The following is a 144,179-nucleotide window of genomic DNA, read 5'->3' on the forward strand; positions in this document are numbered from 1 at the left end:
AGTTCGAAAGCAAGAAATTGCAAGTAGATAAATAGGTACTGCCTCGGCGGGAAAGGTAACAGCGTTCCGTGCACCTGGGTGTTCAGTCATGACCACGGAAGTGTCTTCGGACAGCGCTGGCTCTTTGGCTTAGAAACGGGGATGAGCACCGCACCCTAGAGTCGGACACGACTGGTTGGGGACACCTTTACCTTTTTATAGAAGTCAATGGGAACCACTTTCAACTGAGCCAGGCCCTATATGCATAGTTCTACCTGGGATTCTGTTTCTTAAACATGCCAGGTAGCACTACAATTGTCGTGGAAGGCTTAGAGGACACACCAGTCAGAAAGCAAGGCCAAGAAGTTTATTGTCCTTCTTAACACAGAACAGCAACAGGAAACGTCTGACTCTAACCTGATATAAATAAGTCCAGTGCCACCTAGTGACTAAACTATTTAATGATACGATTCACAGAAGAGTGACAGGAAATAGATAGATAGATAGATAGATAGATAGATAGATAGATAGATAGATAGATAGATAGATCTTATCATCCATTCATAGATTCATTTGGGGAGAAAGACCCTGAATGAGAGGTGCTTTTTCATGGGAGCTACACTTTCTGTGCCCACTGAGGCTGCTAGTTTATGGCATACAGCAGTGCTTCTCAAACTGAGGGTCCCAATGTGTTCTGGACTGGGTTGCACAATGAGGGGGTTTTCTTTCTTTCACCTGGCCAACAGCACACCATTACTGCTACAAGACCTCTTTGGGAGACAAGCTCTTAAAAGGCTCTCCCTCCTCGTATGTCATGCTTAAATCCTATTCAAATAAATAATGTCTATTTATTTATAACGTTTTTTATACCCTGCCCTTCATCGTAAAACAATCCCAGGGAGGTCACAATATACAATCTATTATCATTATAAAATACAATTAAATTACATTAGAAAATACACAAAGGTCAGTCAGTGTCAAATTGAATATACACCGCCCTTCAACTATCCTGCTGGAACAGACAGGCCCAAATGTTAATCAAAAGGCCTTGCAGAAAAGGTTTCTTTTCCACCTGGCATGGAAAGCTAATCAATGCTGTCGCCAGTCTAAATCCCAGGGGGATGGCATTCCACAGCCAGAGTGTGACCATCAAGAAGTCCCTGTTACAAGTTCCAGACTACTGAACTTCTTTTGGTGAGAGTATAACCAAATGAGCTTATCTTACATCTATATTGGTATTAAAAATGAAAAATAAAATAGAAACTTGTTCCGTGTTAACTACTGACATGATATTCTTGTGCTTTCTGTTGTAGAGGGGGAACATAGGACTCAAAAGGTAGAGTTAGTTTACAGGTGGGTCCCAAAAGGCTAAGTTTTCAGGTGGGTCCCACTCTAAAACATTTGAGAAGCACTCACACATGTGATCTCTGCCTCCAGCATAAACAAAAGCTGAAACTTTGGTATGCCAGGAGGTTTCTACAAGTAGCCTTCTCAATATGTAAGAAATCTTGTACTCATAGCAATACATGCCAGCCAACCCAGTCACCACATGTAGGTGGTTGCCATGGGCCAAGGAATAAGAAGTAGCTACCATAAGCAAGGGTCATCGGCACTAGCCCAATAAAACCATTTTTTGTGTGGTGTTCCAGCCTAGGAAGGATCTTGTGACATGAAGTGTTATCCTTACTTGAGGGGTGTGTGTGTGTGTGTGTGTGTGTGTGTGTGTGAAGGATGTGCATTGGATTTGGCCAAGGTCCAAGTCAAATTGGCCTCTTCAGACTATTTCTGGTGCTTCTCAAGGCAAAGCGAGCTTCCCTCTGAAGCAACACAAACCTAAACTGGGTCTACATACGATTCAGCCTTCAGAATGCAGTGCCACCCAAAAATAAAAAATGGCAGAACGATGGTGTGGGTTGCCAGAAGAGGGTTCCCTCCCGCTGTTTAATCCATCCTGCCAACTACTGGTGTAAGCAACAAACAGATATGGGTCAACTCACAGGAGGATTCCTCTAGCAGTAGAGAAAGACTGAGATGCTTCATAAGGCAATACAGGACCAGAATAAGATGGGCCATTTATATATCTAGAAATTTTATCTTGTTTCCAATGTTTTTGGATCAGATGGCATCTCGGTTGCAACAACTGACAAATTTGATTGTGTGTGCTTACCCGAACTGAAGTAGCGAGCATCTGGTTGTTCCAATTGTTTTGTCAAGACTTCAAATGTATGGTTCCTAAAACATGTGCGTACGTTAGTTGCTGTTTTACCTATGTACTATGACATCCTGGACATTTGCATTCAATTTTCTAAATTACCCTGGACGACCTGCAGGTGATGCTTTGCTTAATATAGTAACTCCTCACCATCTTAGTGCTCTTGAAGGTAACTGTCTCCCTGAGATACACGTGGGTGATCCAGCGACTGGAATCACAAGCATCTGCTCCAAGATTGCTGATTGGTGCCTCAAGGACAGCTCCAGTAGTACACACTAGGAATGGACAAATCTATCAGTTCCACTTTCTCCGGCATTCAGGTTTTTTTAATCCCAAATTTTTTCCATCCGGAACATGAAGAAATGTCCAGTTTTGGTAAGTTCTTATCAAAACCAAACTGAAAAGAAATTCACACCCATTTGCACTGGCCAATTCAACAGGTACAACGATTTCCAGCACGGAAAGGACTGTGATGCGCCTGCCTGCCATGTAGCTGTTAACGATGAGGAGCCTGTCAGGAAACAAAGGTGGCAACCCCATTTCAGCCCTAACATGATTGAATTCACAGGGACTCAAACTCAAACTTTTAAGAGCAAAGCACTCAGAGCCCCAGGCCTAGATGGACAAACCTGTCAATGTTGGTTTCTCCCACATTCAGTTAAAAAACAACACTTCAAGTTCTTTCCATCCCGAATATGAAGAAATTTGCAAATTTTGGTATATTCTGATCAAAAATGAACTGAAACAAAATGTTCGTCTATCTCTAGCACACACAGGTACAGGCCAGGGCTGGGGAAAATGGAAACAAAATGCAAAGAATAATGGCTGGGACAATATATACACCTGCCATAAAACTTCATGCATCTGGTGAAGTGGCCTCTGCTCCATGCTACCTAATGCTACAAGGGCTGAGCAGTCCCACCAGCAAGGGATGGGGGGGGGGGAGATCTGAAAGCAGAGGAACTGCCTTATCCAAAGCCTGCTGGACCCATGCCAGCAGGGCAGAAGGGAGGGGGAAGTGCCTTTTTTTCCTTAAGCCGTTTCCTTCCCATTGATTCCAGTAGGAAGGAAATGAACTACACCAGCTCCAGGGCTGATGTAGTTCTTCCCCCATTCTAGGAGCATGTCAGGACACAGCAGAACTGTGGATCCACAGGATCCACATCCTCTCCTGGCACACCCAGGAAATGCCACCAGAATGCCTTCTTTTTGTGCTCTCCAAAGCCAGAGTTCTGATGTCAGAGAGGCACTGGCTGTGGACCCTACCGCTGCCTCCCAGATGAAGCCTGGGAGATCAGGTCCCCCTCTCCAGGTCAACCTCTTCTCTGCTCTCATAAGACCTGAAAGAAAAACCCCTAGGGCTGCTGGGATGCCATCCAAAGAACCATAGGACTGCAGCCTAAATCTGTTAAACTTTAAGGTGCCACAAGATTCTTTGTGTCAGGAGCTCCCTAGCGGCCTCTTTCAGTATACTCCAATAGCCAACTCAAGACACAGACGAAAGGATTCTTTTCAAGGCTTTAATCCTTTTACAACTTAATTACTCTTTCAGATGCTAATCACCAGCGACTAAGCAATGAACAGCAGAGTAGCCTATGCTCCGGGTAGGCAGTTGGTCCCCATTTGAAGGAGAATCACTTGAAGACCCTGAACTTATGGGCTACGGAGAGATCCTCCCTCTTTCCCTTGGGTCCATGGGACGCGGCTGTTGTTTGCGCACCAAACAGGCGCTCCGCCTCCTTTCCGCGCCCTCCATCGCTCGTCGCTCCCTGCGTCTGTGTCGAGCATCTAGCAAACTCCCCTCCCGCACTTTCTCACTGCCAGGGTCACTATCTCAGGAATGCCGGCAGGAGGAATCTCTGCCAGCTGCTGCAAGGTTCAGATTAAATCAGGGTTCTCAGGTAAGCAAGACAGAAAGTAGGGATGTACGAAAGTTCTGCCACAGATCTCGGGGAGGCCAAATGCCAGCGCATTCGGCCCCCCAAAATCGGTGGCAGAACGGCCTGCCCCCCCTGCCCCCCCGGGACAGGGCTTACCTGGGCCGGATCTTCCTGGTGGCGGCGGCTCCGGCTAGGCGGCGGCAGCCAGTCTTCCGACTGGCTGCCACCACCACCATTTCCAAGTTTTTTTTAAAAACCAACAAACAAAACGTGATAGGCTATATAAAGATTTACGTAGCCTATCATGGCTAAATTTTAAAAAACACCGTGATAGGCTACGTAAATGTTTACGTAAGCCTATCACAGCTGATTAAAAAAAAATGCGCGTACGCAAATGGCGGCGCCCATGGGCGCCGCCATTTGTGTATGCGCATGGTTTTTTTAACTTTTTTTTAAAACATTTTTTAAAAAAACATTTTTAAACATTTTTTAAAAAACTTTTAAAAAAACATTTACGTAGCCTATCATGGCTGACTGCAGGGACGCAAACGGCAGCGGCTACGGCCGCCGCCATTTGCATCCCTCCTAGCCAGCGGCCGGATGTCCGGCTGCTGGTGGAGCCGGCCGGCGGCTCCGCAGAATCACTGTGGAGTACGGCCGGCCGGCCAGGATTCCGGGGGGGGGAGGAACGGAGCGCCTCCCCCCCCAGCGAGGATTCCGGGGGGAGAGACGGAACGCCTCCCCCCCAACCATCAGCATAATCCCCGAAAGGTAAGTGATTTTCATACATCCCTAACAGATAAAGATCAGCACCATGGAAAGCTCCAAGTAGTGCCGGGGCTGGATGGTTTTTTCTATGTTACTCCAACAAGGAGTAGATCTAGACTGTTTTTTAAATAGGAAGTTGCCTGACTTTAGGCTGGTTGGCTGGCTTCGCATCTACACTGACTGAAGATCTGTCTCTTAAAGAGACCTGGCCTGTTTTAGCAGCCTCAGGCTGTGGGAGTGACTGTGGCATGCAAGTGTTCTCATGGCCAGAGTCCGAAGATGGCAATGCAAACTCCTCTGGGTGCAGAGGAGCTGACCGCTGGGGCTTTCTGGGGAAATGGATCCTGGAGTGGTGGAAGCCATGTGATGCCTTTTTGTAGGTGAATCCTGTCCCTGAACCATTAACTCTGGATTCTCTTCTCTTGAGGACAAGGATCTTGAGGACAAGGATCAGGATCTTCTGAGGACAAGAGGTCTGGATCCTGGTCCATGATACTGGACACACAGGGAAGAGAGTCTGTCTGTGTCTTCAGGAGAGAAGATGTTAGAAAAGATGGGTATGTGACTTCTGAGCTTTCAGAAAGCATTATCCATGCCTTAAAATATATCTTCACAACTATGAAGACTCATTATAAATTTAAACTTTGATTCTTAGGAGGCTACATTTTTGTCTGTACCATAGCATTTCTGTACTTTGCCAGAATTGTAGCATATGCATGTGGCCTCTACACCCACTTCCCTCTGAAAAGGACCTTCCATATTTGCCAATACAAGGTAGGAACTGAAATCCTGCATCCAGCAAACAGAGATATGGATGGAAAGAGTCTGAAAAAGAAGTCTGTCTTTTTCCAGCTGAGCTAATAATGTCTGTTCTGTACTTAATGGGTCAAATCTAAGTAGCCATGGAAAAGAAGATCTAGCGGCCAGGGCTGTGCCCCACTCAGAGGGTAGACATCAGTTTTGAAGACATGTTGAATGAGGATGGTGTCAATTGTATTAATTACAAATGCTTGGGATACCAAGAAGGATGTTGATTCTAGATAGCCACAGGCAATGGGGATGGAAGCACTTGGGTAAGCAGAAAGCTTTCCACCAGTAGCCCTTGAATTAAGGATGGGCTTCCCAAGAAAAAGGTATTGTGCATGGCATTTCATCTATATCAGAAGTGGACAACTTGTGGCCCTCCAGATGTTTTGGCCTACAACTCTCATCATCCCTTACTACTGGCTATGCTGGGTAGAGCTGATGGGAGTTGTAGGCCAAAACGTCTGGAGGGCCCCAAGTTGCCTGCCCCTGGTCTATATTTCAAAATATTTGATCTGTTCTTCTTGTAGTAAGTGCCCAAACTGCATTCCTCTGTGTTCAGTCAAGCTTGTGTCACAGGATCTAGACAACCCTTGTAGATGCAGGAAAATAAAGTTTGCATAAACTCCCTCGAGTATGAAGTTGGCCTCCATTTTTTGCTCATGTTAATTGGTCCCTCCCTGTGTCCAGGCCCTGGCTCTAGGAGGGGGTTTAAATCTTTGAACGAAGCTCAGAACACAGTGAGAGATTTATTGGAAAATACTTTCCATCCATGTCATACATCCAACCCATAATAATTCCAGTGAGTTAGCAGATGCTTCAGTCTTCTATTTTTTTGCATGAGGGCAACATTAAGGCCCAACAAAAAGCATTTCAGACATCAATGATCTCATGTTATTCAACTCTTCTGCGGCTGACACAGTTGGAAGGACAAATGTTCTTCACAGCAATCCAACAGAATCCAAAGCCTGCCTAATATGAGGACATGAATAAGGTTAACAGCCCGCTTGGCCGACAGGTGTTGCTGCTGCCCCCACAAGCTGGGGTTATGGATTAACCAACCCCCATCAGGTGAGGAGGGTCTGTTGCCTAAACCTAAAGCAAACAAAGCAGGTGCTTTCCTTGTCCACCCAGCCAGGAGCCCGGTTGAATTACACTTGGAAAGAATAGCTTTGCTTCTTTCATGAAATTCAATTACAGAAAAAGAGAGGTGGCACCTTCTGTGATGCGATGGGACAATCTGCTCTTCTTGTGGCCCCCTTCTGTTGGCTACTTTGATCTGAGTTTTATTGTCTGGGCTTAACACCTTCACCTTTAATTCCAAACAGAGGAGGTCTATAGAGCCGTTTTTCTATAGCAAGGATTGTTCAAGTCTTTTTAATAGGAACCCTCAATTATCCAGGAAGCCGGAAACTAAATACACATAGTTTTGGTGAAATATAAGATTATTCTCACCAGTATTAAAACAGGTAGGAGAGGCCACATTAAAGACTCAGGTTTTACTTTCTAAGACCATTGCTTAATAAAAAGCGCACTGGCAACAGCTCAGTAGCACATTAGGGCTGGAACCGGTTCAACCTCAAATGCAGAAAGGAGACGTAACTGAGTAAAATAATACAGGTTAGACAGGCTCTCCTACCCGCCTCAATAAGATCCTTATTGTAAAGAGCTACCGCCATATTGACATGACCCAAGGCCATGGCAGTTCAACACTATAGTATTACAGATTTGCATCACAATCCTCGGCGGAACAAAACCACACTCCTCTGCGGGATAGAAAGGCAACCCAAGCTGCCAGAACCCAATCCTGCGCTACAGTTCTCACGTACACTTGAGGATAAGAAGAGAATGGTTGAGGAGGGCCATCTAGCAGAACTTCCAGATAGACAAAGGGGTGATTTCACTCTTTTTCTAGATAAAAGATGTCCTTTTTAGGAAGTCAACCCATCTAGTCTGTTTTTGTGACTGTAACAACTTCATCTCTCCCCTCCTCCATATTCCATTCTTCAACGGAGCAGGCTAGCCTTTTATCATAAGGTTTCATATATATAACATAGTCCCCTAGATTTTATTGTCTGACTGTGCTTGATGCACTAGTTTTTTGTTTTCTAGTAATTAGGGCACTAGATGGTGGGGGTGGGGGGAGGATGCAAATTGTAATTAAAAGGGCTGCTTTTGCAGAAGTGTAGATATCAGGTTTACAGTCCAATTCAGCTGTGGAGCCGTCTTGGAAAATGCACTGATGCCAATATGGCTGCCATATAAAAACAGAGGCCCTTTTGTTTTTATTTCATATTTAAACCTTTCAATATCATATATGCAATACATATGGAATTTGTGGGTTTTGGGGTGCAGAAATCAGTCTGTGAACTTGCAAATATGTTGTCAACATGTTTAATATTTAAATATCTGAAATGAATAGCTTCATCTAATTTTCATGTTTAGTTTCAAGTACGCTGTCATATGCCTCAAAAATTGAAGGAAAGAATGCCAAAGACACCAAAATGCTGTAATCTGCTTAGTGAATCCATTCTGGTGGATAACAAGGAGTAACAACTTCATTAGTAGGCTGGTTATTGTTCCTCACATACTAAGATTCAAATGACAGTGATTTGTGCTTCCTGGCAAATAACTCACATCATTCAATACCGATTCAATACAGATTCTATACAGATTCAAATGACAGTGATTTCAATACAGATTCAATTTGATACAGATTCAAATGATTTGTGCTCAAATAAGGCTCACAAAGGATCAAAGTTATGCTACTTTGGAGAACCATATCAGAGAATCCAAATATATTGTGCTACTTACATAGATCTGCAGAACCTTTATGAGGCCCATGATGGAATTGGGGCAGCTGAAATGAAAACCTAAGTGGCACGAAAACATTTATTGAAGTACCACTCTACTAAGCTGAAAAGAGAAAAGAAAAAGAGGAAGATGAGGAAGTTATTGAACAACGATCAGCTTTGACAAACCATTTTGGGCATTAGTCAAATACACACACACACAAACACACACAAGATGATGTATGCTGTTTTTCTATGAATGTTCAGCTTCTCTTTGCAATCCATTATTTAATATTTAAACTTTGACGTAAAAAAAAGTTTGGATCAACAGTACGCAACTGAAAAAAGAGCAAGTTTATTTCCGAGCTATGATCTGGAGACACAGCGCCTAATAACAATAACAAATTAATAACATGAAATAAGTTAATAACATGAAATAACAAATTTAGCTGGGTTTAACAGGGCAAGTGACTTAGCAAAAAAAAAAGTCCAACACAGTTATTTCAGCTTTCGGAGGGGATGGAGCTTCTGGCAAGTTAATAAATTATATGGATTTTTTTTTAAAGGATGAAAACACATCCTATGTTCAAAGTGGGATACCTGACTAAAAGGTACAAAATGTGGATCACGCACATTCTGAGTAGCAATAGTGAAGGTACATGGAATGTACATGCTTCAGTTGTTTTCTCACACTATCCAGAGATGATGAGGAACTTTTTATGCAGCAAGATTGGCGGAAAAAAATATGATAAAGATGCACTGGTTCCGATTCCAGTTACAAAAATAAAGTTGACAGGAAATGGCTGAGGATATCAGCACACTTTAGAAGCAATTTGAGAATAGTTGTCCAATTAAATTCATACCCCCAGCCAATCCCTTACCATTGGTCATGCTGGCTGGGGCTTATGGGAGTTGTAATCAAAAACATCTGGAGTGCACCAGGTTGCCTACCCCTCCCTAGAAAATGACTGTCAGGCAAATGAGATAATACTGAGCTAGAGGGACTAATGATGTTACTCAGCATAAGGGAGCTTCATATATATGCAATGCATAGTAACCCAAGGGGCAGTTACTGAATTTGATCTGAAATTTTTACCATGAACATTTTATTGAATTTTATTGATGGAAGGTCTTTAATGAATACTTTTTTAACAACTGCTTTATTACAGAACATGATATCCTAATGTGTGAAGTAAATTTTATATGTTCTTGTAATGCCTTTACTTATAAAAAGGTTCTTCTGCAGCTAAAACTAATTTTTGCATAAAATGTTTTGGTTTAGCATTATTTTAGCAACTTGAAATTAATTTTGTAGATTATTTTACTGGAGTATACAAACCTCTCATACACACACACATGAAAACAGGTACATGAATAGAAACTTCTTTTTCACGTAGAATGGATTTTAATATTCACAAAAAGATTCCTTTACTAAAATAATACCACACATATTCTTACATATGATATAGAAAGGTTTAAACATAAAGCACAACAAAAAGCTGCCATTCTCCACAACTGCCATATTGTGCATTTTCCAAAATGGGTCCATGTCTGAAATCAAAATGTATAACTCAGCCTTCCCCAATATCTGGTGCCCTCCAGTTCTTTTGCACTACAACTCTCATCACCACCACACCAGCACCAGCCTGAATGGTCAATTATGGGATTATGGGAGCTGTAGTCCAAGACATCTTAAGGCACCAGGTTCGGGAAGGCTGGTATAACTCATATCTACAGTTCTGCAGCAGCGGAGTTTCTCGGTACAAACATGCCGCTTTCTATCAGTCATTTGCTAAAGCCTCAAGTATTGTATCCCACTTCTCAAAATTTAAGATTTAAGTCATACTGATTCTCAAGGCAATGAGAAATATAGACAGGCACAATTATGAGAGTATGTAAAACAATAACACTTAAAAATGGCCAAACAGCAGCAAAGTAAAAAGACAAAAATACATCAGTTGCCTTAAGGCTGCAGTCTTATCCACACATCCCTGGGAGTAATCCCCTTGAATGTAATGAAAATTACTTCTGGGTAGACATGCCTAGGATTGTGCTATAAAGTACATTAAAAGCTAGGAATGTTTTCAGCCTCTCAATGAATGGATCCTGACAAATAGGTAGCAGAGGGATGGGCAGAGGTGAAGCACTGTAACGGAAGAGGTTGTGGTGCTGGTTACCACCCACCCACCTTCAGACGAGGCAGCGCTCTCAGCGGCATTTTGAAGTGGGCCTTAGTGATCAGGTCAGTTTGTGTGGGAGCAGATTGTGCTGCAGGTAGCCTGGAGCAGTGGTTTAGGACTTTAAAGATTAAGACCCGCACTTTGAACTGTGCCCAGAGACAGACAGACAGCCAATGTCGTTTTCTCAGAACTGGCCAAGATCGGTTGGCCAATGCTCAAGCCATTTTGCAACTGAGCTGCTGCATTTTGCACCAGCTGTAGTTTTTGGGCAACCTTCAAAGAGGGCCCCGCTTAAGGGTGCATTGCAGTCGTCTAATCTGGATGTTATTGGGGCATGGTAATTACCAGAAGGCCTGATGTGACCAAGGGATGGGCAAAGCCATGCTTATTGCTCTGAACAAAGGACTCCCCTCAAAAACTTGTCCTATCCCACCAGGAGATGAAGGTAGGCAGACAGAAGAAAGATCCATTTTGGCACAAGATAAAGAGATGATATGTGTGCAACTGGTTGACGAGCAGAACAATGTTTCTAGGCTCTTGTTCTTTTCTTTAAAATAAAAAAGAGCAGATCAAATGAAGTTTTAACCACATGGCAGTCATCCTCTGCATCAGCCTTCCCCAACCTGGCACCCTCCAGATGTGTTGGACTACAACTCCCATCATCCACAGCAATCCAAATAAATACTCATCCAATGGCATCTTCTCCTAGATGCAGCAGCAGAACTTTCTCCCATCTTCTGAGAAATAAAAATACCTCTTCCCTTTGTAGTTGATACTCATTTTGTTTGTTTTTAAGGCAGGGAGAAAACTTCCAAAAAGGTAAACTTCTTCAAAGTAATTTTTGAAGATAACAGAACACAGTGCCTCTAGCAGAAAGCGCCACCACTCGAAAAGCACTGAGCCGAACATTTTTTTCAGTGCACCTTGGGAGATTTCCTTCCTTGTTTTGGGGTCAACAACCTTCCTCATTTCTCACCCATTTACTCAGGCTCCACTTGCATAATCCTTGACACTTGCTGCCCAAAGTTTTCACCAACAAACCAGCAGGTAGCCTAGTCCTTACATCCGCCTCCCCCAAACTGGCACCCTCCAGATATGTTGGACTTCAGTTCCCAAAATTCCCAGCCAGCATGCTGGTTGGGGGTGATGGGAACTGTAGCCCAACACACCTGGAGGGGCCCAGCCTTACATGCTGTGGTCAGGAAACTTTAGGAAGGATGAATAAAATAGGTCTCTGGGAAGTTAAGGTCTTAACGACAGGCCTCAGCACATCCCTGTCCACCCCATCTTCTGCTTCATCTCAGTAATTTGAGGTACTAGACTTTTAAAAACTCTGGGCAGAATCAAGGGGCGCTTACACTCCCTCCAGTTCTCTTACACCCCACCAATTGAGCTGTGCAGGTAGCCCCCACCTCTTGCGCAATGGCAATTTAGCGCTTCTGGGGCAACCTGAAGCAAGCGGAAACACTCATTTCTGGAAGGAGGCAGGTTGGTGGAGCTCACATAAGGGAGTTCCATTGACCTGCTACCTTCCAGAAATGAGCACATTTAGGAAGCGCTAAATTTCCCTTGCATAAGCAGTGGGTCCTGCTTGCACAACAGAATTGACGGGATCCATCACTTGCAGAAGGGAATTGGGCGGGGGGATAAGCACCCTGTCGGATTCTGCCATCTGGGTTGTTTCAAGAAAGAAAACATCTGGGCTACAGGAACTCCTGCACCACTGACTGTAGGAATCATTTGGTAATCACTGCTCAGGCCCAATATGTAATATCTGAGCTCTTAAAAAATATAAAAGCCATGCTGGGTCAGGCCAAGGGTCCATCTACTCCAGCATTCTGTTCCCACTGTGGCCAGCCAGCTGCCCACAGGAATCCCCCAAGCAGGACATGAATGCAATAGCACCCTTCCGCCCACGTTTCAGGGGGAGGTGCTGTTCCATCAAGAGTAAGCTGTTCCACCTGCTCCCCCACCCCCCACCTGGAGACTTTAAAAGCAAGGCTGGAGCTGCAGCTTGGCAGGCTCTGCTTCAGCGGGAGGCGCTGTTCCAACCAAAGCATTTTTTTCCTCATCTGCTCTGCCCATCCCCCTGCCTGAGAAACCTTATAAGGAGCCCTGGATTATTCCAGCTCTACTCTGGCATTTTTGCTGATGGGTTTTTGCTTTTGGATATGAAGGAGGTGTGTTCGGGCTGCAGGGTTTTTAGTAGTTTTAGTTTTAAACAGCTATGATATTTCTGCTTTAAACATGTATTTAGTGCATTGTTTGAATGTTGTATTTGTATATTTTTGTGAGCCGCTTTGGGGGCCTTTTGGCCGAAAGGCGGCATAGAAATAAAGTATAACATAACATGTTCCTCAGCAACTGGCATACAGAGACATATGTATGCCCCTGATACAGGAGATAATATATAGCCATCATGACTAACAGCTATTGATAGCCTAATCCTCTGTGAATTTGTGTAATCCCCTTTTAAAGCCAGCCAAGCTGGTGGCCATCGCTACATCTTTGGATTCATAAGGGTTAGAAACTTAATTTTTAAAATATATCAGCTTTCAGGATTCTGTTAAAGTTAGGGATTAGGTTCTTTGAATTACCTGCCTATGTCATCTAGGGACAATGCTCTATCTGAAGTGGAAAGGAGTTTCTGCTTTTGAAGGAGAAAAATCTCAACTGTTATGAAAATTACTTGGGACCATAATAAGCTATGTATGTAATATATTCTTCGTGCTACAGAAGCGGATCTCGGTTCCAATCCCTTCAGTTCTACATACAGGAGTGCCAACATAATCTATCACATCCACATGCATATTGCAGACTGCATACAAAGATATAGTCCGAGATCCAAGTTGTTTTCTTAGGTTGCAATCCTAAGCAAACTTATTTAGAACACCCATTAAAATGAAGGAGGCATGGTTCCAAGTAAACATGGTTAGTATCAAAACGTACATTCTGCAGGTTATTTATCTACTAGTCCAATATTTACATGAACCTCTCCAAGGCATGAAGGAACAACCATTTCTTGCAGGGTTCATCCTTTCCTCCTCAGTAAAGTCTCAAATCAAATCAGCCACTGATTTGTTCTAGGTAATGCAAAAACAGAGGTTAAGTGGATTTGATCCCCGCCCAAAATGCACTGGGCTACTATTACTGGGGCTAACTCACACTAAGAGCCAGTGTGGTGCAGTGGTTAGAGTGTCAGACTAGGGGGACCTGGGTTCAAATCCTCACCCAGAAATGAAACCCATTGGGTGATCTTGTACCAGTTTCTCACTCTCTCAACCTAACTAACCTCACAGGGTTGCTTTGAGGATCAAAAGGGGTATCATGGAGACCACTTAAGTTCTTGGAGCAGGAGTAGGGGAAACCTGTGGTCCTCCAGATGTTGCTGGACTCCAATGTCCATCATCCCCATCCAGCATGGCCAATTGTTATGGGTGCTGGGAGTTGTGGTCCAACCAACATGTGAAGCGCTGCAGGTTCCCCCCATCCCTCCCTTGGAGAAAGGGTAGGACACAAAAGGAATGAATGAATGTTGCCATCAGCTGCTTGGATGTGTAATTCACCTCATGTGAGGCAGGAATTCAAGCAACATGGTGGCAACTTTCACTTGAGCTGTAAAATGCACTGTCAGGCCAATCGTAACACTGCACATAAAAATGGTCTACAGCAACATTCAAATGTTATTCAAAATGTTTGGAAAACCACAGAAGAGGTTAAGATTTCAGACATTGCTTTAAAACAGTGAGAGACCAAACGAATGAGAGGACTCCAGCTATCTCAAAAAATATTTTACTGCATTAACAGCAGTTACATACAAATGTTGGTGCTCTTAATATATGCCCTGTACTGACACATCTTACAGTACATTTATGGAACATATTCAAGTTAATGCACAAAATTAATAAAATATATACTATTTTAGTGGTTTCTCTATATAAAAAGGTTCCAGAGCATGAGAAAATGGAATTTATATCGCATTGGTAAACTGGGCACTCTGTACTGGCCAAATGGCACTATTGCACCCACTGAAAATGACATAATAGGAACATTGTTGGAGACCCAACAGAAAAATGCTCATTTTATTTGCACTTAAAGAGAGTGAAACACTTAAATAAAAAAATCATATTATTCACAACATATGTTTTTTGACAACCAAATGGTAAACAGAATCAAACTAAGCTAAAAAAAAAAAAACCTTGTGGCCATTTCCTATCTATTAGAACAGGGGTGCAGAACTATTTTGGGGTAGGGGGCCAGAGTGTGTTGTTGGGGTGGTTAATGTGTTAATGGGGCCATGGATTCTGGGTGGTTTATTAATCACCCCAACAACCCACCCTGGCTGGGTGCAAACGTAAAGACAAGCCCCTCCATGGCTTGCATTTTTAAAATGGCAGCCAGCGCCATAACAACAAGCCTGTGGGGAAATTAACCTGATTTCATTACACGTGAACCAGGTCAGTGACAGGGCCAAACTACATGTTACTTTAAAGATTCTTCTCTTTTATTTGTACTCTGAAGTAAAATACATATCGCCAATAAGTGATCCTTTTTCTAATGGATAACTTTTATCCATTAGAAAAATGGATAAAATGGGGGAAGGGGGCTGATCTGGATAAGGAACCCAGCTGGAGGGGCAAAGTGTTCAAGCCCCCCAATCCCTCCCGCCCTACGCACACGCACACACTAGGGTCCTGATCTGGACCCAGTTCTCTGAACTTACTACAGAGTAAAAAAAGCGGCAGCGGGGGGAGACATCGCTGCTGGCCATGCACACTGCTTCAGATCCAGATCCAAATTCCGAGCCAAAGCAGGGTGATTCAGACCAAATCGGTCCAGATCCAAAGCAGGTCGCAGTTGGTCCAAAGCGGGTCAGATCAATCCAAATCACTTTGGATCTCTTCAGACTGATCCGGACAGTTCTGAAACCCAGACAGCCTAGGGATGTACCTGCCTCGTACCTGGCTTTCCCAGGCTCCCGCTGAGCAGCTGCCTCCCCAGGCACACCCAATGAGGACGTGAGCCGCCTGCCGAGCCACGTGAGCCCCCCGGTCCTTACCCAGATCCATCACAAGTGCCCACAGCCATCAGCCTCTTCAATGGAGTCACCTGTATGTTGCGTAAATGACTGCCTTATGACCTACGTTTGCACAACATTTGATATACAGAAATAGACAAATCGCCATTTTAAAAGAAAATGGCAGGAGGGTTGTGTGCTTGTTGGGACATAATTCAGATGTCTGAAGTGGGTTGGATTGGGTCCGAATTGGGCCAAGGTGGATCAGGGCCAATTTGGAAGCTCCAAATTGGTCTCTGAAGTGGGCTGGGGGCAGGTGTCTGTGCACAGCGCTACTTGAAAGTAACTTGTAGTTTGGCCCACAGACATGAGTACTACATAACTGCAAGTGTTATGAAGATTCTGACAAATACTATAAATGGCACTCTGTTATTCTTCATTCTAACAAAGACTTACCACTTTGGAACATATGGTGTTTTAACAGAACTACCAGGGTAGTGGCCTCTTATTTCAATCCCCAAGTTTATCATTAAACCTTTTCTTATTTTAGAAGTCAGGCATTTACCAAAACATTTCTCTAATACTAAGGCACTGTCCTTGGCACAGCACACAACAACAAATACCAGAAAAGGAAGTTCACCTATTTACAGGGTTTGTATTTTTGTTTTGTTTGTAATGCTAGCAACAAGGCAGCACAGTGGTTATACATCTTCCAGAGTTTCCATTGTAAAGTGCATCATTGATACATTTCCCTTTCTTAAAAATAGTTAATTGCTCTGCCACTTATCTGTCAGATTTTTAAAGTGGCAGCTTCATAATCCAATAAAAGTCAACTTAAAATGAAGTCAAATTAGGATTTTTTTAAAAAAATGTTTTCAATGAACACATAGCAACCTTTAAATACCTTGTATTACAAGCAACATTCAAAAGTAAAAGATATAGGATTGTTTTTGGAAAGATTTCCAGTATCTTTCTTGAGGCTATAAAACCTGAACGCAGGTACGGCTGAGATGTATTGCTGTATCCATTTATGCGTCATCTACATAGATGCATATGTGGATGCTGGTGAAGTTTTGCAATCAGCTCTTCCTCTGTGGGTTCTTCCAAAACATCCCTACAAGGACAGAACAGGAGTCATTAGAAACCAGTGGGGTAGATGTCTCAATAGAGATTTTGCACACAGCTTTATTTACTCCAGATACAACTTCTATAGTCACGTCAACATTAATAACCTCTATAGTGTCACACACTTTGTAAGGTGGCCTCCAAAGTATACTTGATCCACGAAATATTTTGTGGCTATACAGTATGTCCTTGCAAAGGGGTATAAAATGATGCTACTTTTAAAAGGTCCATCCACCCACTCTATTTCGATCGAGGAAGATAGGACAAGTAATATTATGGTATTGTTTGTACTGTTTCTTTAATGCTGTTTGTCCTGGGATGGTGTGATCTTCTAGCAGTTAAGGAAACCATGGCCAGTATCCATGGGGCACTTACACCCCAGCTGATTCTGTTGAGCCCTGCCAATTCTGTTGTGCAAGCGGGATCTACTGCTTGCACAACGGAGATTTAACGCTTCCTAGAGAAAGCCCAAAAATGAGCGGAAATGCTCATTTCTAGAGCTCCCTTATGTGAGCTCCCCTGACCTGCCCTGTTCCAAAAACAAGCATTTTCATTTGTTTCCAGTTGCCCCCAGAAGTGCTAAATCTCCATTCCACAAGCAATGGGTGTCTCTTGCAGAAGGGAATCAGCGGGATGCAACAGAATCAGCAGGGGCGTAAGCTCCCCATTGGATACTGCCCAATAATGTAATGCCATTTGTCCCTGCAACACAAAAATTGCAACCCTTGGGGCAATTCTAGTCAAATCAAAGTTTACTGTACAATCACAGACCCATCAAAAGACAAAGCAGAGCATCAACATATATCCTTTGACATAAAAAGAGGTTAAAATATAAACACATATACAAAATGAAAGGAGAGAAGATAAAAATTGGAACAAAGCAGGGCCCAATTACATTTTAAGCTGAAAAATTCTTGTATGGGTTTTTACAGCAGAAAGAGAAATTTGGCACTGTTTTGTTGGAATCAGTCAACAACAACAACAAAGCAAATATTACTCAAAAGTCCTTCCTTATTAATAAGAGCGAGTAATCGATTTTGCTCATCTTTATAGAAAATACACACAAAGAAAACATGTATTAACATTTCTAGTAGTCTGTCCCCACAAGACCAAAGCTGTTTATTGTAGGAAATTCCACCCAAAATGGCCATCCAATAAGGCAGAGGGTAAACAAATAAATCTAGCTCTAGAAAAGATCAGCTGATATTGGGCAACCATTAAGTTATCCAAATAATTGGTGTGGCCCTCATTAAAATTAAAAGACATGTCAAGATGAATTGGAGAGCAGGTTTTACAAGCAGTGGTGATTCTAGTATCAACAGCCATTCAACTAGACCTCAGTACGTTTCTTTTCTCAATTAAAAAAAAGATTAAGCATCCCGAAAGAATTGCCCTTGGTGCCACACAGTCAGGCTCACCTGAACATGAGTTCCATTGTCATCTGGTATTCAACTTCTGAGAGAGACGGCCGATGGCACCGACGATCCCATTTATGAATAAAATTCTGCAATTCAAGAGAAGGAAGGGAAGGACAGCCATTTCAGGGGGTCTCTCTGCTGAATTCACTTGCTCATACAAAAAAAAAAAGCAAACACACCAAAAACACCACCTGCTAAGGCAAGCAGGTGAACTGCAGATCATGAGATAAGGCTATTCATGAAGGTCCCAGCAGCAAGTCCCATAAGTGCAGCGTGCCAGGAAGGGTAGAAATCCATTCTACTGAGTATAATGGAAACTGCTGCTGGAACCTCCGTAACTAGTCTTCTCTGCTCCAAAAAGTGGCCTTTTGGTGCGAATGAGTCAGGGGGAAGACCATCTGAACCAGCTCCAAGTCCCAAGATACAAGGTGGCACAGGCAAAGTCATCAGTGGTCACACACAAGACTTTTGAGAACCATCTAAATATCATTTAGTAGAGGTACTGCTGATCTAGCCAGCTGACACTGCATGGCCAACAGCATGCTACTGAGAGAGAGGTGCAGGAATTATAATGAGGAATAGCCATGGCTTCCTCCTTACACAATGGTCTTTTAAGGAATCTTCAGTGGTGTCTGCAGTGTGCAAGAAAAGCCCAGGTTTAGACTCTGCACCATAGGACCTCTGCAGAGTTGTCTGAAATGTCTGTTATGCACTACAGCAGGGTTTTAAAAGTGCACCACAAGATCACAGGTGTTGAGCCTCAGGCCCATGGGTCAAATCTGGCCCAGCTCAGATCCCAATCTGGCCTCTGAGGTTCCCCAGAAGGCCAGATCCCCTTCCCCTGGTCCCACACCCTTACCCCCACCTGCCGATCATTTGATGGTTTCCTCGCTTCGGCCTGTATTTTTTTTAAAGGTTGAATTGCCTCTCCTAAGACTTATTTACTGGCAGTAAGAGCTGTAACCTAAAATATGCTGGTATTTTTGGCCCCACTCTTTTTGCCTTTCACCCCACCCACCACTGGAATATGGCCCCTGAGAGCTTCTCCAACACTGAATTTGGTCCTCAGGCTAAAAGGGGTTCAAGACCCCAAGGCACTGGTTCAATCCATTTTATTTGTGTAGGATGCGAATATGCTGCGGCTGCACCTGCAGCCACCATGCATGTTTTGCGGCCTCATTTTCGAATAGAACAAAGTGTGAATACTCTTGCTTTGAAGAGCAAGCCAAGTGTTACCTCCAGAAGTAAGGCAATGAACAGGTTGACCCAAATGACAGAGGAAATCAGCCACCAGGTGACAAAGTACAATTTTGACCATCTGAAAAAGGAAAAAAAGGGGGAGGAATCAAGTAGTGCCCATTATTACAAATTAATGTGTTTGTTACCATGGCTCAAAGCAGATGATCAAATGCCTGCCCAATACACAGCTTCAGCCCACTACTTACGGAGATGAATATCTGGAGTAAGCATCCAAGAAAACCTGCCAGTTGTTCACAACCATCACATCCCACAGGGTCACCAGTGCTGCCTGATGCAAGCAAGAAAAAATAGCTGAAGTGGATTGGATAGTAATTTGAGGTTTTGATGAAACACAGGGAAAACTGAGAGCCATTAAACAAGTGAACTGGTAACTGATGCAACTTACAGGCGCCCAGGAGAAACATACTCACAGCAAAGTCATCAAAGTTGTTTGGCCAATACTCCAGCTGTTCATACGTGCCGCACTGAAAAGTGGCGTTGCTGCCGGTGGTTGTGTTGACGAGACTATAAAGGGAATGATGAATGTGAAGTTATCCCAACATGGCATGCAATCCTGTGTGGCACAGATCAGACGTAGCTATGGGACTGGATATTTTTGGCATAGAAACTATTTGAGATCCCCTTAAAATGAAAAGGAGAATCACAGGTGGCTTTGAAGTCTGGGGACCAAGAGACCTTCCCTACCATATGCTCGGAAGGGAGAATAAGCTACAAGAAGTTTCCTATGTGGATGGGAAAAACCGAAAACTGTGTTTTGTTAGTGACGGTAATACTAACAACAACAATATTTCAAAAAGTGGGATGATGGATTGTTAGTTTTGATACAGATCAAAGTTTTTTGCAGCACATTATTCCATGTGGGATCAGAGTACCTGCAGAACAAATGACCTGCTCGGTCATTTATTTATTTAGTTTTACTCCTAATTTAGCTACACGCATCACAGCACTGATGGGAGTGAAAACTTCTAGTGATGTCGAATTTTATTTTCATGACTTAACAATCTAGTGGCTTCACATGGGGCTACAGAATGCATCCATTCATCTGGTTGTTCCAAGGTTGTGTCAGGAAGCAAGAGTTTAAACTACAAGGAAGCTGATGTTGCTATATGTTAGAGAGGACTTAAACTTTGAGCCCGGGACTATTTAGGACTGAGCCCCAAAGCATGTTTTTCTGCCAAGGTTCAGCCCTGAAGAAGTCATCATCATAAAAAAAAGAATGCCTCAGCCTATACTAAGTGCATCTTCGTCAGGGTAGCCATTCTTGAACAAAGGAATTTCAAAGACATGGAATTGCTGAAGTTCAACGTTTAGGAGTGGCAACTGTTAAGATAATTATCGCTGTCTGTACTTTTTGCATTACAATTCCCTCTGGCAGCACAATTTACATCTCACCTGCACTGCCTCCCCCACAGGATGGGTATACAGATTCACCAATCTGAGGTTAAAGCTTCATGCATCTGATGAAGTGGACAGTGTCCACAAAAGCTTATGCCAAAATAATTGTGTTTGTCTTTAAGGTGCCACGGGATTCTTTTGCTGCAACAGATTGACATGGCTACCCCACTGGAAATCCATCACGGTGTAACCAGAGCTGGACGCCACAAATTTTGGGATCGGATGGCTTCGCTTTCAGGCACACTTCAGCCCATGCATCACTAACTGTAGATTCCTTCGCCAACAGAGGAAGCTTCCCAGGGCAGCTCTGAAGTTTCCTTATCTGGTAGGTTTCACGGAAAGGCTGGAAGGGCAAGGGAGTTCACAGATTTTGGCTTGCATTGCTAGCCAGCCAAAAATGGTGCTTGCCACAACCCTGTCCCAGATGCCATGCTGAACTTTGGAAGCAAGCCCAAGTTGAAGTCAAGGATTACCCTTCCTCTCCAGCTCAGAAGAAGGGTGGGTGCTCATCCATGGCACGTGACACTTTGAAGGCCCTCTGTGAAGCGCAGCACCACACAGAAGATGGATCCCTAACCTATGAATTTGCCTAAACTTGGAACTAAGCAATGCTCACAATGATCTTGGAAGCTAAGCAGGGTTAGCCCTGGTTAGTACTTGGATGGGAGACTGCCAGGGAATCAGGTTTCCTGCATTAAGCAGGGGGTTGGACTCAATGATCCTGTAGGCCCCTTCCAAGCCTATGATTCTATGATTCTATGAACCCTAGTGCCAGCAGCGGCTGAGCACACAAGCTACCTCTGTCTCCTCTACCTTCCCAACACCAGCTGGTGTTTGGTGCACAAGCCGCCATTGCTACCCACCACTTCTCCCCCTCCAATTAGCCAGGCTGGAAGGGGCGGAGGTGCACAGGTGGGGGGCAGCAGCAGGACACGTACCGAAAGGTGCTGAGAAGGGAGGAGGAGGGAGGCAGTTCGTGTGCTCATGGGGCAAGACGAAGAGCAGAGGAGAGTAGGGCAGACATGCAGAAGTTAGTGACAGGCTGGTGCGAAATCAGGAGGCATCACAATGTATTTAACATTCTTCCTCTTTAATATTCCTGTGCTAGGGGCTGTGCAGAACACAGGACAATGACAGTTTCTAACCTTAGTCTAGCCTTCCCCAACAGGGTGCCTCCAGGTGTTTTGGGCTACAACTCCAGCATTCCTGACCAGTAGGGCACCAGGTTGGGGAAGGCTGCCTTTGTCCGAAATTCAAGTGAGAATGGCCCAGGGGTATTTAACAGCAGCCTTACCTGGCATTGCCCATGGGAGGAATGGTGCCCCTAAACAGCTCCATGCCGACTATGGCAAATGCATAGAAAGCAACCTGGGGAAGAGCAAGATGGCATCTGTTACATTCTACGGCCAATTAAGTGTGGTGCAAGATCCCTGGCAAAAACAGTATTCATTATACAGTCAAGATTATGCTTTCCAGAACACCCAAATATTGGTTAACTTTGGTATTTTAATCAGTCTGCAGAAGCAGCGAAGGCAGCAAAGTCACAAAATCATAGGGCCACTTCCAAACGTTATCCATTCATGTCATGCACTTACAAGAACTGAACTTTGGGCCAAAGCAAATCTAACAAAGTCACTTTACTTACAATGTTCCCAAATGTACAAATGCTAGTCAAGAGATCTTTTAGTTATAGAAGTCATAAAATCATGCCAAAAAAACCCTGTTCATCTGTCACTGTTGGCCCTGCTTCAGAGAAGACAAGCAACTCAGTGAGCTTGGGAAAATTACCAATTCCAGTTACAGAAAAGTTCCATGAATTGTCTGCCGAACTACTATGAACATGGTTTTCACCACACTCTTATTTATTCACTTTGCAATTCCTAAATCAGCCAATAGGTGGAGCTTTGCCCTTTAGTACTCAAAAATTGTTTCTGCATTATTTAATTTTATTCAAATCTCTTAAAATAACAAATGGATTCTACAATTGGACCCTAAAGTTCCTTTAATAAGCATTACAGAAGTTGAACAAAAAATATCCATTTGTCATCTTAATTCTCAAATGGGAAAGACAGACTGGGACTCCGTGCCAGAATGAGATTTGATGTCCTCTAAAAGAGGTTGTGGTGCTGGAGAAGACTCTTACGAGTCCCCTGGACTGCAAGGAGGTCAAATCAGTCAATCCTAAAGGAAATCAACCCTGAGTGCTCATTGGAAGGACAGATACTGAAGCTGAAGCTGAAATATTTTGGCCACCTAATGCGAAGAGAAAACTCTCTGGAAAAGACTCTGATGCTGGGAAAGACTGAAGGCAAAAGGAGAAGGGGACGGCAGAGGATGAGATGGCTAGATAGCATCACCGATGCAAAGAATATGAACTTGAGCACGCTCCGGGAGAGAGCTCAGGACAGGAAGGCCTGGCGTGCTATGGTCCATGGGGTCACGAAGAGTCGGACACGACTGAACAACAACAACAAATGCAAGAATATAACTTACACTGGGTGCCGTGTATCATATGAAAAACTGACCCTTGGGAAGGGCTACAACAGTATTAAGCCAGTGAAAAATCATCGGAGTGAGGGAGACCATGAATGCAACAGCCCACAGGAATCCAACAAGCAGAACATGAGTGAAGTAGCACCCTGCCACTCTCATTCCTGAACAACCTTTCTCCCTCTGCTGCAGTCTGGTGGAATTTCCCTATGACATTTACTGCAGGAGGTTCTGCAACAGGTGAGCAGAAAGCCCTGAAGTAGTGTAGTAGAGGGAAGGGGTCTTTTACCCATTCTCCCAGATGCTGTTTGGTAAAATCTGAGGTCTTGTGGCACACATCCCACCCATATTTGCGCGCTCACGCTCTCTCTCTCTCTCTCTCTCTCTCTCACACACACACACACACACACACACACACACACTTCTAAGATACTTTAAGTAGTTTGGAGCTCTGTCCCTTTTGCAACTCAAAGTTTCCTTGGGAGGGCAATTAATTAAGACTAAAGAAAGCCCCCACTCCAGAGCTTTTCACTTCAAACGGATAAGAGGAGCATTAAAAAGTGAGCAGCTTACTAGATTCATATATTGTCAATGTTCTTTGATAAAAATATTTCATAGAAGACGGAACATATAAGGAGACATGCATCATTCTGGGTTTTCACTTACCACCAAGATCCCTGCAAAAGTTCTTATATTTTTCACCAGATCCAGCAGAGTACTGGCAACTAAAGACATGAACTGGAAAAATGAGATAAAGAAGCATGAGTGTTTTTCATATTTTTTTCATATTCTTAAGAGAAGGGGAGGGGGATATAATGAAATCCAAATAAAAGTCTACACAGCAGGGCAGAAGTACCTTTATGTTGGGGATGATCCGCAAAAACCTGAACACAATCAGCATGTTTGCCAGACGGACCATGTCCCATAGAGATAGCAACCCCAGCATTTCGGGTCTCCTAGGAAAAGACAAAATTACTATTGCAGTAAATACTGGAAGAAGGAACCAACAATATACAATTTGTCTGATTTTCTTGACAACTAAGTTGTGGGATTATTTGGTAATGACGCCTCATGTTTGAAAGACAATTAGTAGAGAACAAGAAAAGGCAAAGCAGAACGAGCATTTACCAGTTCCACATGCACACAGGCTATAAAAGGAGATCACACTCTTCTTCAGTGAAGGAAAGAAAAACAGTTTTACTCACAAACATTCTTGCATATACAATGCAGGTACAGTGCAGAATTTTAAAAGGAGTTTGTTCAGTCTATTTTGTGTTCCATTACACAGGCGGGAGCAAAAGCAAACTCATGTACTCCCAGCAATGCTGGAGGTCAGAGAGAGAGAGGAGGGAGGAAGGGGAGGAGCACAGGAAACTGCACTGTAGGCTATGGAGAGCCTAAGGCTAGCTGTGGTCAAAATTCCCATGAACTAAGGAACTGCAGCACTGCCTCCTTCCAGTAACTTGTAGATGAGGTTGCAATATTCCCAGCACTAAGGTCATAATCTGAGTCATGCAAGAGGTACATGCCATTACTGGGAAAAGGACCACAAGACCACATTGTCTTATGCAATGTCTTTGATACTCAGGTCTCCACAGTTAGAAACTGAGATTTGCATGGTCAGTCTCTCATCCTCAGGTCATATTCCTGTGACTATTTCAAGATTTAGTACAGCCTTCCCCAAGCTGGTGCCCTCCAGATGTTTTGCACTACAATTTCCAGCATTCCTGGTCATTGGCCATGAGAGCTGTGGCTGAAGGGAGTTGAAGTCCAAAACATCTGGAGGGCACTGGGTTGGGGAAGGCTGATTTAGTATGACTGGAAGGGGGGAATCATACCTGTTTGCAATCCTTTTCACAATACATTGTTCTGACACATCTGCAGCCCTCCTATCCTACTCCTTTTTAAAAGGATCCTTTATTAAGACCGCAGTTGTAGACCCGTACTTTTAATTAAAATGATTTTCCACTATACATGCAGTTAATTTTCAGATCCCTGCAAAATATGGATTATGCACCATTGTGTCCCTCACCACACCACCATGCAATCAAAAATGATTATAAATGAACAGATGGCAGAGCCGGCAGAAAATGTAGCTAATTTGGAGCCAGACAAGAGGCCGCTCCTGCTCATGAGTTCCTAGCCTAGCTCCCCCGACCCCAGTATTCTGGCAAGAGGCAGGCAGATGTTGGTAGAAGCACCATCATGAGTATCTATTCCTGGGTAGCAACAATTCCTTGCAAAGAACACATACCAGCCTGGATGAGGAAATCCATATACAGCAAATGTTGACACCTCCAAAACCTTTGAGAAGAAGGAGAAGAGAGACAACACTGTAGCAATTATAATCATCATTAATGAATTAAGTAATCATGTAACAGAACATGCATTGTTCTCCCCTGTTTGTTTTTTGGTTGATGTTGTATGGTTTTGTGCTTTCTTGGTTGAACCTCACTTTGGGATTATTTTATAATGAAATGTGAATAAAGTTCATAACATAAATAAAAAATAAAACATTGTGGGTTGTATCCAACTGTGTCACCAGGAGAATAGACACTGTTGATGTTATGGATTCCCCCTCCCCCCTGCAGCCCCCTCGCACCCCCAAATCTGCTCCAGAGGGTGGGGGAACCTCTGGAGCATATTTGGAGTAGTGCAGGGGGTACAAGACCAAGGAGAGGAAGAGGTCTGCTCACACAATGTTGGATGGAACCTATTTATTAGAAATGAAATCTCCTATCGAAATATTAACATGATGTATTCAGGGGGGGCAATGAAGAGTAACTACCTTTAATAAGCCAACCACAAAGCAGTATCCACCCATAATGTTAATATAAAAAACACATTAGGACTTTTAGACTATCCTCATGTTAAAAACAAAGGGTAGTATCCAACGCTGCCTGTCCGCAAGTGAAGCCCACCGCTGCTTCCATTCTGCGAGCAGACAGCCCCACCAATTCCATTACACAAGTGGCACCCACCGCATGTGCAACTGAAATTTAGCACGTCTGGGGAAAACCCCCAAATGAACAGAAACACCCATTTCTGGAAAGGGACAGGTCGGCAGGGCTCCCTGATGTAGGCTGTGCTGATCCATTCCAGAAAAGAACATTTCCACCCAGTTTGGGTTGCCCTCGGAAGTGCTAAATCTTCATTGCGCAAACAGTGGGTGCTGCTTGCACAATGGAATTGGTGGGGCTGGTCACACACAGGAGGTCACCACTGGATACTGCCCAAGAAGTTATTTTCCCACTCGACCATGCAACACAAGAAGCAAGGCCCAGCTGGAGTCATGCATACAAACTCTTATCCTGTATACTCAAGCCAGCTAGAAGTTGTCAATGGCCAACTTTATTATGGATGAATGAAACTTAATTATTCAGCAATACTCACCATCAGAACTACAGTCAGAAGCCCATCAAATATGTTGCTTGGATATGATAAATATCTTTTTAATCCCAATGCTAGTATTTTCAGCAACATTTCCAGAAGGTAGTAGAAAATGAAGAAACAATTTATGACCTTGAAAATTTAGAATTAAAATTATAATTAAGAACGTTTAAAGAAGAATACAATACAGGAAATGCCATAGAGAGTGTGGTAGATCTTACCCCTAAAAAGAAGTCATCCCGCAGAGCAGGTGGCTTATCTGCATCTATTACCATGACTACCTGGGAGGCGGGGGGAGAGAGAGAAATGGCCACTGGTTAATAGATACTGAACTCTTAAACTACATTATAGAAGTGTCCAAACCAAAGTTGTTTTGAACTCACATCTAGCACATAAAATAAGTATAAAAAATTACCAGACCCAAAGAAATATTTACTAGCCTACCAAGTACTACCTATAGGTTACTGGATTATAAGGTTTGCATGCCAGCCGAATGACTGGTAAAATTTTGGCAACTGGTTGTCTCTTATTTGACAGCAGTCAAATATTGCCACTGCATAGATGACAGCTTACATAATGAAATGAAAAGGTGTCATTTTTCCCCCTTAGTCTGCAACTGTCAAGGCAAACCTTGCAGCATAGCAAAATGTCTCCCACTCGCTCCTGACAATATCTGCAGGCATTGCCAAGCAGGAGCACAAGCAATCATAAATGGCAAAGGCCGCTGAGTAGAGTATCTGAGTACAACTATGGAGATGTAGGTTCAAGTCCTCACTCAGCCAAGAAGCTCATTAGGAGACTTGGGCTAGTCACACACCCACAGCCTAACCTACCACAGAAAGTTGTGAGGATAAAAGGGGGGGTGGGAAGAGGAACAGCTCTCAGCTCCTTGGGGGAAGGACAGAATAGACATTTAATAAAATAAAGAATTCATTCCAACTTTTTTTTCCTTTTTTTTTTTTAGAGTTAGCTGGTTTTGTTTCACAGTAGCTACCTAATTTGGGGGTTGTTTGGTTTTTCATGCTCTGCTTCTGGGGCTCCTAGCAGGATCTGACTGGTGACTAGACTAGTGGAATCGGGATGCTGGAACTTTGGTTCAATCCAGTAGGCCTCTTATGGTCTGTCATTCTGTATATAATAGCTTCAGCTGTTGTCTTGGCAGGAGAGATTACAATACCAAAAAATGGTTTTAATATAAAATCCCTGCTCAGAAAGGTACTAAAAACGTTGTATACTTACACATACAGAGAAAACATTTGCTAGAGCTATGGCATTCCCTAAATACCCGAAGTAGCGATGACCAAAGACAAACTGAACCCTCTGCAGAAAAGGTGACTGATAACTTGGACTGGGAGGACGCTGGAAAGGAAACATATAAAAGCCTTGACATCATGACCTGTTGTTTCAGAACCTAGAACAAACAATAAACAGAAGTATTCTGAACCATTTTCTTATCCCCTTTGGCAGCCTTCTCAACATAGCGTCCTGCAGATGTGTTGGGCTGTGACTCCCATAATTGCAATCCAACACATCTAGAGGACACAACGTTTGGGAAGGCTGCCCTAGGGTGTCTTTGACAGATATCTTATTTTTATTCTATTGTTATTATTAATTATGAAGGGATATTCATTATTAATTATTTGTATTATTAATACTTATTAGTTGCACACTATTTGGAGTTGTCAGAATCAGAAAATAGGGATTCACATCCCACTGCCCAGCTATATTGCATCCCTGCCACCAGCATTTCTTTGAGTAGCAATTCTGTGACACCTGAAACAATCTAAACCAATGTGAGAAATTTGCTAAATGTGCTTTTGCCCATTAAAAAAAGGAAGAGAACACAAAAAGCAGACCTGCTTGACACACAGGTAGAGATGTGAAGGCTCAAAAAAAAAAACGCAGAAAAATGGGGGATAAAACAGTTTCCTGTTTTTTCCCCGAAGACCGTTTGTTTTTTTCTGAAAAATAGGGGGGGAAAAGCTTTGGATTATGAAATATTTTCTTTTAGAATTTAAGACAAAGTAGAAGCGGCTGGGCCAAAGCCGAAAGGGCACTCAGCTGTGGATGTGTCTGGTGGTGAAAAGAAAATCCGATGCTGTAAAGAACAATATTGTTTAGGAACCTGGAATGTCAGATCAATGAATCAAGGTAAGCTGGAGGTGGTCAAACATGAGATGGCAAGATTGAACATCGACATCTTGGGAATCAGCGAACTCAAATGGACAGGCATGGGCGAATTTAATTCAGGTGACCATCATATCTACTATTGTGGGCAAGAATCCCTTAGAAGAAATGGAGTAGCACTCATAGTCAACAAAAGGGTGGGAAAAACAGTACTGGGGTACAATCTTAAAAATGATAGAATTCAAGTCTATGCCCCAACCACTGATGCCGAAGAAGCTGAGGTTGATCGGTTCTATGAAGACCTACAACACCTTCTAGAACTAACACCAAAAAAAGATGTCCTCTTCATCATAGGGGATTGGAATGCTAAAGTAGGAAGTCAAGAAATCACTGGGATAACAGGCAGGCATGGCCTTGGTGTACAAAATGAAGCAGGACAAAAGCTAATAGAGTTTTGCCAAGAGAACACACTGATCACAGCAAACACTCTTTTCCAACAGCACAAGAGGCGACTCTACACATGGACATCACCAGATGGTCAATATCGAAATCAGATTGATTATGTACTTTGCAGACAAAGATGGAGAAGCTCTACACAGGCAGTAAAAACAAGACCTGGAGCTGACTGTGGCTCAGATCATGAGCTGCTTCTTGCAAAATTTCGGCTTAAATTGAAGAACGTAGGGAAAACCACTAAACCATTCAGGTATGACCTCAATCATATCCCTGATGAATATACAGTGGAGGTGAGGAATAGATTTCAGGGATTAGACCTGATAGACAGAGTGCCTGAGGAACTATGGACGGAGGTCCGTAACATTGTTCAGGAGGCAGCAACTCAATCCATCCCAAAGAAAAAGAAATGCAAGAAAGCCAAGTGGCTGTCTGATGAGGCTTTACAAGTAGCTGAGGAAAGAAGGGAAGTGAAAAGCAAGGGAAAAAGGGGAAGATATATCCAACTGAATGCAGAGTTCCAGAGAATAGCAAGGAGAGACAAGAAGGCCTTCTTAAATGAACAATGCAAAGAAATCGAGAAAAACAACAGAATGGGAAAGACTAGAGATCTCTTCAAGAAAATCGGAGATCTCAAGGGAACGTTTTGTGCAAAGACGGGCATGATAAAGGACAAAGAAGGCAGGGACCTAACAGAAGCAGATGAGATTAAGAAGAGGTGGCAAGAATACACAGAAGAACTATACAGGAAAGATCTGAATGTCCCTGATAGCCATGATAGTGCGGTCACTGAACTTGAGCCGGACATCCTAGAGAGTGAAGTCAAGTGGGCCTTAGGAAGCATTACTAACAACAAAGCTAGCGGAGATGACAGTATTCCAGTTTAGCTATTTAAAATCCTAAAAGATGATGCTGTTAAAGTGCTGCATTCAATATGCCAACAAATTTGGAACACTCAACAGTGGCCGCAAGACTGGAAAAGGTCAGTTTACATTCCAATTCCAAAGAAGGGCAACGCCAAAGAGTGTTCAAACTACCGCACAATTGCGCTCATTTCACATGCCAGCAAGGTGATGCTCAAAATCCTACAAGCTAGGCTTCAGCAGTATGCGAACTGAGAACTACCGGAAGTACAAGCTGGGTTTCGAAGAGGCAGAGGAACTGGAGATCAAATCGCCAACATCCGCTGCATCATGGAAAAAGCAAGAGAATTCCAGAAAAACGTCTATTTCTGCTTCATTGACTACGCTAAAGCCTTTGATTGTGTGGATCACAACAAACTGTGGCAAATTCTTAAAGTGATGGGTGTACCAGACCACCTTACCTGTCTCCTGAGAAACCTTTACGAGGGTCAAGAAGCAACAGTAAGAACCAGACATGGAACAACCGAGGGGTTCAAAATTGGGAAAGGAGTACGACAAGGCTACATATTGTCACCCTGCTTATTTAACTTATATGCAGAGTACATCATGAGAAATGCCGGGTTGGATGAATCAGAGGTCGGAATTAAGATTGCTGGGAGAATTATCAACAACCTCAGATACGCAGATGATACCACCCTAATGGCAGAAAGCGAAGAGGATCTCAAGAGCCTCTTGTTGAGGGTGAAAGAGGAGAGTGCAAAAGCTGGTTTGAAACTCAACATTAAAAAAACTAAGATCATGGCATCTGGCCCTATCACTTCCTGGCATATAGAAGGGGAAGAAATGGACGCAGTGACAGATTTTACTTTCTTGGGCTCCAAGATCACCGCAGACGGTGACTGTAGCCATGAAATTAAAAGACGTTTGCTCCTTGGGAGGAAAGCTATGGCAAACCTAGACAACATAGTAAGAAGCAGAGACATCACCTTGCCAACAAAGGTCCGTCTAATCAAAGCTATGGTTTTCCCAGTAGTAACATATGGCTGTGAGAGCTGGACTATAAGGAAGGCTGAGCGCCGAAGAACTGATGCTTTCGAACTGTGGTGCTGGAGAAGACTCTTAGGAGTCCCCTGGACTGCAAGGAGGTCAAATCAGTCCATCCTAAAGGAAATCAACCCTGTCTGCTCATTGGAAGGACAGATACTGAAGCTGAAGCTCAAATATTTTGGCCACCTAATGCGAAGAGAAAACTCTCTGGAAAAGACCCTGATGCTGGGAAAGACTGAAGGCAAAAGGAGAAGGGGACGGCAGAGGATGAGATGGCTAGATAGCATCACCGATGCAATGAATATGAACTTGAGCACGCTCCGGGAGAGAGCGCAGGACAGGAAGGCCTGGCGTGCTATGGTCCATGGGGTCACGAAGAGTCGGACACGACTGAACGACTGAACAACAACAACAAGTTATATATTGTTACCTAACCTTAACTCCACCGAAAACTATTTCTAAAAACTGTGTAATAAAAACACTTTTATAGAAAGACTAGAGATGTAAAATGTCTGGAAATAATGAAGCCATGGGGAAAAATGTTTTTTTTAATCCATTCTGTAAGATTCCCAGCACGGTTATTTTTTTCATTCCTTATTGAAATTATTGATCTGAAGTATATGTTACTGATAGACATAAATGCTCAGTTTCCCAACATGTGAGTAGAATCACCACTGTGCATTCTTGACAGTTTGGGTTTTATTCTATAGTGTTCTGTGTTTCTAATGCTCTAGGAGTCATTTAATGTAGTTCTAATCTATTCAGACAATAATTACAAATTTACTGAGTTTACTTTTAAAAGGTTTAAAATATGATAATTTTATGAGCAAACCAAGTTATACATAAAATAACAGAAAGGCTGCTTTATGTTACTAAAGCAACCCGCCCCAACCTGGTGCCCTCCGGATGTTTTGGACTACAGTGCCCAGTATTCCTGACCATTGGCCATGCTACCTAAGGCTGATGGAAGCTGAAGTCTAAAATATCTGGAGGGCACCAGGTTGGGGAAGGCTGACTTTACAGATCTGAAGGCACTTTGTTGCTTTAAGAGTGCTAAAAAAATAAGTATTGCTTATCTTTCATTTTTTCCTCAAAACTTCCGTTTCCCCCACCCCCAAAATACTGTTTTTTTTCCCATAGCCTCAAAATTTCCAGAAATTTTACATCTCTACACGCAGGAAACACAGGAACTGAAAGGCAACTGTACTATACACAAGCAAAATCACATAGTGTAACAGAGAAACCTTGCATTACATTATTTGGAACTATTTCCATTTATTTTATATGAGCAATTCTTTGATCATTACCATGCTTCAATAATTTTCAGTTAAGGATCAACACAGCTAGAAGTTTTGGATATTTGTATGTGATGTGGTTAATTTCCAAGAATCTTACTATGCAATGAACAAAAAATTGAACAAAATCAGAATCCTCCATTTTATTGTAAGGTGCCAATTCCCTTGTTTTTGCTTAGGCTTAGCTTTGCAGAACACTGGGTGGGTTCACATGATCATGAAGGAAAAATAAGCCATGGTGGCTTATTTTCCCTCCTTGCACATGCCGGTTGCGAGCCACCTAATTAGCATAATTACCCTCACCAGGTGCAGGTTGTCATGACATCTGAACCCAGCAAGGGTGGGTGGCCGGGGTTATTTTCAAGCCACCCTGAAACAGCTACCCAACCTAGCTGGATTCTGATGTCATGACAACCTGCACCCAGGGAGAGTAATTATGATACTTATTTCATGACAGGCATGTGCAGGGAGGGAAAACAAGCCACTTTGGCTTGTTTTCCCTCTATGATCGTGCAAACCAGCGAGGTACACAGCAGGGGTGGCTTCTAAACCACATCACAACCCCTACAACAAACCATGGATTGTAGAGTGGTTTAGAAGCCACCCCCACCGCACCAGGTGTGGGCATCACAATTATTCGCACCATAACACATCCCAGGTAATTAGGCAAATGATGGGCAGCACACGTGGGGGCAGGGAAAGAAGCCATGGTGGCTTCTTTTCCCCGGTGATTCTCCAAACCTGGCCACTGAGTCTATTCAAGCACTGCATTGGGAAGAAGCATCAGGTACAGCATAAAGTGTACCATTTTAATCAAGCTGTATGTGTTCATCTGTACACAGGATCACCTGGACCCCATGATCCATGTCTGGTTTGGAAAGAAGGAGATTGATTCTGGCGTTTAGGAGAACCTACGTAAAATAAACACAGTCCAATTCAAATGTTACATTCTAGATCAGGCAAGGGCCAGGACATTATGCGCAAGCTTCAAGCTCACTCCCATGGCTAGCACACTGATTGTATGTGTAAAGTAGTGTATGAACAGGCTCGCTTGTCTACCAATCACAAATTTATAAACACTACATAAACAATAGCCAAACCATACCTCTTTAACTTTGTGTTTGTCAAGTTCATCAAACAGCAACTGAAACTGAGCAGCTGACAACCCTCCTGGAGGATATGACTCAAGCTTCTACGAATGCAACAGAAACAAGTAGTTAACACACCAATTTCAGGCGTGAGCAAAGACAACACATTTCAATATGTACAATAGCAGCTCATGAATTGTATCCTTCAATATAAACTAAATGCAACGTCTACTTAAATAAAAATATGATTCCTACCCCGATGATTGCTTCCTTGCAATAGGAATCCATTTTTACTTTCCGGAGAACTTGAGCTAAGGCCTCAGATTGGACACACAAGCTATGTAAACAAAAGCAAAATATGTCAGTAGGAATCATTCATCTTCTGTCCCAGATTTCCACCCACACCCCAAGTGCGAAATCTGGAAAACTGTAGTGCAGCCTTAGCCATTTAAGATTTCGTTTACGTACATATTCTTATTGAGAGAAGTCTCTTTCAGAGAGCAAAGAACTTCAAATGCAGCCCGGATTCCTAAGCGTCTCCGGAAAAGTGAGGACTGAACTGATTTCTAAAAATGAAAGAAAAAATATCCCTCTTTAAATACAGCAGAAAGATATAGGCACTGAGAACAAGAGAAACTAGAAAAGGTTCAACTTGTTTCAAAACTGGAGGAGGTGTTTATTGGAAGAGCTCCTGCTTCCACCGGGGTCCTCCAGCTGTTTGTTTCCCCACCCCTCTGAGTAATTACTATAAAGCTGGTGCCTTGCCAAAGGCTGTGAGCTGAAAGGCAAGTACCAAAGATCTCCTGGCCTGTCGCACATAGCCTGAGCCCAAGCCTGGGGCTTCTGAATAGCAGCAGTCCATCCACCTTGAGCAAGAGAATATCAAGAGCCCGAACATGTCATCAATAACACCATTTAATGTGCTAAAACAAAAGATGCTAAGTGGTTACCATTTCAGAATGATTTTTGACAATGAAGCAACACCTGCTCCATAAAGATAGCCCAGATGGTAGTAGTACTCCCCAGCAAATATCAAAGTATGTTATTTCCCCCGTGCCCAACTCTTGATGTATGTACATTTTCATGAAAAGAAGGGTGGAAGACTTGAAGGAAATGCCATCAGAGGACTGTGCTGTACTTCAAGAAGAACATAACTAGCAGCGACAAGTGTGGGTGAGTTCATACATGCACATTACTCATTCGATAACTGCGACATCAAGGGAGAAGTTGCATGTGTCAAACAGTCGATAAAGACAAAACCACAGATGAAAATCTCTTATTATATCACCACATAGCACTACAAAAAATAATTTTTCATTGAAGACAGTTCATAGATTCATCTGGACAGCTGTCAGCTAATGTGGTATTAAAATATGTATATGCCTGGTTGCACCAACCCTACAACGTGGGAAGACAAACTGCAGGGGGGTTTCCCAGAAGTCACTTTCTGCTACACAAAAAGCCCTACAATTCCCCACCCACCCACCCTGTTAATGGTTAGGGGGGTTGATTGGGGCAGGGGAGGGCAAATCTAAGCCTTGTCTACAACGAAAGAAAAGAAAGATTCTAACACCATATACAAATGGCCTCTGGTTGAAAAAATGCTGCCCAGATCAAACGTTAGCATATAAGGAACACAGGAGTGCATAGTACAGAATTCTAAGAAGCTGAAAAAGAAGATCTATTATGAAGAGGAGGCATGAGGGAATTGTGTTGTAAAGAGGAGGTTGCAGCCACTTATTTGTTCTTTATAAATGCCACCTTTTGGGCCCACGAACTAAAAAGGCACCATTGCTTTCCTTGACCATATTGCCAGAAGCCTTTATTCTCCTTCTGCTGATGAGTATTTCAAAGCCAAGTGCAAGATGAGCCTCTCTTCTTCTTGCACATACACAGCTCTGTCAACCATTACCCTGGGGCGTTTGCTCTCCATCATAATCCCCAGCAATGTTTGTGATAAGAATATCTCACAATGAGTACAAATACGAAGTTTCCCCAAAGTGTAGCATTTTGTGATTGAGGCGAGGTATGCAAACTGCATGCAGGTATACTTTGGTATAAAAGTGCTAGGACGGTGCTTTGGGGTTTAAAGCAACACCCATTCTTTGCAATTAAAATATCCAAGTTATAGGGCTGGGAGATAAGAGCATCTCCTTGGGAAATGCTTGCTCATGGTTTTGGTCTTTCAAGTGTTAGAAGGTATGATGGCCTTCACACACATGTATGCACACACAGAAACACTACTGCAATGTGCGTGTGAATACCACAACTATGTATATGTGGGAGGCGGTTAATCATGTAGGTCTTGCACACCCAATTGTCTCTGAATCCAGCTCATTCACACACACATAGCACAAGCATACAAGGTAAGACTATGGAGAAGAGGCCCACATGCGTGTGAGAAGAGGGCTATCCCATAGCTGTACCTGCCTGTACCATAGTCAAGTTCTTCTACCACTCCAGTGATCCTGAGGAATGTTCAAGTGCCCCAACAGTAGGAATTTTCTGCACAGTAGCCTGACATATGATTCAGCATTTTAAGAACGATGATTAACATGCAACAATGCATTAGTTAGGCTTGACTCACCAGAAGATATCCGCGAAACTGATTGTATATTATTGCCGTAAGCAAGTTCATTAGAAATAAGTTTCCTGTAAGAAAAGAAAATGTATTCTCTAACTTGCAGGCAGAGTGTTTTGGCTAGAGAGTACCCTCTTCCAACCTTTTTCAAGCCATTAGCCACTACGGTCTCCTCCACTGGGATTGTCCTGTGCAGGTTGTACATCCCTTGTCCTTTCCTGACTAGCCTCTCCTTCCTCAGGGTTGTTCTTTGTACTCTGCTGTTCCTCTTTAAATGGGATACTGCACAATGCTGCTAAAGGCAATCCACATATTTTAAGAAGCGTCATACCATGAGACTACCCAATCAATGGAGTCTCCTCCATGACCCACCACCAGTGCTCACCGTGGCTTAAATAAGCCATGGTGGGTTGCAGCATGTGCTGGCAGCCGTTGTGAATATTCAAGCCATGGCGGGTGGTCATCGTGGCTTATTGTGACATCTGAACCCAGTGAGGGTAGATGGCTGGGATGGTTAACAAACCACCCAGCAGCCCTACAACAAAGCTGGATTCTGAGTGGTTTGTTAACCACTCAAGCCACCCACCCTCGCCAGGTTAGGATGTCCCGAGAAGCTGCACCTGATAAGGATAATTAGGGAAATCAGCCAGCATTTGCAGGGGTGGTTAATAAGCCACCATGGCTTATTAACCACCCTCATGTCATCCAAACTCCATCAGTGAAAAGACAGAGATTGCTCTTGGAAGTGGTCACAAGCATGTTCACAAATAATCTGGCACAGCCCACATATGTGAGCAGGGCCTGTATGAAAATGGCAAGCTTTCTATTCATCATGGGACACCACTGAAAAGTGTGAATGCTCAGTGAAACCAGAAGAAATGAGATAGGCAGAAATTTAAATACACCTGACAGGATTGCATACTAATTCTACCATATGCTGAAAACGTCCTTTCAAGATGTTGCACATCATCACTATATAGATATATATTGCACCTATCATCTCACTGCTTCATTCTCTGCTCCTGTTAGAGCCTCTTCCTTTCTCCATAGTCCCACATAAGATCAAACACTTAGCCCTTCCTCTAGGAAGGCCAGAGGACCCAAGGAGAGGGGCCAGATACTGTCTTCTTCCAGGAACCCACTCTCTCCCCAGGTCACTTGGTTATGGTCTCCAATGACTCAGTCTTCTCTTACTTCCAGTTTTGCCTTCTTCAGGAGCGGAGTCTTCCTTGGCTGCCTTCTCCCATTTCTTTTCAACCTCCCTACTGCACTACATATGTCAGTATGGAAAACTCTCAAGAGTTTTCCAGAGGTTCTCAAAGCTCTCTGAGGCAGAGAAATACACCCCAGTTGCCCAAGAATCCAGCCAATGCTTCGTTCCCTGCTGAAGACAGCAGGCAGGTTGTTGCACTCCTCCCTGCCCAAGACTGGAGCCTCACAACAGCACATCTCGGTTGCCACAGCAAACAAGAATCCACTCCTTCATTGTCCCTGTGCTGCAGCCTGTCAGGGCTCTTCAGTCTCACCTTTGCAAGCCACCCGGTTTTGATGCACATTTTATTAAAACCACGATGTGTTCCTCCTGCCACCCCACAGTTCTCAAGATTTAACTTGCACATTTTATTAAAACCACGATGTGTTCCTCCTGCCACCCCACAGTTCTGAGTCATTATACAGAGATAATTAAAAACAAAAGTTTGCATTTAATGACTTGCTAAGGAATTTATATTTTATTCAAAGGAACAAGCAACTCACCTATTACAGTGAAGAATATAAAGAAGATGCAATACGCTCGATTCTTAGAATAGGCAGGAATCATCACTGTACAACAGCACAAAAAAAAAAGTTTAGAAATGTTGGGCCTGAAAGTAATAACACACATGTAAAATCCTGAAGAAGAAAAAAGAGAGAGAGACAGTGGCCTGGTTCACATGATCACTGCAGCTTAAACAAGCCACAGTGGTTTATTTAAGCTGCGGTGTGTGGGGGGTACCATTTGCCTAATTATCCACCCAGGTGCAGCTTGTGGTGTCATCCAAACCTGGTGCCACAGCTTATTTGAGGGGGTTGTTGTTCAGTCGTTAAGTCGTGTCCGACTCTTCGTGACCCCATGGACCATAGCACGCCAGGCCTTCCTGTCCTCCGCTCTCTCCCAGAGTGTGCTCAAGTTCATATCTGAGGGGGAACAACCTTCAAATAACCCATGGCCTGCTGTTGGGTTATTTGAGGGTTGTTTTCCCCCAAACAAGCCATGCTGCCTGGGTTCAGACAACACAACAAGCCACGCCCAGGCAGGTAATTAGATAGATGCTCCCTGGCATGTGCCACTATGCACCACAGCTTAAACAAGCCACTGTGCAAATCGGATCAGACCAGCAGACATAGCTTCTGCGAACAGGCCAATGTGGAAGTGTATTCACCACTAGTTAAGATTTACAGCCTTATTAGCCCGATCGAGCTCAGAGTGAACCTGGACTTCTGATTTTTGCCAGATTTGCACAGCACTAATTGGCCAGCCCTTGTGTCAGTCACAATGCCAACGTCCCCCTCTCTCCAAACAGTGTTTTACAGTGTTAAAAAAAAACCCAAACACACACTAATGAACACCACTGGAGTAATGGTAAATTTTGAAGTGTAGGAGCAGACCATGACAGCATCCCCAGCTGTGCCCCCAGGAGAATCCATAGCCGTACCCCCAATATATCATTATTTCTATTCTGCTTTTCTATTATATATAATCAAAGGATCTAATGCTCTGGTTAAAAATGCCACCGTAAAACAGATATTCAAAAACAAACAAGTAAAGAAAACCTCATAATTCCAGGCCATGCATTGTATCCAGTGGTATGATTCCATTAGTGCAAAGCTTCTACAGCTTCCAAAACCCCGTTTTTATCCCTGTGCAAGTGTCAAATCCAGTTCTTTGATTCTTCTTGTGCAAGCTGTTGTACAAGCCATTGCATCAGGCTTTGCACAGCACCTTCCATAAGCTATCATGCAAGCTGTTGCACAAGCTGTTTCACAAATCATTTCACAGGGCAATACACAACTCCTTACAACTTCATTAGATCAGGTGTTGCTTGCACAATTTGTGCTAGTTCTGATAGCGATTGTACAATGCAGTTTTTCCCTTAGCATAACATTAGATATAACTCCATGATTGCAATCCTGTGCATAGTTACCTGGGAGTAAGTTCCATTGAACTCAGTGTTGCTTAAGCTCCAATTAACTCAGTAGTGCTTGGTTGTGACTGCATAGGTTCAAATCACGAAACTGACTGAGATTTAACAAACTATCTTCAATCAGCTGAAATGCAACCTTTAGTTTTTAATTAAAAATGCAAATAATCTTGCAAAGAGGTGTTACCATTTCCTAATATGAAGTAGGAAACCCTCTGCTCGATTATTTTCCTCATTCTCCAACTTCCTCTATGCTAACCTGTCACACACAAGAATGAAGCTTGAAAGCCTTGTTATCACCTCATTCACGTGCCACAGGCAAGGAGGGTCAGGGCCAGACCACGACATTTTGCTGCCAGAGGCAAAGAACAAGATGGCATACCCTCCCATTCTATGTACAAAAGCTGACTGGACTGGCAGATGAATTTGTCTTCACCACTGATGATGGAGCAACATCTTTCACTGCACCTGAAAGCAGCAGACTAACTTAGGGGGTGCAGGGCAGGCCACATGGCACACAGGTCTCTCCTCTAACACCTTGCTGCCCCCTCCCAGCATCTGCCACCTGAGGCGACTGCTTCACTCTGCCTAATGGCAGGGCCAGCCCTGAGGAGGGTCCATCAATTACCTTGACGCTCCATCAGATCAAGACATCCCTGCTGCTCTGAAAAACGTCCCAGAGCTGCGCTCCCCCACATTCCCCCTCCACTACACCACTGGCCAGCACCAAACAAGCATTTGATTGGATGAACATGTCAGGCACTCAAAGGAGAAAACAAAAAGCAAACAGCCTGTCTGAAGCATGGTAAGAGGCAATCAGGACTCAAGCCACAATCTGTAACTGTGACTGGATTCGGACAATCATGCAGGAGAAAGAAACCATTGTGGCTTCTCCCACCGCTCCCACGCATACTGCACACGCCGTCACCATTTGCATAATTCCCCATGCTGCAGCATGGGTTGGCATGTCGTCTGAACCCGGCGCATAGCATGGCAGGGGTAACTTCATACCCACCCTACAACCCATGATGTGTACCAGATGTCGTAGGGTGGGTACGAAGCCACTCCCACCACACCGCACATTGCATTTGGATAACATACCAACCCGCACTGCAGCACAGGTAATTATGCAAATGGCAGTCATGTGCGCAGCACACGCAGGGGCAGGGGGAGAAGCCACAGTGGCTTCTTCCCCCTATGCAATCGTCTGAACAACCCCTGTGTCTTCACAGCAGTGAAGTGTGGGGAGAGACAGAGATCACCACACAGGTAAAACAAATCCACAAGGTTCACCCCAGTTCATAGGTCTGTCTTTCTTCACCCAAAGACCACTTAAAGACAATCAGAGTGGGCCATATAAATGGTGGGGGGAAGAAGTATCACCCATGCTTCTATGGCTGAGACATGAGTGAAAGTGAAGCAATTTACATCCCCTTTACCAGGAAAGGGGGCAAACACCACTCAAAAATGTGTAAGTTTAAACAACATAATGACCTGGTTCTCTCATAATGACAATCCAGAGTTTGGTCTGAGTGTTAGTTATTGTTGAATCCTGGGTTGTCAATACATGGGAACCCTACACTATGGTTTAACTATGAGTTGTTAATCATGAACAACCCACGAAGAGAACCCACAGTTTGTTCCTGGGTTGTGAACTCTGGCTTGTTTGTGGTTAACAACCCACAGTTAAATCATAGTGCAAGGTTTGCATGCTACAACCCAGGATTCAACAACAACCCATAGTCAACACGTATTCAGGGTTGTCACTATGTGTGAACCAGATCAATGTGTAAACCCACAATTTAAAAATTGGGCCTGTTCATATTTTTATTCTGTTAACTGGAGGGAGGGAGGGAGGGAGGGAGGGAGGGAGGGAGGGAGGGAGAATATGTCCTCAGATAAGTCTACTTACCATCTGGATTATTTGCAGTTGTTAGCAGAACCAACAATGAAGTCAATGAATCTGATAAGTTGTGAAAATATCCTTGCCATTCCTTTTCCTGCTGGCCATCCTAACCATAGAGATCGAAGTCATTAGCAAAGCAATACTGAAGAGCAAATCAAAGCCACTTAAGAACCATGCACTATTCCCAATATTACATTACTGTCTAAAGTGAGTGCATGTTGCCACACAAACACACACACTAGTCTATCAGGCAGAATAGGACAGTGTGGGAGATCAAGGCCACGCAACACATGGTTATGATCCATCCAATTACTTCTCTTGCAGTTGCTTCAGTCAGACAAGTGAGTACTTCAGAAATTGTTAAGACCGGAAGACAAGTGAAATGTAAAGAAAGCAAAATATTTCTACAAGACACACCTCTAGTTTCATTTTTTCTCTTCTTTTACTAAACTTGTCCTGTTAGTCAAAACAATCTACTTCCACAAAATGGTTTCTATTGGAGCATCTTCCAAAAGTGTTCTCATTTGAGCTGGTGCCAGAATGACTAAAATTAAGCTAGGATGTAGCCATTTTCAAGTGGATATAAGATTTTATATTAAGTATGCATTATGTCCCTTAATGTGTTATTATTTTAACATTGTGAATATAAAATGGAAGATCTGCACATTATAATTCCAGATGATCAATGGAGTTTTATTTTCCTCTCATGAGGTCCAGCTGTATGTGTGGAAGGCAAATGTATGTTTTAAACCCTGTGGGGGAGTGATTTGAAATGGAGAAGTTGCAGGCAGGGAAAGGGTTATGTACCCCCTGGCAATCTCGGCTTCAGAATTCTGCCTCCCAAAGTACTAGGGCTATTTTACACAGATTTTTTCCTTATGTGCAGTCAGCCCGAGTGAATACGCTTAACAAGAATTGGCATCGAGCATTAATATATATGAACAGGATCAAATGAGGAAAATGCACAGCAAAGTTCAGCCAAGCATGAATATAGATTCAAGTAAAAGACAGTGATGAAGACAAAGATCTCCATTTTATAAAATTAAGGCCAGTTCAACACATTTATTTCAGAGTTCGTAGTTTGCATGTGGTGTCTTCACCACCTCAGTTTCAGTTTGGGCAAAATGTTATCATGTTGGGGATTTTTGGATGTGTAATTTCTCTCACACAACTCCTTGGTAGTTTTTCGAATTGGGTGCTTTCACAAAAATGCCTCCCTGTGTGACAGTGAGGTGGCAAAACCACTATGTGAAAGCTTTACTAGTGGGGTAAAAGTTAGCCCTCAGTGATAGAATGATAGACACAAGGACAAAGGAGCAGGTCAAAAAAGGTAGAAGAGAAATAGCGTTTCAGCCACAGAAAGGTAGTTGTGTTCTTGAGGAAACATGGACAAGCCCTGGGAGAATGAGAGAGGAAAGGCCACAGGCCTGTACTATGGAATCTTCCTTTATCCGTTATATCAGGAGTAGGCAACGTGTTGTAGGCCAAATCATTTGGAAGGCAATTCCTATCATTCTTCACCATTGGCTATGCTGGCTAGGGATGAGGGGAGTTGTAGGCCAAAACATCTACAGCAGGGGTCCCCAAACTTCTTGGACCCATGACACGTTTGGGAATTTGAGAAGTTGCTGTGAGCATCAGCACAGAATGGCTCCCATGGAGGATGTGGCTAGTCACATAATGGCTGCTGTGGGGGCCTGGCTAGTCAAGAGGTTTGAGGGGGGCGATAAACAGTGAGGATAGAGGCTGGGAGGGAGGGGGAAATGGAAAGAGTTGCTTCCCAGCCCACCCACATATTTACCTCACAGTTTCTCCCTGCCCCTAGTCTCTAGCCTCTCTTTCTCTCCCCTCTACCCCTTTGCTTTGCTTTCTCTTCCTGCCTGCTAAACAGCTGATCAGTGGCAGGTCCCGGAACAGGTAAGAAAACTTCGCACCCTAATGTTTTCAATTTTTTATTAACACTTTTTTTTTTGAAGGGGGCAGGGAGTAAAGGGCTGTGCAGGTATCACTGGAGGTGGCTGTGTGTCATGGTTCCCACAGGCGCCACACTGGGAACCCCTGATCTAGAGGGCCATAAGTCGCCCATCCCTGAACTATATAGTGGAAAACTATATAGAGATGTTTGGCCTTGCCTTCTCCAGCTGTCTCACAGAAGGAAAGCAAGACACAGCGATATCACCAATTTTATAGCAAATGTGATTATAGCATGAATGAGAATAAGGTAAAATTATAAGCAAAGCTATAAAGCAAGGAATAAGGGGGGAAACAAAATGATAGGACAAAATAACTAGACCTATCATAACATTATTCCGAAAACACAGGAAGATAATGGGCATTTCAGAAAGAGACAGGGTTGATGGTGGGGTTGTTTGTTTTAAGCCCAATTACATTTGCCAAAATTTCTGACAATGACTTTGCTGTCAGTCAACCATAACATTAATCGTCCATATTAGTTACCTTTGTTCGAGCAAACAGCAGCATGCCAAACATGGTAAAGAGAAACAGGTGAACAGCTAATAGCAGCATAACACTATTAGGAAGAAAATACAAAAGCCAACATTAGTTATTTCATTGAAATGCAAGGAGAATGCAGGCGGGGAGGTGCCATTTTACAATATGTGAAATAAACCAGGAGAGATCAATTAAAAAAAATAGTCTTCCTCAATTTAGGAAAATGCCTCAGCCAAGAAAATCATTACATTCTAGGTAATCCAGTCAAAAATTGGAAAGGAGGAGATGAAGTTCTGATGTACCCCTTCCTACAGCAAAGTAAAACTGCTCATCGACACCAGATCTCCTCCACTGTTAGCAAGTCTCAGCTGCACTCAAGAAACCACTAATCCACCCTCAGGGCTCAACCGCACTCCTGGGTTCCTCCCCATTTTCAGCATTGGTTCTAACATAGCCATTTCTTTGGTCTTTTCTTAATTTCTCCCTCAGAAATGGTAACACAATGTCAGGAAATAATGGCTACATTTTTCACATTACTTATGTCAGGTGTGCAGAACCTCAGCTCTGGGGGCCAAATACAGCCTGCCTGGAATCCCAATACAGGAGGCCACACCCAGATGGCCACACCCTCTCCTCACCCCACCTCCTTTCCCCAACCACCAGTTGTTTGGCAGTTTCCTGGCTTTTATCACAAGAAGAGAAATGGGTTCTCAGGATACAAGATAGAATTTATTATAAGAAGCCCAAGGCATTTCGGCCTTTGTTTTCTTATTTTCTTAAGAATTTTCTTTTCTTTTTTCTCAAGAAAAAAAGGTCGAAACGCTTTGGGATTTTTATAATAAATTCTACCTTGCATCCTGAGAACCCGTTTCTCTTCTTTGTGATCTACTTTGGATGCTCACCTCCTTCTGTTTTCTTCTGGGATTTTATGCAGTCTTCCCGCATTCTAAAAAGTTGAAATGCCTCTCCTAAGGCTTAGTTATTGGCAGAAAGAACTTAAGCTAAACTATGCTGGTGTTTTTTGTATTTCGGGCTGTCCCCCTTTGGCCTTCTGCTCCACCCACCACTTGCAGCCTCAGAAAGCTTCTCCAAAATGGAATTCAGCCCTTGGGCTGAACAAAGTTCAAGACCCTTGAGTTATGTATTCACTACTTACTGGCTGAAGGGTAATCACTATATCATTCCTTACCTTGCAATTTCTGGCAATGTCCTCTTGATGCTTTTTAGTGTCTTTTTCATCATTGAAGAGTTCTGAAGGAGGAAGAAAGGTCGAAGGATCCGTCTTATTCTCAGAGTCTAAAATTTAAAGGGAGGAAAAATCTATTTGGTAATGATGAAACATGCTAGCATTCAAACAAGAGAACCAGTCGCTTCTTAATGCATTGTCCACACAGGCTTGTCAAATTAAAGTGCAACTTTTAGTTTTGCAAAACACAGTGAGAACTGATAAAACATACAACTTTAACTCCAGTGAAAAGGTTTTTTTTATTGAACTGAAAGTTGCTAATGAAATGAACATGAAGGAAGGATATTTCCACATTTGATCTCCCATGTGATGTGGAGATGAAATAAATCACCATGACATGGCAATAACTCAATATATATAATGGAGGAGAAAAGAAAAGAAAACGATTGAACAAATTAACAGAAAGCAAAATCTTTAAAAACTACTAACAAAAAATAATTAACTATTAACCAAGATTCATGTGCATGCTCCTATTCAGGACATCTCTAAACCACAGAATGGAACCACAGAATAAGTTTACTACTATTTGGAAGAAACCCCTGCAGTGTTAATTTTCACCTGCCATTCTCCCATGACAAAGCTTCCTTGTGAAGGGGGAGACTTCACCATGTCTTGAGAAAGAATTACAAAATGAACTTTCTGCAGACCATGGCAATCTATACAATGTAGCCACAAGAGTTTCACAACAAATCCTTCCCCAAGAGAGAATGAGGGGAAAAGTTACCATGTGGTGGCTTTTTCTTGGTTAGATGATGTTATCATGTTTTCCTCGGAATAACTGAAGCTAAGTGACAAGGAAAAGAGAGTTCCAACATCACTCTCATACACGAACATATCTACAACATACTTATCAACAGCATGCAACACAGACACACATGTGGCTTCACACCTCCAGGTGCTCTTGGATGAGACTGGTTATCTAGACCTGTTTCGATCTCCTCTTAGGCCTGGTTTTGATAGAGTCAACCTGATGGATGAATTATTCCAGGAGAAGGGTAGAGTGTTTGTAACCCTGTTAATTCTCCTGGGCCACTCAGTGGCTTTTGATACCGTTGACTATGGTATCCTTCTGGATAGGCTCTCTGGGTAGGGAGTTGAAGGCACAGCGATTCCCCTCCTACCTGGAGGTGGTGACAGAAAAATTGCTCTAATAAAAAAATCCCCTAGCTTAGCTGAACCAAAGGCCAAATGGAAGAGGTGCATTTTGTACACCATCTGGAAGCCAATGGAAAGGGAAGTGCGGATTCTGAAAGCTTACGCGACGACACATTTGTTAGCTTTTAAGGCAGGCATGTTGAACCTCATTCAGCTCAAGAGTTTAATTGCCTTTTGGAGCAGTTCTCATGGGCTGCATTCCAGTGGTGGGTGGGGCTGAGGGAAAAAAGGGTGGGGCCAGGGCTGGCCCTACCATTACACAGAGTGAGGCAACCACCTCAGACGGCAGATGCTGGGAGGGGGCAGCAAGGTGTTAGCGGAGAGAGCTGAGTGCCAAGCTGCCTGCCCTGTGCCCCCTAAGCTAACTGGCTGCCTTCAGGTGCAGTGCAGGATGCTTCTCCATTGTCAGTGTTGAAGAAACAGTCCAGTCAGCTTTTATACAGGAGGAGGAGAGGGCACCATCTTGTTCTTTGCCTCAGGCAGCAAAATGTATTTGGCCAGCCCTGGGTGGGGCCAAAAATACACGCTTAAAGCTTTTACTGCCAGAAACTAAGTCCTGGGAGAGGCATTTCAATCTTTAGATTTGGGGGGGAGGGACTGCACAAAAAGCAGGGGAAACCACCAAATGATCTATGGGAAAGCTCAGGGGAAAGAGGCAGGGTCACCTGGGGAATCCTGGAGGGCTGGATTGAGACCCCAGGTGGCCATATTTGGCCCTCAGGCCTGAGATTCTTCCCCTGTTTTGGCCCCCAGACTCAAGATTCTGTGTTTTTTTCTTCAACAGGCTAACACAGACACCACTTTAAATGTCTCATGAAGAGAATAAAGGAAAAGACAGTTTGCTCCACCAAACCAGGAAGGCAGGCAGGCACCTATTTCCACCGATGTGGTGAGCGAAGAGAAGAGAGTAACTCATGCCTTCTCTAATAACTTCCTATATCTCCCCATGAGACCCATTTCACACTTTAAAGGAGCATTTATTTAAGATTTTATTTAATATTTCTCAGCCACCTTTCAAGACCGTGGTCTTCCCAAGGCACCTTACAATATAAAATCAGTACAATTCAATATCGAACAAACTGTAAAACAAACTGAAACTGAATCAATTTTAGAATAAGCCAGTTCAAACAAAATTTCAAATATCTAACAACAGTAAATGTCATAACCCCTTTCAATTAAAAGCCAGAAAGAGCAAGTAAGTTTTTATAGCCCTCTTATAAGCAACCACAGATTCTCTTGGGAGGGAATTCCAGGGGGGAAGGGGTCACCACTGATGAGACCCTATCTCTAGTACCCACCAATCTTTGTGGCAGGCCAGTGAGAAAGGTCTCCAAAAATGATCTTAAAGCATGGGTAGATTCATTCTGGGTGTAGGTGGTCCCTCAAATAACCTGGACCCAAATAGTTTGGGTCTTTAAAGGCCAAAACTAACACACTGAACTGGACCTGAAAACACTAGCAAACAGCACAGCTTGTACAGAGCTGGTGTAATGTGATCTGCCATCCAGCCCCAACAAGGATGCAAGCAGTCATGTTCTGTACCAACTGAAGTTTCTAGGTTGTCTTCAAAGGCAGCCCTATGTAGACTGTATTGTAGTAGTCCAATCTGGAAGTAACTAGGGCCTGCATTACTGAGGCTAGTCCGTTTTCCCTAGCCGACATACTAACCAAAGTTGGTAAATGGCATTCCTGGATACTGCCGCCACATGCTTTTGAAAGCAACTGAAAACTATTTTAAAAATCTGTGCATGGGTGCAGATGAGACTAACATATATCCCAATGAAAGGACAGTTCAGGCAGTGGTTTAGATTTAAAGGTTGTGCAAATGGAAGGATCTTTCTCATCCTTTCCCTCATTCTTCATGCACCTTCCAAAATCTTCTCCAGAGGGCCACTTAAAACTTTGAGAAAGCAACTAAAAAAAATCTTCTTTTTCAACCATAATCAAAGAAGTTCATGGAACACTGTTCAATCTATGGCTCACTCCCTTCAAGCCAAAGATCTAACTATTTTATTATAATCATTACAATTATATCCCGTCTTTTCCTCCAAGGAGCCCAAGGTGGCTTACATGATCCTCCTACTCTCCATTTTATCCTCAAAACAACCCTGTGAGGTAGGTTAGGCTGAGAGTCAGTAACTGGCCCAAAGTCACTCAGTGAGCTTTATGGCTGAGTGGGGACTTAAACCCAGGTTTCCCAAGTCCCAGTCCAACACTCCAGTGTGTAGCTGAGCTGTATCTTTCTTTTTACTCTAGAGTAGGTTGCATGGTCCCAATTAAGATCACGACTACCATGCACCATGAGAAGATTAAAACTCCCCCCCCCCCCACACGACACACACACAGACACAAGCCATTTGCTTCTCAAAATTCCCCAACCCCATTCAGGGGTTGAAAAAAAGAAAGAAAAAATCTCCATTCACACTACACTGTGGGTGGAGGGAGGTTTAATTCCCAAATTGGGGCCATACACACCTACTCTAAAGTACAAAAGGAAGATAAGGTTCAGCTACCCACTATGCAATTAATGTTAACATGTAGTTTGACCCTCAGTAACTCACACCCACTCACACTCCTTACCTCGTTACAGGACGAGCTCAGCGAGACAGTCCAGTCTGCAAGGGAGGCGGCTAGCACCAAGATATATGCCATCAACCACTTCGTTTTCTGAAATTCTTCCCATCCAATCAGGTAACTCTGACAAGGCAACACATTTTTGAACAGCGGCTTGGTCATTGGACTATAGGCAAAATACTTCTAGGAAAGAAAATGACTCTGATATGGGGCTAATTTCCATACACCTTTTCTGAAAATGGCCAGACCAGCCACTGGAGAAATGGAGCATTTGTTTATGTACTGGCTTTTCAGAAGAACCCCTTAGAGTGCAATCCTATGCACGTTTAGACAGAAAAAAAGTCCTACAACTCCCAGCATTCCCCAGCCAGCCTTTTGCACCCTTTCCCATTCCCAGAGCCGAGAGCCAGAACTATGTTTAAATCCATCTGTTATACAGGTAAGGGTAGGCAATTCAACCCCTTCATGGATCACTGCCTTGTTGTGGCGAAGGGGCTTGCGTAACTCAGTGAAGCCATAAGCTATGCCGTGCAGGGCCACCCAAGACAGACAGGTCATGGCAGAGAGTTCTGACAAAATGTGGTCCACTGGAGAAGGAAATGGCAACCCACTCCAGTATTCTTGCCAAGAAAACCCCATGGAACGTATCACAAGGCTAAAAGATATGACACCGGAAGATGAGCCCCTCAGGTCGGAAGGTGTCCAATATACTACTGGGGAGGAGCAGAGGGTATTTCCAAGTAGCGCCAGAAAGAGTGAAGCGGCTGGGCCAAACCCGAAAGGACACTCAGCTGTGGATGTGTCTGGTGGTGAAAAGAAAATCCGATGCTGTAAAGAACAATATTGTTTAGGAACCTGGAATGTCAGATCAGTGAATCAAGGTAAGCTGGAGGTGGTCAAACATGAGATGGCAAGATTGAACATCGACATCTTGGGAATCAGCGAACTAAAATGGACAGGCATCGGCGAATTTAATTCAGGTGACCATCATATCTACTATTGTGGGCAAGAATCCCTTAGAAGAAATGGAGTAGCACTCATAGTCAACAAAAGGGTGGGAAAAGCAGTACTGGGGTACAATCTCAAAAATGATAGAATGATCTCAGTACAAATCCAAGGCAAACCATTCAACATCACAGTAATTCAAGTCTATGCCCCAACCAATGAGGCCGAAGAAGCTGAGGTTGATCGGTTCTATGAAGACCTACAACACCTTCTAGAACTAACACCAAAAAAAGATGTCCTCTTCATCATAGGGGATTGGAATGCTAAAGTAGGAAGTCAAGAAATCACTGGGATAACAGGCAGGCATGGCCTTGGTGTACAAAATGAAGCAGGACAAAAGCTAATAGAGTTTTGCCAAGAGAACATGCTGATCATAGCAAACACTCTTTTCCAACAGCACAAGAGGCGACTCTACACATGGACATCACCAGATGGTCAATATCGAAATCAGATTGATTATGTCCTTTGCAGCCAAAGATGGAGAAGCTCCATACAGTCAGTAAAAACAAGACCTGGAGCTGACTGTGGCTCAGATCATGAGCTGCTTCTTGCAAAATTTCGGCTTAAATTGAAGAACGTCGGGAAAACCACTAAACCGTTCAGGTATGACCTCAATCATATCCCTGATGAATATACAGTGGAGGTGAGGAATAGATTTCAGGGATTAGACCTGATAGACAGAGTGCCTGAGGAACTATGGACGGAGGTCCGTAACATTGTTCAGGAGGCAGCAACTCAATCCATCCCAAAGAAAAAGAAATGCAAGAAAGCAAAGTGGCTGTCTGATGAGGCTTTACAAGTAGCTCACGAAAGAAGGGAAGCGAAAAGCAAGGGAGAAAGGGGAAGATATACCCAACTGAATGCAGAGTTCCAGAGAATAGCAAGGAGAGACAAGAAGGCCTTCTTAAATGAACAATGCAAAGAAATCGAGGAAAACAACAGAATGGGAAAGACTAGAGATCTCTTCAAGAAAATCGGAGATCTCAAGGGAACGTTTTGTGCAAAGACGGGCATGATAAAGGACAAAGAAGGCAGGGACCTAACAGAAGCAGATGAGATTAAGAAGAGGTGGCAAGAATACACAGAAGAACTATACAGGAAAGATCTGAATGTCCCTGATAGCCATGATAGTGCAGTCACTGAACTTGAGCCGGACATCCTAGAGAGTGAAGTCAAGTGGGCCTTAGGAAGCATTAATAACAACAAAGCTAGCAGAGATGACAGTATTCCAGCTGAGTTATTTAAAATCCTAAAAGATGATGCTGTTAAAGTGCTGCATTCAATATGCCAACAAATCTGGAACACTCAACAGTGGCCACAAGACTGGAAAAGGTCAGTTTACATTCCAATTCCAAAGAAGGGCAACGCCAAAGAGTGTTCAAACTACCGCACAATTGCGCTCATTTCACATGCCAGCAAGGTGATGCTCAAAATCCTACAAGCTAGGCTTCAGCAGTATGCGAACCGAGAACTACCGGAAGTACAAGCTGGGTTTAGAAGAGGCAGAGGAACTAGAGATCAAATCGCCAACATTCGCTGCATCATGGAGAAAGCAAGAGAATTCCAGAAAAATGTCTATTTCTGCTTCATTGACTACGCTAAAGCCTTTGATTGTGTGGATCACAACAAACTGTGGCAAATTCTTAAAGTGATGGGAGTACCAGACCACCTTACCTGTCTCCTGAGAAACCTGTACGAGGGTCAAGAAGCAACAGTAAGAACCAGACATGGAACAACCGATTGGTTCAAAATTGGGAAAGGAGTACGACAAGGCTGCATATTGTCACCCTGCTTATTTAACTTATATGCAGAGTACATCATGAGAAATGCCGGGTTGGATGAATCAGAGGTCGGAATTAAGATTGCTGGGAGAATTATCAACAACCTCCGATATGCAGACGATACCACCCTAATGGCAGAAAGCGAAGAGGATCTCAAGAGCCTCTTGTTGAGGGTGAAAGAGGAGAGTGCAAAAGCTGGTTTGAAACTCAACATTACAAAAACGAAGATCATGGCATCTGGCCCCATCACTTCCTGGCATATAGAAGGGGAAGAAATGGAAGCAGTGACAGATTTTACTTTCTTGGGCTCCAAGATCACCGCAGACGGTGACTGTAGCCATGAAATTAAAAGATGCTTGCTCCTTGGGAGGAAAGCTATGGCCAACCTAGACAGCATAGTAAGAAGCAGAGACATCACCTTGCCGACAAAGGTCCGTCTAATCAAAGCTATGGTTTTCCCAGTAGTAATGTATGGCTGTGAGAGCTGGACTATAAGGAAGGCTGAGCGCCGAAGAATTGATGCTTTCAAACTGTGGTGCTGGAGAAGACTCTTACGAGTCCCCTGGACTGCAAGGACGTCAAATCAGTCCATCCTAAAGGAAATCAACCCTGAGTGCTCATTGGAAGGACAGATAATGAAGCTGAAGCTCCAATATTTTGGCCACCTAATGCGAAGAGAAAACTCCCTGGAAAAGACCCTGATGCTGGGAAAGACTGAAGGCAAAAGGAGAAGGGGATGGCAGAGGATGAGATGGCTAGATAGCATCACGGATGCAATGAATATAAACTTGAGCACGCTCCGGGAGAGAGCGCAGGACAGGAATGCCTGGCGTGCTATGGTCCATGGGGTCACGAAGAGTCGGACACGACTGAACGACTGAACAACAACAACAAAGGCAATTCAAATACACCTCATGTGCCTAGAGACAACTGGGTGTGAGGATACTGTTAGGCTCACCCAACCAGGGAATAAAAAACACAGAAGAACAAACACACTCAATTTTTCTCCTTATAATCATTACAGAAAACAGCACATTTATAAGCATTTACTGCAGAAGAATGAACCTTCAAAAATACAAAATTTCTAATGTTGTTTCAGGCTCTACGGATTCCTCTTTTGGACCTACAACAAAAGCTACCTTGGCCTTAGCACATACCCAGCTCACGTATTACTTGCAAACTTCTGAACAATCCCTTCAAAATCACACTAATGGAATGACCCTATAGACGTGTGTAGCTGTGAAGGCACAAACAGTAGAAGCCATAAATGCAGCTACAGGGAAGACAAGACGAGCAGTTCCATCTCTGCTGCACCACCTCTGAGATGCCATCATCCACATGGGAGGGAGCCTTCTCAGCAGCCCCATTGAGGCACCCCCATTAAAATGCCCTCCCCAAAGCGGTTGCCTGGACTCAACAATGCCACCATTTATGCACCAGGCGAAAGCATGTTTTATTTACCCAGGCTTTTTAACAGATCAGATTGAACTGAGCAACTGTTATAAGGTTTATCTGCTGCTTTTATCTTTGCTTTTGCGTTATATTTTGTTGGTTTTATGTTGTACACCTGGATGGGCAGAAGGTAGTCCCGGATGTTTGGGACTGTTGGCATAGCCAACAGTCAAGGAAGATAGGGTTTCTGGAGATCTACTTCCTGCTCACCCCTGTTGTACAGCACTCTGAAATCTAGTATGATGAAGAGCATTATATAAATGTTTTAATGAATTAATAAAACTTACTCCAATACATGCCCCACCTACCTAAATGGCATTAAATATATGCCTGAGGGTTTACTAACCTTTACAGAGACATCAACGATGAAAACAAGGAAGCAAAGCAGTTCAATGCTCTCGGTCAGGCCACAGGGAGGCTCCCAGCCTTCCAAGCGATATCGCACATCCGATGTGGCAGTGAACGAAGAAGGGGTTTCGATGAATGGGAGAGCCAGGATTAGAGTAATGGTGACAATCAAAACCCTTTGAGAGCAAGAGAACACACATGTGATCATTAAATGAAAAGGGAGCCCCAAGAAAGTTAGTTTGCCAAAAAGAACCATGTAATAAACAACCTGTCACTACATCAGCAGTAATCAAATCGTATTTTGGGATTGGTGGGCAGAGGGGAAAGATGAGGACAACTGAATGCTTAACCGGGCAACTGAATACTTCTTTATACCATAATGGCAATGTACAGTAGTTACCTCCTCAAAGCATGATAGTGTAGTGGAAGGAGATCAAGGCATTTATTCCAATCTCTTGGGACTGAAATCAGATAGTGCCTAGGTATAGCGAAAGCCAAGCCATTCAAGACAATATTGTGTTGTATTTTTGGCTTTAGTTGTGGTGAGCCACCCAGAGAGCTTTGGCTGTTGGGCAGTATAGAAATGTAATAAATCAATAAAGTAAACAAACATCTATTACAGTCTTTCCCAACCTGGAGCCCTCCAGATGTGTTGGACTACAATTCCCATCATCTACACACCATTAGCTATCCAACTAAATGTCCATCGAAGGGCAGCTTCTCCTGAAAGTAGAAGCAGAACTTTCTCCCATCTTCTGAGAAATGAAAATAACTCTTCCCGTTTTTGTTGATCCTCATTATTGAAAAGAAAAAACAAGAGGAAAACACTTCCAAATAGGTACACTGCTTCAAAGTAATTTCCAGAGGTGTGCTGAGGCCTATCCCTAAACCCTTAATATCCCAGAGGCCTTTTTTGTTAATCTTTCCTAAAGTTTCCTGACTGCAGCATGTATGATCAGCCTCCCCGCAACCTGCTGCTATCCAAATGTGTTGGGCTACAACTCCCATAAGCTGCAGCCAGCGTGCTGGCTGGGGCTGATGGGATCTGTAGTCCAACACATCTAAAGGGCAACAGCTTGGGGGAGGGCTGATCTTACATTCATTAGATTCCACCTCTTTAAGTTTAAGAATGCCCCCAAAAGAACTGCTTGAACTCACATGATCAGCTTACGCTAAGGTTTTTCTCTACATCAAAAGCACTGCTGCCTGTCCTCTGAACATGTACACATGTAGACCAAAGTGACATATGAACTAGGGCACTACCAGTACAGCCCAATCGCACCACCATGTCTTTTCTAGCCATCATGATCACATGAACTGCTGCCAGCTAACCCTGCAGTAGCCTTGTTCACATATGACATTTTTCATGCTGGCTTGGATCCAAACTAAGCGTCTGTGAATAGAAAGTCTCCTGTTCATGAAGAGGACCACAATCCAGAAGAGGATCCAGCCAACAGAAGTGGGGAAGGCAATTTTCATGATTCCCCTTTCCCCGCAGGCCCCCCTTTGTGGGGGGAGTTATATCACCAAGGAGGACAAATGACAAGTTCCAAATCATCTTATTTATTAATATTGGATTTCCTGTAAACTCAATCTGAAATCAACTTTCTAAAATATGATTGGAATACTCAAATGAGATCCCTGAATACCAGTTGCTGGGGAAGAACAGTGGTGGAGGGCTATTGCCCTCTATTCCTGTTTGTGGACTTCCCAGAGGCATCTGGTTGGCCACTGTTGGAAAAAGGACGCTGGACTAGGTGGACCTCTGGTCTGATCCAGCAGGACTCTGCTTATGTCCTTACACCTGTGGTCACCAGCAATATCCATAGTAGCAGGACATTATTTACCAAGATGTCTCTTTCTCCTACCTACCTACCTACTTGGAGTATTAGAGAAAGGAAACATTGGATGAAAGCCAATTGCAGCTGCCCACAGTTGGAGAGGCATTCACCAGCGGAGTGGATTCCCCTGCCCCCCACCCTGCACCCATGAAATCTGCTCTGAAGGGTGCAGGGGAGAGAACAAGGAAGGTCTGCTGTGAGAGCAGAAGTTCACTCATGCAATATTGTTTGTAGCCCGTTATTACTGTTGCAAAACAAAAGGGTTAACACAACTGCTAGCTGGCAGAAACTATTCATAGGGAGTCCTGAGAAGCATAATTTGGAGAATACAAAAACATCTAGGATCAAAAGAAGCAGGAAGGATTTGTAGAACTAGAGAAGGACAGTGGCTATGAGCATCTGAGATAATCAAGGAAATACAGTAAATAGAACCCCATTTCTCACCATTGGCAAACTTCTGAATAATACCACCGATAAAGCCACAAGGAGTTCGAGTCCACACGGTGATTGATGGAACGATACTAAAGAGGTGAAAGACAAGAGAGAGAATTCACGCATCCCATTTTGCTCTGTTCTTGAAATGTGGAGGCCAAACCACATAAAGTTATACAGGCAACTATGGGCTCATTCAAACCAACATCTACTAATGACCAGGCAAGTCAGGTCCAAAGCAGACATTCTGTAAATATGTACAATGCAGCTACAGTCAGGGCCAGAAATATTGGAACAAGGATAACTGCTTTGGCAGTTGGCCTCTGTACACCACCACATTGAAGTTGAAAGGAAACACACCCAGATGGAAGCGAAGTCAGGACTTTCAGCTGTCATTCAAGGGGTTTGACAAAAGTGGGGCACTAACCATTCAGAAAGGACAGCCAGTGGCACACACACACACCCATCGTTGGTGGCTCATAAGTAATGGAACAAACCACAGCCAGTGTAGTGTAGTGGTGAGAGTGACGGACTGGGAGCCGGGAGATCCGGGTTCTAGTCCCCACTTGGCCATGGAAGCTCACTGGGTGACTTTGGGCCAGTCACAGACTCTCAGCCCAACCTACCTCACAGGGTTGTTGTTGTGAGGATACAAGGGTGAGGAGGAGGATAATGTAAGCCGCCTTGAGTTCCTTGCGAGAGGGAGAAAGGCGGGGTATAAATGCAATAAATAAATAAATAAATAACATAATCTCAAACCTAAGGATCACCTTTAATACCTGGATGAAAATCCTTTGCACTCAATGACTGCCTGAAGTCTGGAACCCATGGACATGACCAAATGCTGACTTGCCTCCCTCGAGATGCTTTGCCAGGCCTTTACTGCAGCTGCCTTCAGCTGCTGCTTGTTTGTGGGTCTTTCTGCCTTCAGTCTTGTCTTCAGTAAGTGAAATGCATGCTCTATTGGGTTGCGATCAGGTGACTGACTTGGCCATTGAAGAACATCCCACTTTTTTGCCTTGAGAAATTCTTGGGTAGCTTTTGCTGTATGTTTTGGGTCATTATCCATCTGCAATATGAAGCGGTGTCCTATCAGTTCGGCAGCATTTGGCTGAATCTGAGCAGAAAGTATAGCCCTGTACACTTCAGAATTCATTCTGCTGCTTTGATCAGCAGTCAGGTCATCAATAAACACCAGTGACCCAGTTGCATTGGCAGCCATACATGCCCATGACATAACACTGCCTCCACCATGCTTGACAGATGGTGTGGTATGCTTTGGATCATTGGGTGTTCCTTTCCTTCTCCATACTTCTCTCTTCCCATCATTCTGGTACAAGTTACTCTTGGTTTCATCAGTCCAAAGAATCTTATTCCAGAACTGGGCAGGCTTTTTTAGGTGTTGGCTGGCAAAGGCTAATCTGGCCTGTCTGTTCTGGAGTGTTACCAGTGGTTTGCACCTTGTTGTGAAGCCTCTGTATTTGCATTCATAAAGCCGTCTCTTGACTGTAGATGTTGACAATGATATGCCTACGCAAAAGTGTTCTTGACCTGGCTAGATGTTGTGAAAGGGTCCCTCTTCACCCTGAGCAGAATTCTGTGGTCATCCACTTTAATTGTCTTCCGTGGTCTTCCAGGCCTTTGCTGTTGCTGAGCTTGCCAGTTAATTCCTTCTTTTTCAGAATGTTCCAAACTGTTGTGTTGGCCACTCCCACTGTTCTTGCTATCTCTCTGATGGGTTTATTTGGTTTCCTCAGCCTAATGATGGCCTCCTTCACTCCCATGGACACCTCTTTGGACCTCATGTTGGGAGTTCCAGTGAACAGCTATCAAATGCAAATGTAACATTCAGAACCACCTCCAGGCCTTTTATCTGTTTGATTGGTCATGGGGTACCCAAGAAACAGGCCACACCTGGCCATGCAGCTGCTTGTCATCCATTCGTTCCATTACTTATGAGCCACCAACGATGGGTGTGTGTGTATGCCACTGGCTGTCCTTCCTGAATGGTTAGTGCCCCACTTTTGTCAAACCCCTTGAATGACAGCTGAAAGTCCTGACTTCGCTCCCATCTGGGTGTGTTTCCTTTCATCTTCAATGTGGTGGTGTACAGAGACCAACTGCCAAAACAGTTACCCTTGTTCCAATATTTCTGGCCCTGACTGTATGTATCTCGTTTTGCTTTAACTAATTACAGGCACATGGTGGGGCTGGGAATCTCCATCAGAAACACTACATGTTTGCAAGATGTCACAGAATCACAGAACAGTAGGGTTGGAAGGGGCCTACAAGTCCATCGAGTCCAACCCCCTGCTCAATGCAGGAATCTAAGTCAGAGCATCCCTGACAGATGGCTCTCCAGCCTCGTCTTGAAGGCCTCCAGTGTGGGAGAGCCCACCACCTCCCTAGGTAATTGGTTCCATTGTTGTATTGCTCTAACAGTTAGGACATTTTTCCTGATGTTCAGCCAGAATCTGGCTTCCTGTAACTTGAGCCCATTATTCCATGTCCTGCATTCTGGGAGGATCAAAAAGAGATCCTGGCCTTCTTCTCTGTGACAACCTTTCAAGTACTTGAAGAGCGCTATCATATCTCCCCTCAGTCTTCTCTTCTCAAAGCTAAACATGCCCAGTTCTTTCAGTCTCTCTTCATAGGGCTTTGTTTCCAGTCCCCTGATCATCTTTCTTGCCCTCCTCTGAACCCTCTCCAGTTTGTCTGCATCCTTCTTTAAGTGTGGTGACCAGAACTGGACACAGTACTCCAGATGAGGCCTAACCAGTGCTGAGTAAAGGGGAACAAGTACTTCCCGGGATTTGGAAGTTATGCTTCTATTAATGCAGCCCAAAATAGCATTTTCCTTTTTTGCAGCCACATCACATTGTTGGCTCATATACAGCTTATGATTGATAACAATTCCAAGATCTTTCTCGCTTGTAGTGTTGTTGAGCCACATATCCCCTATCTTGTAACTGTGCATTTGGTTTCTTTTTCCTAGGTGCAGAACTTGGCATTTATCCCTATTAAATGTCATTCTGTTGTTTTCTGCCCAGCGCTCCAGTCTACCCAGATCACTTTGAATTTTGTTTCTGTCTTCCAATGTAGCTATCCTGCCCAATTTTGTGTCATCTTCAAATTTGATCAGCATTCCCTGCACCTCCTCCTCCAAGTCATTAATAAAAATGTTGAAGAGCACTGGGTCCAGGACTGAGCCCTGCGGTACCCTACTCATTACCTCTCCCCAGTTTGAGAAGGTCCCATTGATAAGCACTCTTTGAGTCCGATTCTGTAGCCAACTGTGGATCCACCGGATCGTTGTTTCATCTAGCCCACTTTGAGCTAGTTTGCTCATCAGGATATCATGGGGCACTTTGTCGAAAGCTTTGCTGAAGTCGAGGTATATGATGTCTACAGCATTCCCACGGCGGACAAGGGAGGTTACTTGATCAAAAAATGAGATCAGATTCGTCTGGCAGGACTTGTTTTTGACAAATCCATGTTGGCTTCGAGTAATCACGGCATTGTTTTCAAGGTGCTTCCAGATGGATTGCTTTATCATCTGCTCCAGAATTTTCCCAGGGATTGATATCAGACTGATTGGTTTGTAGTTCCCAGGTTCCTCCTTTTTACCCTTTTTGAAGATAGGGACAACATTAGCCCTCCTCCAGTCATCTGGCACTTCACCCATCCTCCATGATTTCTCAAAGAGAATAGACAGTGGTTCTGAGAGTTCTTCTGCCAGTTCCTTTATTACTCTAGGATGCAGTTCATCTGGCCCTGGAGATTTGAACTCATTCAAAGTAATTAGGTGTTCCTTGACCATATGCCTATCGATCTTAAGCTGCAATCCTGCCCCTTCAGCTTGTACTTCGCGTTTGCCAGGGGGGTCATAGACCCTCTTTTGGGAGAAGACTGAGCCAAAGTAGGAATTGAGCACCTCTGCCTTTTCTTTGTCATCTGTTATCGTTTTGCCATCCTTATTTAATAGCTGAACCACCATTTCTTTCCTCTGTCTTTTACTATGCACGTAGCTGAAGAAAGCCTTTTTGTTGTTTTTAGCATCCCTCGGTAACCTCAGCTCGTTCTCAGCTTTAGCCTTCCTCACACCATCCCTGCAATTCTGTGCTACCTGCCTGTACTCTTGCTTTGTTGCTTGGCCTTCTTTCGACTTCCTATATGTGTCCTTTTTTGTTTTCAGGTCATCCCTAAGCTTTTTATGAAGCCACATTGGCTTCTTCTGTTGTCTTCTACCTTTTCTTCTTGTTGGAATGGTTTGTAATTGCGCCTTCAGAATTTCCTTTTTTAAAAGCTCCCACCCATCTTGGACTCCTTTACTCATTAGCATCACTTGTCATGGGACCTTACTGATCATTGTTCTGAGTTTATTAAAATCAGCTTTCCAGGGTACGCGTTTGACTGCACTCAGCTTTTGCTTCCCTTAGAACCAAGAACTCAAGTACAACATGGTCGCTTTCCCCCAGAGTTCCTGTAACTGCTACTTTATCCACTAAGTCATCTCTGTTGGTTAGGATCAAGTCAAGGATAGCCGATCCTCTAGTTACTTCCTCTACTTTCTGTAGGAGGAAGTTATCCGCCACACAAGTCAGGAATTTCCTGGAGGGGCCATGTTTTGCAGAATTTGTCTCCCAACAAATATCGGGGAAATTGAAGTCCCCCATTACTATTACATCATGCTTCCTTGAAACATTGGCTATTTGCTTTTCAAAAGTTTCATCCTCGTCTTCTCCTTGATTGGGTGGCCAGTAGTAGACTCTGACCACCAGGTTCCTTTTATTCTTTGCTTCATTTATTTTGATCCAGATGCTCTCAATGGGGCTACCAAGCTCATCCTCCTGTATTTCTGTGCAGAGATATGTATTTTTCACATACAGTGCAACCCCACCTCCCTTTCTGTTCCTCCTGTTCTTTTTGAACAAGTTATATCCTTCAATTGCTGTATTCCAGTCATGAGAGTCATCCCACCAAGTCTCAGTTATACCTATCAAGTCATAATTTCCCTCTTGTATTAAGAGTTCAAGTTTGTTCTGTTTGTTTCCCATACTCTGGGCATTAGTATATAGGCATTGAAGACCATGTGCTTCATAGTCTGGCTTTCTTCCTACATGTGTCTGAAGACTATTATTGGGCGCTATCAGAGCTGTTCTCTCCGTTGCAGTGCATGCGCCTACGTCCATCGTTACCCCCAACATTACATCTCCCTTCCCCATAGGATTCAGTCTAAAGCCCTCCTGATGAAGTTCTTCATGCTGTGGCCAAACACATTCTTCCCAGCCTTTGTGAGGTGCAACCTGTCCCTTGCCAACAGCCCATCTTCCAGGAAGTATAGCCCGTGCTCCCAGAATCCAAATCTCTCTCGTCGGCACCACCTTCATAGCCAGTCATTCACCCGGAGTATTTTCCGTTCCCTTTCTATCCCTCTTCTAACTACTGGAAGGATGGATAAGAAAACTATCTGGGCCCCAAAGTTCTTGAGTTTCCTTCCCAAAGCTTCAAAGTCTGATGTGATTTCTTCGTAGCTCCGCTTGGTGGTATCATTTGTTCCCACATGGATGAGAAGAAAGGGATACCTATCAGTGGGCTTTATGAGTGCAGGCAACCTTTCAGTCATGTCTCTAATCCGTCCTCCCGGGAGACAATATACCTGGCGAGTCCACGGATCTTCACGACATACTTGGGTCTCGATCCCACGCAGCAAGGAGTCTCTCACTACTACCACTCTTCTCTTCTTGTTGTAGGCCTGGGTTTCATCACCTCTGTTTGACTGACCTTCAGCCTCTTGCTCCCTCTCATGTAGGTTCCCCTGTGATTCTTCCTCTGCAGGCTGTCCTCCAGTCTCATCCGCAAGTACCTGGAATCGGTTCTGCAGCTCCACCGCTTCCACTGGTGCAGAGTGGCATCTAGTTCTTCTTCTCCTGTCACCCTTTTCCAAGGAGTATTCTCTACTCCATTTTTCTTCACCTCAGCATTTCCCACTGCCTCATCTTGCTGTTGCTCTTCAAGCTTCTGGTCTTCACTTTGCTGCAGTAGTTCCCCCATTCTATCCAACTTTGTCTGCTTTGTCCCTCAGTTTCTATGGCTTACATCCAACAGCATCCACCCACCAGCACCTGCTAGCAGAATGGATTCCCCCTACATCATGGGAAGGCAACCTCCAGCACACTCTGGCTTACACAGGGTTGGGCCCCCTCTGTGGGCCCTGCTTCCTCTGCTCCCAAGCCCCGCCCCCTGTCCTGGGAAGAGTAATACCCTTGTTATCTCCAATTGCCAATCAAAGATAACAAGGGGATGCCCCCACATTTGTCCTCCCTTCTCATGCTGCTCCTGCCCCAATTGGAAAGCAAGTGGTACAGGAAGAAGGTACCTGACTCAGGTTTGCAGGAGGTAGCTCCTGCAAGCACGAGCTGAGTCGCTTTCCACGCAGGAGCTCATGCCTCTCTCTGGATGGGAGCGGGGGGGGGGGAGTGGGTGATGATATCACAGGAGGAATGGAGCTTCAGGGCAGGGCCTCACTCTATGATGTCATCCAGCCTGCCAAGCTTGGTCCAGGGGGCAATTTGGCCCACAGACCAAAAGATGTTGTCCCCTTGTTGCCACCTACACACCCTGAAAAAAAAATCTGCTTCAGAGGGCTGGGCAACCCTCTAGAGTAAATTGCAGAGTGGTGGGGAGAGAGGAAAAGTCCCATTAGGCAAGCAGAAGTCCATGCAATAGTGGATATAGCCCTTGATATTGAAATGTTCTTAGATGTGTAACGAGCAATAATTATGTAATTGCTCTTATTTAAAGATCTGAAAATAGAAACACACATACATTAAGCTTGCCTAAAATTATTTACGGCGTTCTGTTACTGAACAGCTGGTAAAACTAAACCATAGAAACGTACAATAATTTAACTTTGCACCATAAACCAGGAACTCAACAGGAAACAGAATGCTGAGGCCCTAACCAATAGTTTGCTCCTGTGTGCACTAACTAGAACTCTACATTTGGAGCACAGTCTGACAGATGAGGCATATGCCAAATTTACCTGAATTGCATCTTCAATGAATACTACGGCTTGGTTGAAGTAGAGATTGTGGTCGTCAAAAACTGCAAAGTTCAAAGATATGATGATCATTTAGTAAAGGCTACTAACTAGTTTTAGAAATCATGAAAATCCTAACACAAAATGTCTGATGTTCTTTTATCGAGCTCTCTCACTTCTGAGGACATCAGACAACATACCATCACATCTCCAGGCTCCTTTAGGGGCTCCACACCAGGCTTTTATCCTGCGATTGAGATTGCTCCTTCACGGAAGTTAGCAGGCTCTTTACATGACACCGCGACCCTGCTGTGACCCTCCTGCACTAAATGCCCTTTGTTCCGTTTCTAAATAGATTGCAGATAATGAGCTATCAAATTACCCTGTTGTGTTCTGCTTCAGTTTCCTCCATGAAAAGAGTTAAAGTGGCAAGAAGAGGAGTGAGATCAATGAAAGGGAATGGAAGACTCAGATACGGGGAGAAAGGGGGGGGAAAGAAGCATGTGTAAAGGGAATCAGTTGTAATCCTGCATTTAAAAGGGAAGCAGAAAGTCCGGTTTTAAATGCAGGATTTTAGGGTGGTGTAGAAATGCCCTATGAACTTGAGCACGCCCCGGGAGAGAGCGGAGGACAGGAAGGCCTGGCGTGCTATGGTCCATGGGGTCACCAAGAGTCGGACACGACTGAACGACTGAACAACAACAAAGAAATGCCCGTGGTGGTGGTGGTGGTATTATTATTATCATCATTATCAACAACAGCAACAACAGAAAAAGGTAAAGAAACTGTAAGCCCATCTATTAGATGACACCACAACAAAGACAACAGAAAGCGACTATTTGAATAAGTCTGTTAAAGACAGTAAAGTTATCATTGGTGTTTCTGAAGCCCACATGTATGAAAATCTTACCCTCCATGTGTACCTCTCAAACTGTGAAATAGGGCAATGCAAGAATGAGGGGAAACACCCTATTTCATATCATATCTCAGTCATAAACACACTGCAATTTTAGATAGGATCCTCTCTCTCTCCCTCTCCTAACCTCAACTTCCATATCTGCAGCACAGGAGTAATAATACTAACCTTCCTTACAGGAATGTTGAAAGAATTGCTGGAATAATGTATATGGAGGACTGTGAAAGCAATATACAAATGCATATATTATTATAAATGCCTATATTATCATTATTATAGGATGATAGTGTGTAGCTTCCAGCTGTTCAGAGTAGAGGCACAGAAACACACATTAGAATGATGTCTGTCAAGGGCTCCTTGGAGGGCTCTCAGTCTAATCCAGTAGCCAAGTCCAGACACAGACAAAGGGACTCTTTTCAAAGCTTTATTCTTCTTTTACAACTTAACAGCTCTACAGGTAGCAACTAGATCTGAGCAGCAGCATCCCTATGCCCTAAGTTAGAACAGTTGGTCCCCGTTTGAAAAGCAATTACTGGCAGACCCCTGAATATAAGGACTAGGGAGAATCCCTCCCCTTTTCCCTTGGATCCTCTGGGCGCAACCGTTCTTTGAGCGCCAACTGGGCCCTACGCCTCCTTTCCGCGCTCTCCATTTGGCGCCGCTCTCTGCGTCTGCGCCACGCATCCAACCAGTCTGCTATCAGTGCTGGGTCACTCCCTGGACTGCTTTCTAATCTAGGAATGTGGGTGGGAGGAATCTCTGTCAGCTGCGGGCCCTGGGAAAAAGGGGCGCGCTCCTCTCTCAGGAGCTACTGCTTTTCCTCCAAATCAGAACTACTCTGGGATTCTATGGGCTCAGTGTCCACCCTGACAATGTCTTGACTCAGATTGGTAGTACAAGAAATCCTCCAAGGCTTTTAAGGGGCAATTAGCAATTGCTGCTTTTATTTGTCTGCTTTTACTGGTCCATTAGAATGCCTCTCTTGTTTTTGGTTGATTTAACTAGTTTGCTATGTTTTTATTATTTTATGATACATTGTTTTGTAAATCACTTCGGATGTTTTAATAGAAAAGCGGTATATTACTATTTCAAAGAAATAAAAACCACCACCACCAAACGGCAGGAAGAAACATCCTAAAATTAAGCAGTCTCCAAAGAGTATGTGTTGTCTATCCTATATAGACCAGAGGACAAGGCATGCCCAGACTTGTTCTAGCAAGAAAAGAAACATTTGGGGTGACTTGAAAGTGTCTGAGGATATCATAAAACAGCAGTTACAAGTAGAAAGTACCTCCATGCACTTTTAACTGTTAGTACTGGCAGCAAATAGTGTTGTGTCTGCATTGGCCCACCAGACAACTATACATAATGCAGATTAATATTACTGAGCTTAGCAGTCAGTTTGCAATACAACACTTTTCTTTATGTTTAGCTGAAATATATGTCACTTAGGGTGCAATCTGATGCATGTTTAGATAGCAAGAAGTCCTACAACTCCCAGCATCCTCCAGCCAGCCCTTTTTCCCCATGCCATATTATATGGAGATGATAAATTATATTAACTGACAGATTTGGGGTAAATAGGAGGAAAAGCGTTATGACCTGCTGTAACGCAAGTGCTATACTCAGTTAATAATACATTGTAATAAACAGCCTGAGTATACATATAAAATGAATTGTGCAGTTTCAGCCCCTGAAATAAGACAGAATTACCAGTCATCAGATATGAATGTGGAACAATATGAAGTGATTATTACTATGCCAGAGCAATATAAAGTCTTCAAAGATCACACTGATGTCACATGCTGACTCTGGACACACACTACCCCATGACATCAGTGTAGGTTGGTGTGGTTATGATAGCTAAAGACACTACTGCCAGAAGCAATGGAATAGCATCATACCTGGTTGTGCAGCATAGAAAAGAGAAGGACTATTAACTCAACCATACAGCATCCTATAGACCAGCCTTACCCAACCTGGTGCCCCCAGATGTCTTGGGCAACAGCACCCATTGTCTTCAGCCAATGGCCATGTTGGCTGGGGTCAATGGGAGTTGTAGTCCAAAACATTGGGAGGGTGCCAGGCTGTTAAAGGCTACTATAGACATTTCACCACTGCAGAGCTAGCTGTACATCAGCATAACCTGACATATTCTAGCAATCTGTTACAGAAGAATGCATGACGTTAATAGTGGGATAAAGCTGGGGAGGATGAAGCTGCACAGCCCAAGAACAGGAGGCTTCTCCAGCATTAAGACATTCTTTATGCTAGCACAGGTATGAGCAAAGAAAACAATCAAGCTGTGAATCATTTCTTCTACTAGAGAGGTTGTTTTAGGCTGCAATCCTAGTCTCAGTTTCCTGGGAGTAAGACCCAATGAACTCAGTGGGACTTGCTACTGAATAAACATGTATTAAGATTGCACTGTTAATCTAACAGAATAACTTCTTTTTTAAGAAGTCAGGAGGTTCAGGTACCAAAATCCAGCTGAAACGCAAACTCAGCGTCTCACTGGAAAGTCTTGAGCACAAACAAGCAATGCAGTGAAACCGGAATCAGCACATGGACAATATCAGTAACACAAAAAAGCCACATCCAATCAAGAGCTGTGACATACACAACTGCAGCTAAACTAAAATCCTGAACAATGGCCAGCCCAGTTTTGCTCTCCAAAGAAGATGATGGTTGTGCCCAAGTGGAAGCCACCCTCAAGTGCAAACCAAGCTCTGATCACTTACATCTGACAGTGTGAACTGACCCCATTGAAAAAGCACAGAATCTGAGGTGAACCTGAGATGGGTGAATCATTCCCGCTCCATCAGACTAGCTGAACAGGTCTGTCTGTGACACACCTGACCAAGAGAGAAAACTGAAGCCATATGGATATGCCCCACTCAGCAACAGGTTTATAAATCCCAGCTGAGTGTTCTGAGCGTTAAGAATTAATTTATTGGTTCTGGTCCCTGAAGCATCCCTCAAGCCAGATAACATGAAGTGGGACCACATAATTTGTATTTATTGCCCACTGGATCTTACAGAATAACAAAACTTTGCAATGAGGAAACAAGCAAGACACATCACTATATACAGTACAATTACGATGATTAGAAACATAAAAGAAATAGTGGCTAGCATATTCTTATTAAATTTAAAGTTCTGTTCCTCTCAACCAACAAAACTGTCATCACTGAGATCTTATATTTATCTATCTGGCAGGTATGGTTGGCAGAGATCAGGTATTCATGTTTGATAGGCTTCTCTTTCCCAAGATCTCTCTGCTCAACCATGTTAAAATTGTACCATGTGTAACATCCTACCTAACATTAGCTCATGTCCTTTCTCTTAAACAAACATCTATGCAGCTTGACTCAAACAGGAGCTTCAGACCCACTGATAGTTCCTGCACATCGCTGTTGCACCCAACCGCAAGAGGGCCTCTCCCTCACATAGTCAGGCTTACAGCTAACTTCAGAAGAACCCAGCTGCAGACTCATCCCTTTCTGAGTTAGGGCGCAATCCTATGTATGTTTAGACAGAAAAAAAGTCCTACAACTCGCAGTATGCAGCAGCCAACCATGCTAGCTGGGGTATGCTGGGAGTTGTAGGATGCTTTTCTGTCTAAACATGCATAGGAGCATGCATTTATGGAACTTTCCAAGAACTAACTAACCCATTTGCAGCAACCTCCCTTGTCCCAGTTCCAAGAACACATTTTTGCACTCAAAATTAGCTCATAGCATATGTAGGGCTAATCACTTTGCACTTATGTTTAGCTAGACTGAACCCAACACACTTTTGGCTTGGTTCAAAACCACCTCACACATGAGGCCATTATGAGATTGTTTCCTGCTGCCATCTCATACAAGATGAAAGGATGCGATTCAAGGAAACAGTATCCGTTGTAAAAAAAATGATTGCAGCAGATTACACCTCAATTCGTCCCGTCCTTTTGTTCACTCTCGTCCAGCAAACATTCCAACAAAAACACACAGGTAAGTAACTCAGCAGAGCGACTAATGGATAGATCAGCGTAGGAATCAACTACAGGAGAGCAGCAATAAACCACTCCTATAACAAGCCCCAACAGTTCTCACATTTTGATCCAAAGTGGGCCAACCCAGATCAAGTAACAGGCTCTATGGGCACCATCTGACAGGAGAAGGCCCAGAATGAAACATGAGTCAAAACACAGCTATGTTCTTGCATCACTCCCATTCAATTTTAATTAGGTTTGTGAAGAAGTTCCTGGTAGTTTGGTCTCCGACTCCTATGGGTAGACACTACACAATTGGGTCTACAAAAAGGACTTAAGAGGTAGGTATATCATCTTTTATGCATTTCCTTTCTAGAGCCAGAATAGCTCGGGGGGGGGGGGGGGCTCCTAGTCCTTTGTCCCTCTCCAGTAGACAAAACCTCACTGTCAACCAAAGCCAAAGACAGAACAAAGGTCACACAGGGCCATTCAGCTTTGCAACTAAAATGACAAGGGTACATACCAGCAAATTCATCACTGGCTCAGCCATCAGTCTTTCACTGCTTTAGGCAAGCTGTCCAGGTTTTATTTTTAAGCACCATAGTTTAAAAGCACCAAATAAATAAATAAACATGTATGCTTATCTGTTCATTCTTGCCCTAAATATTTTTAAAGAAAACATTTTTAGGTGAAGAATTACTCTGATGACTGGGGGAGGGCAAGTTTTGGGGTTACACTGTGGGCATCAGCCAATCAGTCTCATGCAAGGTATCTTCTGCTGCAAGCTTGCAAAACCACTTCTCCTCCCCTCTGCCCCAGACAGTTCCATGATTTAAGGAAAGGTATGTTTCAACTGAATGGAATGAGGCCCTCCAAAAGCAGCCCCACACCACTAAAATCTTTGCATTTGTCTCCACCACAAGTATCCATATTCCCAGCTATGGATATGGAAATGATTTCCGAATGGTGAATGAAGGCAGCCTGCTGGAAGGATTTGGGGTGTGCACTAGAGAATAACTGCAAGACACAAAACTGAAAGATTGATCCCCAACAGAGTGAGGGTCCAATGCTGAATCATCTCAGTTAAGAGCTTGGATGCAAATGCTGTAAGTCACTACCCTGTTATTTATCAGTGCTTTATTCAAATCATTTACAAAAAGGGCCCCATAGCCTGTAGTAGATTTACATTTTGCAGTTGCAGCAGCAGCAGATCTCAGTGCATGGATATCCACTGAAATATATTGCAATGTGTTAACGACATGGATTGTGTTCCTACCAATGTATGAACTGTGGAATTACTGTTGCACATGACCTCCCAGATGACTACTATAATGCACTCCATGCAGACTGCCCATGAATGCTGTTCACAAACTGTAATTAGTTCAGCACTGCGAGATGTAGGAAGCACACAACACAGACTTCGTATGAGCAATATTGCTTACCAATTTCTTTCTGACCTTCATTTTAAAGCTCCTTCTGTTCTGGGTACAGGATTAAGAGGAGTGTGTCTTCTACCATATGACTGCTCTGCTCTCACTCACTGAAAACCACCAGGCAGTCCCAATTAGGCTGGTAACCACTGCTAAACAGATCTGGCCCACTCACAAATGCAAATATGAAGAAGGCCTTCCAGATGGCAAGCTCATGGCCCAGCATCTCCAGAAATCTAGCACTGGACCTGCAAGCATTTTGTGAAGTCCCCAACCAACCTGGAATGCTATACTTTTGACAGAATCAGAGATGGATGTAGCCATGACACATCTGGTCCTGTTGTTATGGATACTTTTCAGCTTCTGCAACCTGAAGATGTTGACAAGCTGCTTGGAAGACTGAGGCCTACAACTTGCTCTTTAGATGCTTGCCCCTCCTGGCTAGTGAAATTTGCCTGGCCTGGGTTTACAATAAGGATATCAGAAGTGGTTAATGACTCAGTAAGGGACAGGGTAATTCTGGTGGTTCTGAATGAGGCAATAGTAAAACCACTGTTGAAGAAGCCAAGTCTAGATCTTTTGGCTACCCTGTATCATATCTACCATTTCTGGACAAGGCCTTGGAGTGGATGGTGTCAAGTCTGCTCCAGGCAGTTTTGGATGACATTAATTATTTAGATCCATTCCAATCTGGCTTCCAGCCTGGTGGATGGCCTACACCAGGGAATGGATGTGGGGAGCATGAGCCTAATGGTTCTCTTGGACCCATCAGCAGCTTTTGATACTATTGACCATGGTATCCTTCTGGACCATCTCTCTGAGAAGGTACTTGGGGCACAGTGTCCCAGTGGCCCCCAAGTGCCTCTGGGAAGGACCCAAAAGGTGCTACTGAGGCACTTTTGGTCCACCCTTTGGCCATTGACATTTGGGGTGCCTCAAGTTTCCATCTTGTTCCCCATGCTTTTCAACATCTACAAGACACTGCCAAGAGAAGTCATCCAGAGGTTTGGGCTGAGGTATCATCCACATATTGATGACACACAGCTCTACCTATCTTTTTCACCATCTAATCCTAGGAAGGCAGCTAGGTGAACAGGTGTCTGAGGGCAGTACAGGAATGAATGAGGGCTAACAAGCTGAAACTTACTCCAGAGGAGATGGAAATACTATGGGCTGAGAAATCTGCTAATCTGGATGAAGGTTTAGATTTGACTCTAGATGGGGTCACGCTCCCCCTGAAGGGCCAGGCATGCAGTCTAAGAGTGCTCCTTGACTCAGAGCCATCTACTGAAATGCAGGTGGCATCAGCTGCCAGGAGTCTTTTTTACCAGCTTAGGCTGGTTCGGCAGATGTGGAAAAGAGAAAACTGACCTAGCCACATCTAGAGAAAACTGACCTAGCCACAGTGACACATGCCTTGGTTACGTCCAGGTTGGATTACTGTAATGCACTCTACATGGGGTTGCCCTTGAAGACAATTTGGAAACAGCAACTAGTACAGAATGGGGCAGCTAAAAATGCTTGTGGAAGCTCAGCATTTGGATCATATTACTCCTATTCTGTATTGTTTACATAGGCTGCCTGATAGTTTCTGGGCCCAATTCAAGGTGCTGCTTTTGACCTTACATCCTTAAAAGGTTTGGGAACACATTACCTGAAATATCACATACACCTGAGCCTGCCCTAACATAAAGATTAGTGTCAGATGCCCTACTCTCTGGCCCACCAGCAGGAGCCCTTAGGTTGGTGGGAACAAGGGGCAGAGCTTTCTCTGTGGTGGCCCCACAGCTTTGGAATTCCCTCCCCAGGAAGAGATATATGGTCTCATCACTGCTGGCTTTTAAAAACAAGCTCAAAGACACATTTATTACAGCCTGAATTTAATGCTTAACCATAATTAGCTGCGCACGCACGTGTGTGTGTAATTGTTATGTTAATGTTTTTGTAATAGTATAAGCTGCCTTGTGAGGGCAGTGCACCCTAAAAGGTCAATTAAAAATATTTTAAATAAATAAACCAGTTTCTAGACTAGAATCTTTAGCCTGTCAACCTCTGTTGTTGGCTGTGCTGGAAATGTGAGAAAGACCAAAGAGAAAATTATCTGTGAAGCCCATAGGGGAGTCTTCCCCAACCTGATGCCCTCCAGAAGCAACTCCCATCTTTCTCAGCCAGCATAGCCATTGGCTAGGAAAGTCCAACACATCTGGAGGGCACCAGGTTGGGGAAGACTGCCCTAGGGGCTTGACGGATAATTTTCTCTTTGATCTTTCTCACATTTCCAGCACAGCCAACAATATTTCAATGGGCAAGGAGTAAAGCACAGCAGACACTCACTCCCATAGCTACCTAACGAGCAGAAACTGTCATCAGCAATCAAACGAAGGTCACAGGGCTATTTTTAGAAGGAGACAGTTACGTAAGCCATACACCAGGACCAAGACCTGCAATGGGATCTCTCAAATAGCACTCTTAAATGTTTTGCCTAATCCCAGATGCAGGGCCGGGCTTAGGGGTTGGCAACCAGAGTGGTCACCCAAGGCGCCTAGCTGAGCTCAGTGGCTGTGTGTGTTTTTAATGTAGGGAACTAGGGTGGCAAAAAGCAAGTGTCTGTAACCTTTTTTTCAAGGTTTTACAGATTGTTTGGGTGCTAACTACAAAACTAAATTGCTCACCAGAATTCTGGCTATTTTGTTTAAAGTTTTCATAAACAGAGGAAATGGTATATTAGAGTGTAAGATGACACTGAATCTCAACATGTAATTGTGACATCATGGGACCACTCCCTGGCCATGATGAAGCAAATGTTTTACATAGTTGTGTATGGAACAGAATAGATGCTAATTTGAAGCCTAAGCTGGTGTAAAATGTATCTGTGGGAGGCTGGAAGGGAGCAGCCTGCTTATTTGCTAGGCCCAAAGCCCAACTGTAGGAGGGTCTAAACCCATCAAGGTGAGGTCTGGACAGCAATAGAGATGATTGGTCAGGCAGGCTTATGATTGGCCCAGGCCAAGTAACCCGAGTTAGAGTTTGTTGTAAATAGAGCAGGAACAGGGAAGGCTTTCAGGAGGGATTCTGTGGCAGGGCAGGCAGCCTGTTCTTGTCACAGAAAGAACTCTAGGTCCACCAGGGGAGAGAGTTCAAGGAGCAAGCAAGTGAATGCCGCCTAAGGCTCCAGGCAAGGTGCCACTGGAAAGTAATTTTTTGTGGCAGATACCACAGGGAAAGGTGTAGGAATGGTGTGAGGCCAGACCTTAAGGGAGAAAACCTTCCTGAGTACTGGAGATGGCCAGCAGCATCAGACTTGTGAGACTGACCCCAGGAATCAGAAAGAAGCTTTGCCAGAAGGCGACTGGACATTGGAGGAGGTATGCAGAAGCACAACTCGATCCCTGTTCCCTTATCCCACATTAAAAAAAGTGAAGCACATCTTTCCTTCTGCTTGATCCCAGGGCAAGAATTCTCAGATGTAGTCCATACATGCAAGAATTCCTGCATGTGGCCCCCAGTTTGTACACATATGCATGGGTCCTTGTAGGGGGCAGCCGCGGGGCCCCCAACATCATACCTACACCAGGCCCCATAAACCCTCTGGGTGGCCCTACAAAGCTGACCACGGGGTGGGGGTACCAAAGGCCCTCCTCACCCAGGGATACTTATCATAGGGCCAGCCCTGCACAGATGTGTGTGAATTGGTTAGCAGTGAGGAAGAGGCAGACTGCACATGCTCAGAGGCACCCTTCTTTATAACAGCTTCACCGTTCCATTGCAAGCTTTAAACTGAACAAGGGCTTAGTTTGCAAGGACTCAATCAATAATAAAGAAAAGAGTGCCTTTTCGTATGCACCACTGAAAAATCCTATCTCCACTTGCCTGGGAATAAGCCCCAATGCGCTCAATGAGACTTACTTCCGAGTAGGACTGCGCTGTGTCTCCCCCCCCCCCATCGGTTAAGGACAATCAGCCCCGTATCCCGTCACAGAGGGCGCAGCTCGTTTGAAGCCCCGGCATCTCTCACTGAAGAAAGCAAGCCACGGCGTTGCAAAGAGGTGCCGGGGTCTACTCTTCGCCTAACTAGCCCTGCCTGGAGGGCCAGCCCAGCCCCCCGCGCCCCGATAAATAGTCAGCAGGCAGCCCCGCTTCCCCCGCTCACCGTTGCCGGCAGGGCGAGACAAGGAGGCCGCGGCCCCGCCGCAGTGCCCGTCGTCCCCCGGGGCAGCGCCGCCCCTGCCCGAGTAGAGACGAGCCCGCCGCCGGTCACGCTCGGGAGCTGCGGGCGGCGGCAGCAAAGGCGCTCTTTCCGGGCCGCTTCCCTGCTCCATGGGTGACAGCCGCAGGCGGAAACGGCGGCCGCAGCGGCTCGCCGGAGGAGGAGGCGGCAGCTGGGCAGCGCCCGCGCAAAGGCGGGCAGGCGGGCGCGCCTCCGCCGCTGGTGGTTGTGCGCGCCAGCAGACGAGCTCCGCCCGCTGGCCGAGATGGGAGGAGCTGCCTGCCTCGGCCGGCGGCTGAGCTGCGCCTTTCCTGTTACGACGGGGAGGCGGCTGGGCGGGCGGCCGGGCGTGCGCTCATGCCTTGGTTCCTCATCGCGGCGAGGCCGTAGGCGAGCGAGCCCGGACCCTGCTGCAAGATCCTCGGGCTCTCCGCCGAAGGGCCACGAGCAGGGCTGCACCGCCCTGAGCGACCGAGACTGGCCGCCGTTGGAGACGAGAAGTGCTGGACTCCGTGGGCCCTGGCTGAGGCGGCAGGAGAGTCCGTGCATTCACATTTGGCAGAGACGAGCCCGCGCAGCAAGGGTGGTATCTCACGCTGTTGTTGTTCAGGCGTGTCCGACTCTTCGTGACCCCATGGACCATAGCACGCCAGGCCTTCCTGTCCTGCGCTCTCTCCCGGAGCGTGCTCAAGTTCATATTTGCATCGGTGATGCTATCTAGCCATCTCATCCTCTGCCGTCCCCTTCTCCTTTTGCCTTCAGTCTTTCCCAGCATCAGGGTCTTTTCCAGGGAGTTTTCTCTTCGCATTAGGTGGCCAAAATATTGGAGTTTCAGCTTCATTATCTGTCCTTCCAATGAGCACTCAGGGTTGATTTCCTTTAGGATTGACTGATTTGACCTCCTTGCAGTCCAGGGGACTCGTAAGAGTCTTCTCCAGCACCACAGTTCGAAAGCATCAATTCTTCGGCGCTCAGCCTTCCTTATAGTCCAGCTCTCACAGCCATACATTACTACTGGGAAAACCATAGCTTTGATTAGACGGACCTTTGTCGGCAAGGTGATGTCTCTGCTTCTTACTATGCTGTCTAGGTTGGCCATAGCTTTCCTCCCAAGCAGCAAGCGTCTTTTAATTTCATGGCTACAGTCACCGTCTGCGGTGATCTTGGAGCCCAAGAAAGTAAAATCTGTCACGGCTTCCATTATGCCAGGAAGTGATAGGGCCAGATGACATGATCTTAGTTTTTTTAATGTTGAGTTTCAAACCAGCTTTTGCACTCTCCTCTTTCACCCTCAACAAGAGGCTCTTTAGATCCTCTTCACTTTCTGCCATTAGGGTGGTATCGTCTGCATATCGGAGGTTGTTGATAATTCTCCCAGCAATCTTAATTCCGACCTCTGATTCATCCAACCCGGCATTTCTCATGATGTACTCTGCATATAAGTTAAATAAGCAGGGTGACAATATGCAGCCTTGTCGTACTCCTTTCCCAATTTTGAACCACTCGGTTGTTCCATGTCTGGTTCTTACTGTTGCTTCTTGACCCTCGTACAGGTTTCTCAGGAGACAGGTAAGGTGGTCTGGTACTCCCATCTCTTTCAGAATTTGCCAGTGTTTGTTCTGATCCACACAATCAAAGGCTTTAGCGTAGTCAATGAAGCAGAAATAGACGTTTTTCTGGAATTCTCTTGCTTTCTCCATGATGCAGCGAATGTTGGCGATTTGATCTCTAGTTCCTCTGCCTCTTCGAAACCCAGCTTGTACTTCTGGTAGTTCTCGGTTCGCATACTGCTGAAGCCTAGCTTGTAGGATTTTGAGCATCACCTTGCTGGCATGTGAAATGAGCGCAATTGTGTGGTAGTTTGAACACTCCTTGGCGTTGCCCTTCTTTGGAATTGGAATGTAAACTGACCTTTCCGGCTCAAGTCCAGTGACCGCACTCTCATGGCTATCAGGGACATTCAGATCTTTCCTGTATAGTTCTTCTATGTATTCTTGCCACCTCTTCTTAAACTCATCTGCATCTGTTAGGTCCCTGCCTTCTTTGTCCTTTATCATGCCCGTCTTTGCACAAAACGTTCCCTTGAGATCTCCGATTTTCTTGAAGAGATCTCTAGTCTTTCCCATTCTGTTGTTTTCCTCGATTTCTTTGCATTGTTCATTTAAGAAGGCCTTCTTGTCTCTCCTTGCTATTCTCTGGAACTCTGCATTCAGTTGGATATATCTTCCCCTTTCTCCCTTGCTTTTCGCTTCCCTTCTTTCGTGAGCTACTTGTAAAGCCTCATCAGACAGCCACTTGGCTTTCTTGCATTTCTTTTTCTTTGGGATGGATTTCGTTGCTGCCTCCGGAACAATGTTACGGACCTCCGTCCATAGTTCCTCAGGCACTCTGTCTATCAGGTCTAATCCCTGAAATCTATTCCTCACCTCCACTGTATATTCATAAGATATATGATTTAGGTCATACCTGAATGGTTTAGTGTTTTTCCCTATGTTCTTCAATTTAAGCCGAAATTTTGCAACAAGAAGCTCATGATCTGAGCCACAGTCAGCTCCAGGTCTTGTTTTGACTGACTGTATAGAGCTTCTCCATCTTTGGCTGCAAAGTACATAATCAATCTGATTTCGATATTGACCATCTGGTGATGACCGTGTGTAGAGTCGCCTCTTGTGCTGTTGGAAAAGAGTGTTTGCTATGATCAGCGTGTTCTCTTGGCAAAACTCTATTAGCTTTTGTCCTGCTTCATTTTGTACACCAAGGCCATGCCTGCCTGTTATCCCAGTGATTTCTTGACTTCCTACTTTAGCATTCCAATCCCCTATGATGAAGAGGACATCTTTTTTTGGTGTTAGTTCTAGAAGGTGTTGTAGGTCTTCACAGAACCGATCAACCTCAGCTTCTTCGGCCTCAGTGGTGGGGGCATAGACTTGAATTACTGTGATGTTGAATGGTTTGCCTTGGATTCGTACTGAGATCATTCTATCATTTTTAAGATTGTACCCCAGTACTGCTTTTCCCACCCTTTTGTTGACTATGAGTGCTACTCCATTTCTTCTAAGGGATTCTTTTCCACAATAGTAGATATGATGGTCACCTGAATTAAATTCGCCCATGCCTGTCCATTTTAGTTCACTGATTCCCAAGATGTCGATGTTCAATCTTGCCATCTCATGTTTGACCACCTCCAGCTTACCTTGATTCATTGATCTGACATTCCAGGTTCCTAAACAATATTGTTCTTTACAGCATCGGATTTTCTTTTCACCACGAGACACATCCACAGCTGAGTGTCCTTTCGGCTTTGGCCCAGCCGCTTCACTCTTTCTGGCGCTACTTGGAAATTCCCTCTGCTCTTCCCCAGTAGTATATTGGACACCTTCCGACCTGAGGGGCTCATCTTCCGGCGTCATATCTTTTAGCCTGTGATACATTCCATGGGGTTTTCTTGGCAAGAATACTGGAGTGGGTTGCCATTTCCTTCTCCAGTGGACCACATTTTGTCAGAACTCTCTGCCATGACCTGTCCGTCTTGGGTCGCCCTGCATGGCATAGCTTATGGCTTCACTGAGTTACGCAAGCCCCTTCGCCACAACAAGGCAGTGATCCTTAGAGCAGACCCACTGAAATGAATGAACTTAAGCCCCGTTCATTCCCTTAGAGTGGTTCTACTCTAAGAAGGACTGACACTGGATTCTGCCCCCAGTCTGGGAAGTGCACTGGGCACCTTCACAGAAATTGTCCCAACATATATGTCAGCCTTCCCCAGACTGGTGTCCTCCAGATGGGTTGGAGGACACAGCTCCTATAATCCCCCAGCCAGCATAGCTGGGGGTTGTTGTGGGAGTTGTTGTCCAACATATCCAGAGGTCACCAGGCTGGGGAAGGCTGACATATGCATACACGCTACTAAATAGACTGCAGCAGGCTCCAGAATGCCTCAGATTTTTGTGGCACATTGTATCGATCTAGATAGATGGTGACCTTATATGACCTCTGCTGGGCCACTGTTCTTCAGTAATGATTCCACCCCTGGTTTAAACTCTGCTTCAGCAGAGGGGTGTATCTCTCCCACGCACCCTCCCTCAGTGAATGGCTGCAATTGTCTTTGTGCTACTATGTGTTTTGTTTGAAAGTCCAACTGAATTCAGTGGGGTTTACTCCTAGGTAAAGTACAAAGGATTGCAGTAGTAAAGTGCTAGTCCTTCACACACACCAAGCAGTAAATAATAACACATATTGTTTCCTCCTCCCACAACATCAGCCTACAGATACTCCAACAGCAGCACAATTCAAAACATCTCTACCAAAGGAAGCCAAACAGTATTTAATGGTAAGTGAGGATAGATTGCATACTTAGGTGGGAGTAAGCCCCATTGAGCACACTGGGACTTTCATCTGAGTAACCGTGCATATGATTGTGCTCCTAGAAGAGTAACTATCAACTAATGGAGAAGGCAGCAGCAATACAACAATAATAACAATTTGGTGCCCTCACATGACACCCAAATCAGCTGCCAGAGGTGGCCTCACTCTGCCTAATGGTAAGGCTGGCCTAGCCTACTACAAGTAGCACTCATTCACCCTTGTCTTAACTTCTGCAATAATATATTTCATTTCTGGGCTGCATAGCTCCCACAAAATGTGTTGTTGTTCTAAAAATGACAGGTTTTAACCAGTTCTATCTGTCTGCCAATGAACATCAGCAGAACAGATTCCTCCTCCCCTCTTCAGCCTCCGGGGAGCACTCTGAAGCAGATTTGGGGGGAACAGGGGAGAAGAAGGGAAAGTTCTGTTGCTTGAGTATAAGCCTGCTCATGCAATGTTGGATGTCATCTTAATTGTTTAGTTACTTGCCTGTTATTAAACAATATTTGACTGATATTTGGGATTTAAACAATAGATATATCCTGCACCCATACCGGCCTACTAGTAGCCTGAGGTTTTCAAACTTAGTTATTTATTCCTCTATTTAACTAGCAACTAAAGAGAGGGGTAAGGAAAATGGTCCTTAGCTACAAAATGGTCAGGTTCATTATCATTATATTGGTATATAAACTGTATTGACATTAATTTTGTTTGAAAGCTTGTTCCTTTAAAAATAGATAGTTTATAGGTACCAGTGAATCCATGGGTGGTTACATATTCAGCATTTCAGGTTATTTCAATTGGATACATAGTTAGTGTCTGACCTTGGGACAATAAAAGCATTCCTTTCACAAAAGTAACTTCATCCAGACATTGCACTGGATTTTGTTTCTGTTGTTCACAGGCACAATTCTGGATGCAGGTCTGTTACTGCTGTGTATGCTGTGCAACATTGTGAAACATTACTGTGCAATTATCTCCTGGAAAGGTATCCAGGCAGCATAATACAACAAATGTTCTGATCTGTGGAATCTAGTAATATTTTTTAAAGCCCTCCATTAAATGCAGAGTTCAAGCAAAAAGCTGAGAAACCCAAATGCCAAAAAGCAAGGAAAAACAACACTGAGCAATTTCTCACCTCCATTAACAGGATCATGGAGTCCACAAACAGACGTCCATTCTGCCACACATTTCACCCCATATCTCCACTACATAATAGCTACCACTTGGCTGAATGATATGGATGACTAAACTAGCTCATAGAGTCCACCCTGGCGTAGTTTGGTCACCTGTGCAAGCCTGTGTTCTTAACTGTATGCTATTGAAGTGTAAGGTACCAATGACACAACTGCATGCTATAGTTCTAGATTATATGTGTTCATATAAGAAAAGTATTATCCTGAATTAGAACTTCCATATTGCTTCATTTTCAACTGGCTCAACCCTCACTAAACTATTTTCCAGTCTGCCATACTTATTCATTCATTTCTCACTGCTCACCAGTAAACACTCTTAACAGAAAACTCAGTACATCTTTATCATATCTTACAGTGCAAATGCAGTTGCATCCCTATCCATTCCATGCCTGTACCCACCGCTGCAAGGAGAATGTTGATTCTGTCTTTAGCTGTCCACCCTCCATCTAAATAGAATGCTGGTACTCTAAGCAATGCAACTTTGAAAGTGGGGGACTATAATATAAAATATAAAATAAGGGTGCAGTCCTATCTAGATTGCACCCTTATTTGCATCCTATCTAGACTGCACACTCCAAAGCAAGGCAGGAGAAGCACGGGCGGGGATTGTTCTCCCCGTGCCTCTCCTGCCCTGTTTTTTCTGCTAGACAGCCATTTTCAGCTGTCTAGCCATGGGGTGAGGTGGCGGCGAGCGGGAGAGGAGGCTGCTGTATGACACATAAGAGGTGTCGTACAGGCAGATCCACTCTCCCCGCCCTGGAACGCCACCCCCCCTTTTCAGACACTCCATGCTCCTCTTCCAACTTGGGGGACAGGGCTTCTCCACGAGTAATGAGATTCTTGCACCTTTTTATCCTTCTATAAAATGGGAATAATAATAATCTACTCTGCAGGAGTGTTGTGAAAATTAAAGAAACAAATATCACAAAGCACTTTGTGCTGCCAAAATTATTAATAATGCCTTCAGGATAGAGGAAAGTTTTAAATAATTAAGAATATAGAAAAGCCATGCTGGATCAGACCAAGAATCTATCTAGTTCAGCATTCCGTTCACACAATGGCTGATCAGCTATCGACGGAAAACCCACAAACAGGGCACAACAAGTGCAACAGCACCCTCCCACCCATGTTCCCCAGCAACTGGTATACATAGGTTTACTACCTTTGATACTGGAAGTAGCACAGAGCCCTCCAGACTAGCAGCCACTGATAGATTTCTCCTCCAAGAATTTGTCTAACCCCTTTTAAAGCCATCCAAATTCATGGCCATCACCACACCTTGTGGTAGCAAATTCCGTGCTTTGACTATGTGCTGTGTGAAGAAGTACTTTCTTTTATCTGTCCTGAATCTCCCACCGATCAGCTTCGTGGGATGACCCTGGGTTCTAGTATTATGAGAGAGAGAGAAAAAATGTATCCATATCCATATTCTCCACACCATGCATATTTTTGTATACCTCTATCATGTTTCCCCTTACCCTCCTTTTTTACAAGCTAAACAATCCCAGCTGTTGTAACCTTTCCTCATAGGGGAGTTGCTCCAGCCCCTTGATCATTTTAGTTGCCCTTTTCTGCACTTTTCCCAGCTCTGCAAACATTTTTTTTTTTTTAAGGTGCGGTGACCAGAACTGTACACAGTATTCTAAGTGTAGTCACACCATAGATTTATATAAGGGCACTATGATATTGGCAGTTTTATTCTCAGTTCCTTTCCTAATTATGCCTAACATGGAGTTTGCCTTTTTTACAGCGGCCACACACTGGGCTGACATCTTCATCGAGCTGTCCACCACAACCCCAAGATCTCTTTCTTGGTCAGTCACTGGCACTCACTGATAGTTCAGATCCCATCAGTGTATACATGGAGCTGGGATTTTTTTGCTCCAAAGTGCATCACTTTACATTTGCTTACACTGAGCCACATTTGCACATGACTTAACCATCTAGTAATGCATACTAATTATTTCTATACTGCCAAGTTCAAGCACACTTAAAAAAAAAACTAGTCTGACGTTGCACTTTATTTTTTTAATTGTTGTTTATTGAGATTTTGTGTCACTTTTAGTTTGATGTTAAAATATTGTTAGCTATGAAAATCTCATATTGCCTCCTAGCACATAATCTCTATCATACTTGACAATCTCATTTCAGGTCAAGGAACAAATTTGAGTAGGTAGTTATAAATAATTTTCCTTCTTTAAATTTGATCTAGCACAGAAACAAATTGGTAAAGGAATATAGGACCTGCTTATGGTACAAATAAGGACTATTCATTTTAAACATGTCACGTTAGTATGGCTTACTATTGCAATAAAATGTAGGTAAGTATCATGGGGTTGTGTGGTGGGAAACTCATAGGTTGTCCTTTCTGGTGTTTTAAGTTCCTTTTTCATATACAGCCAAAATCCTATTAGCAATTTTATCCATAGTGATAATAATAATTTGGCTAGTCATAACCTTGATGAAATCATTATTCCCATGATTACTTACAAAATAATTAGGAGAAGGAAAAATCTTACTGCTGGCCTTGAGAGGTATTTTGGGAGTTGATTAAGGATTTTTCTTCCTTCATTATGAAATAAGTTATAACTAGTTGGTACTCAAGGAACAGTTCAGCCATAGGTCATATTAGGCAATGGGTAATATCAGGAGAAAGAAAAGTCACAGTACAGTTACAGATGCTGGGGGAAATCCTTTCTTACTCATACACTGATGTCTTGATGATTGGTTCAATCTGTGGGAGCTGGTTATGATATGCTCTAGCTGGTAATCTCTGTCTAGCTTTTAGAATAGAATTAGACTTGGGAGATGCCATCCTCCAACTACCATGAGGGAGCTGTGAAGTAGCTTGAAAGAGCTTAAATTTTCCAGAGACTGCAAAAGGCCTAGAAAACAGAGAGTTGGCTGAAGTGTTGGGTGCAGTGGTTCTATGTAATGCTGTCTGCTGAGTGTCAGTTTGCTTCCAATATGCTCTGCCTGTACATTTGTAAATAAAACAAATATTACAAAGATACCACCCTGCAGTGTTGACCCTAGAAGTTCTCAGTAGCTGGGGAGCACATGTAACCATCCCAACTACAGAATATTTAATATTCTAAGCAGCAACATTTCTGATACAAGTTAGATCTTGATTAAAAGTTATTTTTTGTGAACACTTAAAGTGTGAACCATAATCTGGGGGTATTTTTAGGGTTAGACTCAAGTAGGGTACCACAGTGTGGGGGCTTGGGGCATTTCTCAAACAGCAGAACACTATAGCCCTCTTCAGGCATTATTACAGCATATAGGCACACAAGGAGAGGGAGCAGGGATGAACCGACACTAGCTCCACCTGCCCCCCCCATCATTCTTGTCACCCACCCTCCATGTGCAGAGTGCAACTATTTGCAGCAGAAAGCCTCCTCTGTCCCTGGAGTCTTAATGTAATTTAGACCCAGATTTTCCAGGATCCTAAGTCACATGGAGAGTCTCTGTGAATAGAGGAGGGGAGTGGCCCATGGCGTTTGACTTCATAAGAACTCAAAGCAGGGTAGCATGGGATAAGTAAGGGCATTTCTACACCAGCCTAAAATCCTACACTTAAAATGGGGCTTTCTGCTTCAGCTTTAAATACAGAATCACAACTGGCATCTCTACACCTCCAGTTTATTGCACATTCATGACTGGCCATTCACTAAATTGTGTGGGTCCATTATATGACGTTGTCATCATCCAGTCTTTATCCCACCATTTCCATCCACCTATCCCGTGTTTTCCTCAAACAGAAAAAAATGTATTTTTCCAAATATGCACAAATGGAGCGCCATGACCTCCCCGTGTATTTATCCCCAGCGCGAATGAACCACTGTGTGTTGGTGGCTGTGGGCAGTTGTTTTGGGTTGTTAGGGGTGCGGTCATGATGGTGAGGGCGATGACAATGGGCTGTGGGGCGTGTCGCCTTCCTGTGCCTGCACCACTTTGGGTCCTTGCCATTTTCGGCCTGCGGCGTTCTGAACAAGGCAGCAGGTCAGCGGAACAGTGTGCCAGCCTTCCGACCCATCAGGACACCCCCTTGCTGTGCATTCCCCATGAGTAAACGGCTGAGTAAACAGCAGAGATTGTCGAAAACACTGAACAGGGAAGTGGGGGTCTGGGGAGATTGGTGGGGGGACTGTCTGCATGTCAGTCCCCATTCACCAGTAATGTCCAAGAGGAGAGAAAGGGGCAGGAACCAGGGAGGAGCTGTCGCTACACCCCAAGAGCGTGTAACGCTTTTTTGCAGAAAGGTGGCGATGCCTCTGAGCGACATCACCACCCCCGTGAAGGAAAGGAACAAAAAATAACATGACAGGGACAGACATCTAAAGAGAATGACCCAGTCCTGCAATGATACTAGACGGGGAAAGAACCGGCATTGATGTGGAATTCTCCACCTATGTGATGGAGCCCAACAACTCACTTTTTCATGCGCTTCCTTTCCCCCCTCCCCTTTTCCCCTCTTTCTCCCCATATCTGAGTCTTCCATTATCTTTCACTGTTCTTGCTTCTCTTCTTGCCACTTTTCCTCTTTTCACGGGGGGAACTCAAGCGGAACTCAAGTGCAGTAATTTAATAGCTCATTATCTCCTATCTTTTTAACAATGGAATAAGGGTCATTTCATGCAGGAGACGCCTTGGAGGTTCACGGTGTCATGTAAAGAGCCCACAAACTTCCATGAAGAAGCAATCTCAATCCCAGGCTAAAAGCTCCATGTGAAGAAAGCCTAAGCCAGGCAAGTGGATGGTTGACAAGGGGAGAGGCATTGCTAGGAGAAATGGAAGGCAGAGAGGTGGGCTGTTAAAAAGGCATTTGGGGAGGAGGCAGAATTGAGAAGAGAAGGGAAGGAAGAAGTTTCCTTGTGGAGAGGAGGCTTTTAATGAGGGTGTGAGTAGGGACCCAAGGCTGAATCTACACATAGCAGTTATACCATTATCATACTGCAGTGATAACCATTGCTGACATGTGTACCAATAGTTATTTAGGGATGGGGAAGAAATCCTCCACAGACCCCATTGAGGCCGGATTCAAAAGAATCCAGCCCCCCAGAGTCCATGGAGGATCGGAAGACATACCTCCGCCCCCACGAGGAATCCTCGCCATCTGGATCCTCCCTGCTGGCTGGCTCCAAAGTGCCAGCGATACAGCCACCATTGCCATATCACTGGTGGGCCGGATTGACTGCGGCCGCAAATGGCATCCGGGATGCCATTTGCGGCCATAAAGGCCTTAGTTTAAGATAAATGCAGCCATGAATGGCTGCATTTATCTTAAACTAAGGCCTTTATGGCCGCAAATGGCATCCTGGACGCCATTTGCATCCGTGCTTTTAATTAACGCGATAGGCTACACAAATATCTGTGTAGCCTATCACGTAAAAGCAGGGATATCCCTGCTTTTATGTGATAGGCTACGCAGATATTTGCGTAGCCTATCGCGTTAATTAAAAGCACAGCCGCAAATGGCATCCCAGACGCCATTTGCGGCCGTAGTCAATCTGGCCCACCAGCAATACGGCAATGGCGGCCGTATCGCTGGCACTTCAGAGCCCGCTGGTGGCTCTGCAGACTCGCCGCGGAGCAGAGCCAGCCAGCGAGGATTCCGAGGGGGGGAGGGATGGATCGCCTCCCCCCTGCGGACCCCCGCAGAGTCCAGGTAAAGGGGTTTCATACACCCCTAATATCATTGCAGTATGATAACGGTAAAACTGTTATGTGTAGATTCAGCCACGACAGGGAGCCGACCTGATCATCAGGGGACAGAACAGCTGTGAGGACTCCTGCTACATTACATTAACAGCTGTGAGGACTCCTGCTACATTACATTAACAGCTGTGAGGACTCCTGCTACTGTGAGGACTCCTGCTACATTAAAGACATCTGAGCAGCAAACTGAGCACACAGCAACAGGACTTGAGGAACTGCAAGAAAGTATAGAGGGACGGATGGAAGGGAAATTATTATTCTTTATTGTTACTTTAAATCCAAATTTACCAAAGTGTTTGTCTGAATCCTTTAATTCCTCACTCAGATATTTATTTAAAACTGAACCCATGGCCCCAGCTGTCACAGCAGCTTTGCTAGTTAGTGGCTATAGTCCATTCAGCCTAAAATGCTTTTTCAACAGTAGTTCATTCTGGATGCTTGGATACCACAGGGCTTGGCTTCCCTCACTAGGCACTAATCCAGAAAGAAGATAAGCAGATAAGTATCCTGTTTCCCATAGTGCCCAACCAGATACCTATAGGAAGCCTGTAAGCAGGACATGAGTACAGGAGCACACACCCGCTCGTGTACACCAGCAACTGGTATTCAGAGACACTGATTTTGGAGGTAGTACATAGCCATGAATAACCTTATTCTCATGGATGTTTTCTAATCCCTTTTTGAATCATGTAAATTGGGCAGCACCCTTCCTTGTGGTAGTGAAGCCCATAGTTAACTATGCACTGTGTGAAGAAATGCTTCCTTTTGCCTATCCTGAATCCCCACTAATAAGCTTTGTTGGTTGACCCCTCTGTACAAGTGCAACATAGCTGATCCACAGGGGTTGGGTTTTCTCCTTTCTTCAGCTATCTCCTGGAGGTGCCAAACAATACATTTCCCCTCACCATTGCCAGTGGTTGATGGTGGTGGTAATAATCACACTAGCTACTGCTGTTTGTAGCAGAATATAATATCCCTAATTCAGGGCCAACCCATTTGACTAATTAGTGCAACCTCATCGGGCTGTTTTGAAGATCATGTTGTTGTTGTTGTTGTTACATTTATATACCACCCCATACCCAAAGCTCTCTGGGCAGTTTACAAAGATTTAAAACCACTAAAAATACAGTATACAACGTTTAAAAACCATTTACATAAAAATACACAAACAGTACATACAGAGACAACATATATCTAGAACAACTTTAAGCAATCAGCCATGACAATAAAACAAATCCAGGACCTGATTAAACTCATCATATGCTGCCAAATGCCTGAGAAAAGAGAAAGGTCTCGACCTGGCACCAAAATGATAACTATGTTGGTGCCAGGCAGGCCTCATTGGGAGATCATTCCAGAATTGGGGGGCCACCACCAAGAAGGCCCTCTCCCTTGTTGCTGTCTTCCGAGCCTCCCTGGGAGGAGGCATCCAGAGAAGGACCTTAGATGATGAGCATAGTGTACAGGTCACTATGTCAGGAGAAGCACTCCAGAAGGTATTGCAGTCCCAAGCCTTGTAGGGCTTTATAAGTTAAAACCAGCATCTTGAATCGGGCTCAGAAACATACAGGCAGCCAGTGCAAGCGGGCCAAAGTTGGCCTTATGTGTTCGGACCGTCTAGTCCCCATTATCAATCTGGCTGCCACATTTTGCATGAACTACAGCTTCTGCACCATCTTCAAAGGCAGCCCCATGTAGAGCACATTGCAGTAATCTAACTTGGAGGTTACCAGAGCATAGACAACTGAAGCCAGATTATCCCTGTCCAGATAGGGGCATAGCTGGGCCACCAACCAAAGTCGGTGGAAGGTACTCTGTGCCACTGAGGCCACCTGAGCCTCAAGTGACAAATATGGCTCTAGGAGAATGCCCAAGCTACAAATCTCAGAGGCCTGTCTAGTGAAGAAATTCTGAATCAGAGGACAGGGAGGCGAAGATCACCTCTGCTGTTCCTCCTGCCCTGCTGGCATCAGCCCAGCAGGGCTTTGGATTCTCAGAAGCCTCCAAGTTCAGAGGCTTCTGAAGGCCAAGGCACAACGCATAGGATTGCGCCCTGAGTAACAGAGTCCACGAAGTGAGGGCTTGGCAAACTCTACTTGGTTACAAAAGGCACACACAGAGACACAAGAACTGAATTTTTTCTATACAAGAAGCAGCCCTGGTTAGAGGAGCAAAAACCTCTTTGGCTCTGCTTTGCCAGTAGGCCATGTTCTCTGCATGTTCCCAGGGAGCTGATTAGCTCTGCACCTGGGTGACTCCTCCTAATACATCTCTAATACTCTAAGAGCAGATCATTCCTTTGGTGAAAAGTTCTATTAGTGTGATCACCTGCCATCCCTATTTCAACACAGGGAAGTGATGGTTTGGAGATGGCGTTTAACCTTTTCCCCCCACGGACTTTCCCCAACAGAAAATCCTCCCATTGGTCATGGTGGGCAGGAGGGGAGCCATCTGTATTTGTCTTTCTCCCCTGCATCACTAATGTCTTGGGAAGGGAGATGACATTCAGTAAAGGGCATGGGAGGAAAGAGTTAAATACTCTCCACCAGAGCACCACTTCCTTGAACTTCTAAGTAAATTAGCAACACAAAATCCATGTGGACAGCATTGCTCAGGTCTGGTTTGGACCTCCTCTCACAATCCTTACTGTATAGTCCATGACAGTTTAAGTTCTAGGGATACCTGAGCCATGACGGCAGAGCTCTCACTCTATTCAGATGGGATCTATATGTCTCCTATGGATGCGGGTACCTGTTTTTTATAACATATAAATAGGTAGCCCACTCATGAATACAAACTTTCATGTAATAAGCCTGGAGGAATGCCTTGTGAAATCCCCCCTTCTGGTTACTAACGGAGATGATGATGATGATGAATAGAGGACCCTGCCTTATACCAAGTTAGACCATTGGTCCATCCAGCTTGGTATTGTCTACTGACTGGCAGCGGCTTTCCAAGGCTTCACACAGAGGACTTTACCAGCCCTATCTGAAGATGCCAGGGCAGTGCTGTACCACTGAGCTACGGCCCTTCACCAGCACCATCCATACACATGGTACTTCATAGAGCAGAAAATACAGATTGCTGCCCCCAAGAAACTTCCAATATTCTCCATTCGTTGTCAACACTTCTTTATTTTTAAATCTGATTTCGTGCACATCCAACTAGGTCTCTATTTACCATAGATAACTTGCTAGTTTGTTCCAATGTTGCATGATGACTGAATAGTCAAGTGGAGAGGAAGGGGTTCTTGGCAAAATTATTTCTCAGTCCCACAGAGAAGGCTTCTCTTTTGGATTTGGTTTTGCACACTGCGTTATCATTATTGGTACCTGAACAGGTGCATGGGCAAAACTGCATATTCAGCATTTTTAAATATCCACAAGGAGGAAATGTGGCCAATATTGGGAAAGTACTAAGATTAGACTTGGAAGAAGAAGGAATAAACTGAAAAGAAATGTGATGGGGCACTGTTGCAAATAAATTCTAAGATTTTAAAGTCAATATGGGGTTGAGGAGACCAAAGTTATATTTGATTATTTGGGATGGATAAGAGAATATTAATTTTCAGTGAAGGAAAAACCAGTGGGATTTCTATTCCTACTTGTGTGGTTGACAGGAACAAGTGCCGGAAGTGTTCTGAAAAGTCAGCGCACTTTAAAAGTGATTATGTGTATCTTCCTGAGGGGCAGCCAGATCAGCCTGTTGCAGCAAAAAACCATCAAAGAGCCTTGTGGCATTTTAAAGACTATCAGACTTAAGTCTAACTTCATTGGCTCATCCTCATGAAATAAGCTTGTTGGCTTAAGAAATACCCTTTGGTAAACAGTTGGGAGCCTACCAGGCATCACTTTAACAGATAAGAAGGATAAACTGCTCTCTAGTACAAAGCAATAGCAAGCAAGTAATCTGACTGCTAAAAATAGATCACAGGGGGATTTGATGTTCTCTCTTTATCTTAAAGACACACAGTGAGAAAACTTGCAGACACCAACTTCTATGTGTGTAGTAGCTTCTGCAAGGTAATGTGTGTGCATGCATGTGTCTATACACACACACACACACAGATCTAGTGGAGAAGATTCCCCAGTCTATACAAATGTCTTGGTGGACAGGGCCAAAGCCAAAAGTTGATGGGTCAGCCCTTCTCTCTTTCTGCCACCCCCTTTTCTCTCTCTCCGACTTCTTTCCCATGCAGTGGGCTGCCAGGGAAGGGACAGATTGCTCTTGCCAGAGGTCTGAACTGATCGCATACACAGGACTTTTGAAATTATGCCGAAGGACAGAGGTTGCTCCCCCAGTGTTAAGGGAAAGTAGTGTGTGTGTGTGTGTGTGTGTGTGTGCATGCACACACACGTGTGCATATTTGATCAGCTGGAAATCCTTACAATAGAGATAGGAAACTGGGGACCTAGGGGCCAAATCCAGCCCCTCCAAAGTTCCCTATCTGGCCATCAGCATAACCCTCAAATCCATGCCTCCCCCCCCCCCATTATGCACCTCAGCCACTTCTTTTAAACTGAGGCAGAGGGCTATTTAATCCACTCTTGCTGCTGCGGGACCAGCCAATGGCAAACTGTTTAGCAAAGGGTATTTCTTCAGCCACCAAACTTATCCCACGAGAATGAGCCAACCAACATATGCATAAACCTGTGAGTCTTTAAAAAGCCACAAGACCCTGTGCTTTTTACTCCAATGGACTAACACCCCCCCCACACACACACACACACATCTTATTATGCACAGCAGCTGCTCACTCCCACACTCAAGCCAAGACACAAGAAAACGGAGCTGAGTAGCTGAAGTATGTCACGGGAAAGCTCTGTAAGCTGCCTGTTTCTGTTTCTGCTGGGGAAGAGATGGTTAATGAAGCCTTTGTCTGTGTCTCAGCTCATACGGGTCAGTGGACTCTGCTGAAAAATATGGCACTTGTTAAAAATTCGTTGTCCACTAGGACCCTAAAAACCAAGGGCAACAACCCCACTCCCTTCTCCATATAATTTTGGCCATGCACACACAAAATCTAGATAATGTTGTGAACCTTAGAGAAACAGTAAGGGAGAGCCAAGCAGAGACCTACGGAACTTGGAAAAGAAACTAGCTTTATATGGACTGAAACTGTCAGAGTGCTTTAGTGTGTGTGTGTGTGTGTGTGTGTGTGAGAGAGAGAGAGAGAGAGAGAGAAACACCATAAGAATTCCAGTGTTCCCTATCATTTTTTTTGGTGTTCTGAACTTAAGCGAACATTTCACATCAGAGCTTTCTTAAACATAAAAGGCCTGTTCCATTTTTCTTAATATTTCTGTCATATCACTTCTTAAATGTTTGTGACAAATTTTATTTGGTGAAGGCATCATAGAACACTACACAAATTTATGTATATGCCCTGCTTCGACATTCTGGTTCTGGAGACAGCTAGCAGTAAATATAAGGGGAATATATAAGAAGCAGGGACTAAAGCCCTAACCAGGTATATATACACCTACTGTAGCAGGTTCCTGCAGGTCCAGAAGCATGCCTGGGTCCAGAAGCATGAGTGTAAACACAACTAATATAGGGACTATGGAACTGCAGAGTAATATGCATGGTGGCAGCTTAAAACAACTTCTCTGTGGCAGTGGTCCATATGGCTAGCCTGCCGTTTAAAGCCCTCTTACACTGATGCAACATGCCCATTCAAGTACCAGCTATGGTACTTGGCACTGGGTGGGTGTGCAAATATTTGGCCAACACATGCAATAAGGGATTTTTCAATATTATGTTTGCCACCTTAAGAATGGACATGGGGAAATGCTTTTGGGGGCTGCAGCATTCAAATCAGCCAACTTGCGGATGTTTAAGCATAGGAGGGTATTATGGGATACAGGTACCAAGAAGGTCATCAGTGGACCCATTGAATAAAGCAAAACTAGAGTGGTCTCCTGCCAAAGCAGCTCCAATGTTTTAATAGTCATGTGGCAAATAGAAAAGAGTGGAGCATGACAGGAGAAAGAAAAACAGGTGACTCCGTCCCAGGTCTCTCACCACACAATTCTTTAAGGGACAGAAAAACCCTTCTAGGCAAGAGCCAACAACTCTGAAGAAGTGGAATCCAGTGGAAAATAGCATTTTTACTCATCTTTCCTATTAATGTCCATATTATGGATAGGTAGACATAGGTCTATATCAAGGCTTCCCAGAGCCTTTCAGGTGTCCAAGCTTCCCCTTCTGAGAGGGAGCTCACACTTTCAAAACCTTGAGCTATTCCCCACTATCACCTCAGTTGCTGTCTGAGAAGATTTATACAACCATATTGTCAACACAGGAGCTCAATTACGCACAGTTACAGGCTAATCTTTCTTTGTTTGTTTGTTTTCTTTCTTTTTAAGTGTATTGGTGAAATGGTTTCCAAACATTTTTCAGAGTGGGGAAAACACCAATGGGAAAGCTTTTTTATTTGGGATCTAGATAACCAGCCTTGGTGCTCCATCACAAGTAACTGACTGAACTCATACCCACTGGATACACTTTCCTTTTGCCTCTACAGCATAAAATGAATTCCTTGAATACTGTCTGACATTCAGGGCTTGCCCTACCATTAGGCAGAGTGATGTGGCCACATCAGGCAGATGTTGGGAGTGGGGACAGAGCTGTGTGGTTCATATATCCTGCCCTGCACCCCCTAAGCTAGCCTGCTGCCTTCAAGTGTGGTGAAAATAAGATGTTGCCAGTTTTGAGGTAAGATTCAGCTGCCTGTCTGGCGAGCTTCTGTACATGGAATGGGGGGGGGGGAGGGCACCATCTTGTCCTTTGCCTCAGGCAGACAAATGCCTTGGGCCAACTCTGCTGGCATTTTAAGGCGTAGTTCTCACTGAGGTAGTTAATCAGAATTTGGACTAAAGCCCTTCAGAATGCAAGTTGGGGCTCACCTGATGTTCATTTAACAAACAAATAAATCTATGTTGTGTATAGTAGCCAAAGTGTTTATGAAAAGACTACCCTAAAATTCTTCTCCTTGACATCTAAGTACAGGGATTTATTTTACTTTTTGTATGGAAGAGCCTGTATACAAAGCCTGATGTAGTACTGCCCAGACACAGGTTTATCATCACAGTGATCACTAGGCCCAAATGTGAAACATGCAGTCACAAACATGCCAAGGTTCAAATGGGTTACAAACATGACCCAATTAAATCAAATGGCAGCTCCTGCTAATCAGCTCTCACATGTTCAGAGGATCAAACCACTGGCTAATGCATACAAGCCTAGGAAAGAACTGAGTAACAAACATGGGGTAATTTCACAGGAAAATCTGCTGTGTGGCAACCACTTAAACCAGGGATGGGGAATCTTTGGTCTGTCAAGCCACCCCATCCAGCCCACAGAGGCCTTGGACCCCATCCCTTTGCCAAAGACCCACCCATTCCTCAGAGAAGGGAGAGGGGACAAGAGGGCAATTTAGCCACAACTTCAAGGAAGGCTCTGCAAGGCTATGACTCAGCCCACGTCTCTCTCACCTAACCTGTGGCAGGAGTGCATGCGCATGTGTGTGAGCACAAATGTGTGTCGGGTACATGCCAGCAGAGTCCTGGGATGCAGCACCTGAAATGCTTTTCTGGAGCCAGTTCAACCCTCGGACTGAAATAGCTTACCCATTCTAGACAGAAAAACATCCTACAACTTCCAGCATCCCCCCAGCCAGCATGGTTGGCTGGGGCATGCTGGGAGTTGTAGGACTTTTTTTCTGTCTAAACATGTATAGGATTGCAGCCTTAAACACTTATTGAGTGGTAGCTCTATCTGCTTGAAGGATCAGTTGTTCTATAATCTCCTGTTGTTCTCTTGACACTCCTGCAAACTCCTTAGAGAAGTTGGGACCATGGCAAGAGTTACCATGTCATTTGGCTGATACCACTGACAGCAAGAAGCATACATAGAGCCACCATGCAATGGTTTGTGTTCTTAGTGGCCAACATACCATACAAGTCCCTGTGAAACTACTCTAAGGCTAGAATTCTAAAAATACTTACTAGGGAGTAAACTCCATTGAAAATGGGACATATTCCAAGTAACTATGTATAGGATTGTGCGGCTAAAACTACAACAGGGCAGTTTATACAATCAGCAGAATCAAGGCTACAGGTGTCAAAGGTGCACATTTGAATGTTCCCCCACAAAGAAGCAAAAATCACCGAGTCGGACACGACTTAACGACTAAAGAACATGTAAAACTAGCATGGCGGCCTAGGCTTCTCTCTGACACATACTGGGCGGAATCCAGTGTTGTATAAGCAGACTTCCGCTTGCATGATGAGGCTTTCTTCTCGTCCCCTTCCCTCCTGTGCTCTCCCAAAATCTGCTGTGGAAGTTCTCCCAACCCTCTGGAGCAGATTTTGAGGGCATGTGGGGGGCTCTATGGAGAGGAGGAATCAACCCATTCCCAGTTCTGCTGATGGAAACCATTCTGTCAGTGTGGTGAGCTAACTGGATTCCACCCTCTATGTGCAGGATGCTCTTTCATTGGGGGAGCATTCAGACATGCAATGCCATACCTGCAGCTTGAAGTACAAGAAAAGCTTTACCATTGGAATCGACCGATCCTGAGACATGGGCAAAGGGCTCCATGGCTAACTTTCATCCAAATGTCAACCATGAGAGGCAGGACCAGAGTTCCCGTCTTATGCCTGAAGTGCCAACTCCCATGCACAGGCCAGGCAGTGGGAGTGAGCAGCTAAGGGACAGATTTAGATGTGTCTCATTGGGTTCAGGTGCCATGCTGGTGGTCAGAGGAGACATCCCTGTGGTCTAAACTAAGCCACTGGATGGCTCACCTCTATGTTCTACCCCAAATTCATCAGAGATAAGCAAAAAAAGTTGTGGTCAAAAGTTGTAGCCCTACCCTAACATAACATGGGGGCAGATGGCAGCTACCCAGGGTAACATTGAAAAAATATAATGCAAGCACACGCTCAAAGAGCTTAAAGATTAACTAAGTTTTGAGATATCACATAGCATGTAACTGCCCATGCCAAGAACAGAACCCAGAAGTCCCTGTTTAGACCAATCTGACGTCAACAGGATTATATCTATGTTTAAAGTTAATCACCACTACCATGGTTAATCAAGGCCTCAGTTTGCTGTCCAAGCCACCAGACCAGAATAGTTAAACCTATGTAAATAACAAAAAATATGAAAAATAAGAACAGAGCCAATTAGATTCATTAAAATATGAATTTATTGCAGAATAAAATTTAACAAAATCATTTTTCACGTCAACATGTGCCAGTAGCTGTAAAATTTTATTATTTCAGTTCAACAAGTTAAAAGAGAGAAATCATATGCAGACTGTTCATTAGAGGAGCAAATATTTTCCTGAACTGAAAGCTGAGTTGCTGTGACTGGTGTTGGTCATATTAATTATTTCCATATATTTCAACAGCTTCCAAGTATTGAAAAGTTTTTGTTTCATCCAAAACCTCAGACACAGCTACTACTCATGTTCTAAAAGTTGCCACCACCCAGCCAGAGCACTGCAATAAATCCATGTAATTTAGGCTGCAATCCTGTACCTGCTTACCAGGGAGTAAGTCCCATTGAATTCAATGGGAATTACTTTTGAATGGACATGTATAGGATTACCCTGTTGGATGGCCAAAATAGTCAGGTGTTTAGCCTGCAAATGCAAGGGTTCAATGCATGGTGGAAGCCAGGACGCACATGCAAGCCCCACCCGCAAAATCCCCAGGCATCCAGATCTCAGCCTGTTGAGTGCAAAGGCCTGCAGGAGGGTTGTAAGTGCTTTCAGGTGAATGCAGTAGTATAGTTAGAGATGGACCTCAGGGACAAAGTCCAGGGGCCCCCAAATGCCCACCCAGAGAACATGATGGGCCAATGGCAAACCAGGACTGACTCTGCTCACTGCAGCATCCTTTCTTATTTTTTTAACATCGAAGAGTTAGGGGGCAGCCGACTGGGCATGTATATGGTTACCGATTCTATTATTTTTACTTTAAATACATATACCGTTTTCTAAAACAAAATGGTGCTTATTCCCAAGTAAATGACATCTGGTGAGCAGAAGCAAACTCCATTTTATTCCAATAGTCATGACAGTGCTGTGACTGAAGTGAGTTTAAAATGCGAAACTGCACATGCTCAGAGCATTTCTTTTTTTTCATCAGGGTTGGGAAACAGGTTTTTGTTTTGTTTTGTGTTTCTTGCTCTTAACAGATCAGGAATGCAGAACCAGTTGTGAAGCATGGAATGGCGGGGAGACAAGAATAGAAATGTTAGTTATATGCTTCACAACTGAAGTAGTACATGTGATCATCTAAAGTCCATCCCCACCACCACCACCCCGTAAGACCATTAAGTCCAAGGTCTAAATTTACCTAGCTGCACCACTGGCTGAACACAGTTCCAAATAATACACTTTCAGCTCAGCACACTTAGAGGGGCCCAGGAACTGAGGATGTTGTGGTGTGTGGCGTGCATGCACCCACCACCCTTTTAGTTCTCACATGTCCAGGCTGAACACCTGAACAGGGATATCCTACAGCCCATAAGTAACCAAAGTTTTTGAGTAGTTGGCCGAGATGATGTTTGCCCAACTCAAATCCGTAACATATACAAAATGCAACTGAATCATTACTTGGTTGGGTCTTAATTATTAGGAAGTTATCGATTGTACTGTACAATAATATTAGCTTTAGAATTTATATGAATGCAGTTTCTATAACACTTTCACAGGAAAAATGTTCAATGGGTCATAATAGGAAGAACATTTTTTTTGGGGGGGGGGACTCCCTACGCCTATTCAATGAAATTTTGGACCAACGTATATTTCTTCTTTTCCTTTTAAAGAATTTTGTTTAATTTATTTTCAAGTTGATCACATTATTTTTTAAATCCATTATTTTTATCCTTAAAAATAAATAAAATTCAGACAACCCCCAGAACTCTTCTGATCCTCATAATGTGTTGTTGGATGTTTATGCTAAGCACCATGTATCCACAGCAACAAGACAGAAAGGACTCAAGCCACATCTTCAAGCTTTGGGTTCACTCCCTTAGATTCTAGTTTAGAAACCTGTAAATCAGAGATTTAAGCAGCCACTTATTCTTTAACCAAGATGAAGTCTGGAAAACACCCACATTAAGAGTCGAACTACACGTTACCCACATATGCTTGTATCAATTCCCCCACACCTATTTTTTTCCAAGCAAAAATACCTTTGAGAGGGAGTGATTGGGAACAGAGAAGCAGCAGGTGATTGTACTCAGCCCTTCCAATTCATCACTTCGCTGCTCCAAGTTGCACTCTCCTAAAGGGGCTTTGCCTTGGGGGGGGGGAGAACCTATTGGGGGTTTTGTAACCCAGTATTTCCATGTCCACCGATGCAATGAATATGAACTTGAGCACGCTCCGGGAGAGAGTGGAGGACAGGAAGGCCTGGCGTGCTATGGTCCATGGGGTCACGAAGAGTCGGACACGGCTTAACGACTGAACAACAACAACATTTCCATGTCACGTTTCAATTCTTTTTTTACATTTCGATAATGCCCAATAGCCAAAGCTCTCTGGACAGTATACAATGATTAAAAACCTTAAAAATACAATATTATACACAGTATAATATCAATTTACATACAACCATATAAACAGACAGCACATACACACATGCACGTATATCTAAGTAATTTTAAACAATCAACCATAAGAAAAATCCAGGACCTCATTAGAACCCCATCACGTGCTGCCAAATGTAGTTAGGCTCTTACCAGTGGGGCGTTAGACCCCAGGTTCTAGTATTACGAGAGAGGGAGAAAAATCTCTCCCTGTCAACTTTCTCCACGCCATGCCTAATTTTGTACACCTCTATCATGCCTTCCCTTACTCGCCTCTTTTCTAAGCTAAGCAATCCCAGCTGTTGTAACCTTCCCTCGTAGGGGAGATGCTCCAGCCCCTTGATTGTTTTAGTTGCCCTTTTCTGCCCTTTTTCCAGTTCTACAATATCCTTTTTTAGGTGCAGTGTCCAGAACTGTACACAATGTTCTTACATGGCTCCGATGGGCAGAGAGCAGAACACCCCATCCAGAGCATCCCAGAGACCATGACCGCAGCCTAGAAGTGGTCTGGCATGCCAGTCTGTACATCTGGCGAATTAGTGTGCCTGGTAGTTCCTTCCCCTGCACAAGGGGGACCAGATGAGGCTGGCTACCATGGTGGTGGCAACTCCCACCCCCCGCACACACACACACACACACACACACACACGGAATTACCACAGCTCCAAAATTGCATAAAAATGACTGGCACAACTACAGATCAGATGCTGCTCCAGGCCAGTGCTGGTTGTCATTAGCATGGCCTTAAAAGCCAAGCCAACAGAGAAGGCAGGCAGGGAATTGGTGTGGAGATGAATAGGGGAATATGAGGAGTTGCAGGACCCTGCAAAGCAGGAGATACTGCTTTCCCTTCAGGCGCACAAACCACTGACTTTGTGTGTGTATGTGGACTGGGCTTGTGCACGGTGAATGTGGGCCGGCTGCAAGCTTGGCTGCAAGGGGCCCTCCTGAACAGACAAAAACTAGGACTGTCACCTCTCTTGTTATTTACACCAAAGCTAAGAAACGTGGTTGCCTAAGACTTTATGCAGCCCAGCCTCTTCACAAGGCAGCAAGTTTTGAGAATATTGCATATAGGCATCTGGCAAAGGCTAATGACTGTACCAATATGCTGGGTAATTAGATACTTAAGCTCTGATTAATCATGTCCATAAATTCTTACAGGCACAGAATGATTTTAAAAATATGACCCCACAATAATAGCCAAATGAACTCTCATTGAAGCTAGTAAGCATTTTTTCCTTTTGACTTCACTGAGGCTGGGTCAGGTCTACTTGTGGAAAAAATGATGGAAAAACAATACAAGACTTAAAAAAAAAAAAGGTAGGGACCACATGGCATCTTTTATCTTGAGTTTCCAGGAAGTCAGATACTATTACAGCATGTCTGGCATTTCAGGGAGGTGGGAATTAGCATTTTATTGCATGCATAAACATATTATTAAAGGCAACCAAGGTGTAAAATCTTTGGCAGGGAAAATGTGGAGGTGTTAACATTCCTCTGTCCAGCAAAAGAAAATATATTAAAATAATGTTACAGCTGTGACTGAAGACCACTAGCAAGTCATAATTATTATGGCTGCTTGATCTTTTCCATACCTTCAGTCCCCGGTCTTAGTACAGAACCATATCCAGGTCTGAAACTCTACGAACCTCAAGGCTAAACTGTGATGCAAAGCAGGACTTCAACTATGCCCTAATTAACCTTCCTTTGGGCAAGAAAAAATCAGTTTGAACTTCCCCAAGGCCAAGGAATAACTTTTTAAAAAATGCCTTGGCTAGGGTTAGGTCACATTTGCCCAAGTGCAAGAAAAGGTATTGCAAAAGAACTAGAAAAAGAGGAAACATAGCCATGAATGCTCACAGCATTTATGAAGGTATTTTCAGAAGGGAAGGCAAGCTTTGGAAGACAGTGTATTGTCCACTGTCACTAGGCAGGCATACAAATGGTGGCTACACACAGCCATCCATACTGCCCTGACTAGAAGGGATGGACAAATCTTCAGAAGCATCCTCACCCTCTCAGCTCACACAAAAAACCTGGGCTAGGAAATAGGTTACTGCCCCCTTAAAAGAGGGGTTTGACATCCATAGACATAAACACAATGGACCAGAAACCTTTGTTCTGGAAGCTAGATGGTTTTACACATATTACATTGCTAACACAGACTAAAATATTGTGCACAGACACAGGAAAACCAGACTTAAATTCCTGCTTGGGTATCAAGTTTGATGGCAACCTTGGATCACTCTGCCTATCCAATGTACCTCAAGAGGAAGGGTAGATATAAAGGCAACAAATAGCTCAGACATTAAAATGAGCTTCTGCGTGCTTTCTAGGGCTCCTTTAACATTTAGGATGCAATCCTATGGGGATGCTGGGTTGCAGTTAAACCTCAAAAAAACGAAGATTATGGCAACCAGCTTGATTGATAACTGGCAAATAGAGGGAGAAAATGTGGAGGCAGCGACAGACTTTGTATTTCTAGGCGCAAAGATTACTGCAGACGCTGACTGCAGCCAGGAAATCAGAAGACGTTTACTTCTTGGGAGGAGAACAATGACAAATCTTGATAAAATAGTGAAGAGCAGAGACATCACACTGACAACATAGGCATAGTTAAAGCAATGGTATTTGCCATAGTAACCTATGGCTGCGAGAGCTGGACCATAAGGAAGGCTGAGCGAAGGAAGATAGATGCTTTTGAACTGTGGTGTTGGAGGAAAATTCTGAGAGTGCCTTGGATTGCAAGAAGATCAAACCAGTCCATACTCCAGGAAATAAAGCCAGACTGTTCACTTGAGGGAATGATATTAAAAGTAAAACTGAAGCACCTTGGCCACATCATGAGAAGACAGGATACCCTGGAGAAGATGCTGATGCTAGGGAAAGTGGAAGGCAAAAGGAAGAGGGGCCGACCAAGGGCAAGATGGATGGACGTTATTCTGGAGGTGACGGACTCGACCTTGGGGGAGCTGGGGGTGGCGACGGCCGACAGGAAGCTCTAGTGTGGGCTGGTCCATGAAGTCACGAAGAGTTGGAAGCGACTGAACGAATAAACAACAACCTATGGGGATAGTCGGCCACCTCCGAACTTGAAGGCAGCCAACTGTCCAATGCAGTGTGGGCGGAGCACAGAGCGGATCCTCTCCTCCGTGTTCCGGCCACCCTGCATTTGAGGCTCGACGGCCAATTTCGGCTGTCTAGCTGGGGCATGTTGGGGGCGGAGGAGCCAGACGGTGCTTCCGTGGTCTCCTCCCCTCCCTGCCCCCGGGAACACCCCTTTTCCCCCACTCCACGCTGCTCTTATGAGCACGGAACTGGGGACAAACCGTGCTGCCTACGAGGGGGCAGGGGCAGGGAATTAGGTTTCTAGGAACCAAGCTCAGAGCCCTGGCTCTGAGCTTGGTTCCCAGAAACCGAAAAATCCTATGGCCGTCTAGGCACTGTCTAGTGGCCATAGGATTCTGTCCTTAGCAACTTACATATTCTGTAAAAATAGACATCTGACTACTAATGGGCTTTATAATGATTACTTTCTACCTACTGGAGATTTACAATATTAACTATACTTCCTCTTTACATGTATTGAATATGTCCACACATCACCACAGCAACAACGGCATTACAATGCTAAGGAACAGGTTCATGCTTACCTGTTCATCTATACACCTAAACTGCCAGGACCAGGCAGCATTATACAGAAAAGGCCTCAGGTCAAACCGGTTGTCATCGGGACTGTAGTTTTCAGCGTGGTAGGATGGGGTTAGGATAGTCATTTTGTGTCGATTGACAGAATACATTCGGAAGAAATGTTTAACCTTTGACGCCACCTGGTGTATATAACGCAGTATTTCAGGCTCAAAAAAACCTGGAGTCATTCAAACCTTAGGCAGAATTCTAGGAGAGAAAAGGTATCTAAAAGATAGCAGCATTTTAGTTCTACATATTTGGATAAATGCAGTTATTAGTGTATATCTAGTACACTAGGTATGAGAATACCTACAAAGTATCAGAATCTACAATACAGAATCAGCCTGCTACTTCAGATGTTCAAAGGCTGAAATCTTGCATACAGTTCAGCTGCTGAACTATTACCACCTGGAGCTGTGTCCATGCTTACATGATCGCAGCCGGTGTTATCAAGAACAGGGCTCAGATCAAACTGGTTGTCATCAGGACTACAGCTTACAGGATGACAGGATGGGGTGAGGGGTAGTGTGCAATGCACCCAGCTGTCCCTTGGAGACGCATCTGCACGAAGAACAAAGCGTGACCCAGGATGTTCCTGGATACAGCCACAGCTGCCGAGCAAAAATGGGCCTTTGTAATTGGGAAGAATAACCACTGGGACTCTGCGACTGTCACTCAATTTAGACATCATTGTCAAACGACAGTTCATGCTAATGATAGTTTATAACCTAATTCAAGCTTCTCAAACATACAAGCAAACTACGGCTTAGAGCTGCTTCTGCTTTTGTTTTCTATCTCAGCACTCTTGTTTATAAGGCCTTTGGAGGCAGAGCAGTGGCCATGAACCATGGTTTTGTCAATTCAAACATCGTGCCCCAGTTAGCACAAACCATGCTATGCACACTCTCTTCAAACCATGGTTTCTGATTTGCTGGTTATTGCAAAATGGTGGTCATGTTCTGGCCAATCTGGGGCTAATGCACTGATACATTTGTTCCTCTCCTCTGAATATTCATTCATTCATCTTCCTTCTGAATGTGGCACTCGAAGGGGAAAATAAACTTGTTTTTACCTCTCTTGGAGAACAAGTCTCTTTCCACATTGTGATCAGCTTACAAAACATGGTGTAAGGTCCAGCTTTAGCAATCTTCCTTAGCTTGCCATAGACAGAGAGCTCACCATACGTCATCCCCATGTCTGCCTGAAATCACACACACACAAACCAAAAGAAAGAAAAAAGAAAAGAACAGAAGAACTGAATTAAGACAGACCATGAATCCATAAAGAGCCATCAACATGGAATTAGACCCATAGTCCATCTACTCCAATTCCATCTGCTCTAAAGCTGTCTATGAGCTCAGGTAGAGGTCCTGTCAACATAGACAGCAGATTAAGGCAGTAGACTCATAGTGGAAGCTGAGATGCCATTTTTGAATACTCTCAAATGTGTGTGTGTGTGTGTGTGTGTGCGCGTGCACACGCACGCAGGGAGTGGGGGTAACCAATGCAACAAATTCCTTGCAAGTAAGAAAAAAAACAACCCCTAGCACATGAGAGAGAGAGAGAGATTCTAATCCTGCCTGCTCCCTATTGTGCATGTTTTCTACTTGCAGGGATTTCTTAAATGTAGCACAGCATTAAAAGTGTGATCCCCCTTGCAGTTTGAAATGGTGTAACTTAATCTACCACCTCAGGTATGGAACTATGTGTAATCTGGGCATCAGATCCTTAATTGGAGATGTCAGAAATTAAACCTGGAACTGTCTGAATTCAAAACATGTGCTCAATCACAGAGAAACAAACCCTCCCTAAAAAGTAAGGCAGTAGCAGAGGAAATCAGTCAGCCCTGGAACCTGTCAGGATAATGGGCAGGTTAGAATTTCTTAAAAATACATTGAATGGAATAATCCAATTAGTTTTAAAGAGACCTTACCTTAAATTAAATCAATTTAAAACAATTAGCTTCAGTACACATTCCAAGAATTTATTGGGGCGGGGGCATCATGCTAATTAGAAATGGGTGGTGCTTCTGCTGGTGAAGTCCCCAAAGGCTTCCACAATGTTGTAATCCACACCAAGCATGTGCAAAAGCTGCTCTGCTGAAGTGAGGCAATTATGCCACTGTGTTGTGCAGAAGCATCCCGCGCTGGCATAAATCCACAGCAGCCCATGATACTGGAGAAGCCATTTACGGCAGAATAAATTTGGGGGGAAGGTATGAAATCTGCGAATTTGCATTGACTTGCTTATGTTACATATGTCACAAAACCCAGGTTTTCTTGACACAATTTAGGTGATCTTTGTGCAGATTAAAAAAAACCCAAAAGATGTTAACAGCTACACATTAGGCTTACAAGAGGGGTTTGTAGTCGCTGCCCTTTACCTCATCAGTTTGAGCCACCTCTCCATTCTTCAGGGGCTCCAGCTCTGCTGTTGACTGCATGGAGAGAATACTGTGTAGGCAAAAGAAATCCAGCCAGTCAGGTTAGTTGCTTGGCCCTGCTTCAAAGAGCAAGTGCCTCCTGCTAAGTGAGAAGCTTGCTACCATCCAGGCCTCAAGGCATCCCACCTCCCCCAGTACAATTAAAGCAAAAATATGACTGCAGGATACATGCAACAAAACTGTTATTGTGAGCTACATAGAAGAATGTGATATTTATAGAAAAAGTATAACAGTGTATAATATCAGGAACCGAGATCAGATCCAATATTGTTTATTTAGAGTTCACCTGTTACATCATTAGCCAGACATTTAAAACATGAGTATCTAGGCAGCTTTAAAACACATTCAGCTCTGTACAGACACTACTGAATATACATGCACACATTATTTAAGTACAAAACACTGTATGTTCAGAGCTTCACACTTGCGAATTAAAAAAGTGCTCCAGACTAACCAATGCGAACATCACATTGAACACCAAGTTCACAGTGAATGCCAAGAACAACTAAATCCATACAGATGAACATTTGTGCAAAACCAGCTAGTCTGAACCTTGGCAAGAACCATGTTTGCATCAAATTGGGAAGGCCACACTCCTGTTTAATTGCACCTCCCACTCTTTTATCTGCATCACGTTATGATTTCCACACAACTGCAAGCATACAATCCTCTGGAAGATTTTTAGTGGTATATCAAATTGTCACTGTTGAGACAATTAGTCTCAGGAAAGGGGCAGTTTCCTGTTGGTCAGGGAAACCATGTTAGATACGATTGTGTTTTTAAAATAACTTATACCATTTTTTTGTTGCCATAGACTGGACTGAAATTCTGGACTGCAATTCTGTCCAAAGTCCTAATTAGGATCAGAATTCCATAACACTAGAGGAATATTCAGGCAAACACATGAGGAGAAGGAGTGCTCCAGCCCCACCCCTCTCTTTCATCATGTTTGCTGCCCTCCATAACTGGAAGGTAACTGCCTGAAAAGAAGAGCCTCCTCTGTCCACGGAGGCTCTCCATGTGAGCCAGAACACTGGAAAATCAGGGTTCTGGCTTGTGTGGAGAGCCTCCACAGGTACAGGAGACTCTCCTCTTCAGACAGTCACCCTCCATGAATGTTGTTGTTGTTCAGTCGTTCAGTCGTGTCCGACTCTTCGTGACCCCATGGACCATAGCATGCCAGGCCTTCCTGTCCTGCGCTCTCTCCCGGAGTGTGCTCAAGTTCATATTCATTGCATCGGTGATGCTATCTAGCCATCTCATCCTCTGCCGTCCCCTTCTCCTTTTGCCTTCAGTCTTTCCCAGCATCAGGGTCTTTTCCAGAGAGTTTTCTCTTCGCATTAGGTGGCCAAAATATTTGAGCTTCAGCTTCAGCATCTGTCCTTCCAATGAGCACTCAAGGTTTATTTCCTTTAGGATTGACTGATTTGACCTCCTTGCAGTCCAGGGGACTCGTAAGAGTCTTCTCCAGCACCACAGTTCGAAAGCATCAATTCTTCGGCGCTCAGCCGTCCTTATAGTCCAGCTCTCACAGCCATACATTACTACTGGGAAAACCATAGCTTTGATTAGACGGACCTTTGTCGGCTAGGTGATGTCTCTGCTTCTTACTATGCTGTCTAGGTTTGCCATAGCTTTCCTCCCAAGGAGCAAGCGTCTTTTAATTTCATGGCTACAGTCACTATCTGCGGTGATCTTGGAGCCCAAGAAAGTAAAATCTGTCACTGCTTCCATTTCTTCCCCTTCTATATGCCAGGAAGTGATGGGGCCAGATGCCATGATCTTCGTTTTTGTAATGTTGAGTTTCAAACCAGCTTTTGCACTCTCCACTTTCACCCTCAACAAGAGGCTCTTTAGATCCTCTTCGCTTTCTGCCATTAGGGTGGTATCGTCTGCATATCGGAGGTTGTTGATAATTCTCCCAGAAATCTTAATTCCGACCTGTGATTCATCCAACCCAGCGTTTCTCATGATGTACTCTGCATATAAGTTAAATAAGCAGGGTGACAATATGAAGCCTTGTCGTACTCCTTTCCCAATTTTGAACCAATCGGTTGTTCCATGTCTGGTTCTTACTGTTGCTTCTTGACCCTCGTACAGGTTTCTCAGGAGACAGGTAAGGTGGTCTGGTACTCCCATCACTTTAAGAATTTGCCACAGTTTGTTGTGATCCACACAATCACAGGCTTTAGCGTAGTCAATGAAGCAGAAATAGACGTTTTTCTGGAATTCTCTTGCTTTCTCCATGATGCAGCGAATGTTGGCGATTTGATCTCTAGTTCCTCTGCCTCTTCGAAACCCAGCTTGTACTTCTGGTAGTTCTCGGTTCGCATACTGCTGAAGCCTAGCTTGTAGGATTTTGAGCATCACCTTGCTGGCATGTGAAATGAGCGCAATGGTGCGGTAGTTTGAACACTCTTTGGCGTTGCCCTTCTTTGGAATTGGAATGTAAACTGACCTTTTCCAGTCTTGTGGCCACTGTTGAGTGTTCCAGATTTGTTGGCATATTGAATGCAGCACTTTAACAGCATCATCTTTTAGGATTTTAAATAGCTCAGCTGGAATACTGTCATCTCCGCTAGCTTTGTTGTTACTAATGCTTCCTAAGGCCCACTTGACTTCACTCTCGAGGATGTCCGGCTCAAGTTCAGTGACCGCACTCTCATGGCTATCAGGGACATTAAGATCTTTCCTGTATAGTTCTTGTGTATTCTTGCCACCTCTTCTTAATCTCATCTGCTTGTTAGGTCCCTGCCTTCTTTGTCCTTTATCATGCCCATTTTTGCACAAAACGTTCCCTTGAAATCTCCAATTTTCTTGAAGAGATCTCTAGTCTTTCCCATTCTGTTGTTTTCCTCGATTTCTTTGCATTGTTCATTTAAGAAGGCCTTCTTGTCTCTCCTTGCTATTCTCTGGAACTCTGTATTCAGTTGGATATATCTTCCCCTTTCTCCCTTGCTTTTCACTTCCCTTCTTTCCTCAGCTACTTGTAAAGCCTCATCAGACAGCCACTTGGCTTTCTTGCATTTCTTTTTCTTTGGGATGGATTTCGTTGCTGCCTCCTGAACAATGTTACGGACCTCTGTCCATAGTTCCTCAGGCACTCTGTCTATCAGGTCTAATCCCTGAAATCTATTCCTCACCTCCACTGTATATTCATAAGGGATATGATTTAGGTCATACTTGAATGGTTTAGTGGTTTTCCCTATGTTCTTCAATTTAAGCTAAAATTTTGCAACAAGAAGCTCATGATCTGAGCCACAGTCAGCTCCAGGTCTTGTTTTTACTGACTGTATAGAGCTTCTCCATCTTTGGCTGCAAAGGACATAATCAATCTGATTTCGATACTGACCATCTGGTGATGTCCATGTGTAGAGTCGCCTCTTGTGCTGTTGGAAAAGAGTGTTTGCTATGATCAGCGTGTTCTCTTGGCAAAACTCTATTAGCTTTTGTCCTGCTTCATTTTGTACACCAAGGCCATTCCTGCCTGTTATCCCGGTGATTTCTTGACTTCCTACTTTAGCATTCCAATCCCCTACGATGAAGAGGACATCTTTTTTTGGTGTTAGTTCTAGAAGGTGTTGTAGGTCTTCATTGAACCGATCAACCTCAGCTTCTTCGGCATCAGTGGTTGGGGCATAGACTTGAATTACTGTGATGTTGAATGGTTTGCCTTGGATTCGTACTGAGAGCATTCTATCGTTTTTGAGATTGTACCCCAGTACTGCTTTTCCCACCCTTTTGTTGACTATGAGTGCTACTCCATTTCTTCTAAGGGATTCTTGCCCACAGTAGTAGATATGATGGTCACCTGAATTAAATTCGCCCATGCCTGTCCATTTTAGTTCGCTGATACCCAAGATGTCAATGTTCAATCTTGCCATCTCATGTTTGACCACCTCTAGCTTACCTTGATTCATTGATCTGACATTCCAGGTTCCTAAACAATATTGTTCTTTACAGCATCGGATTTTCTTTTCACCACCAGACACATCCACAGCTGAGTGTCCTTTCGGCTTTGGCCCAGCCGCTTCACTCTTTCTGGCGCTACTTGGAAATACCCTCTGCTCTTCCCCAGTAGTATATTGGACACCTTCCGACCTGAGGGGCTCATCTTCCGGCGTCATATCTTTTAGCCTTGTGATACGTTCCGTGGGGTTTTCTTGGCAAGAATACTGGAGTGGGTTGCCATTTCCTTCTCCAGTGGACCACATTTTGTCAGAACTCTCTGCCATGACCTGTCCGTCTTGGGTGGCCCTGCACGGCATGGCTTATGGCTTCACTGAGTTATGCAAGCCCCTTCGCCACAACAAGGCAGCGATCCATGAAGGGGCCCTCCATGAATAGAGGGTGACAAATGCAGCAACAGAGGGGAAGGGCTGAAGCACTCGCTCTCCTCATGTGTTCACTCTATTCAGGTTCAGAATGCTTGAATAGGGCTAACATGACAAACAATCATAGGAGGGGAGAAGGTGTCAGGATTCTAACTCAAATTATAGCAGAGGATAGATAGATAGATGGATGGATGGATGCAGGGCCTAAGGTTCATCATTTCGACTCTTACCTTCCAAGTGATGTTATGTGAAAATTCTCAGTGCAATATTGGATGAAGTTTCTCAAGTCTGTCTTATTAATTCCGCCAATAGGATTGATGTCAGCACTGGAACAGTCATACTTTGTGAAGTATCCCCGAAGGCTAGGGGACAGAGTATAAATATTTTGACTTAGCACTCAATCTGGTAGCAAAAGAGAAGGAATACGTTATAGTGCAGTTATAACTACATGAATATTTTGAAGGTTTTAGGGATAAAATCTACAAACCAGAGCACAGGTGGTCAGAATTCAAGCTAATTTCCAGACAAGCTTCTTTATATAATCTGTGTAAGAGCTAGGAGAAGCTTCTAGTGTTAACAAGTACAAGTATTTCCCTGTTGCATAGGGTGTCCAGCCCTTGAAACCTCCATAGAAGGAAAATCAACAGGAAACGTGAGGAACGTTGGCATTCCTAGAATGAGCCATCTACCAGTTACACTCAACCCACCACAATCAGACTTTGTGTTTCCAAGCCATTGTGGTGACTAATCACTCTACAAACAGTCTCTATCAATTCCATTTGTTTATCACAATTTGCCAACCATTTTTAATCAGATACATCGAGTACACCAAGAAAGTAATATGTGTGTACTATACACAAACACCTACCTTTCTCATGTTTACTTCACGTATTTGATTAAACAGTTATAACAACATTACCTATACAGACTGAAGTACTTAACCCAAGTTAACAAAACTAGAATTGAAGATAACAAGAACACAAAAACGAAACCCACACATCGCTTGCTAAACTTTCTGAAGCACTAAATAGAAAACAACCACTGAAGCATCACATAGGAATACATAAGAATACTGGACAATTGCTTTTTCCGAGACTTCCACATCATTCCCTGTTCAAACCAAAACCCATAATTGTTTTTGTTATTGCCAGGTATCAACAGGAGTCAATGGAGAGTTTCATTTTCAATTAATGAGACTTTTAACATGCACACACCTTTCATCCACATTGGCTGTTCCAAGTACTAACAGCCCACCAGGCATTCCACGAGTCCATAGGGATAGCTGTGCAAACAGGTAGGCGAGCACCATTCTTATTCTGGCCTAGAAGTCAAATTTAGAAACCAGGATTTAATAAGGCAGGAATTCACAAAGGGCAGATCACGACAGAAGTGTAGATCAGTATCAGCAGCGGGTTTCTAGAACAATATGCTATAAAGGAGTAAGTGAGAGTTACTTAGAGATCAGCAACTGTGAGGTCAGGAGGTAGATTCCTTTAGAAGGTACTCTGTATTGTAACAAGTGGGAGAGAGAAAACTCCTCCTACTCCTTCTAAGGATGATGGGCAACAGGTATTACTAGAAAAGGAAGAGAACTAAAGTTACAGCAAGATACACGATTTAATACCAGTCTTGAGAGAGAGAAATCTGAGTTCAGTATCCAGCTCTGTCATATGCATAAGACTCACCAAGCCCCTAGGGAACCTTCAGTAAATTTGCAACTATACCTACCAAAGACAGAAAATATATTTGCCCCTCTTGGAAAGATAAGGAAAAATGGCTCTCTGTGACAATACCTGCACATTCTGCAGGGCCAGATTTTCCCTGGTGCTGCCTCCATGTGCTTGATACTGGGGCCATCGTCCCGTCACGGCATTGAAAATCGCCCAAATGGCTTTCACGGCTCCGTCTATGTTTATATTTATATGATAACTGTGTGGGGGGAAAGCACATATTTAATTCTAATGAAAAGCAGTCTCTGCCTCACTATGACTAAGTCCGTAGGTTTGTCTTAAAATATTTTAGTGTCTTACAAGGAATAAAGGCTAGGGGGAGGTGTCTCTGTGTGTAAGAGTGAGAGAGAATGAATGGGTGTGTTCTAACCCACCCACTGTTGCCCCAATTCACTTGTGTGACCCCCAACAGGTCTTCAGCGGTCAAGGAGGCCCGTGAACCCGAAAACATTGCCCACCCTTGCGGAAGACAAACAAAACAGGGTGGCTATCTCCATCATGCCCTGTTCGTAAGTTTCCAGAGGCAACTGGCTGGCCTCTGATGGACACAGTAGGGGATTAGAACACGGATGGGCAGCTTGTGTCCCTCCAGATATTTTGGCCTACCATTCCCATGAGCCTAGCCAGCATAGCCAACAGTGAGGGATGATGGGAATGGTAGGCCAAAACATCTGGAGGGCCACAAGTTGCCCACCCCTGGATTAATGGACCTTTGGTTTGATTGAATAAGGGACTTCTTTGAAATAGAATAGGATATTCTTTAAAAAATCTACTATGTGTATCCACACCAAGCTGTACAGTATCCACATGCCACAAGCCCACAGATTCTGTGGCAATAGCATTAAATGGCCACATGTTTGGGGGGAGGCCTACCACAGGGAAGAGTTTTTCAGAACAGCTCACATGGGAAAAACAATATTTTGTGCCTGAAAGGAGAAAATAGAAGTGGCTAGTGCGGGGAAAGTTACTCCAAACATAGGAAAGACCATGAAAGAAGACGCAGAGCCAAAACTGAAAGACACCCATAAAACTTTAAAGCATGTTCCCGCTTCTCTGGGACCCTGAAAGTAACAGCTTCCATGTAAGAGTGAGAGAGAAAGAGAATAGCGCCCCTTTATTCCCTCACTATCTTACAGAGGCCTAGAACAGTTGACCTGAAAAAGGGCACCAACATTCACTAAGTCAAAGCTTTTAATGGCAGCACCTGCGAAATCGAAACCAAGTAATGACAAATCAGGTGCATAATTTTAGGTTAGGGACGAAAAAGATATAAATGGTTTGAGTGAAAGGCAAGATTCATAGCAAGGTTCAAAGGACTGGGCCTTGATATAAAGGTTAAATGACCAAAAGCAGTGTATTTCAGAGCCTTTCTTGTGGTTATTTTGATATACCTTGCAATAACCAGATAGGTGATCTTGAGGAGTAATCACATGTGTGAAATAGAGGGCATGAGTGGGGCAAGATGCTACTTATGCCTCCCCTAAATGGCATTCCTGTGACAGTTACAAGTCAGTCCTGCTTAGAAGGTCCTGCTTTTAAAAAATAAATACAACCTGCTTTCAAAACACAAACACAAATAACACAGCCTACAACAAAAGTATTTAGGGCACAACCTTATGCCTGTTTAGACAGAAAAAACTCCTACAGCTCCCAGCATTCCCCAGCCAGCTGGGACCTCTAGGACTTATTCCTGTCTAAACAGGCATAGGATTGCACCCGCAGTGAGATATACCTTTAGGTATCAAGCAAACCAACACTACCTTTATTTTTCAAGTACTACAATCACACAGTTGCCCTGGTCCAGCAAAAGGGAACTGGCATGCTCAAGTGGTCTTCCATGTCTACCTAGTGTCACTAGCTGTTACACACACCTAGACCTGGATCGGAGCCTGTGCACTTTTTATTGCACTGTGTCTTTAACCAAGCATTCATCAATTATATACCTGCCTATCTCTTCAGCCAAAGATTTGGCTTTGTTGCATGTCTCCTGAGAAGAGTTCTCAGTGGCCATGTAGCAAGTTGTTAAGATGCGTCCACAAAATTCCTGAGGCTCCTGTGGTGTGTAGAATTCATCGTTTACTATCTTACGCACATCATTCAGCACAATCTGGTCTGAAAACAGTGAGAACAGAGGGGAAATGAGGAGAGATGGACTGAATGAACATGTGTTTCATGTCAGTCTTTAGAACACAGAATTAATATCCATTGCATCATTTCACAAAATATGGTCCTATATTAGACATGAATGTGAACATACTTCAGTTTAAGCTTGCTTTAAACTTAAGGGATAAAATTAAATTTAGAGATGAATACACACATATACATTTATTATTCTGGAAAATTATAAGATAATTAAGCACTCCTTAGGAGCAGAAGAGAACATCATAAGTGAGATTTAATTTGTTTGAATTATTTATTTATAGATTATACAGAATCTGAGAGAAAGATAGACAGAGAGATTTCAGACAAACATGCTTCATTTCAGAAAACAGGAACTAGGTTTGTTTTAGATTCTAACACACATGCAGTGCAATCCAGGAACTGATGTTTGTGAGGTAAAGGTTTAATATATTCAAATGTTTTGTTTTAATAGAAGGACTGAAGTATGAGGAGTTAACTGTAAAAGGAAAAATGTGTGTCTTTATTCTTGGCTTGAGTCAGAGCAGAGATACAATGTTTACCTGGTATGCCATCCCTAGTGTGTTTAAGATTACAGCCTTAAACTATTTGGTGCAGGATTCTGCCAAAGTTAAGCATTTCTAAGTCCTGCTGATTTCATTGTAATACTTGAGCACATATTTCAAAATCTGTCACTGAAATCAATGGGACTAACATGCTTAACTTTGGCTGGACAATGTTCTTTTTCTATGCCTTTACAACGAGAATTATCTGCAATTTCCCAGAGTATGGGAAACAAACAGAACAAACTTGAACTCTTAATACAGGAGGGAAATGATGACTTGATAGGTATAACTGAGACTTGGTGGGATGACTCTCATGACTGGAATACAGCAACTGAAGGATATAACTTGTTCAAAAAGAACAGGAGGAACAGAAAGGGAGGTGGGATTGCACTATATGTTAAAAATACGTATCTCTGCACAGAAATACAGGAGGATGAGCTTGGTATCCCCATTGAGAGCATCTGGATCAAAATAAATGAAGCAAAGAATAAAAGGAACCTGGTGGTCAGAGTCTACTACCGGCCACCCAATTAAGGAGAAGACGAGGATGAAACCTTTGAAAAGCAAATAGCCAATGTTTCAAGGAAGCATGATGTAATAGTAATGGGGGACTTCAATTTCCCCGATATTTGTTGGGAGACAAATTCTGCAAAACATGGCCCCTCCAGGAAATTCCTGACTTGTGTGGCCGATAACTTCCTCCTACAGAAAGTAAAGGAAGGAACTAGAGGATTGGCTATCCTTGACTTGATCTTAATCAACAGAGATGACTTAGTGGATAAAGTAGCAGTTACAGGAACTCTGGGGGAAAGCAACCATGTTATACTTGAGTTCTTGGTTCTAAAGGAAGCAAAAGCTGAGTGCAGTCAAACACGTTACCTGGATTTTAGGAAAGCAGATTTTAATAAACTCAGAACAAGATCAGTAAGGTCCCATGGCAAGCAACTCTAACGAGAAAAGGAGTCCGAGATGGGTGGGAGCTTTTAAAAAAGGAAATTCTCAAGGCACAATCACAAACAATTCCAACAAGAAGAAAAGGTGAAAGACAACAGAAGAAGCCAATGTGGCTTCACAAAAAGCTTTGTGATGACCTGAAAACAAAAAAGGACACATATAGGAAGTCGAAAGAAGGCCAAGCAACAACGCAAGAGTACAGGCAGGTAGCACAGAATTGCAGGGATGGTGTCAGGAAGACTAAAGCTGAGAACGCACTGAGGTTAGCGAGGGATGCTAAAAACAACAAAAAGGCTTTCTTCAGATAGATGCATAGTAAAAGACAGAGGAAAGAAATGGTGGTTCAGCTATTAAATAAGGATGGCGAAATTATAACAGATGACAAAGAAAAGGCAGAGGTGCTCAATTCCTACTTTGGCTCAGTCTTCTCCCAAAAGAGGGTCTATGACCCCTCTGGCAAAGGCAAAGTACGGGCTGAAGGGGCAGGATTGCAGCTTGAGATCGATAGGCATATGGTCAAGGAACACCTAATTACTTTGAATGAGTTCAAATCTCCAGGGCCAGATGAACTGCATCCTAGAGTAATAAAGGAACTGGCAGAAGAACTCTCAGAACCACTGTCTACTCTCTTTGAGAAATCATGGAGGTTGGGTGAAGTGCCAGATGACTGGAGGAGGGCTAATGTTGTCCCTATCTTCAAAAAAGGCCCAAAGGAGGAACCTGGGAACTACAAACCAGTCAGGCTGATATCAATCCCTGGGAAAATTCTGGAGCAGATGATAAAGCAATCCATCTGGAAGCACCTTGAAAACAATGCCATGATTACTCGAAGCCAACATGGATTTGTCAAGAACATATCCTGCCAGACGAATCTGATCTCATTTTTTGATCAGGTAACCTCCCTTGTGGACTGTGGGAATGCTGTAGACATCATATACCTCGACTTCAGCAAAGCTTTCGACAAAGTGCCCCATGATACCCTGATGAGCAAACCAGCTCAAAGTGGGCTAGATGAAACAACGATTCAGTGGATCCACAGTTGGCTACAGAATCAGAGTGAAAGAGTGCTTATCAATGGGATCTTCTCAAACTGGGGAGAGGTAACAAGCAGGGTACCACAGGGCTCAGTCCTGGGCCCAATGCTCTTCAACATTTTTATTAATGAACAAAATTCAAAGTGATCTTGATGGATTGGAGCACTGGGCAGAAAACAATAGAATGACATTTAATAGGGATCAATGCCAAGTTCTGTACCTAGGAAAAAGAAACCAAATGCACAGTTACCAGATGGGGGATACGTGGCTCAACAACACTACAAGCGAGAAGGATGTTGCCCATCACAAGCTGGATATGAGCCAACAATGTGATGTGGCTGCAAGAAAGGCAAATGCTCTTTTGGGCTGCATTAATAGAAGCATAGCTTCCAAATCCCAGGAAGTACTAGTTCCCCTCTACTCAGTACTGGTTAGGCCTCATCTGGAGTACTGTGTCCAGTTCTGGGCACCACACGTTAAGAAGGATGCAGACAAACTGGAGAGAGTACAGAGGAGGGCAACGAGGGTGATCAGGGGAGTGGAAACAAAGCCCTATGAAGAGAGACTGAAAGAACTGGGCATGTTTAGCCTTGAGAACAGAAGACTGAGGGGAGATATGATAGCGCTCTTCGAGTACTTGAAAGGTTGTCACAGAGAGGAAGGCCAGGATCTCTTCTCGATCATCCCAGAGTGCAGGACACGGAATAATGGGCTCAAGTTACAGGAAGCCAGATTCCGGCTGAACATCAGGAGAAACTTCCTGACTGTTAGAGCAATACGACAATGGAACCAATGACCTATGGAGGAGTGGGCTCTCCCACACTGGAGGCATTCAAGACGAGGCTGGACAGCCATCTGTCAGGGATGCTCTGACTTAGATTCCTGCATTGAGCAGGGGGTTGGACTCGATGGCCTTGTAGGCCCCTTCCAACCCTACTATTCTATGATTCTATGAATTAAATTCTTGCCTCAGGAGACTTTAGTATACCGCATCAGGGACAGACCTCTCCTCCCAAGACACTGGGGAACTGCCAATCAGTGTTGACAATACAGAGCGAGATAGACCAATGGTCTGACTCGATATAAGTCAGCTTTAGATTTTCAGCAGACAAGTCAGAAGTGGAAAAAGTTCCCCGAAAGTTTGAAAAATAATTCATCTACAGTTAAGCTTTGGTAATCTCTACAATTCAGGTGCACTTACTTCCATTCTGTACTGCACAACAAACCTGGCGGCACATGGAGTATACAATGCAGGCTGCAGCAGAACTGTCCACTCCACCGCTAAGTGGCAAGAGAAATCCTCCCTAACAGATCGCAGCAGAAAAACACAAGAAAGCATTGTTGGGAGCCATGTATCTGACGCTTCAATAATTAAACCTTCAAACCATTTTTTTCAGCCCTCAGTTACATGCAGCTACTTCTAGTCTGATCTTAGTTACTCCTGGCCACAAATGCTTCCAAGTTTCACACCTCATAACTCATCCAATTACTTTAAGACCCTTGCTCAGAATTAAGGCGATGTACACACTTTTCCACATATCTTAAAAAAAAAAAAAACAGCTTTGGGAAATGCAGAGTGAAGTAACCCCACCAAAGGGAAAGAGGGGAGTCAGCATGGCCCCTTCCTTTGGTTCAGCTGGGACCACCTGTCCTTGGGCTCCTCCCTTCTCAGAATCGCTTTTTGCAGGGAACATTACATGCAGTCATTATGGGACAGTATGGACATGCTTACCTTTCCTTTCTTCCCTTTTGTACTATGTCCCTTAGACAAATATCAGCCACTGTGGCTGCTTTGGCAGAAAGGTGGTACAGAAATGTAGCAAAATTACTATGTGTCAGCACAGTCAACACCCCCCCACACCTTTTTGTGGCAAGGAAGGCACCTTTGTCTTGCTTCTACAGCTACTCCCTTACTATTACTGTCACTGCAGATTTCCCCCTTCTCTTTAACTTTAGACCATTAAGGCCTGTAGAGTGCTATGAATGGAACCAGATCAAGCAGATCAAAGTAAGTGGAAAATCTTTAAAAAGCAAAACAGACAAAACCCCACTTCCATAAATACCAGGTTTGCTACTGATTTCACAAGTAAACACGACTGAGCAATTGCAACTTTAAGGGTACAATCCTATGAGGATAGCCTCTGAACTCGGAGGCAGCTGACTAGCCAACGCAGGGCAGGCAGAGCACAGAGGGGATCCTTTCCTCCATGCTCTGGCTGCCTGCATTTGTGGCTAGACAAATGATTTTGGCTGTCTAGCCGGGGCATCTTGGCGCGGCGGGGGGGAGGCCAGATGGCGCATAACAAGTGTAACGATGGTTCTACAGTCTCCTCCCCTCCCCAGGAACGTGCCCTTTTCACCTGCTCCACACTGTACTTACGAGCATGGAGAAGGGGACGCACCGCGCTGCCTACAAGGTGGCGAGGGTGGTGGCGGGGAATGAGGCTTCCAGGAACTGAAAAATCCTATGGCAGTCTAGACACTGTCTAGTGGCCATAGGATTGCTCCCTCTGTTAAAAAGATACCTTCAAATTTTCTCAAAAAACATACAGCGGGGATGTTGAACCTCATTCAGTCTGAGGGCCAAATTCCATTTCGAGGACACTCTCAGGGGCCGCATTCTAGTGGTGGGCAGGGCCAAAGGCAAAAGGGAGCAGGGCAGAAATACAAAAAATACTAGAAAATACCAGCGTATTTTAGCTTAAAGCTCTTCCTACCAGTAACTAAGCCTTAGGAGAGGCATTTCAAACTTTTAGAAGGGGGGGGGGACAAGCAAAAGCTGAGAAACCACCATCCTATCAACAGCTGGGAAGAAAGGAAGTGGGGCTAAGGGAAGAGGCGGGGACAGGGGAAGGGGACAGGGTCATCTGAAGAACCCTGGAGGGCCGGATTAGGACCGCAGGTGGGCCAAATTTGGCCCACAGGCTTGAGGTTTAACACTCCTGCCATACAGGTTCTACTACAAAGAAGATGCTTACAATGTAGGTGAATGAAGGAAATGACATCTTTACCTGTTTGCTGCGCCTTAAGTAGTCCCAAAGCCAACATGCAGGACCAAGGCTGAAGTAAAAGAGGGCACATTTCAAGATGAATATGGGAAACATGTTCTCTCCTGAGATCACACGCTGCCATCATCTACATTTTAATATAACGTAATATTACTCTATTTACTCTATCCACACACACCTACTACTTATAGCACAATCCTATGCATACTTACTCAGAACTACGCCAGTTGAGTTGAAGGGGGCTTACTCCTAGGAAAGTGTCCATAGGATTAATGATTTACACTGGAAAAATGTATTGCTTCCTGGAAACGACGGCAGGAGAAGACCACTTCTTATGTTATATTTTTGTAGTTGGGTTCTTCTGATGTTATATGTACATTGAATTAGTTATGAAGGGCACATTTCGTGTATAAATTACAGCACTGCCTTTTCAAAATGCATATGAACAGCAGTCAGAAAGGAAAGGAAGCGGGGAGCTAGGTTCTTTTTTCCAAGCATCACCCTTCACAACTGAGCCATGAATGCACATTTATCTGTATTCTAATGTCAGAACCAGAATACAAAAGGTCACAGAAGAAGTGGCCTTTATGCTACAATCCACTTCACTTTTTAAAAGCTCAGTTCTATCCCATCTTTCCCTGAAAAGCTCAAGGAGATGTAACACCCATTTTGCCCTCCCAACAACCCTGTGAGGTAGGTTAGGCTGAGAGATGGTGAGTGACCCCAAGGTCATCCAGCAGCTTCATGGCTGAGTAGGGATTTGAACCTGGGTCTCTCCTGTCTTAGTCCGACATTCTAACCCAGGGGTAGGCAACCTGGTGCCCTCCAGATGTTTTGGACTACAACTCCTATCAGCCCCAGCCAGCATGGCCAGTGGTGAGGGATTACGGGAGTTTTGATCCAAAGCATCTGGGGGGCATCTGTCTCTACTCTAACCTCTATACCACCCTGACTAAACAGTCATTAATTTATCCTACAAAATGACTGTACATTGTTACATCAAAGAAGCGCTCTTAAGCGTTAGATCACAGTCCTAAGTATACTTTGAGCTAAAACAAATGAGCAGAAGCTCCTTGTGATGCAGTCTGAAATGGCATACCCCAGCAACAGATGGATCGCATGGGACTTCAATCTGTAATTTAGCTCAGTCGATTTCAGTGGAACTCATTCCACTTAATATGTCTAGTACTGATGTGCTTGTTCATTATAATTTCTTGAACATTACTAATACACTTTATGGTTTGAGGGACAAGGGTGATGGAACAATATATTTTAGTACATAATACACTGAAAAAAATGAATTGATAGAGTACACCATGAGAAGGATTCTGTCGCTACAACGCTGAACTATAGAGAATGGAAGCGTCACTTGCTGTTAAGTTAGAAATTATTCCAAATTTTTTTACAAAGCACTTTGGAAAGATGTTTACAAAAACATCAGACTTGAAAATATTATAGTCCATATTGTTCAGAAGTGGAATATCTCATTTTTATCTCCAATAAGGATACTAAACGACTAGTTAAAAATAAATAAAAAAATACTTAATGGATTACCAAACTGTGTTACGTGATCAAGAAAGATCTAAAAAATGCTTTGCTCTCCTGTTTGGATTATTAAAGCTTAAACTAAACAGGACAGTCACATAAAAATGAAATAAAAATCCTCAAAGGTTAAAACACACCATGATACAAACTGATAACAGAAGGGTAGAGTTTCCCGTTTTGCCTTTTTGAAAGTTCTCAAGTATTTTTCTAAAACACAATTCAGGCCAAACTGCACTTGCTCAGAAGGAAGCTGCTGGAGGATCAACGTTCATACAGAAAACAAGTTATCAGTAGTAAGTCTGAATTAGGTGATGGCAAAATATACCCTATCAAGAGAGAAGCTGCCCATGAGGCATGAACAATTCAGAGGATGCTGATCATAGATCACAAATATACTCTTTGCACTGCAATATTTTGTGACTGGGAAATGGCAGAATCATTTTTATGAAACAACTGAAATACTGGACAATCCAAGAACAGAATAATGTCTGGGGGCATCCAAGGCCTTAGCCCATCCCCTGCACCAAAGATACATTGGCTGCTTAAATGCAGAGTTGTAAGGAGCACAGGAGTACTACACAAAGGCTTTTGGGCAAGGCTGGGCAACTTGTGTCCCTACAGGAGTTCTGGCCTACAACTCCCATCAGCCCTAGCCAGCATAGCCAATGGTGAGGGATCTCGGGAGTTGCGGGCTAAACCTGGAGGGCCACAAGAGCCCACCCTAGTTTTGGGGATGGGCAGGAAGAAAAGATGGGGGCTGGGTTGCTCTTGTTCCCTTGCATTCTTCCCCTAAGAGCTGTGCAGTAGGCCCACGGTTCACAGTACCGATGCATCTTTCAGCAACGATGCATTTTTCAGAGTGCAGCAAGGACATTTCTCCCTCTTGAGAACCAGTGTGGTGTAGTGGTGAGAGTGTTGGACTGGGAGCCAAGAGATCTGGCATCTAGTCCCCACTCAGCCATGGAAGATCACTGGGTGACTTTGGGCTGGTTACAGACTCTCAGCCCAACCTACCTCACAGGGTTGTTGTTGTGAGGATAAAATGGAGAGGAGGAGGATAATGTAAGCTGCCTTGGGTTCCTTGCAAGAGGAAAAGGTGGGATATAAATGCAATAAATAAATAAAATGGGATGGAGCTTTTCACCTCTGCCCTGCTGACCTCACAGATGGTGCTGTAGCAGCTCCTGCGGCATGGCAAAGAGTTGTGCCCCAGCAGCTACACAGGTTTTGCCTACCTGATCTCTTCCAAAGAGCTATGATACCTCCACTGGATAGGCTCATTTGTAGGTACACATATGTCATCAAAACATGATAGGGCAAAATTTACTTTTATTCTACGGTAGGGCGTCACTTTGCTTGCCTGGTCAATTAAAAAAAAGAAAGAAAGAAAAGGAAATTCAGGAAACAGAGGCAGTTAACATTTTTCTATAGAACAATCTACGTTTTCGTATGATCTGGAATACAGTATCTGTCTAGATGCTTCAGTTTTAGCTCTCGTTGCTTGCAAAGCATTTTACCTAACGAACACCTCATTAAAATCAATAGCAAGGAAAAAACATAATGTGAGGTATACTTACTGCTAAGTTTCGAGAGGATATTTCTGCCCTGTAACTTCTGACATCTTCCAAGTCCAGAGTGGCAACCAAGACTTCCTGAAAAATGACAGAAGAGGCAACTGGCTACAAGGTGCTGAGCTTTCAAAATCATTTTTCACTATATTTCTGTTTTACACTAGAGGCATAAGCTGGGTTCACACAACATGCTAACCCACACTCAGTGGTTGAGTGTGGGTTGTTTTGAACCATGGGCTGTTTGTTAAACCGTGGGTTAGCATTTTGTCTGAACCCAGGACATTTTCTGCAGGGTGGCTTGTTAACCATGCAGTGTGGCTTATTTTTCTTCAACAAGCCACCTTGAGAACCCATGGTTTGTTGTTGGGTTGTTCAGGGTGGTTAACAAGCCACACTGCATGGTTAACAAGCCACCCTGAAGAAAATGTCTTGGGTTCGGACAACACGCTAACCCATGGTTCAACACAACCCACACTCAAACACTGAATGTGGATTAGTGTGTTGTGTGAATGCAGCCACTGTAGCTTCTAGCTTATTTGTAACATGGAAGTAAAGCCAGTGATGGCAACGTCACAGAAGCTCCCATTACATGCCAATACTAATACATAGGAGTGTTCTTTTAAGAACATATTTACATCTAACGGCTTCAAGTACATCTCCCATCTGGCCCATCAATAAGAGATGTTAGGTTGACAGGTACTAGGGACAGGGTCTTTTCAGCCATGGCCCCATACTAATAGAATGTTCTCCCCCCGGAAGTACGTATGACCCCATCACTTGTGAGTTTTAAAAGTACTCCTAAGTCATTTTCATTTCAGTCCACCTTTTCTTAACTGCTGTGTTTTAATGATGTTTTAATGCTCATTTTAAAGGGACGTAATGGTCGATTTTAATTTGATTTTATATGTTTTTTTATGTTTGTGCAATTATTTGTACACAGTTTTGTGAGGGCAATTGCCCTGAAATGCAGTTCACAGGTCATGTATTAAGTACATAAATATGCATTACCACATCATCCAGAGAAAACTGAAGTCCTTGAGCAACAATGTCTCCATTCATAGAGATCATCGCACAGCCGTCATAATACAGACGATCACCATCACAGCCCTTCTGGTTAGCCAACACATATATCCCGCCATTCTAAACAAAACACCACCACAACACATCATTAAAAGTACAGCAAGACCATACGTTGCCAACAGCAACAACGATACCAACCTTTTCAATAGCACAGCAAATATTTTGTCATTTTAATGTAAGAGAACTGCTGTGAGCAACATAAAGGGAGCCATACTTTAGGCCCTCACTGAAGCAGTACGATCAGCCTTACGCAGGGGCACAGTGCTGAAAATGCAGTTTTCATGTCCTGCTTCAATACTGCTTAGTAAGAGCAAGAGGCAGTACTCAACAAACATTTGGGACTATCTGTGTGAAAGTGAGAAAACGAATAGTGGGAACAGCTTTTATGATACCAGCTCTGCAAATGTAAAAGTAACATTCATAATTGTTATCTTGCTTGCACACATTAAAAGCAGATCCTTCCCTGTCCCCCCCACCCCCGTATGATTTCTTCATTTCATCTATTCCTTTTCTAAACTGCCAGATAACATAAGCTCTATGGGAGGTTGACAAAGATCAGACACACAAAAATATAATAATGTAATAGAAAACGATTCACATACAAACATATAAAACAACTTTACACAATCAATAATAGAAAATCCAGGACCCATTAAAAAAAAACACCTTATCATATGCTGTCAAATGCCTGAGAGTAGAGGAAAGTCTTGACCTGGCACCAGGTAGACCTTGGGGCAGGAGAGTGTTTCACAACTGGGGGCCACCACTGAGAAAGTCCTCTTCCTTGTTGCCATCCTCTGAACCTGCCTCAGAGGGGGGCCTCTGATAATGATCATAGTATATGGGTAGGTCATACCAGGAGAGGCGCTCCGTCAATTACTGCGGTCCCAAGCCATATAAGGCTTTATAGGTCAAAACCAGCACCTTGCATTGGGCTCAGAAATGTTTGGACAGCCAGTGTATGCAGGACAGAATCAGTGTAATATATTCAGATCTTCTGGTCCCCACTATCAATTCAGCTGCTGCAGCTTTCAAACTGTCTTCAGAGGCAGCCCCACATACGAGCACATTGCAGTAATCTAACTTGGAGGTTACTAATCTAACTCTTCTCAGTTACAGAATCATGTGGAGAGTTTCAGAGGGACTAGGTTGCATACAGATACATTTCATAGGGCCACAGTTCATTTCCGTGATCAAAACAGAATTTTGCTCAACTGCTGTGATCACAAAAATCGCTTCTGGCCACTGCAGCCTGCACCTGCTTACAGCGCAGTTCCAAGAAAGCTTTTTGGCACCATCCCATACATAGGAGGGTCTACATGGAGATATTAAATAGACAGTTTTCATGTGTGAATTGGCCCTACGTAGAGGGGCCAGAGCTAAAACAATGTGAAGGGAACCGCAATGGCTCTGGTCTTCTTTGCTTTCATGTGAACCAAGTTGAGGGGCTGTAGCTCGGGGGTAGAGCACCTGCTTTGCATGCAGAAGGTCCCAGGTTCAATCCCCGGCATCTCCAGGTAGGGCTAGGAAAGAATCCTGCTTGAAAGCCTGGAGAGCCCGGCTATCGAGCTAGATAGACCAATGATCTGACTCAATCTAAGGCAGTGTCCTATGATCTCAGTTTATAAAGGATAATACTACATGAATGTGTTTGACCTATAGTCAAAACAATGAACCAGAGCTATATTCTGAATACATGTGATGCAGGAACCTTGTTGAAGCTAAGGAAGTCTGAGTCTGGTCAGGGCCAGGGATGGGAGACCTCTGGGGAACCCTGTGTATGCCACTTTGCATTCTATTGATGGAACATAAAAGGTAATAAACACACACTTGATTTATCATAAAACTCTGTGTAACAGTAAAAAAAATTCCCAGGAAGATCTACCTTTGCTGTTGCAAAATTTACCAATTCCACTCGAGTATGAGCTTTTCCTAATACATGGTGACTTGCTGAAGAATTTGTGAAGATCTCTACTCCATCAATACCCATTTCAATATGAGGACTGTGAAATTGAGCAACCACAAATAAAGCAAACAGATTACAGCTCCACATAATATGCATTGTACTATCGGGCATGCCACAGAATGTAAATAATAAATGACAAAGTGCACAATAAAATCGGGAAGGCTTAACCCAACAACAACCAAACTTGTTTAAGTGTCTGGAAAATGCAATTCACTCCAACCACAGTGATATTTTGGAGGAAATGGGCTGGATCTAGAGTCCCTGTTAGTGGAATTCCACTCGTAGAATGGAAAGAGGTGATTCTCGCCGATTCCTCCTTTCCCATTCAGTTCCCTGGAAAGCTGCTCTGGAAGACTAAGGACCCTTCCGAAACAGCAGGGGAGGTGGCGCAGAGGACTGCAGGGGAAGTCAGTGAAAATCACCTCTTCTCATTTCCTCCAGTGGGAAGCTCCACTTGGATCTCTGTCACTTCCATGAATGGAAGGAGTCCTTCAAAGCACAAGAGGGATACTCTGGATCCAACCCAATATGTTCAGACCCTTCTGCCAAAAATGAACTAATTTAGAGAACACCGCTTATACCACTACTGAATAAGTACTGTACATAGGCAGTTGGATGAAGCCTCCCTTTGCAAAGCCACATCCATCAGGGCAGCGTCCAACTTCTTTGACAAGAATATCTCAAGTTCAGTTCAAATTATGAGACAGTGCCACTTCTATTATCAAAATGAAACGAAATAAATAATAGTATTGAAATTGTTTACTGAAATTGTTTTTAGCTGTCTAAATTGTTTTAAATTTTGTATGTTAGCCATTTTATACTATGTTTTATTATAATGTTGTATTTGTGGTTTATAATTTTTGTGAATTGTTCTGAACCACCCAAAAAGCTTCCGCTATTGGGTGGTATAGAAATGAAATAAATAAAAAATAAATAAATAGTGCACTACAGTATATGTACAACCCACACTTGCCTCGAAGTAGTTTTGCCTCTAGTGTACTGAGCCAGGCAGCACTAATAGTGAGGGGGTAGGCAACTTGTCGGCTAAAATATCTGGAGGGCCACATCTCCCATCATCCCTCACCATTGGCTATGCTGGCTAAGGCTGATGGGAACTGAAGGCCAAAACCACTGGAGGGACACAGACTGCCCAGCTCTGCTGTTCCTGTTGAGATATACTATAAACTCATGGTGTAGCTTGTTTATGAACAATCCATCAAAAACTGAATTGTAACTAAGACCTGAGGAGAGTGAAGAATAAGGCCTGATTCTTACTGAGGTGGTAGAAAGATATGCCTGGCCTGTACCACTTCAGACTGCAGGTGTGATTCAAATGATGGAATGCTCCACCATAAACTGGAGGTGGTGGTGGGGGGATTCCGATAGAAAATTAGCATATTTCAGAAAAGGCTTGGCTAGAACTCTTCACCTGGAAATCTAGCTTCTTCCTTGGAAGGAATTTTTTGTACTCAGAAACATTCAATCAGATGAGCCCCTCCCTGCTACAGCATGATGTGGCAGACCTCACTGAGACCAAGGCCATAGTTGCAACTTATGTTTTGTGGAATGGGTCTCTTACATTTTAGGCACGCCCGGTTCAGCAACAAAGCCATGTACTGAAATGCTTTGTTTATTTTGTTTTGGACTTGCAAAACTACCACGGGTCTGAAACTCCAGGATTTCTACAATTTTATACACTGAATCCATTATTATTGAACTTCCTGTGTATAAAATAAGCAATAATCAGCTGAAAGAGCTTCTGTGAACATAGAAATTTCAACAGCGAAAGCATCCAGAAACAATACAAGAAGTTCTCCTACATATTGCCATATTGCTGTTGATCTAGACATTCTGTAAAGAATTTTTTTCCTCCATCAAGAAGACTTAGATGTGTACAGCATAATCAGTTTGGGGTTTGTCATCCCCAATGGAGAAATCCTCCTCTGAGGAGCTAGAATTCCCAGAGACAGACAACACCAAGGACCCACACATGGCAGGAGACCTGGGGGAGCCTGGGCCCTCAGGGGAGATGACAAGAGGTCCATCCCCACAGGAGGAGGGGAGTTCCATGTATGAGGTGGAGGCTGGGCAACTACCTAGCCCCCAATACTGCCATTACCTCAAGAGGTAGGCAAGTAGGACTCCTTTAAGAAGTGTTTGATAGAAGGAAGGACTCCTCAAGAGGAAGGGACTCCTTGAGAGCAAGGCTTGTAATGAACTGCAGCTGAGCCCTGGGTGGGGCTCAGGAAGCTCTAGCTATAGAAGCCTGCAGCATCAGCCTTGCCATTGCTGGAAACAATATCTTATTTTCAGCTTCAGTCTCCTGATACCCTGACCTTGGCTTGTGTTTGTACCACTGCCCCCTGGACTCCTGCCTTACTCTGCTTTTGCACTGCGTTTCTATTTGACTGATTGCCCAAATTTTAACCTTGGCTGTGCCTCAGACCTCTCTCTGGAAAAACAGTACTTGCCTGGTGAACTGTGCTTGACCATTTGCCTGCTAAATTGACTTTTCTATTGTATTTGTCCCTGTATTTGCCTAGCAAAGAGCGAGACCCACTTAGAGCAGCACAGGGTTTGATTTATTTTAGCAGTTTCAGGAATGTTTTCTCCAGACTTCAGTTCATCAGTCTTACCTGGTTGGTGTCCACAGTTCTTCACAGATTTCAGTCCCTATGCAGGTATCTAAAGTTGCTAGTACTGCATCACCAAATGGGACGCTTTCCTAAGATAAGCAAAGAGTGCGGATGGACTTTTGGAGGTGGGGAGAAAGCAATCATCTACCCCAAAACTGATCAACATGAATGAAAATATCTGGCAGAAAGTGTGAAAAATACATTTATCATGTACAATCATAATTGTACATAATTTCATAATACCCAATAGGTTTCTGAAACCTAAATTTAGGTCAATTATACTTTTAATTCAAGCATATTATGCAACAGGGATAGCTAATTACAATCCATGTCACAAGATTTAATGGAAGCACACAGTGACCCTGTTCACGTGTAATGCTAAGCCATGATGGTTAGGGAATTTGTGCAAACCACTGTGGCTTAGCATGTCGTGTTGGGGGAGAAAAGCTCACTAGCCATGGTTCTGAAACCACCCCGGCTATCCACCCCTCCCCCCGCAGCACAGTTAAGGGGCCCTGGGGTAGCTTACCATTAGGGTGTTGTGCTCCCCAGTGATTAAAACAAGCTCAGGGTGGCTTCTAAGCCACAACCATAGAGACAGAGATCTAGAGTGTCTCGCACTTCCGGTGACGTTCTAGCTGGCATGGACTTTCTCTATGGTCACTGGTACATCGTGACGGATGGAGTGGCCGACACACATTTTCACAGCGTGAGGGCCGCTGGGATCACTGGCGTGGTTCCCGGTCATGTGACAGGCGCGCGTGTCATAATTACCCTAAGCACCCTCCCCCCATGCGCATCAGAATAGAGCCAGTAACATTCAGCTACAAAACATACTGGAAAATTAAGCTCTGCCAAGTTGCACTTCTTAGTCTATCAAGACTTGAATGTTTCTGATCTATTAACCAAGCTAAAAGGTATCAGGAGTGGGCCATGGGACTGGGTCCCCCACAGCATGTCTCCCTTATGAGAGAGCTCTCCCAACCTCTCCAAAACTCTCTTATCCATAGTTAAGGCTTATGTCGGCACCAATAACCTTTAATGGTTGATGAATTTCACGTATGCCTGAATATCTTACCAATACTAATAGTTTTTCATTACCTTGCCTGTTTTTGAATTCAGTTATGCCCCCAATGTAAGGGGAAGGAATGGAAAATAAAATAACTGGTTATGCAGTTGTAACACAGAACATAGGCTAAGAAACGTCTATCTCATCTAAGCCATTTGTCCATAACATCTGAAAATTAAAAAAAGGGAAGCATCTTACCTGAACTGTTATCTGTTGTATCATCCTGGGAAGAAAATATTCTTCCACATGCCTAAAGTGAGCGAATTATTTGAGATGTCTTTATTATTTCCACTTATATCCTGCTCTTCATTTAAAAAAAATCCCAGGATGAATAACAGCATTAAAATATCCTACAATTAATTAATTAATTAATTAATGATATAAACCAACTCTGATAAACTTATCAATCAATCTACAACAGAGCTAAAGGGTCATAAATGCCCAGGTGGACAAACAGATCAGGTATCCCCAATCTTTTTGTTTCGGTGGGCACATCTGGAATACTGAGAGTGCCATGGGCACCCTCACAAAATGGATGCCATGGGGAGTTTGCCCAATGACAAAATGGGTGCCATGGTGGGCGTGGATGGTCAAAAGACACCCATTTCTCAGAAGGCAAACTGGTGAGACTAGAAAAAAAATTAACTTGCCCAAGAACCTAAGCACATGGCAAGGGTGGAGTCTGAGCTCGAAACTACAAAACCACTCTTTTGAACCCCCAACTTTCTGCTCCAACGTCCATTTCACAGACGTTCTGCATGTTATGAAGCACTGTAACATTATATCAGAATAATGAAAGCAAGATGATAAACAGTGCTTGGATATCACTGTCATGATTTTTTTTAAAATTGTAAAGGAAACTGCATGACAAAGGCTTCTGAAGGATCTTTTAATAGACGTTTGCAGTACCAACGTCAAAGGACAATGTAGTTCTTTAAGGATGCAATCCTATCCATGTTTAGGCACAAAAAGGCCTAAAATTCCCCGGATATCCCAGCCTATATGGCTGCCTAGTGGGTTGCTGGGAGTTGTAGGACATTATTCTGTCTAAACACAGATAGGATTGCACATAAAGTGGCTATCACAGGATAGAGCATAAAGAGCAGAGCCTACCGTGATCTGTTCCAAGGAGTGAACCATCGCATTTCCCGATAGTTTCCTGTATTTGCCAATGCTATCTTTGGCCGTATGAGAAGAATTTTCCTTGAATAATGAAAAAAAAAGCTACTATGATCACATGCATTGAACCCCCCCCCCCCCCAAGTGAAATCTTTAAGAAATAAAGTGAAAGCTTTGAGACAAAGTCCTACGAGGAAAGGTTGAAGGATATGTTTAGCCTGGAGAAGAAATGGTTAAAAGACAATATACAAGCCATCTTCAAATCTTTGAAGGGTTGCCACATAGTTGGTGGAGAAAATTAATTGTCTTTTGCTCAAGAGGATAGGACCTGAACCACTGGCTTCAATTTATGAGAGAAAAAAGATTTAGACTAAACGTTAGAATGTCCTGATAAAACAGACAGCCTCAAAAGAAGGTGGACTCTCCTTTCTTGGGGACGGGGGTTTTTATACAAAGGTTGGATGGCCACCTATCAGAGAAGCTGGAGTACTAGATTTCCTGCATCAGCAGGGGGTTGGACTAGATGACCTTTGAGGCACCTTCTAGGTCTATGACTCTATTTTTTATTATTAGAAACACAGCTCTAACTCCCACTAAAAGCAATGGGAATGAAATATATAGCCAAACAGAAGCACACATAGACATTACCAGGAAGATGCATCCTAAAGAAGGTACTTTGATTGAAAGGCAGCCACGTACTTGTTTAGAAAGATCACTCTACAATTGTAGCGAACGTTTCGGTGCATAATAGGCCTGTAGAAATAAGAAAGGCTAGTGATATCAGGTTTCAGATCTCTTACTGCAGGTTATGTCCTTATATAAAGAAGACCAGAACAAAATAATCTAATGTATCTTTCCCACACCCACGGACACTGCTGCATTCAAATGTCTCTTCTATAGCAAGTGCCAGAAAGTATTATCACTGACTATTATGTTCCCAACTTGGGACTGTCTAAAGTAGCAGGTACAATACTTCAAGGCATTCCCCTTGCATGTCCATCATCTAGGCAAAGCGGAGCCTGATGCTAGTCTCTCTTTTAGACCCTACTACTTTTATGTATGAACAGGCTTCTACACTGAGAGCCATGTGATGGAGTGGTTAGAATGCTGGAGTGGGATTTGGGAGATCCGGGTTCTAGTCCCCACTCGGCCATGAAGCTCACTGGGTGACTTTGGGCCAGTCACTGACTCTCAGCCTAACCTACCTTACAGGGTTGTTGTAAGGATCAAATGGAGAGACAGAGGACTATGTAAGGCACCTTGGGTTCCTTGCAAAAGGAAAAAAAGGTGGGATATAAGTTTAACAGTAAATAAGACAAATAAATAAATGTAAGGCTTCCTTGCCATTGGAGAGGAGGAACCTCTTCCTGGCAAGCAAGACACAGCAATGAATGAGGATGAAGTCAGAAGAACAAAGAAGTGCTCATTCTTTAAACAGGGAAGAGAGACAGACCCTGCTTCTTTCCCAGACCTCTGGCAAGTGCAGATTAGGGAGAGGAGCCTGTAGCTCAGCCCAGCCTGGGATGCCCTCAGCAAAGTTAAGCTCTCATCTTTTCCCAGTGCCAAGTATCAAGATTTAGTGCTAGGCTGATCATTTCCCTCAAATGAAGGACTGGACTCATCTGGCACCAAGCTAGGACAGAAGTGGCAGCAATCATTTCTTGCTATTTCTGAGCACCTCTTAGCCCAACACATAGTGAGTGAATGATCCTACCTCTCTCTAAAGAGAAAGAGTTGTTAAAGCGTTTTCCTTCTGTGAAATAAGTTTCTGTTGGCAATGAAAACTGTGGGTTATTCAGTGTGTTGTGGCTCAAACCCCACCTCTGTCTTGTAGTCAGTCTCTAGGGCAAATTACTTATCCTTTGTGACTAGCCACACCTCCCTTGGCAGCCATTTTGTGGTGGTGCCCAGCACAGATTGCTGAATGTCCCCATGGGTCCCAAAAGGTTGCCCACCCCGAGTTAACCTCTCTCCTTGCACAGCCCTTTGGAAGTCCTTGAAAGAGCAAGACTGCGAAAACAAGAAACTAACCCTTCCCCTCCAGGGAGAGCCTAGACTCCCACCCCTTTCAAGTGTCTCCCACCCCAACTCCCCATGGACTCTGGAAAGGGGGGAACTAGAGAGATTTTTGCTGCTTCTGAGTGTGCCCCAATCTGGCACAAGCTAAGTGACCCTCCCCTGAGGAAAGCAATTGGCATTTCCCTTCACACTGGTCTGAGAAGAGGTATGTCCCACCTCAGACCAGACCAGCTTCAGATGCAAAGCTGAAACACATACCCTCACCCACCTCCTATGTGCACGCCAGAGAACTGGAGGGAGAAGAAAGGAGTTGGGAGCATGGTAATAGCAAATACTGGACAGGCATATTAAGACCAACCAGAATTTGTGGGCACCTGTATATAATAATTTCCTCTGGCAGTAGGGAAACTCAGAAACTTGTGATGGACTGGAGTTAGTATGGGTGAATCAATGCAGACCATGATCATCTAATCCACTAGGGCAATTAAAACCAATTCAGTTGACACAAACATTTGCACACGTCAAATATGTACTGCAAATTTCTTCTGCTGGCACTGATACTAACCAGGAACTGGTATATTAGAACATTCAGCAATCTGAAGTTTGGAATTTATTTTACAAGTCATAAATATTATTATTAGAGAGTACCTCTGAAAGAAACGGGGACAACGAAAATAATTAAGTTTGCTAATCCCACATAGAAAACAGTATATTTATCACGTAACCAGTTCAAAGCTAATATTCTAGTTTGTCCTTAAGAAACCCGCTGTACATTATAATTATGAGAAACTTACATTCCAACATCACATATTACGTCTTGAGTTACAGGAGATTCCAAAAGCTTAGCCAGAACTTGAAACGAATGCAGGAGCGTATCAGACTCATAGTAGTGATCTGAGCAGCCATAACCACTGAACAGAAAAGATAACATAAGGAACAAGATCAGACAACACATATTATACACACTAAAGAGGACGCCATGAGCTGCTTTCACAAGGCGTATCACCTAAACCGATGTCATTTCAGCATAGCTATCATTACCTTCAGGAATGCCTCACCCCTTAAGTCCGTGCCTGATCTCTGTCATCATTGGAGGGTGCCACATACTCCTGAGGTCCGCCTCAGGAGCACTTGCAGTAGAGCATTTAGTGTTACAGCACCCACCCCCTGGAACAATTTACCAATAGATATCAGACAGGCCCCCGTGGTTCTGATGTCTAGACATCTTCTTAAAACTCATCTCTTCACACAGGCTTTCCCTGAAGTGATCAGCCAGCTATGGTTTGTAGCACACAGTAGAATGCGTGGTTTTATCGCTGATTAATTTGTATTATGTTGTTTTTATTCTTATATTTATGGCTGTTTTGATGGCATTGTATTTTATGTTCACAGCTTTGATACCTCTGTGGAAAGTGGTATATAAATTTGAGTAATAAATAAATAGGAAATTGTACACACCTCACATATACACATTAACGTTGAGTGAGTGCATGTGTCTGTCTGAACACTTGCATTTGTACAAGTGGTGGGGAAGCCCTGATTAATGGAAGATTCTTACACCACTTACACCAATAAGATCACATTGCCTACCATGAAATAACTGCAGTGTAAGACAGCAGTCATCAACACCAAAGAAATAACTGTGCGGTGAGTACATAAGAGAGGGTTCAGACAACATGATAACTCACACTCAGGGGTTGAGTATGGGTTGAGTGTGGGTTGTCATTGAACCATGGGTGGTTGTTGAACTGTGGGTTATCATGTTGTCTGAACCAGCTACAATAATAAACCGTGGTTTGTTGACCATGAACAACCCACAGTTTACAACCCAACAACAAACCATGGGTTCTCTTCATGGATTGCTGGTGGTTAACAAACCATGGTTCAATGGCAACCCACACTCAGCCTATACTCAACCTCTGAGTGTGGGTTATTGTGTTGTCTGAACCCAGCCAAAGAGTATTTCCTACAAAGTTTTTCTACTGATTAGGTTTGGAATCCCATAGCATGACTGAGATAGCCATCTGTCCCTTCCCATTCTACTACTCCCCCGCCCTTTTCCCCACAAATGGAGACAAACAAATTTGCATACAATTTCATTGAGGGAGAGTGGAAAGGTACTGAGGAACATCCAGTTTGGGACAACTAATCTCATAAGGGTAATGTTTGAAATACCACAACCCCAAATCAAAGATCAGTCAGCTTTAACAGTGCTGATCATCTGTTTGAGGAGGTCTCATGTGTTTCATGGAGGAATCCTCTTGAGAAGATGATCTGGAGCCTCCTGAGTTGGATGTCCCCAGGAAATATCTCATACAATTCTCTAATGTCATGCAGCTGAGCTCTAGGTGGGGCTCTGGTAGCTCTAGCTATATCTGCTCTCAGTTGGAATTTGAGAGCTGCTGGAAACAATGTCTGACCTCAGCTCCTAGTTGATGGAATCTTGTTTTTCTCTGATTTTGCTGTGTGTTTGAACCTCCATGCTACAGCCCTCTGGACTCCTGCCTGATTCTGCTTTTTGGATTGTGTTATTATTCGACTACCCTCGCATGTTTTGACCTTGGCTGTACCTCAGACTTCTCTTCTGGAAAGCTTGCCTAGTAAAACTGCTTTGATCATTTTCTCTGTCCAGTGGAGGCTGGTGGCTACGATGTCATGGGCCAGTGAATCCCCTCTGTGTTCCAGTCAGAACTCTAAAGCAGCTATCCAAGGTGCTTCAGAACCTTGAATAGCTCCTTTAGAGTTCTGACTGAAACCCAGAGCGGATTCACTGCCCCACTGACATCAGAGCCACCAGCCTCTATTGACTGTATCTTGACCCCTCCTGTCTTAGCCTGTTTGCTTTCTGGACTGAAACTTTTGTGTCTGACAAAGGTTTCAGTCCAGCGTAATTTGCCTGCTTAACTGACTTCCCTATTTGGATCTGTCCCTGTATTTTCATATCCTTGAACTAGACCCAGCTGGAACAAGACAGGAGGTAGACAGCTGTATATATTGGGTGTGCAAACCTATGCATGTTTGGACAGAAAAAAGTTGCACAACTCCCTGCACTCCCCAGCCAGCCATGGGAATTGTAGCATGTTTTCTGGCTAAACATGCATAGAATTGTGCCCTGGTTTCTCTTCCCTTGTAAAAAGATTAAACGACCTGTCCTGGACAGGATTACGCTCCCCGTGAAGGCGCAGGTGCATAGCTTGGGAGTACTCCTAGATCAATCCCTGGCACTGGAGCCCCAGATGGACCCTGTGGCCCAGAGTACTTGGGGCCAGCTTTGGCTGATCCACCAGCTATGCCCTTTCCTGGACAGGGATAACCTAGTCACAGTAGTACATGCACTGGTAACTTCCCAATTAGACTACTGCAATGCACTTTATGTGGGGCTGCTCTTGAAGACAACTTGGAAGTTGCAGCTAGTGCAAAATGCAGCAACTGGACTGCTGACTGGAACATCTCATAAAAATCATATAACACCAATTTTAAAGGAATTTCACTGGCTGTCAAAATGCTTCCGGTCAGAATTCAAGGTTTTGGTGATGACATTTATCGAGGCTTGGGACCTCGATATCTGAGGGAGCGCATCTCCCTATATATGCCTGCCTGAGGACTGAGATCTGTTGGAGGGGCCCTCCTCTGTATCCCACCAGTGCAAGACATACACTATGGTGGGATGTGGGAGACAGCCTCCTCTGCTGTGGTACCCCGGTTGTGGAATGCCCTACCCTTGGAGGCCCAAATTGGCACAGACATTCGTTTCATTTTGGCACCAAGTAAAAACATGGCTTTTTACTAAAGCCTTTGAGGGCTAAATGCATTCTGTAAAGTAGCACACTGTTTTATTGTTATTATTAACCGTCCTTGGTCTTCACCAGACCCCCTGTCCGGGAGACCAAGGTTGCTGAGTGCATGTACTGGAGGATGGGCCTGAAGGGCAGTCTGGGAATTCTGCTTGTGTACTGTCCACACCGCTGCATGACTGACTCCCTGGCCAAGGTGCTTGAGGTGGTCTCTGATGTGCGTGTGCAGTCCCCTAACTTGTTTGTGTTGGGTGACTTCAATGTACATTTGGGGGCCATCCTCACAGGGGCACCTCGGGACTTCATGGAGACCATGGCTTCCTGGGAGCTACACCATATTCCAACTGGGCCCACCCATGTAGCCGGTCATGCACTAGACCTTGTGTTTGTTTCTGGAGAAGCAGGGAGTGATCTGGAAGTCGGGGTATATCCACCACCCCCTTGTCATGGTCAGATCACTATCTGGTGACGTTGGACTTCTCGGTTCCACAACCCCTCCGCAGGCATGGAGAACCCATTAAAATGGTCCGCCCCAGGCGTCTTATGGATCCGAATGGATTCCTGAACACGCTTGGGGATTCTCTGGAGCGTGCCAACGGCCACTCGGTCGAGACCCTGGGGGGTGGCTGGAATGCCGCAATCACTGGGGCATTAGATCGGGTGGCTCCAAAACTCCCTCTCCCCCTGAACAGGGCTCGGACTGCACCATGGTTCAATCCGCAGTTACGAGGTCTGAAACAGGAGGTGAGACGGCTAGAGCGCTGGTGGCGGAAGTCTCGCTCCAAAGGTGATCAGACACGTGCTAGAGCTGTATCTTCAGCCTATCATGTGGCGGTGAAGGCAGCAAAAAAGGTATATTATGCTGCCTCTATCGTGTCTGCAGAGTGCTGTCCCAGGAGGCTGTTCCAAGTGGTCCAGAGCCTGGTCGGTCCAGTTGCTCTGGAACCACTGGAGCATTCTAAGGCCTCCTGTGAGGCCTTGGCAAGGCACTTTGCAGATAAAATTGATCGGATTAGGAGTGTTATTCCATGCACTGTGGATACACTTAGTGAGCAGGAGGTGGTCTGTGGCACACCAGTTTTGAGCTCATAACACCATTATGAGCTGCAGAGAGGCTGGGTGAGGGGATCAAGGCGGTGGTGAGTGCCTCCCTTGAGGAGGGAGTGATGCCATCAGCCCTCAAGGAGGCAGTGATAAGACCGCTTTTAAAAAAGCCCTCCTTGGATCCCCAAGTTCTGAACAACTTTCGCCCAGTCTCGAATCTGCCATTTTTGGGCAAGGTGACTGAGCAGGTGGTGGCGATGCAGTTGAAGGCACACTTGGAAGAAGCCGATTATCTAGATCCGTTTCAGTCGGGCTTCAGGTCTGGGCATGGGACAGAAACGGCCTTGGTCACCTTGGTGGATGATATGAGGAGGGCTCTGGATAGGGGCGAATGCTCCTTCCTTGTTCTCCTCGACCTCTCAGCGGCTTTTGATACCACTGACCATGGTATCCTCCTGGACCGCCTGGAGGGGTTGGGCACTGGAGACACCATATTACGGTGGTTCCGGTCCTTCCTCTCTGGCAGGTACCAGAGGGTAGCACTGGGAGAGGAGGTTTCGGACCCATGGCCGCTCACTTGTGGGGTGCCACAGGGTTCCATCCTCTCCCCAATGCTATTTAACATCTATGTGAAGCCGCTGGGGGTTATCATCAGGAGGTTTGGGGTGCGGTGTTATCAATATGCGAGGTGTCTACCTCGCGTTCAAATCTTCACCAAGGTTGGCCGTAGAATCCCTGTCCAAATGTCTGGAGACGGTGAGTGGCTGGATGGGGAGGAACAAGCTGAAGCTGAACCCTGACAAGACCGAGGTACTTTTGGTGGGAGACAAGAGGAGGTTGAGGGATGTTGACCTGGTGTTCAATGGGGTATGGTTACCCTTGAAAGACCAGGTCCGCAGCTTGGGGGTCATCTTAGACTCCCAGCTGTCCATGGAGGCTCAGGTGTCAGCTGTGAGCCGGACAGCACTATACCAACTCCATCTGATAGGGCGGCTGAGCCCCTACCTTCCTGACCATCTGCTCCCATCGGTAGTACATGCCCTGGTCTCCTCTCGTTTAGACTACTGTAATGTGCTCTACATGGGGTTACCCTTGAAGATGGCTCGGAAGCTGCAGCTGGTACAGAACGTGGCGGCTCGCCTGATTAAAGGCAGCCGCCGGCAAGATCACATCACTCCAGTGTTGAAGGAGCTGCACTGGCTACCAGTTGTTTTCTAGGCCAAATTCAAGGTGTTGGTTTTGACCTTTAAAATCCTATATGGTTCCGGCCCAGCCTATCTCAAGGAGCGCCTCCAGCAACACCAGATAGGCCACTCAACAAGATCAGCCTCGGATGGCCTTCTCTCTGTCCCATCAGCCAGGGCAGCTAGGCTGGTGAGGACGAGGGAAAGGGCCTTCTCTGTGGTGGCCCCCACTCTGTGGAACTTCCTCCCTAGGGAACTCCGCAATGCCCCCTCTTTAATGAGCTTCCGCCATGCATTAAAAACATGGTTGTTCAGGCAGGCATTTGGGATGGGCTAGGGTAATTTTAGAAATGTGATGTTTTTAATGTTGAATTTTATTGTATAAACTGTTTTTATTGTTGTACATTGCTCAGAGTGGCTGGGTGACCAGCCAGACGGGCGATTAATGAATTTAATAAAATAAATAAATAAATACATTATTGTTTTAGATTTTAATTGGTATTACCTTGCTTAATATGTTTTAGGTGTTTAAATTATTTATTGTTTTATACTGCTTAAATTGATTTTATCTGTATGCCGCTCTGAGATCTTAATGATATAGGGCAGGATACAAATGTTTTAAATGAATAAATAAATCCTAAAATAAGAACAAGGTATAGGCTTTGGCTCTCAATCTCACTGCTACATTTGTCCAACTTCACATCTGAGCAGATTGCAGAAGTAATAAAATAATGAACACTTTATTTCTGGGAATATTTAAGGTACATTTTAAAATCTGTATTCTACCATATTTGATATTGATGTTATCCACCTTAATCCTCAAAATTAGGCTGAGTTTAAAAAAAACAAATCAGTAACTGACTACAGAAATGTACCTTAAGCAGCAGATTTCATTCTATAAAAATATAATTCTTACCAAGGAGTGAATGTCTTTTGCTATTGACTATGCATTATTCCTCTGTTCTGCTAAAGAGCAACATATGTTCAGCATTCAGGAAAATACATGAAAAGATCAAGAGATGCTCACCAAATTTCAAGTTCTGGCCCAAGACGGTACCTTGCTCCTTTGCATTTAGCAATTTCGATACCTGGAAAATGAAATTATAATTATTAATCTTCTACAATTTGCTGGCAGGGAAGGATCACACATTTAAAACTATAGCCAGGGATATATGTATGCTGCCACTATGCAAAGCACAGAAAAACTGCACAGTGTGGTGCTCAGAGTAGAATAGAGCTGAGATTTTTCAGAAGCTTTTTAAAGCAAATTCTAGTCCTTATGGCCACAAAGATATATGGACACTGAATTTTGTACTCTCAAAAACCAGAAGGTGAGCAGGCTGAGTAAGATTTCTCATAACCAGGGGACAGTGCTGCATAGCTCCCTTCCCAACCTCACTACTAGCAGAAGCAGAGTAAGTTACACAAAAGAAATTTCATTCAAATCTGCTTAATTTATGCAAATCACTTGGTCCAGAATATTTCATTTTTTAACTTCAGAGTACTTACTGCCCTCTATATATAGTTCAGATGACCAAGTCACAGGACTATTTTAACTACGACCAGTACAGAAAGCAGTAGCATGAAGTGGCCATCTCTGATCAAGAATTATACATAGAGCTCTCTTATAATTAGGAGACAAGCTAATATAGGGGAAACATGGTAGAGGTGTACAGAATTATGCATAGTGTGAAGAAGGTGGATAGGGAGGCATTTTTCTCCCTCTCTCATAACACTAGATCCTGGAATCATCCCATGAAGCTGGTTGGTGGGAGATTCAGGATAAATAAAAGGAAGTACTTCTTCACGCAGCACTTAGTTAACTATGGAATTCACTTCCACAAGATGTAGTGATGGCCACCAGTTTGGATGGCTTTAAAAGGGTCACGAAGAGTCGGACACGACAGACTGACTGAACAACAAAAGGGGATTGGACAAATTCATGGAGGATAAGGCTATCAATGGCTACTAGTCCTGATGGCTATATGCTATCCCCAGTATCAGAGGCAATCTGCCTGTGTATACCAGCTGCTGGGGAACATGGGTGGGAGGGTGCTGTTGCACTCATGTCCTGCTTGTGGGTTTCTCTGTGAACAGAATGCTGGACTAGATGGAGGTCTGATCCCACGTGGATCTTATGTTCGTAAGCTATACAAATATTATCCTTACTAACCACCACCAGAACCAGTGTTTGAACCAGGCACAGAGTTTACCCAGATAACTCTCCCCACCCCTGTCCCACAGGCTTAAGTAAACATGGTGGAGATCTGTGACTGGCTCTCCCACCTCAAATTGAAAAAGATAGGAAATCCAAAGACTGATCTCCAACACCTCAGATATTTAGGCCCTCGGATCAGCTCCATATGCTGCAGACCCACATGTGAGCTACTGAGAAATCCTGCCCCAAGGTAATGTAATGCCAATCCAGGTATTATTTGCACTTCCACAACAGAAGATAAACAGAAGTATGTGTCCCTTGTATGTATTTTCCATTCAGCATTAGCGTTCTCTTCTGATTTTTCTTGGAGTCCCTATTCTACTGTTAGTTTTTATGTTATCCCCTCATTAAATAAATCATGTTAAAATTATATAGCGTTATAGAGAGGAACTAAAACCATTAACAGTTCTACTTTTTCAGATTTGCCTCCTGTTGTCTCCCACCACAGTGAATGGGAAGGTCATGTGCTATTTTCCCAATGTCTGGGAAAGATCTATATTGTATATAGGTCTTACAGATTCATATACCAACACGTTTTTTGGATTTGCTGAATACAAACATATGTACCAATAAAAGTTAGGGGATGCAATGTGAGGAGTTCTACCTTAAGCAATCTCTTGTAAAGACGACTCTGTACATATCTACTTGGGAGTATGTCTCATTGACTTACATGTCTCAGTGTGACTTACTTCTGAGTAAATGTGCAGAGGTTGCAACGTAAAGCTCCCTTTGTTCCTGTTTCTGATTATCCTATAATCTGTAAAACATGTGCATGCATATACCCCAAGTATGAACACATTAAGCATTTATGAACACATGAACCAAGTTTACACATTACACAGAACGAGGTGATAGGCTGATATGGTCGAATACTACACAGAATTAGTATTAGGGGGTAGGCTGCCGTGGTAGAATTCTGCACTCGGCCACTTCAGAAAGAAGAGGCTGATCATTCACCACTCTGAATGTATTTAATGAAGAAAAGCAGGGTGTTTTAAAATATAATAAAATGGTTGTATTTTTTAATGATTCCCCACCCCTGCAAAACATCCCCTGCATTGAATGAAGCAGCACATGGGGGAGAAAGATTTAGCTTTTGCACAGGCCACTTCAAAATGGTAATAACAACAACCCTCTGTATTCATAGCTAATCCATTCTCCGAGCGTAGATCCTTATGTAGCCAGAACATCACTATCCGTGGACAAGACGGAGGTACAAACAGGCTCAGGGAGACCCCAAAGTTTGCAGAATACAACACGCCTTTAGGGGGAGCAGCCCAACGAGGGCTGAGCGTGTTCACTCACTGGCCACAGAACGCCGAGTCCTGGAAGGGGGAGAGGGACGGAGGGAGGGTGGGAGAACCACCGGGATGGGGAATAGGACGGAGTGTTCTGGAAAAGGGCTCGGCGGACTGCCTGGAACCCAAAAAGGAGCACGTCGCGCTGCACCACTGTGTTGCAGGCCCCATTGGTAGCTCTTACAATTCTGCTGACGGGGGACCCGAGCGCTCTTTCCTCCACCACCACCCGGCAGTAAAGAGAAGATCCGCCCTTCCTTTAAGCGGTTTTGTTTTTGCTTTCTGAGCTCCAGTCAGCCGATGCTCTTGGGCTTACTTTTCAAAATCCTTTCCAAGTTGCCATCAAAATCCAGCGCCCACTGATTCAAGGCGCAGGTAGCTACAGTTACTGTCCTGCCCATGGTGCCGCCACTGGGACCGCCGCTTCTGCTGCAGACTAGCAGACGTAGACGAGGCTGCTCCCCGCTCGGTTGGGTTTTTTTCCTGCTCGACTCGACCCAAGAGGCCGATGAAGGCGGGTATAACCCCAGTGCAGCCACGCCGGACACTTCCGGCCTAAAACACAGAGATAGGAAAAGGGGCACAACTTGAATTGATGTTCCGCTCTCATTTTTCCATCCGGAGCATATGGGGTTATCACCACGGAGATAAGCGGCAGAGCGACGCTATAGCGGAGATTAGGGTGACACGCACGACCCCTGGCGTTTCATTTGGGATTTCACTGTTACCGACGCCGCTGAGAGCGGTCGGAGCTGAAATGTGTCTGCAGTCGCAAACGAATTGGAATCTGTATTCAGTTGAGCGCTAGTTTACGCGGCGGGGATCGCGAGGCGAAGGGGTGGCATTTTAAACAAGTTTGACCTTTGCTGTGATGTGAGCTCTGTTTTATGCCGGATCTCTTCCTCTCTTCTAGAGTGGCCACTTGCGAATTGCCACAAAAGAGGACATGCATCACCAAAACAGAGGACAAAAGATGACACTAATTTGCATAAGAGTGCCATATGTTAATTTATATGTATAGATACACACTTAGAAATAACTATAATTTAAATCTTCACCAAAGGAGATCGTTACCTTGTCGGGGTGCTGGAGCTTGAGCACCTCAATGACGTCATGAGCTAAACCGTGAAGGGACACCCAAGACGGGAAGGTCATGGCAGAGAGGTCAGACTAAATACGATCCCTGGGGAAGGAAACGGCAACCCACCCCAGTATTCTTGCCATGAAAACTAAATGGATCAGTACAGCCAGAGATATGTCGGTATACTACCGGAAGATGGGGCTCCCAGGTCAGAAGATGGTCAAAATGCTACTGGGGAGGAACAGAGGATAAGTTCAACTAGCCCCAGATGTGATGACGCAGCTAGCTCAAAGCCGAAAGGACGGCTAGCAGCCGATGGTGCTGGTGGTGAACGACGAATCCAATGTTCTAAAGATCAACACACCATAGGAACCTGGAATGTAAGATCTATGAGCCAGGGCAAATTGGATGTGGTTACTGGGGAGATGTCAAGATTAAATATAGACATTTTGGGTGTCAGTGAACTGAAACAGACTGGAATGGGCCACTTCACATCAGATGACCACCAGATCTACTACTGTGGACAAGAGGACCACAGAAGAAATGGAGTAGCCTTCATAATAATAAAGTGGCTAAAGCAGTGCTTGGATACAATCCAAAAAATGACAGAATGATCTCAATTTGAATTCAGGGTAAGCCATTTAACATCACAGTGATCCAAACATACGCCCCAACCACAGATGCTGAAGAAGCAGAAGTAGATCAGTTCTTTGAGGATCTGCAGGACCTACTGGATAGTACGCCAAAAAAAGATGTTGTTTTCATTATAGGAGACTGGAATGCTAAGGTGGGTAGTCAAACGACACCTGGAATTACAGGCAAGCATGGTCTGGGAGAACAAAATGAAGCGGGACATAGGCTGATAGAATTTTGCCAAGACAACTCACTGTGCATAACAAACACTCTCTTCCAACAACCTAAGAGACGACTTTATACATGGACTTCACCAGACGGTCAACATCGAAATCACACTGACTACATCCTTTGTAGCCAAAGGTGGCGGACATCTATGCAGTTGGTAAAAACAAGACCTGGAGCTGATTGTAGTTCAGATCACGAACTTCTTATTGCACAATTTAGAATCAGACTAAAGAGAATAGGGAAGACCCACAGATCAGTTAGATATGAGCTCACTAATATTCCTCATGAATATGCAGTGGAGGTGAAGAATAGATTTAAGGGACTAGATTTAGTAGATAGGGTCCCGGAAGAACTATGGACAGAAGTTCACAACATTGTTCAGGAGGTGGCAACAAAAAACGTCCCAAAGAAAAAGAAAACCAAGAAGGCAAGATGGCTGTCTGCTGAGACACTGGAAGCAGCCCAAGAAAGAAGGAAAGCAAAAGGCAACAGTGATAGGGGAAGATATGCCCAATTAAATGCAAAATTCCAGAGGTTAACCAGAAGAGATAAGGAATTATTTTTAAACCAGCAATGCGCGGAAGCGGAAGAAGATAATAGAATAGGAAGGACAAGAGACTTCTTCCAGACAATTAGAAACATCGGAGGTAAATTCCAGGCAAAAATGGGTATGATCAAAAACAAAGATGGCAAGGACCTAACAGAAGCAGAAGAGATCAAGAAAAGGTGGCAAGAATATACGGAAGATCTGTATAGGAAGGATAATAATATCGGGGATAGTTTTGATGGTGTGGTCAGTGAGCTAGAGCCAGATATCCTGAAGAATGAGGTTGAATGGGCCTTAAGAAGCATTGCTAATAACAAGGCAGCAGGAGATGACGGTATCCCAGCTGAACTGTTTAAAATCTTGCAAGATGATGCTGTCAAGGTGATGCATGCCATATGCCAGCAAATTTGGAAAACACAAGAATGGCCAACAGATTGGAAAAAATCAACTTATATCCCCATACCAAAAAAGGGAAGCACCAAAGAATGTTCCAACTATCGAACAGTGGCACTTATTTCACATGCCAGTAAGGTAATGCTCAAGATCTTGCAAGGTAGACTCCAGCAATTCATGGAACGAGAATTGCCAGATGTACAAGCTGGGTTTAGAAAAGGCAGAGGAACTAGAGACCAAATTGCCAATATCCGCTGGATAATGGAGAAAGCCAGGCAGTTTCAGAAAAACATCTATTTCTGTTTTATTGACTATTCTAAAGCCTTTGACTGTGTGGATCATAACAAATTGTGGCAAGTTCTTGGTGGGATGGGGATACCAAGTCATCTTGTCTGCCTCCTAAGGAATCTGTATAACGACCAAGTAGCAACAGAAGAACAGACCACAGATCAACGGACTGGTTTAAGATCGGGAAAGGAGTACTGCAGGGTTGTATACTCTCACCCTACCTATTCAACCTGTATGCAGAACACATCATGCGACGTGCTGGGCTTGATGAAGCCAAGGCTGGAGTTAAAATCGCTGGAAGACACATTAACAATCTCCGATATGCAGATGATACCACTTTGATGGCTGAAAGCGAGGAGGAGCTGAGGAACCTCATGACAAAGGTGAAAGAAGACAGTGCAAAAGCTGGGTTGCAGTTAAACCTCAAAAAAACCAAGATTATGGCAACCAGCTTGATTGATAACTGGCAAATAGAGGGAGAAAACGTGGAGGCAGTGACAGACTTTGTATTTCTAGGCGCAAAGATTACTGCAGACGCTGACTGCAGCCAGGAAATCAGAAGACGTTTACTTCTTGGGAGGAGAACAATGACAAATCTTGATAAAATAGTTAAGAGCAGAGACACCACACTGACAACCAAGGTCCGCATAGTTAAAGCAATGGTATTCTCCATAGTTACCTATGGCTGCGAGAGCTGGACCATAAGGAAGGCTGAGTGAAGGAAGATAGATGCTTTTGAACTGTGGTGCTGGAGGAAAATTCTGAGAGTGCCTTGGACTGCAAGAAGATCAAACCAGTCCATCCTCCAGGAAATAAAGCCAGACTGCTCACTTGAGGGAAGGATATGAAAGGCAAAACTGAAGTACTTTGGCCACATAATGAGAAGACAGGATACCCTGTAGAAGATGCTGATGCTAGGGAAAGTGGAGGGCAAAAGGAAGAGGGGCCGACTAAGGGCAAGATGGATGGATGATATTCTGGAGGTGATGGACTCGACCTTGGGGGAGCTGGGGGTGGCAACGGCTGACAGGAAGATCTGGCGTGGGCTGGTTCATGAAGTCACGAAGAGTCGGAAGAGTCGGAAGCGACTGAACGAATAAACAACAAATAATTTAAATAGAAATTCAGTGTGTGAGTAGGTGCCTGCCTGCTCAGTCTGCTGACCAGGTGCTGTTGATGGGCAACTTCAAGGCCCAACTCTTCTGATAGTACTATGTTTTTAGACCAGGTTGGCTGGAACCCTTCATATACAGGATGGCCGAAGCTACACCTTCATTAATAACGTTTCGAATTCTCCACTGTACCGCTCAGTCCCTTAACGGATTTTAATGTTATGGCACACACTGCCTGTTCTGTAACGTTACTGTTTCTGTGTTGTACCGATATTCAAAGGCACACCGCGGTAGAGTTAGTAATCAAAATGCAACCTCCGGGCTTCCAAGAGCACCGCTATTGGTTGCTCCTGTAGTGGGAATGTAGACAAGGCACCACCCTTTTTTTTTCTCGTTTCACTTGTCTGTGCATGTGCGCTCTTTCGAACCCAGCCGACAAGGTAGGAACAAGTGTGCGGGGCACCCCTTCCACTGGCCGTCTCCTGCTCATGAGTGTTGTGTGAGCAGAACACACTCCTTGTTCGTTGTCTAGCCAGACAATGGATCACACTAGACACGGGTAAGACTCTTGGATCTAAAAGTGCTGTATAGCATGGCCAGCAAGGCACTCTGTCAGCAAAGGGGCAGAGACCCCGAGTGTTCAGTGGGGCAGGCTTTTATACGGCGAAATACATCACATATAGGGAAGAACCCTAGCCATGCTCTAGTAACTGCATTACTTGGAGGCATTCATACAGTGTGTTATCTGAAAAGGGACTGAATGTTCTTTCCCTGGAAGGAGTGGACGCTTGCCAGCTACTGACACTCAGTTATTGCACAAAATACAATGTTATCAGCCTGCAGTCTGGGGCGGTACTCATCCTCCCTTTGAATTCCCAGAGAAACTGCTGACAGGCTGTAATCTGTTTCTCACAAGACTGTGGAGCCAAGACAAGGTGGGCTAGCGTACAAAGATGGAGCAACTCTGGTTCACATTAAACACAAGCCATTCTGGGGTACACATAACACATTAGGGGTGAGGTTAAAGGATTCTTTCCACACGAGCAAGAGACAGCTAGCAGCTTGTGTGCCCTGTGTCTCCTGCTGCAGCTGCTGCTGCTGCCCGGGTGGCTGCCTTTGACTCCCGACGAGGCAGGAGCAAAAGGAGGCGCAGAGCACCCCTTCCACTGGCTGCTGAGTAGCAGGCTCAAAAATGGTGAGGGCCAGGCGACTAATCGGGGGAGAAACAGAACCCACCAAAAAAGGAAAAAAATCACGCCCACTCCGCTGCTATTGGATGTGCACTGAAATGCAAGAGGGGGAAAAAGGGGGAAACACGGGGAATGACAACAGTAAAAAAACCCACATTAGAGCATATACGACAAGGTCAAAATGAAATAAATGAAATTATAACGGTGGTTTCGTAATGGATCTCAACTCATTCATAACGGTATGAAAGGAAATACTGTGCCCTAAAGAGTGATGACAGCTGTTTTATGCT

General features: G+C 44.1%; 2 protein-coding genes across 13 annotated transcripts; both read right to left on the reverse strand.

The window, feature by feature from the left end:
* Positions 1 to 16,621: 16,621 nt before the first annotated feature.
* TPCN2 (two pore segment channel 2) lies at positions 16,622 to 73,723 on the reverse strand. 3 transcript variants are annotated; one of them, XM_084852102.1, is made up of 25 exons: positions 73,049 to 73,723; positions 62,580 to 62,641; positions 55,547 to 55,623; positions 53,260 to 53,437; positions 48,682 to 48,798; positions 44,890 to 44,996; positions 43,707 to 43,779; positions 41,256 to 41,355; positions 37,920 to 37,985; positions 36,171 to 36,235; positions 34,052 to 34,149; positions 33,839 to 33,920; positions 33,601 to 33,687; positions 27,950 to 28,069; positions 26,932 to 26,991; positions 26,714 to 26,842; positions 25,575 to 25,624; positions 24,177 to 24,276; positions 23,987 to 24,058; positions 22,125 to 22,198; positions 19,846 to 19,939; positions 19,621 to 19,703; positions 19,412 to 19,493; positions 18,176 to 18,261; positions 16,622 to 16,746 (listed from the first exon to the last, which is right to left on the reverse strand). In XM_084852102.1, the coding sequence occupies exons 1-25, from the start codon at positions 73,215 to 73,217 to the stop codon at positions 16,668 to 16,670; spliced, it is 2,310 nt and encodes a 769-aa protein (XP_084708228.1). In that variant the 5' UTR covers positions 73,218 to 73,723; the 3' UTR covers positions 16,622 to 16,667. The 3 variants fall into 3 exon arrangements, with proteins under 3 accessions (XP_084708228.1, XP_084708245.1, XP_084708237.1); XM_084852119.1 differs by having other exon boundaries at positions 26,932 to 26,987; positions 27,950 to 28,121; positions 73,049 to 73,332; XM_084852111.1 differs by lacking the exons at positions 55,547 to 55,623; positions 73,049 to 73,723 and having other exon boundaries at positions 26,932 to 26,987; positions 27,950 to 28,121; positions 62,580 to 62,642.
* A 15,353-nt stretch (positions 73,724 to 89,076) lies between these two features.
* On the reverse strand, positions 89,077 to 139,026 carry NADSYN1 (NAD synthetase 1). 10 transcript variants are annotated; one of them, XM_084852215.1, is made up of 21 exons: positions 138,734 to 139,026; positions 135,929 to 135,989; positions 129,674 to 129,790; positions 127,560 to 127,613; positions 126,855 to 126,944; positions 125,940 to 125,991; positions 124,673 to 124,761; positions 121,956 to 122,073; positions 119,999 to 120,130; positions 118,997 to 119,071; positions 118,655 to 118,779; positions 115,878 to 115,926; positions 114,068 to 114,170; positions 110,138 to 110,306; positions 108,258 to 108,393; positions 107,679 to 107,785; positions 106,695 to 106,826; positions 102,071 to 102,140; positions 100,760 to 100,888; positions 99,651 to 99,827; positions 89,077 to 95,455 (listed from the first exon to the last, which is right to left on the reverse strand). In XM_084852215.1, the coding sequence occupies exons 1-21, from the start codon at positions 138,816 to 138,818 to the stop codon at positions 95,402 to 95,404; spliced, it is 2,124 nt and encodes a 707-aa protein (XP_084708341.1). In that variant the 5' UTR covers positions 138,819 to 139,026; the 3' UTR covers positions 89,077 to 95,401. The 10 variants fall into 10 exon arrangements, 9 of the variants coding, with proteins under 9 accessions (XP_084708341.1, XP_084708282.1, XP_084708266.1 ...); XM_084852156.1 differs by having other exon boundaries at positions 138,602 to 139,026; XM_084852140.1 differs by lacking the exon at positions 138,734 to 139,026 and adding an exon at positions 138,252 to 138,593.
* Positions 139,027 to 144,179: the final 5,153 nt, after the last annotated feature.

The sequence above is a fragment of the Heloderma suspectum genome, chromosome 1 (assembly GCF_057233095.1).
Source record: "Heloderma suspectum isolate Gila_16-S chromosome 1, 16-S_ref, whole genome shotgun sequence".
Lineage (NCBI taxonomy): Eukaryota > Metazoa > Chordata > Lepidosauria > Squamata > Helodermatidae > Heloderma > Heloderma suspectum.

Bases quoted from the DNA above. Each gene is read 5' to 3' on its own strand.
- TPCN2 (XM_084852119.1), bottom strand. From the start codon at position 73,217: ATGGAGCAGGGAAGCGGCCCGGAAAGAGCGCCTTTGCTGCCGCCGCCC. The intron at 55,624-62,579 runs GTAAATTTGGCA...TCACCTCTTTAG, and splicing joins TCATTGAAGATGCAATTCAG to TATCGTTCCATCAATCACCG. The intron at 37,986-41,255 runs GTAAGTAGACTT...GCTGTTGTACAG, and splicing joins AACTGCAAATAATCCAGATG to TGATGATTCCTGCCTATTCT.
- NADSYN1 (XM_084852215.1), bottom strand. From the start codon at position 138,818: ATGGGCAGGACAGTAACTGTAGCTACCTGCGCCTTGAATCAGTGGGCG. The intron at 106,827-107,678 runs GTGTGTGCATGT...TCTGTCCCCTAG, and splicing joins ACAGCCAATGTGGATGAAAG to CCTTCGGGGATACTTCACAA. The intron at 99,828-100,759 runs GTAAAAACAAGT...TATATACACCAG, and splicing joins AGACTTGTTCTCCAAGAGAG to GTGGCGTCAAAGGTTAAACA.